Genomic DNA, 144,179 nt, shown 5'->3' with positions numbered 1-144,179 from the left:
TTGAAGGTGGTATAGACTTTCTCGAGGTCAAAAAATAATGTAGTTGTTACGAGGATCATATAGTTCTTTGTCAAGGCGAAAGAGTGCATATACGACGCTTTATCGGCTTCTATCTCCGCAATTTGCTCTCGGTCTTCGTCTGACGTTGCTCTGTAAATGTAATATCTACTTTTTAGTCCAGGAACGGCGCTGGCAAGAGTCAGAAAAGTTATATAGTTTTTGGTACCATGTTCCGGAAGTGAGTGTGAGCAGCCGAGAACTATCATTTTGTCGTAGAAAGGAGCATTAGGTGTTTTTGGCTTTATTGGTTTCCTGGTGCCCAAAGTATGAGGATCTATGCCATACACGTTCCAGTAATCGCTAGTGATAACGAAACCTTCACTGTTATTCCCCTTTCCTCCGTAATTGAAGACGTTAACGTTCATGTTGTCAGCTCCTAAACGCATTGATTGCAATGTTTGCCAGGGCTCAAAAGGCGGTTCTACAGGTGCAAGCATCATGTAGGGCTTTATATCACCGGCTGCGACAGACTGTGTATAGGAGTCTGATTGGACAAACTTGGTAGAGAAAGTGGTAGTTGGTCCCACACTGTTGTTGTTGAATGTCCATTTTGAAAGTTTAGCGTACGCGTCTAATGTCGTGGTCACGTGACGGTTTCCAATTTCAAACCTCCCGACGCCATTACGTATCTGTAAGAAAATCACAAAACTGACAGATTACAGAACCATTAGTATTGTAAAACATATTTAACCTTTAGCCAGCTAAATTTCTAAAATGGACTGGTCCATCATTCAATTTGAGCAATACCATTAATTATTGGAAGGAGTGTTCACTGAATATTTACTGACTGAATAGCGGACAGTGCAGACCATGATCAGACTGCACGGATGTGCAGGCTGACCGTGGTCTGTACTGGTCGCAAAGGCAGAATCATTTGCCGCCAGCAGGCTAAGGGTTAACGAATTCATCTAGGCTTTGATAAATGATTTTCATTGAGCTGCAAGTATAGTTCGTATTCGTGTTCATTTTTTTTTAGTTTTGATCTGATCTGCTTAGAATAAAAGTAGAATAAGACGTATTAAAGCATACTAGTACTGCTAAAACATTTAAGATTATATTTAGAGACAATGCCAGATGACGGCAAATCAAAGCTATTTTTCAAAGATAAATGTAACAAATCTACAAATCATATAATACTGTGCATAAAATTAATCAAAGTATCATAAATAGACACTAGTTACACGTACGTATCTATAGGATACTTTCTTTATGAAGACGTCGCTTTTCATGCACGCGCAATTATAAGTACGAGCAATGTGTAAGAATACCATTAAGAATTTTGCTAATCAGTTTACACAGCTGTCGGCGTCGGCATTTTGTAACGATTCCCATCAAGTCCATACATCAATTATTTCACTAATCAATTGAAAGAATGTTAACACATGTTTTCCGCAATGATAATACCAACCCCTAATCCGATATATATTCTTTTCTTGATTTTAGTTTCTTGTTTTTCTTGATATTGTCTCTTAGTATTCCGTCATCCCCACTACCGCAACATAACCAACCTACCATAACCCCACCCAACCCATCAAATCCCAACCCCAAAACAATGGTTTAGTTTCTTGTGAGTCTTGATATCGTCTCTTAGTTACCTATTTTCCATCACCTATTGTACCCACTCCACCAGCTAATCCACCCCGAAAGTTTCTTGTATCCAATTTTCCCATCAAACTATACAACCCAAAATTTTCATCTTCTTGTTTATATATGTAGATCCATTGCCGATTTTCAAGTCGATGGTTTGTGGAAAAATGTGGATGTCTGTAAATAAATACATGACAAAAGACAGTTTGGAATTAAAACGTATAAAACATTTTATGTTGCGTTTTACTTGCTTGTTTTGGGTTTAACGCCGTTTTTCAACTGTATTTCAGTTATGTAACGGCGGGCAGTTTACCTAACCAGTGTTCCTGGATTCTGTACCAGTGCAAACCTGTTCTCCGCAATTCACTACCAACTTCCCAACATGAATCAGATGTGGAGGACGAATGATTTCAGACACAATGTCTTCTATCAAATCGTCACAGAGAGCATGCTCCCGCCGGGGATCGAACTCACGACCCCGCGATACATAGACCTGTGCTGTTCCCACTGAGCTAAGGTGGCGGGCTTGTTGCCGTTTTAGGTGGTACAGATAATGTAGAGCAAACATATTTTCAACGTAATTTGATTAAGAAAAGCCGTAAGAATACTAAGTTTATGTTTATATTTCATAATGACCTAGATATTCAGTGTAACAAGTGCACAAAGAACATATCATTAAATGGTTAACAATTAACAAATTTTGTCAATTACTTATAGTGGTAGATTTCTGCCATTTCGTGTGTTCGTGTCGGCGAAGCGAAATGTCAAAGTAACGAAAACATGAAAGTTCGAAATGATGCATATTTGTTCGTATCTGCGGGTCGAAATGTCGAAGATACGAAAACACGAAAGGTCGAAAACTGCTTATTTTTCGTGTGTTCGCCTTTCGACATTCGAGGCGAATACACGAAGTAACTGAACATTGAAGGCGAAATAACGAAATTTCAGGGGCGAACTCACGAACTTCTGTATTAAACACTTTTCGTGTCGGCGGGTATCAAAACTTCGTGTTGTCGCCCTTCTTTTGTCGTGTCTTCGTGTATTCGCCTCGAAAGTCGAAAGGTGAACACACGAGAAGTAAGCAGTTTTCGACCTTTCGACCTTTCGTTACTTCGACCCGCCAACACGAACACACGACAAATGTGCAATTTCGTCCTTTCGTGTATTCGCCTTCCGGTAGGTATGCGCATAACAATTACACATATGCTGCTGAAATGAAAATGCTATCTAAATAATGTGTTTTACCATTTATAAAATAATATTTGTCCTAAAACGAAAGATAATAATTTATATTCCATAAAAGATGTCACTGTGTAGATATCTTATCACTAGTATTAAATGTATACATACATTAAGCTTCTGTCAGTCCAGGCCTAGCTTACGGGGCATATCATTACGCCGCCCTGAACTTTGAATGCTATCTAGATAATGTGTTTTACCATTTATACAAAATAAATCTTCTCAATTTATGATAGAAAATGTTATATATGCAATAAAACATGTCACTCTTAAGTATTTCAGTTCTGGTGTTAAATTCATATATACATTACGCCCCATTTTGCGCCATTATTATAGTGTATTAAGGCAGACCCTACACGAAACATTTGTCGTGTGTTCGTGTTGGCGGATCGACGTAACGAAAGGTCGAAAACAGCTCAATTTTCGTGTGATCGCCTTTCGCCTTCCGAGGCGAATACACGAAGTAACGAAACATTGAAGGCGAAATAACGAAGTTTTAATACCCGCCGATACGAAAAGTGATTAATACAAAAGTGCGTGTGTTCGCCTCTGAAATTTCGTTATTTCGCCTTCAATGTTTCGTTACTTCGTGTATTCGCCTCGAAAGTCGAGAGGCGAACACACAACAAATAAGCATTATTTCGACCTTTCGTGTTTTCGTTACTTCGACATTTCGCCTCGCCGACACGAACACACGAAATGGCAGAAATCAGCCACCATAATTGCTTCCTATTTTCCATTCTAGTGTGCATCAACTAGTCAGACTTCATTCATATTACATTTTATATTTTGTATTTATTACACAAGCACAGTTGCCATACAATACTGGGATTCCGTTTTCATTCCGTACACTTCCAGATGCCCAAATAATATTGATAAGCGGACGCAAGAGCGTCAATACATATATACGTACTGATATATGCGCTAAAGTTTAGTCGCGCTTACAAGAGTATACACGCACAGTACGATATAATACATAAACTCTTAAGATAAAGACTTTCTGAAATTATTTTCTATGGAAAGTATTGACGCCCCTTAAAGTAACATGGTATGAGACTGATAGGCCCGCTCGGTTGACTCAGTTGGTAAGACAATATAATTTAAATCAAACTGTCACCAGTTCGATCCCCGGATGAGGCGGATGTTTTCGACAATTTGACAGAAGACAACATATTTGAGGTAATTTGTTCCATACCTCATACACTCTGCGGAGTCCTGTTCAGTACTTGGTTCACTGACAGCCTTTCCGATCATAACTGAAAAGCTGTCAAAAACCAGCGTTAAACCAAAATCAAACAATCAAAATGAAATAGTCGATTAAATATTTTCCATAAAGTAAAATTGAACAACGTAATTTATATTCTCTTACCAGGCTGCCTCGTAGCCAACTTGGCAACGGTCTATCGTACACTAAGGGCGAATCTGACATTTCAGCAAGATTTGTCTTGAAAAACATGTCAAATCCAACATCGCCCAATGCCAATGCCTGAAGCAGACATATAATTAGAAAACACGTCCAGAGCGCCATGCTTCTGTTCGTGATATAATTTGAACGTCCTATCAGTTTTGAATAGATCAAAAGTGTTTTATATTGCAAGAGTTTTGCCTACGTGCGTTAACTGAGGTTCCTATGTGCCCTTGAAACCTGCACTAGAAAGTAAGAATTAAGGTCAAGTTTGATTGTAATGCTTTTAGTGTAGGTGAAGTTTTGGAACATGAACGCAATAGATAATAGGAATTAGTATCAGGGGGTGAATGTACAAACTAATATAGAGCATTTTTATTATGTACTCGTAGTGAGATTGGGATATTCAAACTTTATTAAAATTACTTTTTCGGTTAAAGTATTAGACCATTGTACAAACGTGGTACATTGTATGATGATTTGGCCAACAATACAAATTGCGGCTAAAGTTGGTCTCATCGCTTACATTTCGCTCATTTTGAACACAGCGCCAAGGAATAATCAAAATATCAGAAATAAACATATTTTTACGTCGCCATTTGTAAATTACAATGGGATTTATGTCGGACAGTAACATGTAATACTACTTCAGTATATTTTGTGCTAACATGATGAAAACTTCCGTATGGACCATTTGATTATTCATGATTCGTCGGCGCCATGATTTTCTTCTTCTCGTTCGCGAATACACTGTCAGACCAGTAGCTTCGATAAAACTTGTGGTTTGCCGCAGATCCTCAATGCCTCCATACGCGCCATGATTTTCTAGCAGATCATCACATCACATTACAAAGAATGAGTTCTTTGCTTGCAAAACAAACATGTCCGTTCTTTTTTCATTAAAGACCCATCACATACTAGTGACCAACTTTTTCCCGATAAAACTTCATAAAAATCATTCTGATGCAGGTATATTAGAAAATGATTGGTAAACAGTTAAAGGCATTTTCTGCGTTAATGTATCTTTTTTTCATAATATTTTTTAATTTCAAAAATAAGTTTGATAAATATCATACACTACAGAAAAGCGTGAGGTCTAAAATTAACTTAAATACATCAAGTATTATGCGTACTACTACTTTATTTAGTAAAACGTTTAGAAAGTAAACACCAACGCCTTAGCTGTGAGTTTGTGACTGTAAAAACAAAGTTGGTCCTATATTCTCAATTTTCGTTGCAAGTCATATATGATATTACCATCATGGAAACACAATACACTACAGTGGTGGGTCTTTAAACAGTTTTTTTTTCACCATGTGTTTAAAATGCTAAAGCTGTTGAAATCAATTATAGTTATGTAAATTATATATTATATATTATTATGTTACATTTTGTGATCTCCAACACTGATATTGTTAATGTTACTGCCAAAACCTGCTGTGTAATTAGAAATCTAGAAATAATTCACTGTATAAATAAATTTATATTTATATAGTTTTAACATGGTTGAAAAAATTGTCATTATTTAATTCTCCATGCGATATATAAAAGTGTTTTCTTTCTGGGTCGCAGTAGGTTCACTGGCCTGTAAAGACTTATTTATAGATACTGGCTATTGTATAATAATGATGATATATATCCACGTTGAAAGAAAAATGAAAGGAATAATAAACATATCTTCTCATTGTAATTTAGAAAGAAACTTCTTATAACAAATATGATTCATTTGAAACCCTCTTTCTGAAAGTTATAATATTGAAATGATTTCTGAATCACATGCATAGAATAATTTTTAATTTCAGAAAATGTCAGCCATTTGTAAGTTGATGACGTCATCATGAAACGTTTTGTAAGTATTCGTTTATCCCAAGATTCCTAAGAATAGTTATAACACTATAAATTCTTAAGAAATTATCATAACTTACAACAGTGTGTAAAAAGGCGTGTAGAGTTCTTTTTCGTCGTTTAGTAAATATAAATTGATTGTATAATGTTCAGGCCAAGGACCTTGTGAAAAAGGCCGGGAATATCGGTCAGGGAATAGAAGTTGGTCGATACTATCTTATCGTTAATTTCAAGGTCTCATAGCTTTGATCATCTACCATGTAGTCCAAAATATTCCGGCAGCACAATGATACGTATGAAGACGTTTAAATTCATTTTGAAACAAGACAAGTGTTTTGTGTTTTGAGTATGAGTAAAGTGTTTCCAAAAATAATGAAAAAGTTGTGAAAGAAACAATGTTAAAAGGTTTGGCTCTTGTCATTTAAAACTACAAATTTCAAGAAAGAAAACACCACAACATGTACAAATGTATCAATAACTTGGGAAAATGTGAATGTATCTAATAAATGTAGCTTGTTTTAGCTCAAATAACGCGTTTTGATATGTATTTATACGAACCAGTCACCATCACTATACACCATACAAATTTCGACAAAGCGCCTAGCAGTATACAAACTGACGTGCAGCTTCTACAAAACACCCACTAACCTAATAGATTAGTTTCGAAGCCGCATTATATACACGACTGACTTGTACTCGGATCTCTATTTATTATCATGTCTTGCATTTCAGCTGATTGGGACCATCTATATATTCTCTCTCTGAAAATTAACTGAATCACAAATAATGTGCATTAAGGGATATAGTTACATTCAGAACAGTTGGCTTTCCCATTCATGAGATCCGCGAGATTACAAGTACGCAAACTACATTATTATAGGTAGAGAGAATTTGTACGAACGAATCACCACCTTAATACACCAGACAAATTACATCAAAGCGCCTAGCAGTACAAACGGGCATGCAGACTACAACAAATCCACTAATTATATACACGCCTGAATTGTACTAAACGTTGGTACTTGTTCAACATTTGCATGATATACTCAAGTCTCTGTTATCATGTCTCGCATATATATACTTTGTACATAATACGACTTGTATTTCACAAATAAATAAGAAATAATAGAAGTCAAAATACGTATTACACTGGGTGGAAATTCAGTTCCGTATTTTGGCTGTGCTTGAACTATTTTCATTTATATTCATGATCCCGCAAATAAATAGAATTTTCTTTCTGATCAATTAATAGCCGTTTTTGGCATTGTACCAAAACTAGGCGGAAGTATATCATAAAAAAATGCCATTATAACAGCTTTAAGCTTGATCTGAGATGAATTTGACTCTCGTGAATTGCGCACCCTGTGAAAACAAAGCCTGACAAGGCCTAACAAAGTCCATTTAATTAAGCTAAAAACAACCCCAGAAACTTCAGATATCAAGCTGTTGTGATAATTACCCAATTGTGTAACTGCAAAAATGTACTGGTCAAACTGTGGCGATTCATAAAACTGCGAATTATTGTTTTATAAAATAATAGCCATGCATTTGACAACGAGCAATTATGACTTTAAAGATATAAGAGATGCAACCTTGCATGTTATGTATGGGATTTTGCAGTATTTTTGGGTCACAATGGCCGTATTTGGCGCTTCGTTTGATTTTATCTCATCAGAAAAAAGAGAGAAAATAGTGAAGAGATAAGCTCAAGTCTAGAAAGTACGTTAAGTGCACATTTATGATAACATTTGGTTCTCAAGTAGACCAATTAAAAATTGTGGAAGAGTAACTTTCAGTCTATTGCAAATATACTCAGAGGGAAAATGTGGCTTCTAATAACAGTTTTTGCTATCTTTTCTAAAATTTTGTATATTCAGTCTGATGAAGTGGCAGATATTCTGTTTTCGTCAAATACAGAAGAATTACACAATGTGCCTATACATTTCGATAAACCTCTACCAACATGGTTGAAAGGAACTATGGTAAGAAAATTTATAATTTTCATCATTATATAACCGAACACGCACGGTTAATTCAATGATAGGTTTGATTAGTTCAGTAAGTAGAGCATACAAATCTGGAGTTTGATCTTCAGCACGGTGTATGTTCTCTGTGGCGATTTGGTAGAAGACAGTGTATCGGTAGTTACACATCCTCCACCTCTGTGTGGGGAAGTTGTCAGTTACTTGCTGAGAACAAGTCGGTACTGGTGTAGAACCCATGCAGGAACACAAGTTAGGTGTTGCAAACCCAAACAAACATACAAACAAACAGTTATTCACGTTTTGCAAACTTAAACAGACGAGCCGGGACAATTTTTTTTGAATATTCTAAGACTGTTACTCATTGGCGAAATTTTATACAAAAGTAAAAGTCATCACAATGTTCAAGAAGATATCAAGTGACCTTTCATGCAATCTATATAACATACATGCCTTTGAAATGAAAATATGATTCTCCTAAGATATATGATATCGCAGTTTTTTTTATAGCGACTCACTCACAATTGTTTTTGCAAAAATGAAGTGCTTTCAAATTTAAATTTTGCATTTTGTAAAAGCGGTTTATACTTTAAGGTGGCATCTCCATGATGAGACAACGTGTCATGCGCAAATCCCGGTCCCCTAGCTCAAAGGTCAAGGTCACAATTGGGGGTCAAATGTCAACAGAGTTTTTTTCCTGTCCCATCCATAACTCTGCCATCCATGAAGGGATTTTAATATTATTTGGCACACATGTTCCCCATGATGAGACAACATGTCATGCGCAAAGCCGAGACCCTTAGCTCAAAGGTCAAGGTCACAATTGGAGGTCAAAGGTCAATAAGGTTTTTTCCTGTCCGATCCAGAACTCTGTCATCCATCAAGGGATTAAAATATTATTTGGCATAAATGTTCCCCATGATGAGACGACGTGTCATGCGCAACACCCAGTACCCTAGCTTAAAGGTCAAGGTCACACTTTGAGATCAAAGGTCAAGAGGATTTTTTTCCTGTCCGGTCTATAACTTTGTCATGCAAAACAGGATTTAAATATCAGTTGGCACAAATAGTCCCCTGGATGAGACAACATGTCATGCGCAAAAACCCAGGCCCAAGGTCTAATGTCAAGGTCACACTTAGAGACCAAAGGTCAGACACAAGAATGACTTTGTATGGAACGTTTCTTCTTCATGCATGGATGGATTGTGATGTAACTTGGCACAAATGTTCACCAACATAAGATGGATTGTCATGCGCAAGAACCAGGTCCCTAGGTCTAAGGTCAAGGTCATATTTAGAGGAGCATTTCTTCTTAATGTATGGAGGGATTTTGATGTAACTTGGACCAAATGTTCACCACCATGAGGCACCCTTGTTTTTTGAATTACGTCCCTTTGTTTTACTAAAAATAGATTTTATTGTAACTTTTTTATTACTGGCGGTAGAGAAAATCGAGACCACTTTTCTGTGGTACAACATGCATGTTACATCCAATTTTTAGGTGTATTTTGATCTATCTCAACCTGGTAAAGAGTTTCTTGTGGACTTATATTATATAGATTTTTTTTAAGATTAATTTCCCTTTGTTGTTACTATAAATAACTTATATGATAACATTTTTATAATCAGCCAAAACAATTCAATATGAAAACAACTGTGGCTTTTTATATAATTATGCACATTTTAAATTGTGTTGTTATAACATATTGTATATATAGTACAATATTGTTTATACATCATTGACAGATATCAGTTCATTATGTTATACTGCAGTAGAGAAAATTATTTGCCTTCCAGTAGGGGACTTTGTATTGCATGACAATACTTCATTCACTTGTTTTCCATGTATAATGAAAGAAGTGTAAAACATTTCTTTATTATTGGAGGCTTTCGTGCATTTCAGCCTTTTTATGCAAGATTTTATTCTAGATGTAAGTTATACATCATTCGAATGGAGTAGGCAAGTTTTGTGACGAATAAGCCAGCTGTGATGATTTACTTTATGGTCTAGCTGGTGTTACTCGAAAAGAGTGCATGGCATATAAGTTTTTTTCAGGACATACTGTTGTTTTCCTTTATGTTGATAGATTGGCGATTTTTTCAGTTATGTATTTGCAGATGAGAAATGGCGTTGGACGTTTTGAAGTTGGTAACAGAAAATACACAAACGCACTTGACGGGTTTGCGAAACTTGCCAGCTGGAGGTTCCCTGGAAATGGTTCAGCATATTACAGCGCGAGGATGATTTACTCCGACTCTTACAACCAGTCTATTGCAAGCAATGACATCGCGCCCTACCTCATGCTAGACGAAGTAGATCCAGCTTTTGATATAATAAAAGAACTGGAATCTTTCAAAAATGGTCCAGATAATATGAATGTTAACATATTCAATTTCGGTGGCAAAGACATAGATTTTGTCGTAGTGAGCGACTACTGGAATTTGTACACATTTGATCCATATTCTCTCTTTACTCTGAAAGGCGTTCATCCACCAGTCCCGGGCTCGTCATCATTTCTAGATTCAGCCATAGTCCTTGGTTCAGCACATCCAGTTCCGGAGTACGGCACAGACAACTACCTTACATTTGTCTCTGCAGCTGCACCTATTCCAGGGCAGAAAAGCAAACTTATTCTAACAAGGACAAAATCATCAAGTGAAAGGCAGGTTATAGCAACCATAGAAGTCGACAAGGCATCGTATATGCATTCCTTCGCAGTAACTCAGAACTATGCAGTATTTTTTGCCGTTCCTTTCTACGTAAATCCACTCGGCATGCTGAAAGACTTTAGACCCCTGGATGCTTTTGAGTGGGTAAGCACAGATGTAACGAAACTGTATGCAGTTAATTTGAAAACTGGACAAGTGAAAACTCTCGAGACCGAAAACATGTTTTTCCTTCACGTTGTCAACGCTTACGAGTCGGATCTGTTCAGAAATGAAATAATAGTTGATGTTTGCACTTTCAAAGACACAGGCGGACTTCAGCAGATGGAAATGAGTAGTCTTCACGACCCCGCAAAGAGGGTCAAGTCTTCAATTCCGATTCTGAAAAGGTACACGCTTGATCTTGCCGGTGGTGAAGTGAATGTTCATACTTACGAGAGCAAAGATCCGTCATTAGCTTTTGTGAACGGTTTGGACTTTCCAACTATAAACGAGAACTACAGGTTTAAGAGATATTGTTATACCTACGGCGTATCTTATAACTACGACCACAAAGACTACCTTGATATGGCAATAGTAAAGAAGGACTTGTGTTCTGGAAACGACAAGTCATATGCAGAAAAGGGCAAGTACCTAGCCGAACCCTATTTCATACCAAATCCAAAAGGAACCAGAGAAGATGATGGAATACTAGTTCTCCCGGTGCTTGATATAACAACAAAATCTACGAACTTCACTATATTCAATGCCACAGACTTTACACTGATGAACTCAGCCAAGCTGCCACACAACCTCCCCGTCGGTACTCATGGACGCTACTTCGACTACATTTACTAGCATTAATAGCTCTTAACTGAAGATTCTGACTTTGAATATGACTCTATCCCTATTAAACAGATAAAATAGTTTTTCTGTATTACTATACAGGTGTATGTAGATTAATGTGATATGCAGTGTGTTTAATTTGTTTGAGTATATTTTATCATTTTGACAGATCCATGTGTATTATCCTTCGAAAGAATCTGGTTTTGTATGGTTTCTTTAAAAAAACAACAACATTTTTGTGCGACTAAAATGAAATAGTCTTTGATTAACAGCTAATAAGTTAAAATAGCTCTTGAGCAAAACCAGTCATAAATTTATAGGTGTACAACATCTATGGTATAAATCATTTCCTTCGGATGTCAAAATTACTGCCTTTTATTTATAATTATACATAAAAAGGCAATGATGTGCATAAACTGCTCACCTGAACACCTGAAGTTCACAGTTCAAAGGTGTATATAAGCACAAAGGAGACCATTCCCGTCCACAAACAGTCATGATTTTACATTTCAAATAGCAAAAATAACGAATAATTTGTGCTATGACAAGATAATCAGCTTGTCAAAGTGTTAGGAAGACCTGTTGAAAAGTAAAGGCACCTGCATACATTCTTGACATAATAGAGAGTTTGAGATTTCAACCTTCGCCTTCCCCTTCAACGTCTCTTGCGAAGTTAACGTATGAAGTTGAAGTTAGATTAAAATTCCTTGAGATTTCAAACATTAGAATGAACCTTACTTCTTTTAATCCGCCTATTCAATTCATCCGTAATTATGATCGTGTTTTTCGTGCATTTTGATACCAATTGTCGGAAAGGGCAGGAATTTTACAAGAGGTTTTAAAAATGAAAAAAAAAAAAAAAAAAAAAAAAGAAAATTAAATAAAAAACATTTCAATTAATATAATCATCGCATGGATATTAGAGCGATTACCAAAAAACAACAGCAACAACAACAAAAAAAAAAAACAGACAAAAAAACAACAACAATAAAACGATAAAACAATGTGAACAATGTAAAAACTCGTTAGTGTTGCTCCAAACATTTAGGTTTTATATAAAATTATGTCAGTATAGTCAGTATACGATGCACGATTGTAAATCATACATGAGAGGAAATAAAAATGATTATTATTTTCCATTGGGTTTCAATGGACCGCGATCGTGCAATATTTTTCCATATCATGACGTTGAACGCTTTCATATCGGACTAGTCCCAATCCGTGACTCTAATTACCTCCCCTGACGGTCCGTCCATTGCGGATCTCGTTTTTTTAGATTTTTGTTGCTATTGTGTGTTTGTTTAATTTGTAATTTATGCAACATTTTGTTTACTTTTACACTTTGATTAATCTGACCTACTAATCCCCAATGATAACGTGATTCCCGCCGAAACGCGAGGACGAGTCTAATTTATGATAACTGATGAAATAACCATTCATAATGCTTGCACATTACTTGACAAACAAATATTAGTATTTCTTTCATTTCAAATATCCACTAAGTATATGGCAACATAGCTCAGTTGGGTAAAATGCAGACAATAATTGGATGTAAGCAGATCGTTTTGTGAGTTCGAATCCTCACGAGGGTTGTTTTTTTTTTTTTTAGATTTTTTTGTTTTTCCTATTCGTTTTCATTTTTGCTTCCGTATTTTTGTTTCTTTCTTTGATGGTTTGTTGTCGAGAACGCTTGCGGTGAGCTCGATATAGTCGCCACTTTCGGTGTATGTGCGTGCGTGCGTGCGTCCGATTTTATCCGGACCATAACTTTGACATGCATGGACCAATCTTGTTTATATTTCGCATTAATGTTTAACTCAATGAGAAGGCGTGTCATGCGGAAACCTCATGTTCCCATCTCAAAGGTCAAACTGAAGTTTGTCCGGAGCATTTCTCCTTCATGGATGGTAGGATTTTGATGTAACTTGGCATGAATGTTCAGTGCGTAAGAAGCAGGTCCCTAGGTCCAAGGTCAAGGTCACACTTCGAGGTCAAAGGTGCTGTCGGGCTCGACATTCTGCCCGTGGGCATACTTGTATTTGTATATATGTTCATTATTTGCATGGCTAAGTGCATGCATTTAATCAATATCATCTTTGTTATGTAATAAACTATTCTGATCTGCCATATCGCCTTTAGATACCTCTCTGTCGTGTTGTCACAGAGCTCATGAAGAAATCTTGATTTTTATGCAAAAGTGAAATAAAAAATTTAAAAAAAATTAAATGTCGATGCTGAGTTTCGAACCCACACGGCAAAAGATCTGGTGAACATGGACTGTATGCTTTACCACTGAGCTAATTCGTAACTGGTACAAACCTGGAAATATTTAGATTGTAACATGTTAGGAAAATGTTGAATTCCCTATGTTCAATTATAATCTATTTATAGTCATGTTTGTAAATATCAAGTTATCGTTGGGGCATAGTATTAGATACTGGCACGTAGTAATTTATCAGACTGAAATGAGTTGGACTAATATAGGACGTGGAATGTTTTCTTAACGTGGTAATGGAAAGAATCGCGTGACGTCCGTGGCGTTCGAGCGCACGTTGCGACAACAAGTAGATGTCATTTTCGCGGAAAATATTAATACGCGTCAGTTTCATTTGTTTATTGCGTTTTCGGAGATTTTTTTCCATATTTTTTCCTGTCTTTCGTGACAGAACGACAATTTAGATATAAATTAATCATTTGATAGTGGATATGTAATAAAAAGGTCATCATCGTTCTTTCGCGGACAATATTGCGCTCCTAAAGTCGCGCAATATTACCGCTGCAGAACTCGTGCATATATCCACATACAAAGTTAATAACCTATAATGATCATATCGACGTGATAATGACACTCTGTATGACTCTGTATAATGCCAAACTCTCAGACAGCACAATATGATATTAATATACTATTTTATAAGTAAAGCATCTGCGGATCCAGGAATTTGGGTTAGAGGGACACCAACATTAAAGAGGGGCTCACCCATTTCAGGGGGTGGAATGGGGTGGGGGCGGGGAAGGGGGTAGGGGTAGGGTAGGGTCACACCGAGTTTCAAGACCGACTTTCTTTGTAAAATGTAAGAATCAAAGGGGGGGGAATTAACCCAGAATTTCCCTCTGCCAGGCTCTGGTTCCGTGCATTTAAAGAATGGAGTTATCCCATACGGCTAACAGGAAACGTCTCTCATCATGATATCATAGATCTGAAATTGTCTGATACTTCAGAAGAAGTTTCCGTCTTACTAGTACCATTTTATGTTTATAATTAAAACGCAATTGTAGTATTAATTCCACCAAATGATAATCGCGCGTAATTATTTATTTTTCAAGTAAAATGACTGTCATGCCAAGTGCCTCCATCCAGATTTCAGTCTTTGATGCCGAGTATGTAGACAGAGTAGATGTAAAATGAATGAAGTTTCGACTTTCGTGATATCTCATCTTCGGACGTTCAAAACTTCACTTCATACGACAAAAAGGCCAATCTGGTATAATCGATACCGCCTGGGGACACAAATATGCCGTAGAAGTTTAAGTTTGAACAAAATCTCAAAGTTTCTCAAAATCAGTTGATAACTTCATACTTCCAAGTTCAGTTCAATGTATTTAGTTAAAATCATTAGCCATACAAAACTTCATTATTCTTATACCTATTGATAGTGTTTCGCATCAAATTTAGTCTAATTATATATATGGATAATCAAATAACTTAATAAGCAGAAACCCTGAAACTAAGCTTTTTATTCGAATAGTAATAAAGAGAAGTCTTAGGCTTACGTGATATTACATGGAAAACTTTAGTAGCAACGTGTGATATAAATAAATTACACGCATATCGGTGACGTTTCACCCAAAATATATATGAGAGACGTTGAAGGTGAAGGCGAAGTTTGAAATCTCAAACTCTCTACTGACCGAGTTGTGTGTCCGTCATTCGTTCAAGACGATAAAATATCTCATAAAGATATTATGGAAAATGAAGACTCACGTTCATTGGCACCATATCACAATTGAGTGGGTAATGCATTAAAAGTTTAAGCATAAATCTATTCGAGGAATGCTAGTTCAAGTCCTACCGAACATAATTTTTGTGGGCAGCGAAGCGTGACCCCAGATTTACCATACTACAAATTTACGGTCAAAACGCTTATCCAAAACCAAAGAACAAGTAGTTCCATGTCCTCCATAAATTTTACGTAATTTAAGTCTGTTTAACTTTCAGAAAGCTTCTGAGATTCAACTTTATCAAAAAATGCACTGCTTAAGTACAAATTTGTCGTAATCTATCTTTTATAACAAAAACAACGCGTATGAAAATGAGCATGCTTGCTTTGATCACATGACCAAAACAATTCTTCATCATGTGACCAAAATAAACTATAAATAACCTAAAAAATAGTATAGTACTTCAGGACGATCCGCGTAGATCTATAATCGGTATTAAAATCAAGTTGCGTCTTTTGTAAACGTTTTAAAGTAAAACTCAGTTCCTGCTAGAAAAGTTAATCGAAGTTTTATTATCAATAACAACACCAAAGAGCTTGTTTTGGTCACATGATCAGAAAACATCAAACTAGCACGGCGTGCGTTCTATTTTCGGATAAAATTGCACCCGTGTATCCGTTGAACTTTGTAGCATAGAAATTGGTTTATGGAAAAATATATTGCATGAAATCAACAGAAGAGGTGTTATCCTATTTATTGTTCATAGAGAAAGATACGATCCTTTAATAATATTTACGTAAATAATTTTTATTTGCACGACTTAGGAAAATAATTGCAGCCGTAACGGAGGGGGCGAAAAATTTGTACCTGTTTCCCGAAAATACGAACGTATCGCGCACTTCAATTTGATTTAATATTACATGCCAGCTGGTGTTTGTGATTGACATATCATTAAAGGGTATAATTAATTCGAAAGAAACATTATTTTTAACAAATTCGCCTTTTAATCGCCGGTAGATTTTCGGTGTTTTCGTCCCCAAATATTCACGTTCTGGCGTACGATTTCTTCCCGGATAATTATACAATAGCGGGATTCAAAAGACTGCAGTGAAATCATTTGAGATCATTCAAACTAAGTTAGAAAAATTTCAATTTTCAGTACATTTGTATTTGAATTTGAAAATAAAATTCGTAAAAAGATCCTTTTGAAGCATAGAATGCAACCAAGAAGAATAATAATAGCAGACTTGGTTTATTTGAGTCCGAGAGGTAATGAAATGTGCAACACCTCTTACGCCCCCTAGCACCGGCTTAAGCAGAACTCTATTACACATATGTTGAATGGACTCTATGATCCAAAAGGACCAGAAAATATAACAACACTAAAACATGCATATTGTCATGATTATGAGGCATATTATATTAATATACAGCTGAAAAATGATTGAATGCGATCTCATTTGAAAAAAAATACCTCTCAATGTCACAGGGGCCTGAATATGGAAACCCGTTTCTGATCAAAAACTTGAGGACCACCTGACCCAGAATGTTGAAACTTCATAGGATGATTGTACATGTAGAGTAGATGACCCCTATTGATTTTTGAATCACTTGATCAAAAGTAAAGGTCACAGGAACCAGAACTTTGAAAACAGTTTCCAACCAATAACTTTAGAATCATTTGACCCAGAACCTTCTATCACGATGATAGAAATTACAAAGTCGATGACCCTTAATGTTTTGGGGCCACTTGACTTAAGGGAAAGGTCACAGAGGCATTAAGATGGAAAAACTCTTTCTGGATCTATAACTTGAGAATCACTTGACCCAGAGTGTTAAAACTTCATAGGATGATTGGACATGCAGAGTAAATGACCCCTGTTGATTTTGGACTCACTCGATGAAAGATCGAAGTCACAGGGGCCTGAACATGGAAAACGGTTTACTTGAGAACCATTTGACCCAGAATTTTGTAACTTCATAGGTTGATTGGAAGTAAATGATCTCTATTGCAGCCAAACATTAGAGTCTCTTTGTCTTTCGCTCCTATCCTCTATTGACTTCTTGCCTATTACGACTATGCATTGGGGGACTAGGGAGACATGGGCATCTTCTAATTTGAAATTTAATTGCCCTCATTCGAAGGAGGAGGGGTATATTGTAAATATTAATGTTTGATGATGGATGTTGGTCGATCTGTAGACAAATCAGTTTCCGGATGATAACTGGAGAACGCTTGGACATAGGATCATGAGATCGGGAGATTTGTCATGACCACCAAATGACCCCTATTGATTTTGAGTTCAGTAGGTCAAAGGTCAATATCGCATTGACAATAGAACTTTTTTGCCAGAAAACTAGATTATGCTTTGGTCTAAGATCACATTCGATACGGAGGTCATTTAAGACTGGTAAATGACCAAGGATTATTGATTTAAGCTCAATACGTTAAATGTCCAGTAGGCAGTGACCAAATAATTTCTGTTCCTTGTCAGTTAATTCATGCAAGTGTTCTACAAGCTCTTGTTATAACTAGAATCTCCAAACATCACATAATTATCAGTTAGTCCATGACCTTTGCTCACATTTACTGTTATTCCCCTTGTGCCAGTAAAAGCAGGGTGTTTCCCATTGATCTGGTAAAAAAATGCTTATAATTAAAAAAAGATTTTGAGCAAAATTAACCAAACCTCACAAAATTTTCAAAAAGCACATGAGCTTTGCTCATATATTATCTTATCCCCTTTGACAGTGTAAAAGCAGAGTTTTACCCCTTGATTTGGTAAAAGAAAGGTTGAAAATGCTTATTAATCAAAAGTAGTTTAACTAGAATCACCAAACTTAAGCTAACTGTTCATGCCCATTACCAGAAGCTGTCAACCGCTGCCCACATCAGTCCTCTCAGTGCTTTGATTTGATATGTTTGACGAATCAATATGGGTTAACAATTTGTACCAGGGTCACCAGAATGAAACAATTTCAGGGTAATCATATGTACACGACATAATTATGAACAAGCTTCCTTTATATGCATATACAAAAAGAAAAGTGACCATGTGTTTGACACATGTACATTTGAATACAATATGAATAGTCTCAGTAAACGGTTACTAAAGAAATGGTTTCTGTAAAATTATTCTTCAAAATCAGACCAGCACTTTGGAAGGTGGTGTAGTTTAAAGTTTACCTATGTCGGTCCGTATGTGCAGTCATACAGAACAGTTTGAATAATTATGGAAGCACATCATCCAGAAATATCCATCCAAGTTTATAATTTCCACAATATCAATTCAGGGAAGATGCCGTTTATGTACTAAGTTATTGCGTCCGCTTGGTTTTGAATCCGTTATCGCCATTATGAGAAAACAAACTTTATTATATTATATTGCAAACACATCCTCTTGTTGTCTGTGTTTCTGACACCACGGTAATGAAGAATCCAGACTTTTAAGCTGGTACATCGCGCCTTGAGTTTGCGCGTTTTCAACACTGCCAAATAGCTTAGATCCCTGGCTGCATGGTTATATTTTTTAAATACTGCATGTCGATTATCAGTAAATTTTAAGCATCTAAAATAGCACATTTTATCTGATGGCTAAACCTATGTTCGGAGTCAGGGGCAATAAAAAATGTCAATACAGGAACAACCTGCTGGAGTTACTTCCACTGTTTATGAAGAAAATGTATATATGAGCCGTGCCATGAGAAAACCAACATAGTGGGTTTGCGACCAGCATGGATCCAGACCAGCCTGCGCATCCGCGCAGTCTGGTCAGGCTCCATGCTGTTCGCTTTTAAAGCCTATTGGAATTGGAGAAACTGTTAGCGAACAGCATGGATCCTGACCAGACTGCGCGGATGCGCAGGCTGGTCTGGATCCATGCTGGTCGCAAACCCACTATGTTGGTTTTCTCATGGCACGGCTCATATGAGAAATATGACAGAACAAACATAGGGACATTGCCAACGTCATGACACAAGATTATTACGATGCTCATAATACTCCGATATCGCAAACATAATTAAAGGCAAATATATTTATGATACCGGCATGCTAAATCAACACCGTATGTAGCTTTCTTCAGTAACAGGCATAATTGGTCGTATAAATGACATGAAAAATACACGCCGTGCACGATAATGTCATACTGCTTACATGACGTTCTTAACGTCACGTCACTAAATGCCTTTGGCGACTCCTTAAAAAGCATTGTAAGTCTTGAAAAAGCAAGATAATTTCTTCAAATCTGAAATGTAAAGAAATGTTCTTCATGAATATTTTTTATCTCATTTCTGATATTTTTGTCAGTAATACAGGTTTTGTTATGGAACAGCCCATATAATTATATTTTACAACGCCGCTATAAAACGGCATACCATTATCAGCACTGGATACATTACATCAAAACAAGTGAGATTATTTTATTGTCGTATGTTTGATTTGAAAGCTGCTATAGTAGTCGCAACTTGACCGCGATTGTTGACCTTAGGCTGATTATTCATATCGATTATTTCATTATAGAAATCAAGGGTGCTTAGGGTAGCCGTGTATATTATTTATATGGAATAAGTTTGTATACAGTGCAGTATCAAAGTATATATACTTACATTTGATCAGTTCAAACTTTCCAATACACTAATTTATATTTACACAAGTTTATATTTCCTTTTTCTCGTGCAGCTCGTGTTTTTACGTACACTCCTTTTCAATAATAGGTTGTGCCTCATTATGTATTATAATGCAAAGGTCAACCATCGGGGTCAAGTTGCGTCCACTATATATGATAAAATTGTCAATAAACGTATGTTGGTTCCGTACTTGCAGTCTGTATTTTTATAATGTCAGGTCCTAACGGATCGTGGATTTGATTGATTTCAGTCTCATCTTGTAAACTTAAAGGAGTTCTGCTTAAATTGGTGCCAAGGGCGTGATAAGTACTTTGTGATGCACACATGTTCTTGCATACCAGACTAGGATTGCTTGTGATATCACCGGCGCTGGAAAACTCCACCTGACACCCCGAGGTTTAACATGACTCTTGTGCTGTAAATGATGTATAACGAACTACAGTTGTGTAGTAAATTCGTGTAGTAATTTTCCTTTCACGTAAACCCGGTTAAAAATCAAATATCTTGATAATTCCTCTTCCCTATATTTTTTTTCGATTAAAAAATGTTGTGTTTTTGCGGACAAAATAATAACGAAGCATAAAGGACGTTGTGCATTTCATTTAAAGCTAAAGATTTCATATAACCAGTAGAGACCACAGTAGGTGTCATATTTTCCCACACAGCATCAAGTCTAAGCTAATACAACTCGAAACAGTACAAGTTTACGTAAATCACCTCGCACTGACCAATAATCCGGATATCAGCGTTGTAGTCAACCAACATGCAAACATACAATACCTCTCGTGCACAAAGTCACTCAAACTAAGACTGCTATTATTTGGTTCGGTTGCATTCTATGCTTCTTATAGATGCCTGGTTTACACCATGGCTTAATAAAGAACTATCGATGTTCTTTTTACATTGGTTTGCGCCCTTAAGAACTAGTACGAAAGGTTTCAATTTATTACGGGGTCATCATGAAAACGAATGTTTACTAACATAATAGGACACATGTCATGGAAAATAGATACAAATCTTCAATAATATAACTGACTTAAGGTTTAAGAGTACATGTATATCATCGAAACACAGAAATATTTGATAAACGAACAACATCTTTACCGATATTTTACCTGACCATTACATGTTCTGCCGTACTGTCACGTACGACGGATACTTAAAATATTCTGAAAAAGTTGTCCCCCTTTGAAAATGAATGCTATTTGTAAAGAAATCGTCAAAACAGTGCGACGTCGTAAACAATTTACTACGGAAAATGGCCAAAGGCTGCAGATATTTGTATTTAGTTTAAACTGTATTTATTTCCACAAATTGTATATACAAACATGAGTACTATATTTAAATTAACAAAGTTTGATTAAAAGACATACATCAATCAAAATAGTACAAACAAACAAACAAAGAAATTTTCCATCGAATGGATTGGAAAACAAGCTACTTAAAACTTATATGAATTCCGCTCCATAAGAAAAACAGAGGTTAGATGAAGAATAGTAACTAGGCTGTGTAAGTATGTGTATCATGTTGTGTTAATCGGAATATGAATGTGAAAAATAAATGCATAATGCAAAGTTTTTGTGTGTGTGTGTTTTTTAGGGGTGGGTTTTTTTGTGTTTTTTTTTGTTTGTGTGTGTGTGAGTGTGTGTGTATGGGTTTTAATGATGACTGAAGAATTAACGAGCATGTTTTATGCTATTGTCTCTCGTCGTCGTTTGGGGGTGGGAGAGGGGAGATGTTGATTGTCGCAGCTTATGTACTGAATCTATTTGTTGAGATGATAAATCGTTGAACGTCAGTGAATAGGGAAATATTATGTTGATAAGATAGATGTTCATTCACCATACAGTAGATTGTTAAGAGTTAGAGCGCATTGGAGATTGGAAATATGTCAGTTCGAAGATTTTGGTATTTTCGACAATGGAGCAGATAATGGTCGACAGTTTCTATCTCACCACAATCACATCTAGCGGTGTTTGTGATTCCTCGGCGGTTGAGGTCATATTTAAAGGGGAGCTACAGCCCAGACGTAATCGAGCATGAAGAATTTGGCCTTTTCTGGATCCAGCATAAATAAAGGATTTGATTTCGGTAGGTTTTATTCAGATTTGATTTGAAGGCATTGACTGAAGGAGATAATTTGATATGTTGAGGAAGTAAGTTCCAGTCGTTTATTGTCTTAGGAAGAAAGGAAGATTTTTTATGAATGTGACTGGCAAAGGTATATTCTGATGTTTCTTTGATTAAATCTAGTATTGATATTATGTTGGTTTTCAGGAATTAGTGAAGACAGGTAGGCGGGTGATAGACCATTGACCATTTTATAGAACAAAACAAGGCGATGTTTTTTTCGTCGTTCTGTCAGAGGTTCCCAACCGAGATCGAATAAGAGTTTCTGGATGTTACAGAGTTTAGTGGCACCGGTGACTATACGTGCAGCCTCGTTCTGGACGGCCTCGATTTCATTCTTAAGAGCTTCTGTACAGTTGTCCCAAACAACATCAGAATATTCCAGGATTGGACGATAAATGAAAAGTACATTCGTTCGAGACTTTGTCGATTTAATAGAAATTTAAGGGATTCATTATTCCAATTCGTTGCCAAGCTTTTTTCAAAGTAATAGATATATGTGAGGACCATTTAGATCCGAGGAAAAGGTGAGGACCGAGATGTTTGTGTTCAGTCACTTCAGTGATTGGTATATTGTTCATATTTAATGAGGATGATTGGGTTTTGTAGAGTTTCCTTGAAAAGATCATGGATTCTGTTTTTGATGGGTTGAATGTCACAAGCCATGCTTTGGACCAAGAGTGTATAGTTTCAAGATCAGTGTTCAGAGTGGTACTGGCTAAAGCTGGATCATCTACGATGATATAAAGACTAGTATCATCTGCAAAAAGACGAATTTTAGAACCGATGTTTGAAACAATGTCGTTAATGTATGTTAGGAATAACAAAGGTCCTAGAATAGATCCTTGCGGGACACCAGCGTTGATTGTCGACCAAGAGGAAAATGTATTTGCGTACACAACTCGCTGCTTACGCGTGGAAAGGTATGAGGTATTTGTATTTAATTTTTATACTTATAAGTAGGTTGGATTTATTAATAAAACAATTGTTGCCTTTTAGGTCCGGTCGATATGTGGATTTATCGGCCTGATAAATTCCCATATCGACCTCACCAAAAGGCAATAATTATATAATATATGTATATCAAAAATCTATATCAATTGTGAGTCCTAACTAGCTCAGTGGTTAGTACACAGACTTCTCAAGCGGGAGGTCGATGGTTTACATCACGCTTCAGGTAGGCTCTAAATAAACAGCGGCATCCGTGACTTGTGATGGAAGTTGCTTTCCCATAATCGAAGACGGTTCGAGCTCGGCGCAGCTGTCCGACTGTCCTACAGAAGGTCATTTGTTCTACTCAGGTGTTTGTCCGTGTCATTTTCAGATGGGCAAATGGAGATCTTTCTCTATCACTTGAAGCTGGACTGTCCTTTAATGTTCTATTTTTGCTCACACAAAACTTTCACTTTCGGCTACAAAAAAGAACTCCAACAATATGATAAACATATGTCCGGGGTTACACCAAAAAAGATGCCAGACCATAATTAAATAATATTTAATAAACAGAGAAGAAATAAAAAGTAGTCATGTACATAATACATCTTGGCTTAGTGATTAAGTTAACCATATAGAGTACGGGAGATCGAAGGTTCGAACTCCATTAACATCAGTACCGATGTGTTAGATTGGTGGTTTGCTAGCTAGTTAAAGAATGCTTATCGAATTCCTTTCTGACTGGTGCTGGGTATCAAAGAAAAACTATTTTGTGGAAGTAGACGTGTACAATATAAAGGTCTCTTAAAACTCAAAATGGCTTGTCCTTTCAATAGGGGTTACATTGTAATAGGCAAAGCCATTTTACCTTTTATCTTTATTAAACGATTATTATATGCAATCACAAGAACACTGAATCATAATATTAAAATGTGTAGTCAATGGACTTATGAATATTGGAAACTGTTCTATTGGCATTGAAACCTTTGTCTTCTTTTTTATTATTCCTCATGGTTTTTGTACTCAACAGTACACCATGGGTACATACCTCAGTGCAATTCTGTACAGATAATGCTTATAGTAGATTAGAAAAAATACTCACTTATCAAACAAATATGCAATAGATAAACTTTGAGTGTACAAGACGAATATACAGTGTCTCAAAACAGAAATATTGTCTCAAAGTTAACCTTTTTAATTGTCCCGTCCTACACTCTCAACAACATAATACTCATATTTCGTTTAAAACAGGGACAAAAATCCACTCGGACATCCACACCGTGCAATACCAGCACAAGATAAACTTTAATGTCAAATACTGTGTAATTCCTCATTTATGTACAGGTGTAATTAATACGACGAACGACTTTTTTTTCTAATGGTACGAGAAAACTACATGACTAAATTTTCTATCAAAAACTAGACGACTGAATATTTCTGTTGAAGTCAACAGCTATTGGCCGTATCACAAAGGTTACTGAAATAAGAATAACACATTTTGACGGTATTTTTGCGTGCGTTTCAAACGAAGGAAAGTCTAGTTTACAAGATTATTAAAGTATGGAAAGATATTTAAAATTGAATTAATGAAAATCAAATCTAAACCAATGCTCACTTTTAACATGGATATATCATCAACAAAGTCGTTTGCAATTAATCCCTTAAAATTCCATGCACATTAGTGCAAGTTTTGCTTACAATTATGTATGCTAATAAAATACTAATCTACAGGTAAAAACAACAACGTCATAAAACATGTCCACCTGGAACTAGACGATTCGGAAATATTACATGCAGTAGGCTGTCCAATACATGATTTTAATTATACAAAAAAAGGAATACCAACTTGTTAAAATCAGTAGCTAGCAATGAATATCAGGTAACCATCATTCCAGTTTCAAATGAAGACATGTGTTCATTTCCGACCGCACTATTCAAGTTCGGAGCAAAAATGCAAGACACTTTACTTTCACCTTCTGACACGTTACATCACAGTGCATTTCTGTCTTTCTGACTTCGAATCAAACATACCGACCGGAAAGCAGAAACACACACCATGACAGCTTATATTTACACATTTAGGTTTAGACAGCAAGGTACAACTCCCGCACGACAGCATGTTTATATTATCGTTTGATTGTTATGGTTCTCATGCATCGTTTAACTCAAAAAAGTTGTCAATGATAGAAGTTAAGTGCATACTGTAATGTTATACAAAAACATTTTTTGTATTGAAACGCTTAAAAGAAGAAAAATTAAAATTATCAAACATGCTATCGTTTGAGTTATCGTGCGGGATTTATATACATCAGACATACATAGATTATCAGTTTTTTTAACGTATTCTTTATACAACTACAGTTACTGTAGATATTTCATCTAATAACGTTATCGCTATACTCGGCGTCCGTCTGGTATCTAATAACCACCTCTATGCTCAGCCTTTGTTCGTTATCTAATACCGTTACCACTACGGCTGGTATCTGTTTGTGATCTAATACTGTTACCGTTGAATAGTGAAAGGTAATCAAATAAATGTGCCTCAAATATGTTTAACAAAAAAGCGCGTGTCTATAGCGCGCGTCACAAAACGCTTTCTCTATTATTTTCGAATAATAACTTTGAACTTGCAAATACTGGTGTTATCACTACAATACTAAGAAAAATGAAATAAAAACCCTAATTTGAATGACAGTCTCCTCGAAGAAAAATGATGAATCCATGACCAGTTAAAATCCCCTTTTGATTTTCATCCTAAAAACATCTCTATTACTTGAGGAATGTCTATTTAAAAAGATGTGACCAAATGATTTTAATTGGTCTCGTCATACATACGGGACAAATCCTTAATTCCAAGTTCTGTGATCTTGTATGGCACCTCAGACCACTTTTTGTAGGTTGTCACATCTTCTTGATCTTTGCTGCTGACAAATTTTAAGTTTTCTAATTTCAGAACGTAATACTCGATGTCATCCTTAACTGCGATGACTCCCCAGTCTTTGGGACACGTTTGGCAAAACATCTTATACTTCTTTTTTAAAGCGCCCATATTTGCTCTTTTTGTGTGTTCTTTTTTACAGATTTTCTCTCCAAAGCCTCGCAAAGCAACCATATATGACGTGTCAAATTTTCGAACATCAGATGCATTGCAAACAAACGCATCACATTTCCTGCATAGTATTCCATAATCGATTGCATCGGATTGCTTGATACGTTTAAGTTCTCTTGTTTTCAGTTGCCATTTGTGGTCGTCTAACAGTTTCTTCTGAACTGCAAGTACTTGTCTGTTGACAGAGTTTTGATCCAACTTCTTGAATTCTTCTACAGCACCTGTCATCAGTTTTATCCTGTACAATGTAATTTTGTCCTTAACAAATTGAGCATCAGTAGCTATCATAACTGCTTTTCCTTTCTGCTTTCTGCTACGCCCTGTAAAAACAAAATGCAATTTATTATTATGTGTGTGAATTATTCTAAAAACGTAATAATCTGTCGAAATGATATCTCTTAACAATAGTAAATTTTATACATTTTGAAACGAACATCAAGCAAAAATACATTACACGGATATTGCTTATTTCTGAACATTCACTGTTCAAAAGTTGATGTAAGCTGATATGTGATATGTTATTAACTAAAACGTTGTATTTGTTAAGGGTACAGACGCCAAATCCAGTGTTTATATATGAATTTTCTAATATCTGGTTGCATTTTCATTATAAATATATTTTAAACTTTATAACCTGACATCTGTATTTTTTTAATTTCATCCACGTTGAAGTTATAGTTTAAAGTCATGTTACAGTCGGGTACATCTAGACCTTCCATTCCGACCGATGTAGCCACAAGAACTTTGAAAGTTCCTTCCCGAAACTCTTCTAATATGTATGTCTGTTCATCTTCAGTCATACCTACAAATTATGTCTTTAAAATTTGTAATAACACCATTATGGAATTACCGTTTTTTAGTGGAATAATATATTGTTTTACAAAGGACATGTTATTCCTCAATGTATAATTCAAGGTTAAACATGAGCAATAATAATGCATATGAATATTCACATCTGTTAAAAAGAATTGTTTTAATAATCTATTTCAATAGCTACTCGTTTTGGTAGTAAGAGATGTTGGAATGCTCCAAATATTTAGATGCATTATAATATCACACTTGAGTGTAAGTACGGAAATACGCTTTGGTCGCACTACGTGATATTGCTAACGATTGCCATGATCGTTCGGTTGTCTGACAGTATCATACCACCGAAACTGGAAAATCGTATTATGGAAATCTTACCTTTATCAGTGCCTCTAGTGTCTTTTCCTAGGAAGGGACTTGTTTTCACATAGATTCCTTCCAACTCTTCATTGAGAAAATCTGCCAACGCCCTACATGTTGCCCTAGCGTGAACAAATATCATTGCCCTGGAGTTAGCGTCGGCGTCCTTGCCGGCAAAAAGATTTGACAAGGTTTTACTTATGACGTGTACGTTTGGATTTTCAGTCCTTACTCTTCTTAACTCTTTCTGTACTTCTGAAACAGTACAGAGATAAAGAGTAAAGCTTCTTCCCTTTAGGAAAATTGGCAGTGTAAGTATTACAGAAATTGTTACCTATGTCATTACAAATGGTGCGGTTTTGGAGGAATTAAGATGCAATAAAATCAGTGCAAAAGATCCTTGGGAAGCATAGAACGCAGTCAGGCTACATAAAAGCAGACTCAGTTTGATTGAGTCAGTCCATGAGTGCTCAGGAAATGTGCAACATCCTTTACGCACACTAGCACTAGGTCAAGACCTTTAAGGCGGAATCCTTTTCCTTCTTCGACACTCGGGGAATAAAAACTCTGCTGGTGGTAGTTGTGTAGAGAAGCTTTGGCTGGCAGATTTTGCTCAGACTCGGTTTTCCTTCGTTTATATATATAGAAAACTTTGTCCGAATCATCCATTTACATAGAATAAATTTTACAATTGCGAGATTAGCCAATCATAATTTTACTCCTTCTGTAAACAGTATCATATGCAAATAAACTTGTATAGATAAACGAAAGGCATATGCCAAACAACAGATTATGCACATTACTTATCACGATATAGACGGTTAGGTACAAAGGTAAAACTTTGATGTTCAACATAATTACTGCATAAGTAGCAATGCATATGTGATTGAAGATTCTAAAATATCCTTGCTGGAAATAAAGCAACATAACAACAATACTCTCATCCGTACCGAATGTGCAGGTTATTAAACAAAATAGAATAGTAGCGAAGCGAACGCATTTTTGTCGAATATGCTATGATAACCTTTAATCAAAGCCATATTAAAACATTTTTATTGCAAACTGATTATGACTGAGAAGCAGAAATATATGTTAAAAAGTGTAATAATTATTGAGAGCAAAACAATCAGTGTTTTATGAGATTGTAGAATAAATATATTTCATGAAATTCACTTTCTTTATAACTGAGACCAGCCAACCAGCAAATATAAAGTTAAATATTAGAACCGGAATAAATAAGTATTTATTTACTTTTCTGACAGCCTCTCTTCTAATTTTCTAATGGTCTTCGCTTTAATATAGATATGAATAGTTTTATGGCCCCAAGTCGCTTATGAAATGTGGTTGTGACTCAAACTGTGTGTAAACTTCCCAAACTGTGTGACAGAAATACATATCCTAAATCAGCGGTCGGGCTTAAAATGAGCCAAATATATTCGATCATTGTGGAATATTCTGTATGTTAAGAATACACGTAATAATATATATATTTATTATATATCTATATAAATTCGTAAAAACATCATCTTGTGCTATGCAATTAAATATGAACAGGCAGAAAAACTTCCGTATTGTACCTTTTGTATTGTATGTTACCGGACTTCTTTCATTAATATACATGACCTGACACAGCTCTATAAATAGCGCATATAAAAGCTTCACTAAGTTCCATTTTAACATCAATTAACATTGAAGATTTCGTTCAGTAACAAAACAACAAACAAAAAGGTGGAGGTGTATGATAAAAGGGTAATTATAACAGTAGCCAGATAAGGGATTTTGTATTCCGCTCTCCTGGATTTTGCAAGGTCGGGTCACACTCTCGCGAGGTCCGATCCAGCAAAACTCCACTCTCGCCGAATACAGCATCCCATATCGAGCTACTATTATAACTTGAAGATGCTTTTGTAGAAAAGCGCATGTCTCTCCCAATGCATAGTCACATAGGCAAGAAGTCAATAGGGGACAGGAGCGAAAGTCAAGGAGACACTGATGGTTGGCTGCAATAGGGATAATCTACTTAGCATGTCCAATCATCCACTAAGTTTCAACATTCTGGGCCTAGTGGTTCTCAAGTTATGAATTGGAAATTATTTTTCCATGTTCAAGCCCCTGTGAGCTTGGCCTTTAATGGAGTGACCCCCAAAAAACTAAAGGGGTCGTCTACTCCATAATCCCTGCCACCCTATGAAGTTTGAAGAATTCTAAGTCAAATGGTTCTCCAGTATTTGATCGGAAATGAAGTGTGACGGACGGACTGGGTAAAAACAATATGTCTCCCCCAGTGTGTGTGTGTGTGTGTGTGTGTGTCGGGGGTGGGGGCGGAGGGCAAAATGACCCTAATATATTAAACATTTACTCCGAAAAAGTTTATTACTCTTATGTAGAAAGGTCAGCTGTTACAATGAATGCTAGACAATTTTATGATGAAAATTAAAACATCAGTGGTTACACTTCATATCTGTAAGTTTGGCAATTATGAAATAGGAATATATATAACCTTTTAGTGTCATCAAAAGAGCGTTTTCGTCCCTAGTGAGAGTATCCTGGTGTTCTGCTTCTTGTGTGTGTTGTGTTGCAAGATAGACTGCAACATCTGTGGTTCTAAGTAACCTGTTTATCTCTAAGGCGTTGTAGTAAATCTAAAATTAAAATTGTTTTATGTATTGAAATGTTCGTTTAGTACTAGACTTTTAAAAAGCACCTTATATAAGTAACAACATTAGTGTGCTACGGAGGAAACATAAAAATATGTTTGTTATCTTATGTTCGACGACTTTGCATTAAGCTTAAGTTATATATGCAAATATATGTATGTATACTATAGTGTTTGAAGTTTTTAATATTCTAAAGGTACAAAAATTATTATCGCAATATGTTCAATTAGTGACTCCTGAAAATTTCTATTTAAACCCTGAAAAACCTATCATATAAATAATTATGAAATGATTATAACTGGAAAAAAGGTGTCGTATTTATAGGTCAAATACCAGTTCTAAGCAAAATAATGCAAGACGTAAGATACCACATAGAAAGTTTTACGCTTTATGTTCGAAGAACCAATTTTGTTACTTTTTTCTCAAGCTTATCAAAGAGCATTTGCTATTGTTTGGTTAGGACGAAAACCAAACCTATACATAGTTAAGGTCATATTTCCAGCTGTTATAATGTGTATTATCTAAGGCATACGAGGACACCTGGATAGAACCATTGGCCTCCTGAAGGTCAGCTGGATATACTCCCTCATATGACGACCCCTGCGGGGATACAGTCACAAAGCAAGAGACGACATTAATCACCCGACAAAGGAATATTTATACATTTTGATATGTTTGTTTGACTTGATGAATTTTAAGTCACACGGACTCTTTTCGTCCATCAAAGCGACCATTCATCTGTATCTGTAGAGGACAACCACATGTAGTCCTCCGGACATATTTTAGCACGGACACTGAGCAGACTAGGAGATCTACAAGCAGACTTGATATCATCCTGACATGAAGTATCTTTACATCTCAAGACAGAATTCGAACAACAATGGCGTGGAGCAAGTTAATAAAAGTCAAACCCTTTTACAACTCCTTACAGACATTGTAGTCATTGCATATATATCCGTGCTAATTAAACATCTACAGACCTGAAGGTATTTTGCACATGATGCTATGTCTCTCCCTTGGCCTCGAGTAAGTGATTCAGTAACCTTGATAATTTCTGCCACCCATGTTTCATATCTTTTTGACTCCACATCACTTGGACACTTGTGCATAATTGGTATCAACTTCGGCTCCAGCCAAGCTGTTTCTATAGGATAACGTAAAGCATTCATTAAATTGTTATCCAAAATCTAGAAACAGTTATTCTAATATGCCTGTCTCTGTTAAAACACGCTGCCGCTAGAATGACGTAACGTTAACGTGCGGTGACGTCAATGTTTTTGTTGCGACCAAGAAAGAGCGCTGCTATATTTCATCTACTGTTTTAGATTAAGGGAATATTAGAATCGAAATAATTTATAGCAAAACCATGTCTTAACACTATTTATACAGTCGGGCGGTAGTACGTCGTACAAATAGTTTCACTCGGGCTGCGCCCTCGTAAAGATTATTATGCCCGACGTATAACCACCCATCGTGCATAAATAGTGTTAAAATACTCTTTGCTATAAATTATTTCTTAATTAATTAATGTATATTTTAGTGGGGGTAACATGTGCATGTAACGTGTTTATCATGGGAAGGATGCTATATAAATATATAGTATTATATAATATAATATAAAATATAAATAAAAGTAATTAGATGTTTGTAGTAGGTATAGTTTAAAAGGAAATACCTGTTCTCTTATTTTACCGAAGATCTAGCAAAATCCTATAATACATAGTATTATACCTTCAAGAAGATCTGCCGTTTTCTTCACTGCTTCAAGAAGAATGCTTCTACTTTGATCTGAGGATCGCATTTTCATTGGTATTTTTTCTGAAGATAAAACACGTTGACTATCAACTTTAACGGCAGGATTAGTATACTTCATCAAGCATAATTATTGGTTGCCTCAGCATCGTGTATATTGCGGAAAATGCGAAAATAAAGGGGCACCATATTTCACGACTGCCCCAACAGATATTTGCTTGCGATGGTCGGTCGGAAAATATCTTTACTCTTTGCTCTTTCTCAAAAGCCGTTCAATATTTTTCAAAAGTGCTTTTAAGTCTTTTTCAAACTTTTCCCCACTTACGTCTATACACATTTGCCATCTTCATGGGAGTTTTTGTATTCCCTCTGGAAACCCTGAAGTAGACCTACTACTGAAGTAGCAATTAACAGCTGAAATCAAAACCGCCATGATCTATTTGTTTCAAGCCTTTTTTCAGTTCTTAAAACTAATAAAGTCGCAGAGGGCAAGGTTTGGGCTGTACGGAAGGTGGGAAACAATCGCCACTTGAAGGAGCTGAAATGTTCTACTGTAGATGAGGCAGTATGAGAGGGGACATTGTCATGCAAAAGAAGGTCATTTCTTTGGGCTAGCCAGGGGCGCAACTTTTCAGTTTTTTAAGGCTTTTCAAATCTTCTGAATAGTATCTAGCGGTCACAGTGACCTTTTGGCATGACATGAGCCTGTATTATTCGACGTAAATCCCCAAAACAACCAGCAAAACTTTGCCAGCAGAGGGAAACAGCTTAAACTTCTTGGGAGGTGGGGGAACCAGCTCGTTTCCACTGCTTTTCTGAGCTTTTGTTTTAAGTTCAGCAGTTTCAACCCACATTACATCCTCAGTGACAATACATTTCAAAAACCTATTTTCATCATGTTTAAAATGTCAAAATGTTCTTTAGCTATGGTCATCGTGGATGCCTTTAAGTCTTCTGTCAGCTGTTACAACACCTGCCTAACAATTTCCTCGCTAATACCTAATTTTGCGTGTAAAATCTCATGTACCGACGCCTTACCAAACCTACACTGATTAGCTACACTCTGCGATCTTTGTTGACAAAAACCACAACATTCGCAACCATTGTAGGGGTCACTGCCTCAGCAGGCCTCCCTGACCTAGGCTCGTCCCTCATGTTTGTTCAGCCTTCCTTAAACTGTGAAACCCAGCTATAGAAGACAGCTGTAACCCTTAAAAATGTGGCTAGGTTTTACCTCTAAAAGCAAGTATTTTATTACAGATCTCTGTTTCTCATGCTTAGAGTCCATGGCAGCCCTAACACCTACCTTGTTTAAATGCACAAAACTTCGCGTGTACACACTTCTCGTTGAAAATAAACTAACCAATTTTCGGCGATACAACATAGTTTTCGCTCATGTATAATATGTGCACGTTGAAAGAAAGGAGCATGAAAAGTCAATTTCCGACCTCCCCTCGTATATCGAGATGAAACAAATTTAAAGTTTGTGTTTATAGTCCTGTTTCTGAATGTCACGTTTAACTTTTATTTGAAAATTTCCATCGAAACACAACAGAAGTATACATTTTCTTTGAGAAGAGCAGTGCCTAAATTCATCAATTTCAGTATATGAAAATTAAACCTCTATTAAATCTGGACAAACTTTGAAATAAATTTTCGGATCATCGATAATTTTTCTTCACTCTGCATCTGAGACAATTTTTAGGCAGTTTGTTACACCATACCAAGATAAAATCTTGTCCACTACTTGAACTACTTCTATGCATGCTCAAAAGTGCAACATGGATCCTTCTTTCAATACAGAATACAGTGCTCAGTTTTGAAAACAAGTTTTGAGACAATAGTTTAATACAGACAGATACTTTTCCTATACATTATTTGATACTTTTTTCTCATTCATTATTTTTTAAATATAATTAGAAAAGGTCTATAAACGTTACCAAAATTAAAAAAAACAACACAAGTTAAATAACTACTTCACTTATTTCCAAATTTTCAACCCAAATCTAGAAACGAACCTTCTATAGGTACACTGACGTGTTTCGCTAGGTCTTCCCGGTTCTTTTCTACTGTTGATAAACATCTTACATCTAAACTTGCACACACCCGAAATATATGATCAAGAGCATCCTTTTCTGATTTGGCTCTTCCGGTGCCAATAGATGCTGTCAGACCAATAATCTAGTATATAATAATAATAATATTTGTAACAATAATAATAATATTATTATTATTATTGAAAAAACAGATAATAATTATTATAACAGATAAAAAACAAGGCAGTCAGTAACACCGATGGACGCTTCCCGAAGTAAATATCAGAAAGGGGTGTGGGGATTCAAAAACAGGGTTAAATAGAGTTATGGTTCTTAGTTACTGCACTTCCTCTCAAAAATCTTAATGAATATGTTAATAAACGTCAATCCTTTATATAGTGTTTAAGTTACTCTCCGGACAAACTTTTATACATAAGGAAGACATGAAATTAGGATGATCTAAAGTTATTGTTTATACTGCACTCCCCCTCAATGTGTTCTAAAAGAGTTTAAGTTTTGAAGAATATCTCTTATAGTTTAAAAGAGATACTCTGGACACACTTTTTAGCATAAAGTGATGTAATTAGAAAGGGGAATATCTGGAGTTATGGTTCTTAGCTATTGCACTTCCTCTCACTGACCTCTATAAATGTATGAAGTATTGAGTCAATCATTTTAATACCATTTTAAGTAATACACCAGAAAAGTTTCCAAACATAAAGAGAAATAATTCAAGAACATGGTATGTTAGAGTTATTGTTCTTTGAGATTGCACTCCTTCTCAATGATTTCTATCAATATGTAAATATTAAGTTAATCCCTCATATAGATTTCAAGTTATGTTCTGGACAAGCTTTTTCCACGTAAGGGGAGATAATTAAATAAAAGGGGTCAGCATGAGTTATGGTTCTTTGACACTGCACATCAAGTAAATCCCTTTCATAGTTTTGGACTAAGGCTACGGACAAACTTTTTACATAAAAGGAGACAAACTAAAAATGGTGTCAGCTAGAGATATATGTCTTGCTTAATTTATTGCATTTTCTTTCAATGACCTCTATATTTGTGTGAAGTATCAAGTCATTCCTTCTTATAGTTTTCAAATTATGCTCTAGTCAACCTTTTTTCACATAAGGGGAGATGATTAAAACAATTAGTAAGCTAGAGTTATGGTTCTTTGACACTGCACTTCCTCTCACTGACCTTTATCAATATGTAATGTAACAAGTCAATCCCTTTCATAATTTTGGACTAAGGCTCCGGACAAGCTTTTTACAAAAAGGGCGATAATTCAAAAATGGGACAACTCAGAGTTATTGTTCCTTATTACTGCTCTTTCTCTTAAAGAGCTCTATCACTGTGTTAAGTTACAACTAAAATTGCTATTTATGTGGCTAGTCTTTTGTTCTCTCTAGTGTTCTTTTAGCCATATAAACGAAAGAAAGGCCACTTAAAAGAATGAATGACATCAAAAAAGGTACATTTACCTATTGTTCCTATTACCACCTAAGTACGCAAATGTGGGCTCGGACAGACGGACGGACGGGCAAGCTGGCGACTATATGCTTCCCCTTCGGGAAGCATAAAAATGGTAACAAATGCTTCGCACTGAAAATGTATCCTTTGCACTGTAAAAACTGTTTTGAAAAAGCCTTTGAAGGGAAATCTTTTTTATATTTTTCGATAAAATGCAAAAAGAATGATTTTTGCTTCACGCCTTTAAACTAACGATTTCCCCCAAATTCTATGTTTTACTGACTATGACAACTTGCCTGAGGTAGGTTCTTTGTTCCATCTGATTTTTCCATAAGGTAGTTTTTCATTAGCATGCTATATGGTTCATCACCTTTTGTGTGGTGGCATTCATCAAACACCATCAGTGAAAATATAGACAAACTTTTCACATCTTTGCTCAAATTATTAACAAGTATTTGAGGTGTGAAGAGAAATATGTCATAGTCTTCAAAAAATGCATTCATCATCAGAGCCTCTTCCGTGTCTCCCTTCAAGTGTTTGACCTATAATATAAAACAAAGTTTACATCGAACAAATGCTAGGAACAAGGTTAGATATACAGACCATTTGTACGAACTCAATTGAAAGGCAATGCGAAGTATTATAATTAACTTTTATTTAATGAAGACGAGAAACGAAAAAATATTATTTACCTTTGCATACGGCAATTTGTTAGATATGAAATCCATTTGCTGACTCACAAGTACTCCATTTCTCGCCATAAAAACAACTTTCTTTGTCTTTTCTCCTTATATAGGATATAAAAAGAATGCTATTTAATAAATTACATTACTTTGGTAATGAATCAAGGAGATAATTTATAGTATATTTTAGAACAGAAAAACTATTTAAGAATTCACTTAATGTTGCTGTATATCATTGGACGCACACATAACATCACTGTTTATTTCTGTAGAAATTTCGCAAGAAAAATTGTTATATTATCTTCCAATATCTGACAAAACCAGCTTTCTAAAACTTAATTGATTTATTTCATTTAAGACTACATGAGAAACACCCTTTATTCGGAATAAAAGTACCGTTCGAAGACGATCGCAAATGTCTGTCAATGATGTACAAGGCTACCCAAGTTTTGCCACTTCCTGTTGGAGCGCATATAATAGTATTTTTGCCAGCTAACGCCTTTTCGGCCAACTCTAATTGAAAAGGATACAATTTCTCAGCTAGTGGTGTTTCATCATCCAGTTTTCCTGATAAGAATATTACATGTATATAGATATTATCATATACTTTTTAGGATTGGTACATGATATTATATACAAATATGTAACGACCAAACTCATAATTGTTTAGAATAATGCATGTAATTTCCATTGATAAATAATTTTGGAGAATTATTATAACTTTGTACAGTTAATATATGCAAAAGCAGCGACTGTCTTTGTCCCCGTGTTCCTGAAGTAATGGTATAATATGACACACTTTCCTGATTCTAATAAAGAAAAACACATTGAAAGAAGTTGATTGGTGGAATGATTTCTATTTTATTCATGTGTAGTATTTGCAAACTAACGTGCATCTTTCAAACATACAAACAGTATTAACGAGTCATTTTAAATCTGATTTAGAAGAACTCACATGTATTTTATAGAATGGCAGTATGTCACTGACAATTTTAAACTGTTTGCAGGGAGATAATATATCTATATACACCTTTTGGATACTTATAGCAATATATTGTCTGCAGAGTAATTTTTATTTTCTTTCCTTTTATTAAATTAATTAACTCCCATTATCGTTTTAAAAAGATAATAACAAATATTAATAGTGTTATATAAAGCAGTTTATGGCATATTTTGTTGAATTTTCCGCTTTATACAAAAAGAGAAAAGTGACCAAGCACCTTCAGGCCATCTGTTTTCGCGATTGGAACCTTGTGAACATTTTCGGCAGAGGGTCACTAAGATATATTTGTGTGAAATTATTTGAAATCTGGTGTATACTTTTAACTAGAATTAAAATTATAAAGAAGTTTTTCATTTCCGTTGCTATGGCAACATGAGTTCGGCATAAACTTGATTTCTTTTAATACCTTTGAAAGATGAAAGACTTTCCATGGAACACTGCCGTGAATCTTTGTTCAAATTGGCTAAGTAAGTGAGGAGAAGATGTTGGTGTAAGAAAATATCAACGGACGATGTATACTGGACGGTGAGTGGTAAGCAAAAAGTGTATTCCAGTGGACCACAATTTTCTTTAACATATTTTGTTGCAGTTAAGCAAGATGCTATTTTTTAACTTTACAAACAATAACAACTGACCATACCTCTCAGAACTGCGCAATATTGTATTCTTAACTGTAAGACTTTTGTAATCTTTTCAGATCATGATCAATGACCTATAATTAGTTTACAACTTTTAGTATTTGAGTAGCTGAGAAACTTTCGAAAAATGTTCAGTGTCTGCCCAAATTAAAACAACAATATATATCTTTAATAATGATAAGTGTTACGTGTGTTAAAATACCTTCCGTCACCACCTTGTTTAAAAACAACGACAACAACAACGTTCCAGTATCGTTCAGTTGTCACCAGAACTTCCTTATTAAACAAGAGTGCCTGAATGAATAAGTACAAAAGGTGTGATAACTCTGAGTCACAGAACTTTCCCCTCTTACGATTCTTAATGAGATTGCATGTCAGATCATCACAGTGAAAAAAGTATGTGAAGTTCCAATGCATTCCCATAAGTAATTAGTAACTTACATACAAAAAAGCAAAATAGAGTTATGAAACCTGCGCACCTCATGTCAAATTAACACAGTAAACAAGTAAATGAAGTTTCAATCCATTCCCATTTTCGGATACTGAGGTACCAGATTACATATAAACTTTACATAAATTGGACACCAACGCAGACGCAGACACCGACCTCGACGAATAGGTGAATACAATAGCTCTACCTATTCTGCGAACAGACGAGTTAAAAACAAGCTGTTTTATAAAGTAATAACTTCTTGTTTTTATAAATGTGTAAACTTTTCGCATGAATGTACGTAGTTTTAAGATCAAACCACTTAGTCCAGCTGAAAGTAATCGCATATGAATTAAACAGTATTAACATGCGGCAATTTCAGGCCAAGGAACCATAACTGATGCTAGGTATTTCAGAATCATACTAAAATACTTAAATAAAATCTACTTATGGCGTGTTATTAGTTCATTCCGAATTTAAGATTGTCGTCAGGTAACCTTTTCTTTGCACCTCTATTTTGCAGGAAAAACATTCTCATGTCAGCTCGTGCCTTCTCTTAATAGCCAACGTTATTTGATGTGGGTAAAACCATAACAATGCAGTTATAACTTTTTTCTGTCTAAAGGAAATATGCATTTATCACACTTCTGTTATAATGTATATTCTACCATGGCTCGATTTGATTTCCAGTAAAACAAAGAAGAAAATTAATCTCTGTATATTCTGCGATAAACAACGGTTGATGCTCGGACCGGTAAGAGAACATTATGACGTCAATTATGACGTCAAATTGCCGCATGACGTTCGATACATTACTCCTCGCGTAAATGAAGTCCAGCATAATATTTATTAAAACATGTCAATGAGCATGTCAGAATGAAAATAATCAAGGCCTTCTTGTGATTTATCGTCTAATTTACCACGGTTCAGAGTTCAGACGCTTCAGCATTTAACCACTCGGGCTAACGCCCTCGTGGTTCAATTCCTACGCATCTGAACTCTGAACCGTGATAAATCAGACGAGAAACCACTCGATGGCATTGATTATTTGTTAAATAATACATGTTCGGCTATCGCTGAATAAACTATTAAAGTGATTACTAGTCGACATCGGACCGATTTAGGCGACAAGATATCGCTCAGACTTGAAACTGTTGGGAAAACAATATCGACCAAACATTATTTGCGATACCAATCAGATATACCTAAGATATTGTTCCAATGGCTATATATGGATTCAAATTGGCTAAGTACTTTCAAATTCTAAATTTTAACTTGAATGATAGTTGTTAAAAATAGCCATTATAAAACATTATATCAGCTATAGTTCTGGGAAAGAAAATAAAACATTATTTATGGACGTAAAAAGCAAGGCGTTCATTACATGCGAGTACCTTGTAGTTTACCCGTTTCATTATCATAAAAACGACTCACATACCGTCAGAACCATCGTCCGATTCTTCTGATTCACTAGCAGGTTTATTTGAAGCCAATTTCGTGCTGTCGTTACTTGGAATACTTCCTTTACTTTCTCCCTTTACTAGACAGATGAATAATGATTTAGAACTAAAAATGATCCAGAAAATTGATTAAATTTTTGTATTATGTCAAACACCCAATATTTGGTGGCGGATTTTATATATTATGTTTGAAACTTTCACATGTTTCTTATGATCGTTAAAAGCCCTTTCGTTATTTTTACATAATACAGGGTCTCCTATTAAAAGGAAAGAAAAGATATTGTATGATGTAAAATTACCTGTTTTTTCACTTGAAAGTGGGGTTTTGTTATCTTACAATGAGAGAGTGTTGTTCATATTTGTTTTATTGATGATGTATTGTAAGGTTTTTGATTTACTGAGCTTAAAGAAATTGTAAAATGCGTACCGAATATAGAAATCAATTTACCAATTTTAATGGCTTTAATTTTTTCAGACTTACTATTTGTTTTAGTTTGTTCTGCTCCACCGTCGCATGAACTATCACCGTCAAAATCGTGTCCTTCTGGTGGTGCCCTTTCTCCAAGTTTTGCGACCTTATTAACGTTTGTGGTGTTCTTTTCAATTTCGTGAAGACAACGTTTTTCGTTAATATCTGAGTTCGATGCACCTTTGAGTCGAGAAGAGCTTTTGTCACTGGAATCTTTCAAACCCGAGTCTAACGACAAATCTAAAGCACTTTCTTCATCAGCGTCATTATCATTTTCAGATGCTGTCGGAACTCCCTGGTCCATATCTTCCTCAGCATCTCCATAATCTATGAGAAAGAAAAAAGGTAACGTTTTTCATTTAATAGACAATGAAAGTGATTGAGTTAATACACTGAGCAGAATGACTAGAGGTTTTGAGAAGATTTTTGGAAACAAAGAACGCAATCAAGCAAAAGGAAAGCAGAATCGTTTTTTTTTTGGTTTGTTTGTGAATGGTTATGAAACATGTCAAAATTACATCACCTCTCTGTCCACTAACACAACTAATCCCCAATATTCTCAAGTGGTCAGCAATAATAGCAACACTGTGTCAACTTCTAGGGCCACCTTATGACACGTTAGACTGTTGTTTTGAACGGTGTTAAAAACTTTAGGCAAAACTAATCAGTCTGTTTGACTGAGTGGTAATGAACCGGGCAACATTACTCATGTTCTCTCTCGCCGAGTGAAACAGTGTTATCTGTCTTAGTATACTCAACATGTATTCATTTATTTACCTGTTACCATGTGTTCAATTACTTTCCCAGATGAACAGCAAACATCGTCACCACCTTTTGTATCATACGTTTCTGTGTTTGAGTTCATTACATCACATTCTGTACCTTTTGCTTCCGCGGAACCTTAACAAATAGAAAATAATATTATTACCTTTGACGAAAAATGTAATATGGCCGAGTGGTTAAGATCGCTTACTTCGAATCCTTTGTCCCTCACCGATGTGGATTCGAAATCGCAAGTAGGGTGTAGAATTATTCATGTGAGGAAGCCATCCAGCAGGCTTACGGAAGGTCGGTGGTTCTACCAAGGTACCCACCTATGCCTAAAATAATGTTCACAGGTTCACCTGGGTCTTTCTCCACCGTCAAAAATCTGGAAATGCCGCAATATGACCCAAAATGTAAGCGTATCTCTAAATCAAACAACACATATAAAGAAAGACATCGCGTAGATAATAGTAAGATAATGCACAAATTAATGACTCCCTCACAATGTTGTATTTAAATGATCTTTTGATCTGCCGTATTGCTTAAAGTGTACAAAATCTCACCTGTACACGGTCGAAACCGTTCAGGACAGTCCAAAAAGTCCGGTTCAAGTTCTTTTACGACATGTTTAAAACCTCTTTGTACTAATACACTTAAGAATTCATAAAACCACTCATCTGGAGCCAATCTACACTGCATTCGTTCAAGTAAGACAATTGTAGCATATGTATCTCCTTTATTTTGATATGTTGCACGTATCAATTCGTCATCCACTTCGTTAATGACTTTTCTTGAGTACAGATCTGTCACAATTTCATTTGCTGTAACTGTCTTTTCTAAGAACGGAATGAATACCCTTATTATTTCCTTTTCACGTGTATCACTTGAACGTGGTCTGTCAGTTGATTCCAACAAGGACTTTAAGTGAAGATAGTCTGAAAGTAAATATAACAGTGAATGTAATATATTTGTTCTTGATTTCAACACATTTTCACAAACTATTTTCGTATAATCAGTTTATCGGTATTAAAATTTTATGTTCAGCGTGTGAATGAATAAACGGTCATTTTGTTTATTATGCCCCCGTTCGAAGAAGGAGGGGTATATTGTTTTGCAGGTGTCGGTCGGTCGGTATGTAGACCAATTGGTTTCCGGATGATAACTCAAGAACGCTTAAGCCTAGGATCATGAAAATTAATAGGAAGGTTGGTCATGACCAGCAGATGACCTCTTTTGATTTTGAGGTCAGTCTATCAAAGGTCAAGGTCACAGTGACCTGGAACAGTTAAACGGTTTCCGGATGATAACTCAAGAACGCTTGAGTCTAGGATCATGAAAGTTGATAGGGAGGTTGGTCATGACCTGCAGATGACTCCTATTGATTTTGAGGCTATTAGGCTAAAGGTCAAGGTTACAGTGACCCGGAACAGTTAAACGGTTTTCGGATGATAACTCAAGAATGCTTGCGCCTAGAACCATGAAACTTGATAGAAAGGTTCATCATGACCAGCAGATGACCTCAATTGATTTTGAGGTCAGTATGTCAAAGGTCAAGGTCAGAGCGACCTGAAACAGTTAAACGCTTTCCGGATGATAACTCAAGAATGTTTGGGTCTAGATCATGACAGTTGATAGGGAGGTTGGTCATGACTAGCAGATGACCCCTATTGATTTTGAGGTCAGTAAGTCAAAGGTCAAGGTCAAAGAGACCTGAAACAGTTAAACCGTTACCGGACAATAACTTGAGAATGCTTGGGCCGATGATCACGAAACTTGATAGGGAGGACCAGCAGATGACCCCTATTGATTCTCAGGACAGTAGGTCAAAGTGACCCAGAACAGTTAAACTGTTTCAAGATAATAACTTGAGAATGCTTAGGCTTAGGATCAAGAAACCTAATAGGGAGGTTGATCATGACCCGCAGATGACCCCTATTGATTTTGAGGTCAGTAGGTCAAAAGTCAAGGTCACATTAACCCAGAATGCTAGAACTTTACAGTGACCAAATAATTTCTGTTCCTTGTGCAATTACTGAATGCATCAAGGGGGGCACTTCGTGTTCTACGAGCTCTTGTTATCATAATTAAGATGCATTTCATAAAAAATACATCGTTGATTTTAAAAAAGCATGTACCTGATTTTTCTAAGGCATCTAAGAATGATCTCCATTTTCCCTTTGCTGTTGATTTAAGAAGACAGTCAATCATTTCCTCATTCGCTTTAAACGGATCACCATCCAGATATATCTTCTTTAGTCTAGAACTCTCATCTGCGATTAAAAAATTAATACAGATTCAGTCTGGATCGTTTTATTTATATATTCATATGAGAGATAGAGAGATAGATAGAAAGAGAGGGCTTGTCCAATAATTTGTGTCTTTAACGTGTCCTGCGAAAAGCATCGAAACACACAAATCCCTCTTTCAGGGGAGGAGCCAGTATTGGCCGCGTAATCGAGTGGGAGACACTCAAAGATCATCAACGAATTTTCATTGCCTGGTTCGAGATACCGACCCCGACCTTTTGGTTGACAGCCAAGCGTGTTACCACCAGACCATCGGGTTACCTCCTTATTTATCGGGTCTCCTTCGGAAATAAAATGTCTGTTTCTGAATATTAAGTCACATCTTAGTAAGCAAAAATTCTTTTCTGGTTGTACGATATTACAACAGAATACTCTACTTTCTTATCCGGCTTTACATGTTGCTTCAAAGAATGACCACTGACGAAGCATTCACCATCGTTTGTTTCGCATATCAGATCTCACAGTTATTTACCATTAGACCCTTTTATTTATGTGTACGTAAAATGAAATTTTTGTTTTGCGCATCATGTTTATGTCGCATATTCTAGAGAGACACAAACAACAACAACAAACAAGAGGGCCCTGAAGGCCCTGTATCGCTCATCTGACCAAAGCTTTTCCTGTGATTTCAGCATATGACCTGGTTTGTGACCCCACATAACTCAAATTCAAATTTACCCTTCAGATCATTAAGCCACAAATTCTGACCAAGTTTCATGAAGATAGGGTCATAAATGTGGACTCTAGAGAGTTAACAAGCTTTTCCTTTGATTTGACCTGGAAACCTAGTTTTGACCCCACATAACCCAGATGCGAACTTGACATAAAGATCACCAAGAAGAACATTCTGACCAAGTCTCATTATGATATGGTCATAAATGTGGCCTCCAGAGTGTTAATACGCTTTTCATTTGATTTGACCTGGTAACCTATTTTTTGACCAATCATGATCTATATTCAAACTTGACTTATTGATCACCAAGAACAACATTCTGACCAAGTGAAGATATGATCATAAACATGGCCACTAGAGTGATAACAAGCTTTTCATTTGATTCGAACTTGTGACCTAGTTTCTGACCCAAAATGCCCCAGATTCGATTTTGACCTGGAGATCATCAAGACAAACATTCTGATCAATTCTCATGCGTTTTTCAACTTAAACTTAGGTCTCTGGAGTGATAATAATCTGTACTTTTGACTGGAACTGGTGACCTAGCTTTTTTACCTCATCTGACAAAGATTGGAACTTGACCTAAAGATCATCACGATTAACATACTGACAAAGTTTCATTAAGATATGGTCATAAATGTGTCCTCTAGAGTATTAATTAGCCTTTCCTTTGATTTGACCTAGCAACTTAGTTTTTGAAACCACCTGACCCAGACTCAAACTAGACCTGAAAATCATAAAGATTAACATTCTGACTTAAATTCATGAAGATGCAATCATAAATGTGGACACTGGATTTTTAACAATCATTTCCTTTGATCTGACCCGGTGACCTTGTTTTTGAACCCACATTACCTAGAAACAAACTTGACTTAAAGGTCATCAAAACTAATATTCTGATCAATTCTCATGAGTTTCGAAGTTAAAATTAGGTCTCTAGAGTGTTAACTTTTGATTTGACCTGGTGGCCTAGTTTTTGACTCCGCCCAACCCAGATTTAAAATTAATCTAAAGGCTATGAAGGTTAACAGTCTATCTTAGTTTCATTAAGATATGGTGATAATTGTGGCCTCTGAAGTGTTAACTAGCTTTTCCTTTATTTGGTGACCTAGTTTTTTTGACTCCACATATACCAGTTTCAACGCTGAGCTACAGATCATCAAGATTAACATTTTGACCAAGTTTCATGAAGATACGGTCAAAAATGTGGCCTCTAGAATGTTAACAAGTTTTTCCTTTGATTTTTTTTTGACCTGGTGACCTAGATTTTGACCCACATAGCCCAGATTTAAACTGGACCTAAAATCATCAAGATTAACATTCTGACAAAGTTTCATAGAGATATTTTCATAAATGTGGCCTCTAGAATGTTAACAAACGTTTCCTTTATTTTGTCCTGGTGACCATGTTTTTGATTCCAGATGACCCAATATCAAAGTTTTCCAAGATTTTATTGAGGGTAACATTCTGACCAAGTATAATTAAGATTGGGTCAAAATTGTGACCTCTAGAGTGTTAACAGTTAAATTGTTGACGAAGGACGATAGACGACGACTTTGCTCGTCGTACAACCATTCCCCGCGTTACCCGTAAATATTATCATATACAAAGATTCACAAAAAAGATTATTAGCATTTATGTGACCAAATTTGAGATTTTGTAATGACATGTCATATAGGTAGAAACTGTTCAAATATTAAAGCATTTTAGATCTATCTCTTACCTGATGAGATTACAGAATCTGCCTCAAGATGAGAAACAACTGTCGGGTCCTTTATACATCTTGTAACCTCCTTGCTGAAGAACAGCAGCCTGTTTTCTACGGCCATTGTATCTCGTTATCAGTCAGTCGCACTAAAAAACTTCAAATGTTAAGCTAGGAACACACGTGACAAATAGATGTTAAAGTAAATACGTATTTATCATGATCGCCATATTCTGACAGATTTTCAGTATCGTCTATGTTGAACAGTGGCATTAATTAAAGGACCGCTAACCAGAATTCTTTAAAAATGCTAACCTTTTGTGAAATTAAATGTCACATAATTCGTTTGCTTAGCAACTGAAATTGCTACGGAGAAACGCCATTCGGATCTGAGCGATAACACCATTAAATAAAAAAAAATGAAGTGGTTATGATATCTCAGTTCAAGGGAGGAAAACCGATAACAAACCTGAAACCAAAATGGCAGAATTGAAAACAGTTAAGCTCTTTAAATACATCCAGCATTTTGTCAAGCTTCGCGCATTTTGCTTCCGTTCCATCTTGCGTCCTGTCCCGTTTGTTAGATTAACAACATGTTTACTGCCATTTATTGAGTACAACATTTTGACAAAAATCTGACGGAGGAACGGGAAAAGCACACATACTTACATAATACTACAGTGTAATCGGGTATTCATAACCAGTTTTCATAGAATTAAAATGGGACTTAAACTTCAACGTGTACAGTATTGTTGTTACATATTTATCATCAAATTACATAATATTCAAATTTTTCCAATCTCTGTGACCTCAGCTATTTCGGGATTTCTTAATATTTAATGACTTTTGTTTAATGTAAACATTTTTTATTTCAAATATTTCAAAAATTATATTATAATGTATCTACAGTTTGATAGGTACATAATGAACATCATGTCCATTTTTGATTTTTTTGCATACATCGCCTAACAATAAAATAAGCACCTCTCTATTGAGGTCAGAGTGTAACAACTCACATGGCTTCTGATCAGCTCAAAATGTATAGGGAATTCCGCGGTGTGCATTTACCATGTAAAGTTTTCTCCCATTGGTGTTATATTGTTGAATATGTTTGAAAACTATATCATTTCTCAAATTAAAATTATAATCGGTGATTACTTGCTAAAATAATTTTGGAATAGTGCATTTTGGGCGATAAATATACATACTTTACCAGTGGAGCATTTTCAAGATATTAAAAAAATAACTGCCGGACTAAGTGTAACCTGGAACAACTGATGCGAATTAGACCTTCCTGGCGTAACCGAGTTTAAAGAGAAAAAAGTGCCTAAAAGTAATGGTCAACAGGTATATTTCTTGCAGTTTTATGATAGACTATGAATAGTTCTTTTATCCTGAGTAGGTGGCATCAAAATTCTAAATGTTAGGAAAACATTACAACGGGGGTCTATTGATATTCAGTTAATTCACTTTGACCTTTATTTTCTCGTCCAAAATAGCATAGTCACTGTATCATAGTGTATCCCGTCAATACACGACATTCTTCTAAACATCACCTGTAGAGTGATTCGCATATATTAATTCTTGGATGTACACACGTATTGAGTGTATGATATACTGACAAAATGTTCGGGTCAAGTTAACCTAGGTTTAATATAATACATTAAAGCCGTGCGTACATTCAATGTTGGAGAATTAATGCCGTCCGACCCGCATTTGAGACTGATTTGGAATACCCGAGAGTATTGGCACTTAAAAGATCTAATTACTGTCAGTACATGCAACTTGCAATTTTTTTTTTACAGATGTCTTCAATGTTTAAAGCAGTAGAATGTTTCGTTTTATATTCCACAACAAAAGTTAATAAAATATGGACTTCATACCTGATTTATCTGTTTATGTCATATCCATTCGTCAACTTTACAAATATAATTAAATTTCATTGTTCGATTTCGGAAAACCACACGACCTATATCCTATTCATATCTTGTTACAGCCATAATTCTTTTTATTTACAGATAAACACAATGCTTGTAATGTTATCCAAAAAGATAAAATTATCGACAAACTGATACCTCCAATTTTCAGAAAATCTTTACGTGATAAGTGATCGCTTACTTCCTTAATTAACCAAGGGCAACATTGTGTACACTACGGTAGCGCTTTCATACTGTCGCACTGACCTGTGTACTTTCGCTCGGGGCATTATGGGTAAGAACTATTTTCAACATGGAGTCGTAAACAAGGAAGTGAAAGTATGCTTTGCATTTTTAGTTAAATATTCACCATTGTTGTTTCCAGAGTATGATTAATTCTAGTGTATCCATTCTAGTATCATTTGAAATGATGAATTTAAGTTATCTGCAGTTGTTCAAATTGAATCGTACATGAAAAACGGCATCGTTTAGCTTGTTTACCTGCAAAATTGTACATGTATTATTTCTGTACAGTTTTTTGTATGTTTGTTTTGGGTTTAACGCCGTTTTTCAACAGTATTTCAGTCATGTTACGGCGGGCAGTTAACCTAACCAGTGATTTCTGTACCAGTACAAACCTGTTCTTCACAAGTAACTGCAAAATTCCCCACATGAATCAGAGAAGGAGGACTAATTATTTCAGACACAAATATTGTTTATCAAATAGTCGCAAAGAACATTAGCCCCGCCCGAGGATCGAACTCTCGATCCGTAGATCTACGCGCTACCTACTGAGCTGTACATGTACATCATTTCATTAAACGAATGTACAAAAGTATTGAACGCACCATTTTCAAATTCAGCATAACTATAAATTGAAATAATGTCAGTCATACATTTTTTTTATTTTTTGCAGGACTAATTTCCAAAGTATCAGTTTGATGTAGTCCAGTAAGGCTAAATGTACAGTCTACTCAGAAATGGTCCAGACCTAAAAGGCTAAATACCAGACCTAAAACTTTTAGTAAAAGGCTAATTACCAGATGCACACTTTGTTTTCTTGTATTGTATTCTTGTTTTGTTAATTGATATTTTTTCTTGAATAAACAGTTGATAATTAGTACGAGTTTATATGATATCGGAATAGTAAAAATCATATTCAATAAAGATTTCTCAGCTTGCTTCAAAATTGTAAAAGATCTCAGAATTTATTTCTCGGTGAGGACAGTCGGTGACAGGTAGCTCAGTTGGTTAGAGCACCCCAGACATAGAAGTACAATGTCATGGGGAGGTCTCGGGTTCGAATCCTGACCTGGCACTTGTCCACCTTATTACCTCCAATTATGTCAATTTACACTTCCAAATTTTAACACATAAATCTTCAATTCTTCATGTATGTACATTTGATCGTATAATATTTTTCATAACACAGCACATTTAGAAAGTGTTTCAAGCATTTTGCCATGGAAAACTTAAGAGATTGATGCTTTAATTTATTGTTATAAATTTTGTTGTTGAGCACAATATCCTATTAACTTTGATATAATGTTACAGTTTAGATACATGGAATGGTAGGTATATACTAATGTAACATTTAGATTTTTTCAACTGAGAAACAGGAATGTCCCATGTTTTATAACTGCAGGTCAATAGGTAATACAAACTAGGACATTTTTGTTTTATTTAGTAAAAGTTGACTTTAGATGAATACTGCAGACCAAGATACTAGTAACAGTATATTACATATTTGTAAATGTCACTATACATAATCCTTGTATATTTCTCAATCTGCTGCATGAGCTGTCAGGAAGCTGTAGTGATAGAAATAATGGAATCTTTTGAAACTAAGTCACATTGTTATTTTTGTATCAGAATGAATTGTGAATAAAATCCATTTCAGAAGAAAGGGACTTGATTTAACATATTGCTTTGTGTTTTAAATGGTATGGTTGACATAATATTTGCTAAAAAATTTGGTTGGAAGATGTAAAAAAGATGGAGAGAATTTTTGGTCAAATATTGGAAATTAAACCTACTTTCTGAGAGAAGAATGAACTAAATTTTTTACAACTAGCCTGGGAAATAGAATTTTTGTGTAAAATACTATCAAATTAAAACATATAATATTGAACAGAATCTAGAAACATTTTAAACATCTGTTATTGACTGTATATATATATACACATTGTTAACATTCTAGTTATTATTTTCATTTAAGCTACGAGTGTATTACCCTTTTACTGATCTGATAAAATGTTTTAATGTGTGTACCAGAAATAATATTAATAATCATTAGTAATATTGCATCACTTGTTACATAAATATCTGGTCCATAGTTTGTGTTTTATGACATGTCTAATATTTGAGAATAATAGTTAATATTAATGTCAAAAGTCATGTTATATACCACTTATTGAATGGCTTGCTGGTCAGTATTCATGACTTAGCCTCTTTTTTTACTATTGACTAGCAAATACTTCCATTAATAATTATATTGTATTGAAGTTGTCTGTGCTTAGGATTTTATATGTTTCCTGAAGTGTATTTGTTTGATATGTTCCCCATGTTTTGTAGGCCTATTAATTAATAAAAAATAGACTGCAAAATAGTGTGTATGAACTTTAATATATGTACAAATAAAACTGGAATTTACAAAGGTGGTTGTTTTTTACTCGATCATGATAGTGGTGTTGAAAACTGAAATCCTGCCAGTATTACATTAATTGTCCATGATTCATACAAACAACAAGTACTTTTTAGCATTTCCAGTTAGCAATAGCAGAGAAATTATTCTCTCTTTGGTCTAACTGTCAGTGGTGCACCAAGGGAAGGACTAGACTATCAGAACTGCAATATGTAAACTTAGAGTATGTGTTTGGTTATTAACACTTTGAACAGAATATGAATTATGATATACATGTACATTGACATGGGGTGCCAGCTGGTATATCAGGCCACACAGTATTCCTTCTTGATGACATGACTTAAGCACTCTATTTGTGCATCATTTAAACGTTTAGGACATTGATCTTATGATATCTAAGTCTCCAGATCCATATTTAATATACCATAATTGCGCTGCAATACTACAGTTTAGGAAAGTGAAAGTAGATTTTCCTTTTTGTCAAAAAATAATTCTATGACACGAGTCAGAGAACGATAACGGTTTAAAAAGTTTAAGTAATCACAATTACGCACATTTGTTGTAATAACATGCAAAAAATAAATAGATTCTGAAAATTTACCGTCCTCCGCGGGACAATGTTTTAGTGTATGTACAATTATCCAAAATCTTAGACGGAATGTGTGACGTCACGCTCTATGTATAGAATGCGAAAATCGAAGGTAGGTCCGTACGTCGCGCGCACCTGCCAACGTGGTAACGTTTCTGATTCAAGCCCTGGTTAGTCGTACTCAGATTCAGCTTTAAAAGTCTGTATGAAACGGAATTGCCTAACATGCACTAGAGCTTAGAAAAAAGAGCTGTCACATGAGACTATTTCGAAACTTGATAGTGTTACACGGCTGAAGCTATCACTGGAGTTTTTAATGACTCTAATTTGAGTGATGATACTGGACAATAGTTTGAATTATTCATTTTAAGTAATAACAGAGATAGAGTGAAAGTGTATCAATACATCGACTTAGTACACAAGGAACATAATTCATGTCTTATTTCTGCGAAAGTTATGCATCATATGTCATGTAATTTGGGTTATAATGTTGGAAAACCATTTCAATTAATCCATTAAGTGAAAGCTGAGATAGAGCAAATGTGCATGAACTTTAAGGTAAAGATGGACATAATTCATAAAATATTGGTGCCACCAGAGTTATGGACTTAGTGTCGAGGGTGGTGGTGTGAAATAATCATGTTAAGTTTGAATCAAATCCATTTATTAACTACAGAAATATGGCGAAAAAGCACAAATAAACTGAAATTCTAAGTAAAAAGGGATATAATTCATTAAATATTTGTGCAAGATTTATGAAGCTTGTGTCATATGATGAGGACGATGATGAAGAAGAACTATTGTAAGTTTGAATAAAATCTCTTCTGAAATACCAGATCAATAGTGGAAGCGCATCAAAATGAACCTAACCTCTACGTAAAAAGAGGACATAATTCATGAAATATTGATGTGAGAATTATGGTCGATGTGTCATATGATGTGAGTGGTGACGTGGAACAATTTTTTTAAGTTTGAGTCAAATTCCTTTTGTAATAATGGAAACATTGTGAAAATGCATCAGAAATGACTTAAATTCTCAGTAAAAAAAGGGGGGGGGGGATAACTTATGAAACATTTGTACCAGAATTATGAAACTTCTGTCATGATGTGGATGATGATGCGGAGCAACTATTTTAAGTTCGAATAAAATACATTACAAGTATTAACTGATATAGAGTAAAAGTGCATCAAAAATTAACCTAAATTTTAAGTAAGAAGGGCGATATTTCATAAAATATGGACGCGAGAGTAATGGCCCTTGTTTCATATGATGTAGATGATAATGATGTGGCACAACTATTTTAAATTTGAATCAAATGCCTTCTGTAATAATTGAAATGCGGTGAAAGTGCATTAAAATTAACCTAAAGTTCTCAGTAAAAAGAGGGCATAATTCATGAAAGATTGGTGTGGGAATTATGAACCTTGTGTTATATGATATGAGTGATGGTGTGGAACAACAGATTTAAGTTTGAATCAAATCCGGTTAGTAATAATAAAGGTAGAGTGAAAATACACCAAAACTTTAACCTGAAATTCTTAGTGAAACGGGGGGATAATTCATGAAATATTGGAGCGGGAGTAATGACCATATGTAATGTTATATAATGTGGGTGATGATGAGGAATACCTACTTATAGTTTGAAACAAATCCATTAAGAAGATAAATTGTATATTCATCAAAAATTCACCCGAGGTGTGGACGCGGAAGGACGCCGACTCCGGCGCCGGGTCGAATATGATAGTTCTCGATATAGAGGGATTTACACTTGGCGCAACGGAAGTAAACTTTCGCGCATGCGCACTCTACATAGGACAAAAAGACATGATCGCACAATATAACTACGTTAAGGCTATATACCAATAAAAGAAATTGTTTTTTGTTTCATATAAAATTCAGCTACTTCAGAACAATTTTTTACAGTTTCTAGATTTTCACTCCGTCGTAGACCTATTTTCCACAAGATATCCATACATTTGCTTCAAGAAAACGAAAAGAAAAAGGGGTGTTGAATAGTATGCAGTGAAATGCAAGTCAACTGAAGTCAGGTACCCTCATATTGACCCATTTCAGAAATCGGTCCGCAGTATAAACACCCTACTTTCGTTTTCAAGTAAACGACTCGAAAACATGCAAATATTAGCATGAAAAGTGTCCTATTTTATGTAAAATTCATTCCACGAGTGAAATAATGCCTATTTGGCCCCCGATTTACGCGCAAATGCGCGAAAAATGGAAAAATTAAGATCTATTTATTAGGGATTTCTTTCGACTACACCACGGAAGCACATTTTTGACCAAATTACTGCATTATAACCTTAAAGTTATATCACATTTCAATCTATTCGATCAATATGAGTCTGTATTATAATAACAATCTCAGTAAACAGTTATTAAAGAAATGGTTTCTGTAAAATTATTTCAAAATCAGACCAGCACTTTAGAATGTGGTGTGGTTTAAAGTTTACCTATGTCGATCCGTATGTGCAGCCATACAGAACTGTTTGAACAATTATGGAAGCAGATCATCCAAGAAATATCCACGCCAAGTTTATAACTTCCAATAAATCATTTCAGGGAAGATGTCGTTTATGTACTAAGCTATCGCGTCCGCTTGTTTTTGCGTCCATTACCGCCATTATGAGCAAACAATCTTAAGCGATTATATTGCAAAAACATCTTCTTATTGTCTGTGCTTCTGACACCACAGTAATGAAGAATCCAGATTTTTAAGCTGACACATCGCATCCTTGTGTTTGCGCGTTTCACCATCGCCAACATTACGACACAAGATGTTTTTTCAGTACTCTTAATACTTCGAAGTAATTGTGATAAAGGCATGTTAAATCATTTAAACACCGTTTTATGTACCATATTTTATTAAGAAACTAACCCTTTTTGGTATTTCCTACCCTTGTATTATTTTTAGCATGCATATTATTTCACCATTTATATTGGATGGGATGATACTGGATTTTCTGCGAAGTCAAGGACAAATACCTCTTAATCTCTCTTTGTATATATTTTACAACGCCGTTATAAAATGGCATAACTTCTCTATCGTAGGATACATACTATCAAGACAAGTGAGATTATTTTATTCTCATATGTTTGATTTTAAAGCTAAATTGTCAATAAACGTATATTGTACTTGCAGTCAGTGTTGTTATAATGTCTGGTTCTTACGGATCATGGATTTATTTCAGAGTCATTAAGTCAAGTAATTCTGCTAAAGCCGGTGCCAAGGACGTGATAAGTAATATGTGATGCATATATGATCTACAGAGTCTGTTTTAATTGTTTGTTCGTTATGTGTGTATGCTGTCATTTGAACTTCTTATAGATTTGATTAACATTCACAATATTGAGGCTGCCGTAAAATATCGCCACGTACTTTCGAGATCATAAAATAATTTTGTAATAGATTTCTGGTTCATCCAATGCAAGGATGCATGAAGAGTGTTGTGTGTTTCATTAAAACCTAATAATGTCTTATTTCGAGTGGGTAATTAAGTCTCCATCTGGAATAGATTGAACAACTTATTATCAGTTGAGACCATAGCAGGTGTCATGTGTATCCGTACGCCATCAAGTCTAGGCCAGTACTGCTCTAAACAGTTCCAATTGATGTAAATCACCTGGCACTGCACATTAATCCGGATATCGGCCGCAACCACACGTTGTAGCCAACCAACATGCAAACAGCTGCGCTACTGACTCCCGTACAATAGCTCTGGTGCACAGAATCAAACAAACTAAGACTGTTATTTTTGTTTGTTGCATTCTATGCTTCTTATAGAAGGCTGGTCTTTTTGTATCTGTTTTGCGGCCTCAAGAACTAGCACGACAGACTTCGTTTTATTACGGGGATATCGTGAAAACATGTTTACTAACATTATAGGACATGGAAAAGAAATACAAATATCTAATAACGTATCTGACCAAAATGTGAAATAGTGCGTTGAAGATCAAATTATGACTTACGTGTTTTGACAGGGCATTTTCTTCTTGTTTAGCATTCATACTTAGAAAGGAAGTACCAGCATTTAGACCGAAAGGTAAAGACCATTGCTCCATTGTGAGTCAGTTTTAAATACGTCAGTGGTTAGTGCACTTTATTCTCAAGCTGAAGGTCGATGGTTTACATCAATCCACAGGCCGGTCTCTATCACTTGAAGCTGAACTGTCCTTTGGAATTCTACTCTTGCACAAAAAACAAATACTTTCGGCTTCACAAAAAGGTTTTATATTATGATAAAGATGTGCTCGGGATTACACCAAAAAATGATGGCAGACCAAATTAAATAATATTAAGTAACCAGAGATGAAACAAAAAGTAGTCATATACGTAGTACATCATAGCTGAGAGGTTTAATTTTGAGCCTCGGGTACGGGAGTTCGGAGGTTAGGCTCTATTAATATCTGGACCGATGTGGTAAGTTGATATTCCGCTAACTAGTTGAAAATGCCTATCGAATGCCTTTCTGACTGGTACCTGGTATCAAAGAAAAATTATATTGTGGAGGTAGATGTGTACAATATAAAGGTCGCTTAAATGCCAAAACGGCTGGTCCTTTCATCAGGGGTTAAATTTTAATAAGCAAACACCTTTTACCTTTATTAAACGATTTATATATGCAATCACAAGAACACTAAATCATAACAAACTAAGCACTAACACTAAATCATTAAAATGTGTAGTCAACGGACTAATAAATATTGGAAATTTTTCTATTTGCATTGAAACCTTTGTTTTCTTTTTTTTATTATTCATCATGTTTTTTGTTGTTGACAAGTAAAGTGTACACCATGGGTACATACCTCAATACAATTCTGTACAGATAATGCTTATTGTAAATTAGAAAAAAATACTCACTTATCAAACAAATATACAAAAGATAAACTTTGAGTGTACAAGACGAATACACAGTGTCTCAAAATAGAAATATTGTCTCAGGTTAAACCTTTTTAGTAGTCCCGCCCTACGCTGTCAACAACATAATACTCATACTTCATTTAAGGCACTTTAAAGAAAACAAGGACAAAAATCCGCTCGGACGTCCACACCGTGTAATAACAGAACAAGATCAACTGTAATGTCAAATACTGTGTAATTTCTCATTTATACAATTCTATTTATCGTGGTGTAATTAATACGACAAACGACTTTTTTCTAATAGTACGAGAAATCTACGTGAATAAATTTTCTATCGAAAACGAATATTTCTATTGAAGTCAACAGCTATTGGCCGTATCACAAAGGTTACTGAAATAAGAATAACACATTCTGACGTATTTTTGCGTGCGTTTCAAACGAAGGAAAGTGTAGTATACAAGACTATTAAAGTATGGAAAGATATTTAAAACTGAATTTATGAAAATCAAATCAATGCTCCCTTTTAACATGGATAATATTATTAACAAAGACGTTTGCAATTAATCCCTTAAAATTCCATGCACCTAAGTGCAAGTTTTGCTTACAATTATGTTATGCTAATGAAATACTAATATGCAGGTAAGAGCAACAATATCATAAAAGCGTGTCCACCTAGAACTAGACGGTTCGGAATTTATTACATGCAGTAAGCTGTCCAATACATGATTTTAATTACACAAAACAGAATATCGACTTGTTACAATCAGTTATTAGCAATGAATACCAAGTAATCATAATTCCGGTTTCAAATAAAGACATATGTTCATTTCCGACCACACTATTTAAGTTCGGAGCAAAAATGCAAGACACTTTACTTTCACCTTCTAACACTTTCGTTGCCTTGGAGGAAAATATATTGCTAGACCTGTTGGTTACATCACAGTGCATTTTAGACTCTCTGACTTCGAATCAAACATACCGACCGGAAAGCAGAAAAACACACCATGGAGACAGCTTTATATTCACACATTTATCTTTAGACAGCAAGGTATTGTACACATCAGACATACATAGATTTTCACTTTTTGAACATATTCCTGATAAAACTACAGTTACTGTAGATATTTGATCTGATAACGTTATCGCTATACTCGGCGTCCGTCTGGTATCTAATGACGTCACCGCTATGTTCGCCACCTGTCTGTGATCTAATAACGTCACCGCCGTGCTCAATTTCTGTCCACAATCTAATACTGTTCCTGCTACGGTCGGTATCTGTTTGTGATCTAATAACATTACCGCTATGCTCTAAATGGTGCTCTTATCCCTACAGCATTTGGCTAGTAAATGTACATCCAGATTAAAGTTCAGTGTAACCATTTATGTATGATGTTTATGTCTGAACTGTTAACTTTTTAAAACATTTTATACAACTATGCTCTTAGTGGTACGTATTATTCCATGCTCTTATCCCTACAGCATTTGGCTAGTACATGTACATCCAGATTAAAGTTCAGTGTAACCATTTATGTATGATGTTTATGTCTGAACTGTTAACTTTTTAAAACATTTTATACAACTATGCTCTTAGTGGTACGTATTATTCCATGCTCTTATCCCTACAGCATTTGGCTAGTACATGTACATCCAGATTAAAGTTCAGTGTAACCATTTATGTATGATGTTTATGTCTGAACTGTTAACTTTTTAAAACATTTTATACAACTATGCTCTTAGTGGTACGTATTATTCCATGCTCTTATCCCTACAGCATTTGGCTAGTACATGTACATCCAGATTAAAGTTCAGTGTAACCATTTATGTATGATGTTTATGTCTGAACTGTTAACTTTTTAATACATTTTATACAACTATGCTCTTAGTGGTACGTATTATTCCATGCTCTTATCCCTAGAGCATTTGGCTAATACATCCGGATTCAACTTCAGTGTAACCTGTTAACTTCTTAATGCATGATATACAACTAGAATGCTATATAATATAAGATTCTTTCACTGGTTGCAGGTGCAGACGGGAATATCCGGCTTGAGGGTAACTGTTTATGGCGGTAACGAGAGAGCCGAATATTTCCATCTGTACCTACCACCAGTGATTAAATCTTTTTCTTGTATGCCAGTCCAACTAATAATATTAATCTTGTAGTAGCGTATTAGCAAAACGCGGTAACTTTACGTCTGTTAACAGGAAGTACGTCATGACATTACAAAGACAAAAAAACAACGTAATAGTTCAGGTTTTGTTTTTTCTTGCCTACCTAGCGGGGAAAGTATATATTTGTCCGAGCACGCGACGGTGATAAATATTCCTGTCTTTCCCTAGGGAAAAACCTTGTCTAAAATAGCGTACACTTAGGTGACATCACATAGTACTGACACTATTATGTCGTCATAAACATATAAATAATGTCAGCAAATACCCAAATTTATTTGTCTCTATGATCTATTTTGAACGTGATAGGCGAGAAAAATGATCTAACATGTCTGCCTATGTAAGACGGCTGTTTTCTCAACCCTCGGGACACCTTGGATAAAAAAACCCGCTAACCCGGTTTTCCATTCCACACTGTCCCTCGGGTAGGGAAAAATCCCGTCTTTCACAGGCAGGCATGTAAGATACTTATAATCATCAGCAGTGAAATGTTATATTTTTACCGTTAAAAGACGTTTTTTTAATCGACAATATGTTTTAAGGAACGAAGAGAAACTATCAAGGTATTTGATTTTTATCCCGTTTTATGTAAAACATTATTATTACTATACAAATCTACTACGCAGATGTAGTTCGTTATATGTCATATAAATAGCAGGAGAGTAGTTTTCCAGCACCGTTGATATCACCAGAAATCCCAGTCTGGTATGCAAGAACTATAAACGCTTAATTACGGTTTTGTTCGGAAAACTGGAGGATTGTGCAATTCGTACCAATATAACTTGAGTAGTGAAAGGTAAGTTTAAGTGCCACAAATTTGTTTAACAAAAAGCGCGCGTCCATGGATAGAGCGCGTCACAAAACCCTATCTCTGCTGTTTTCGAGCAATAACTTTGAACTTGCAAATACTGGTGTTATCACTACAATACTAAGAAAAAATGAAAGCAAAACCCTAATCTAAACGACAGACTCCTCGAAGAAAAATGATTAATTCATGACCAGTTAAAATCTCCTGTTGATTTTCATCATAATAACATCTTTATTACTTGTCAATGAGGAGTGTATATTTAAAAAGGTGTGTCCGATTGATTTCAATTGATCTCATCATACATACGGGACAGGTCCCTAATTCCAACTTCTGTGACCTTGTATGGCACCTCAGTCCACTTTTTATGGGTCGTCACATCTTCTGAATCTATACTGCTGACAAATTTTAAATTTTCTATTTTTAGAATGTAATATTCAATGTCATCCTTAACTGCGATGACTCCCCAGTCTTTGGGACACGTTTTGCAAAACATCTTATACATCTTTTTCAAAGCGCCCATATTTGCTCTTTTTGTATGTTCTTTTTTACAGATTTTCTCTTCAAAGCCTCGCAATGCAACCACATATGACGTCTCAAATTTTCGAACATCAGATGCATTACAAACAAACGCATCACATTTCCTGCATAGTATTTCGTAATCGATTACATCGGACTGCTTGCTACGTTTAAGTTCTTTAGTTTTCAGTTCCCATTTGTGGTCGTCCAACATTTTTTTCTGGACTGTAGATATCTGTCTGTTAACAGAGCTGTCGTCCAATCTCTTGAATTCTTCCACAGCACCCGTCATTAGTTTTATCCTGTACATTGCAATTCTGTCCTTATCTAATTGAGCATCAGTAGCTATCATAACTGCCTTGCCTTTCTTCTTTCTGCTACGCCCTTTATGATTAGTAGGAAAAAAGTAATATATACATTTTCTAAAAGGCAGACTCCAAAATAGCAAACAGAGGGTATGCATAATTGCACCGCCGGAAAAGCACTTAATATGTTAATATTACACATGAATTTATACGATTAGAATCATAAAGGGAGGTAATGAAAAACAATAAACTCGACAATACTTTCTTCCTGATGAATTAAATATTCAAACCTATGACAAACAGTGGGAACTTATTGAAAATCAGGTTTAACAAAAAATGATTTATTCTATGTTCAAAACAACAAATATGACCGTCACAACATAATCAAAGTCATTATGGCTCTTAAACCCTTATGAGTTTTCAAATTTATTACCTGTCATCTGTATTTTCGTAATTTCATCCCCACTGAAGTTATAGTTTAAAGTCATGTTACAGTCGGGCACATCTAGACCTTCCATTCCGACCGATGTAGCCACAAGAACTTTGAAAGTTCCTTCCCGAAACTCTTCTAATATGCTTGTCTGTTCATCTTCGGTCATGCCTGCAAATTATGCATTTTCAACATTGTGTTTCAGAACAGACATATTATCCCTCTACGTATAAGTAAAAGTCAGCCTTAAGCAATAAAATATATGAATCCCTACATCCGTTTAACTGAAATGTGTTTTAAATCTGTCAAAAAGCCATTCATTTTGACAGTAACAGACTACAAGATAAAGGAAGAACCCCGATATCAGATGAATTATAAGATAGAACTTGGAGATTTTTATACAAGGATCGCACTACATAGATTGTCCTAAATAAGTGAGCTTTCAGTTGTCTTACAGCATCTTACCACCGATATGAATTTTGAATTTTGTTAATCTTACCTTTATCAGCGCCTCTAGTTTCTTTTCCTAGGAAAGGACTTGTTTTCACATAGTTTCCTTCCAACTCGTCATTGAGAAAATCTGCCAACGCTCTACATGTTGCCCTAGCGTGAACAAATACCATTGCCCTAGAGTCAACGTCGGCGTCCTCGCCAGCAAAAAGATTTGACAAGATTTTACTCATGGCATGAACATTTGGATTTTCAGCATTCAGTTTTCTTAGCTCTTTCTGCAATTCTGAAACAGTACAGAAATATACAGTTAAGAGAGGGCTTCCTACAGAGAGATATTTATGACAGGACATTGTGCAATATCAGCACCTATCTATGTTAGATATTTCTTAAATACATATTTCGCGTTATTCATTCAAATCTTCCATTAATAGTTCCAGCTACCGGCATAAAGTATCTCAGTGTAAATTATTTTAATAGCAACGATTGAACACAGTGACTGTATTAAAATCATCGACATACAACACACGTAAACATACATCTGATATATCTATTTCACTGAAGGAAATATTTTTGCCAAACAGAATCTTAAGTGACCTCTTATCCCCAGTATGACCTTTACCTTTAACATTTAGCCCTTGGGTTTGCACGTGACCTTTGCGATGTATACCTGACGTACCTACGTTACGCCATGCACATCTTACCTTTGATTCCCTCCCCGAAGTGTGACATTGAGGTTTGTGCGCGGCACTCAGTTCCATTGAGGTTAATATTTTTGCCAAATTTAAAAAAAGATAGTCTCACGTTTGTCAACGTTATTATCTGGACAGAGTCGGACGGCCGAACACACTAACGCACGTTTACATACACCGAGCAGCCAATTTAAAGATTATATCTAGCTCACCGCAAGCGCAGTCTACAAAAAGTATGTAAACACTGCTGTGAATTATAACAAAAAATACTACTGGAGTAACGCAGCAAAAACGAATGTTGCTGTGGGTTGAAGCAAAGAAGATATCGTTGCTCATAGAAATAAGCCATCCGTAATTGTTTGCAAAATTTTGTCCATGAAGACCCAGCAAATAGAACGTGTAGTGAAACAGTAACAGCATTAAGTTATTAAATCAGAAATATCTGAAATCTCCTTCACGTTTCAGTCTTGGTGTAATGATTATCCGATATAAAACAATTTTTATAGATTTTAACAGGATCCTTAATTACATACCGCATAAATGGTTATTTCTACTGCCGTAAATTTGTATAACTTTATATTGGTTTTTTGTTATTTGCTTTGCGAGAATTAGTGTTTTTTTTTGCGCTGTTGAACGACTCAAATTTGTTTGTTTTGCTTTGTTTTTTATTCCGGAAATACGGTATGGCAGGGTGTAGTACAAAATATGACAGGTTAAGTATCATAATGTCGTCCTCAACTATGATTTGTGGTGATAAGAAATAACCTACAAATAAGTTGAAACATAAAGAAAAACAAAATAATGCCCACAACACTTTGCTAATCAGATAAAAACACTCAATCTTTAAGTCATAACACCATGACTCTCAAGTCAATGGTGATAAATATCAATGACTAGGTAGGTTTGTAAGCAAAACGACGAGTCAAGATACGGGTAATTGTATGACACAATAAAATTGGTACACCTCGGCTAACGGGTAAATGTATATCGTTGCTGAATCAAATATATACTGTTATTATTTTTTTCCGTTACCGACCGTTGATTTATTTTAATGTCTCCGCTGACATAGCAGATATGATATTCCCACAGAAACAACTACCTATATAATATATTAATAAGGTCTTCAATGAAGGTTACAAATGCTGTCAAGAGATTGACAAACGTATGAAAATTTAAAATGCCTTACCGCAAAATTATAGCTCATTTCTGTGTAACTGGCGATTTCAATGATACAAGTAAACTATTAAGTGTTCTTTTTCTGTTAAATTATTATTGATAAAATCTTAATGCATGTGTGTGAAAGATGTAGTCGGGATATTAAACAAGAGGTTTCATGATATAAAGGCTTGCTATGAATGGTGGCCCAGATGAATGATGGTGTGCAGTCAAACTTTCTCTGTGAGAACATCACAAAACGTCAACAATGATTATAACGACATTCTAAACAATAATGGCGAGCAGGCAAATTCAGTGAATTAATATTACAACGAGTGTTCAGTCATATAAACTACAGTGTTTACTTGTAGCAGTGAGTGCAATGCCCAACACTACAGTGCTGCCTCTCTGGAATATAACGCCGTAGACACGTAACATGATACCTCACCCAGCCACAATATATTGATATCGGGCTTACCAGTCCTAGTACTAACTTCTTAATACTGATCGCGAAGCGAGGAATTTTCACGTTTTTGGTTTAAACGGAGCCATGGAGCAAGCCCACGACTAACAATCGAAGCATATAGGTGACTAGCATATTCTACACCTTAATCTTATTGCCAAAGTATACAGTCTAACAAATACAAATGATAACAGGAAACGGATTTTAACTATGTATTTAAATTTACGGTTCATCCCTCATCTGTAACTATGTAAGTAAAACAGAAAATAAAATCAGATTGCACTGTCTATTAAAAGATTTGCTCCGTTTTATTTCTTCTTTTCTATTTCCAGTAACATTACAGAATACTTATATTTAAATATTTATCAGCACATCCTGTTACAGCGATAGAAATATATCTTGCGCATCCTTCATTAAAACTTTTTATCATGAGAAATTAGCATTAAACATAGAATGTCTTCATCAAATGAACTAAGTCCAGTTTAATAAAAAATAACGTTTTTTTTCAGATTAAATATAATTTGTAACTGACATACAAATAATTCATATTGTGACTACGTATCAATTTATCAAGACTTAGTGTGTAATATTTTTAACATACAATAAATGTTGTGTTGCAATAGTTCATATTTTAAATATAACTTTAAAAAGCACGTGACAAACCAGACTGATATTCACGCATTTGCTTGAAAGTCATACAATTCCAAAGCTAACGTATTCTTTGACTATTTTTACAAAACTTGTGCATTTGAATGCTGCTGATTTTTTACGAAAGTCGTTAGTCCCTCCTTTGTTGTACATTATATTATCAAACCAAATATTTGTAATTCTCCCTAAACTATAAACGCACGCACGTACTCAATGCTCAATGTGAAAGATCTTACAGTAAGAGATAATAAATCTATTCATCAGTGACTCAACCAACTGGCATCTTATTAAAGAGGAACTAATTGCTCCTATTGAGAAAAAAAACAACATTTGTTCGAGGCTTATATTTTTGCTTGTAATTATGGATTTGGGTATTCCCATGAAAACTAATTGCGCGCAAATTATTATCCTTAACAAGGATAATCCATATTTTGCTAATATTCATACGAGGGTCCTGCAAAAAGGTCTGTCATATATGGGCTTCCGTAGTTTTATCCCAGGTATTTTTCCGGCCACAGGCCGTTATTGATTTAACCTTTACTTCCTGTAAATATTTCGGATGAAGGTCATTTAACAGCTGAATAAACTGTACATTTTGATTTCTGGATGAAAAATTTAACAGGGGTGTGCAGGTGCTCTGAGCTGTATTATTAGACAGTATAATCAGTTGCAAGACTCCTGTAGAAATAGCTTACGCCATAAACCTGAATACCCTCGGTAGTGAAACTGCAGCAGAGATCTCCCGTAAATATTTACAGTCAACTCGTCCCCATTTTGGTCATTTGGTACCCCTTGGCAATTTAAATGGGTCATTCCGTCTCCCACATTTAGGCCCCTCCTTTTTAGTCTTATTTTTTGTCAAAGTTTCCTAGATTATGATTAATATAATTATTATGTAAAATATGTGTTCTGTGAAATATGTTCTACATAAAAACATGAAAATTTTACTTAAAAAACTACATTTTGTTATGTTTTATGAATAAACTGTAAAAGTGCAGAATGCATGCACGTTTCGTAGCTTAAAGTGTACATTGGCTAATGTATCTTCTTTAAAGATGCTTCTTGTTTGAAACGCTTCATTGCACTTGAATATGTTTCCAAAAGCTAACGATACCCGTTTATTTTGTGCAAATTGCTTTTCAAAAATGACCGAGTTATTTCAAATTGAAATATATCTATTCAGTCACATACACTGACCAATTTACTTGTCACATTGTAAAATGGACGAAAGGCTTGATATAGATTTACTGCAGATATTTGAATTGCGTGGTATACATGGGCCTCAGGCCATTTCAATGCGTACAATATTTAGGTGGGTAAAAGCTTTTAAAGTCGGAGATGATACCCGTTCTAGTAGGCATAAAACCTCTGTTACCAAGCCAAACATCACTGCTGTAAAAGCTGTGGCCGAACAGGATGCGCGATTGTCTGTGAAAGATATAGATATTTGTACTGGCATATCCGAAGGTAGCGTGCAAACAATTCTGAAAAAGCGGTTTGGACCTGAGAAAGGTTTGCGCTAGGTGGGTACCTCATTTGCTCACTGAAGAGCAAAAGAAACAACGCCTTAAATGTGTTCGGAAACAATAAGTTCAAAAAAGATGGTGCACGCATTTTTTTATTTTTTTTTGCAATTCTAGTGGACCAGTCGTCCATCTGGTCATACAGTCACTCGACGATTTTACAAGAACTTTGTACTGAAGAAAGTGAAAAAGTGGTACAATAAGAAACGTCAAAGCAAAGGGTGGCCAGGAGTCCATCTTATACACGACCACGCCTCCTCTCACAAGTGGGTTGTTAATTTTTTTTTTACTTCTGAAAAGGTGAAAGTTGTATACCATCCGCCTTATTCACCTAATCTGAGTCCTTGTGACTATTTTTCCAACGCTTAAGAAAATGCTTTCTAGGAAGAAATATAAGTCCAGAAGTTCTCTTGACAGCGCCATTTATCAGTCTTAAACAGATACCAAAAGAAGACTATTTATCTGTTTTTCGCGATTGGATAAAAAGGTTACAAAATGTGTTCAGTAAAGGAGGAATATTTTAAAGCAGCACTCAAGAAATCCGAACCAAATGAAAAAACTTTTTGAGAGCTTAAGTTACACAAGGCTAACAATGTGGATACCATTGTTTCTTTGTCTTGCCTCGAGTTGCGTCTCTCCATTAATAACAGTATTATACGTACATAAATATATGTAAATAGAAAGGCTTTAATTTCTTAGGTTTTTAAATTTCCCCTTTCTCGTAATGTGCCAGTGTCACATTTATAGCGTTTATATTCACAGCTTATAACATTTGCCAGAGTCAGACGTAATGTTTATCTTTCTTAATTTAACAAGGCTACCGTTATCAAAAACATCGTAAATCGTTTGCCAGATTTTATCATCTTAATTTTGGAATTAGTGGTTAACTTTTAATATAGACTCTCTGTGACAAAGTAGATTTTAAGGTTAACTTATGTACTCCAAATTTTACCATTGTTGAAATGACCGGGGCATTCAGTTGTTGTTATCAAATGGGTTATGTACTATATATCTTGCAATTAATATCAATTCGCTAAACTACTTAACGTAAGGACCAAGAAACTGCTTGGTCTAGCATCAGTATTTCTTTGAACACTTTTGTACGTTCAGTCAAGTGAGTCTGTTAATTCTATAGTAGGTATAAAATCCGAAGAACGCAATTATTCGCCCTCGTCTACGCGAAACGTAATAAAATATATTAGACAGTGACTTTCATTGTCAACATGTAACTTCTGTATCAACGCTGCTCTTATGACGATCCTCCTGATTTAAATATGCAATTTGAACTTCGAAATTACGTGATAGTCACCCTTGCGTGGATAATGACTCCCTCCTGGACTATGGCTCTATGGCCATTTTGCACTGAGTAAAAATGAACAAACAAATTTAGTGATACAACTAAAATAAAGGAAAATAAGTCAGTCACCTTTCAATTTTTTCAAAAGTTGTGTTTCTTCCTTTGTGAAACTATCCTGGTATTCAGCTTCTTCCACATGCTGTGTAGCAATGTAGAATGCAACATCAGGGATTCTAAGTAATCTGTTTATCTCCAAGGCATTGTAGTAAATCTAAATGTAATATAAAACGGTCAAGTTTCAGTCCATAAATTCTAAGCAAAATATTGCTAAACATGAGAGAAGCATTGGAGGTTTTTACACGGTAAGTCACAATACTCATTTTTCAGTCGACGATTTTCCCAAAAAGAAAATATTCAGTTTGACATGTTCAGTCTAATAACAAATTACTTTGCAGTTGAAAAAAAAAGTTTTATCTTAGTTTTCATAGTGTTACTTGCGGACCTCATGATGTAGACGATGAAAGCTAAAACTGTTTTTGTTGAAATTTTATTTTCTTCGTATACGTTTTGGGATGTTTTAAATGTAAAATGAACATTCACAATGTAATTTGCCAATTCTGCATAGATAGTAATTAAATAATGTATATTTGACAAAACCCAAAACCTCCTCGCTATTTTGGCAAAATATTTCAAATTATTAACAGTAAAATATATAAAACTTCTCACACAACAAGAAAAGTATATTTAATAACATATAAAATGTCATGCTTGTATGTCATTTTATTCATTTTATGACCTCAATCAAATTCTAAGAAAAGTCACAAAATACAAATATTTATGTCTTGAATTTATAAGCGACAGAAATTCATAAAAGGAGGTATGACAACCAAAATGAAAACAAAATGAGTTCCATATTTAACACATTTTGAAATAAGGTTGGACATTTGACCATATATCAGTGAAAATATAATTCCTACAAATCTCCATCTTAGGAATCAAGAGTCGCCACGAACGTCACGCGCACCTGCTTATTCAACGTATATTTATTTTATAACTCGGCCAAGGATGCCCCTGGCTTTTAATGAAAGGTAAATCGTTAAAGAAAACATTAACCATAAAAGTACTCTTCAATATAACTATTCTAAAAGGTATCGTAATAAGTAAGTACATCTATCTGTGTTATTTAGAATGTTAATAGTTGTGCTTTGCAAAATATCTACGAACCTGAAGGTATTTCGCACATGATGCAATATTTCTCCCTTGACCTCGGGTAAGTGATTCAGCAACCTTGATAACTTCTGCCACCCACTGTGCATATCGTTTTGACTCTACATCACTCGGACATTTGTGCATAACTTGTATCAATTTCGGATCCATTAAAGCTATATCTATAGTGTAACGTGACACTTGACTTCAGTACCCATTACATTCCTAATGCTATAATCTATAAACTATATTTTGTAATATTAAATTATGTCACAAGTTTGTGTGCAGTTACAAGTACAAAGAAACTTACACATATGCAGTACAAATAAATAATATTGTACAATGAAATGATTTGTGAAGACGAAAGTTTTGTTTTTGAATAATCCTCATTGTTTTTGTTGAATTATAAAAATAGAATAATATCATACATATGACTCTACCTTCCAGAAAATCTCCTGTTTCCTTCACTGCTTGAAGAAGAATGCTTCTGCAAGGATCAAATGGTCGTCTTTTCATTGGTATTGTTTCTAAAGAAAACAACATGGCGATTAAAGAGATACAGGATAAACATCCGCACGAATAATGCAGATGCCATACGAGTCATCACTAATTTGTTTTAGCTCAATTATGATGAAAGCGTCAAGCTTATTGGAACCACTCTCGAGTTCACTTTCTGGAAAAATCAGTACTAGTGTCATATGAGAAGTCATGGTCGTGACCCAAGTGGGGCACGAACCCACGACCCCTGGGTTGAGCGGCCGACACCTTATCCACTAGACCACAACTCATTCGATATACTTTGCGTAAATGTACATTGCCTAGCCGATATATGCTATTCTTGCGACATAATTGTAAGCATTAAATGTCGACCCGAAATGTTAAGAAATGATGATGATACTAATTTTTAATTTCATTTAAGGGAGGAGGGAAAAATGATATACGTGGCCCTTCATGTAATCTTATAATAATACCTACAATTTCCAAGGAATACGAATATGTAAACAAAGTGTGTACCTACATCTTTGATACAGTAGTAAGAAGGTAGTGCTGGAGAGGCTGTTATGGTTTATTTGTCCTAGGTTTCACCGATATTGAAATTTTGTGTAAAATGAAAATAAAAAATGTTATCAACGACACTATTTTCGAACAATTAATTTATTTAGAGTTTCATATACATGTATCTTTATTCTCATGGTACCTGCCCTCACTGCTTAACGAAACAAAACTGTTTTGTATGATGAAGACAGCAGATGATTTATTAAGGTTGATGTCTTCGAATCTGTACAAGCATTGCGCCAATTATTAAATTCTATCATACATTAAGGGCATCTATATAGCTATTGTTGCTGTTCCAATACACAAACAAAATAATTATAGAAGGAAGGCCACAACTAATGAGTTAAAACTTGTAAGATATCACATTATACTGGTACTCTGTGTAACTTTGAAACCAAAAACAATAAACAGTACACAACCTTCACTAGGTACACTGACGTGTTTAGCTAGATCTTCTCGGTTCTTTTCTACTGTTGATAAACATCTTACATCTAGACTTGCACACACTCGAAATATATGATCAAGGGCATCTTTCTGGGATTTTGCTCTTCCGGTGCCTATAGATGCTGTCAGACCAATAATCTATTTATAGTAGTAATGCATTGTTAATGATAATAATGAAATAAACCAACTACCTATAATAATTAAAATGATATCCAGACGTTTACGCAAAGCATATGTTTTTGTTTGAAAGAAAATATCATTTGTAAAATGAAAATGGAATGCCTGTTGTAAAATATCACCAAAATTTTCATTCTCACATGTACTGAAGTCTAAAAGCCACAATTAATTTACGATTTAATCTAATTTGACAAGCAGGCATACAAAAACAGTAAGTGGATAATTTCCCAAACAAATAGGGCAAATGAAGTACCGAGATTTCGTATTTATATGATTAGAAAAACAATATAACATGATTTAAAGACTGACAATGCTCCATGAACGTTCTCCTGGGCATAGGATTAGCAACCTGGAATGTTTTTGGTCAGTTAATGACCAGTTACATGTAGCATCAGGCACATGGAATCCAAATGAAGATATCTGGACGTTTCCAGGCTGAACACTACAGTATGGAGAATTATAGCATAGGTAGCATAATCAAGACTAACTATCATTTTTATGGAGATATGTATAGTTTTAGCATTATGTAATGCGAAAAACTAAACATTGAGTTTAAACTATTGCAACAAATTTAAATCATTTACAAAACAATTTATTTCATCGATTCATGTTTTATAAAAAATAAGCAGGGTCAGTAGGGTATTTTTATGAAAATGTAGGAAAAAAGTAGGGCTGTAGATAAAAATAGGACACTCTTGACAGCCTTGACGAGGGAACGTTTTGTCACCCATGACAACTTACCTGTGGTAAATTTTTGGTTCCCTTTAATTTTTCCTTTTCCATTAGGTAGTTTTTCATCAGCATGCTATACGGTTCACTACCTCTTGTGTGGTGACATTCATCAAACACCATCAGAGAAAATACAGATAAGCTTTTCACATCTGTGCTCAAATTATTGACAAGAATTTGAGGTGTGAAGAGAAATATATCATAATCTTCAAGAAATGCATGCATCATCATAGCTTCTTCCGTGTCTCCTTTCAAGTGTTTGACCTAAAAGTACAAAATTTTATATCGTTCAAGAACAAAATAAAAGCCTTACGGTAAATCTACAATTTATATGTACAGTACAAAGTGTTTATTTTTTAGAATAAAGAAAATAAATGCAATCAAATTACCCTTGCAAACGGCAGTTGTTTGGAAATGAAATCCATTTGCTGCTTGACTAGAGCTCCATTCCTCGCCATAAATACAACTTTCTTTTGTCCTGCTATCAGAAATAAAATTACAAGTTATGAAGATTTTACTGAAGTATAGGATGTATAGGATAATATTGCCAAACGCTCATATCTGAGTCGAGATGAGAAATAATGTGATAACGTAATGACTGTTAACAAACATCACTAGATACTTAACTATTTTCTCTGATTATATTGTTTTAGAAATCAAGCAAAGCTCTGTTTTATCTTCCAAAGCATATTTGTATTTCTTCAATTTAAACTTTATTAAATGAAGAGAAGCAAGATAAGTACCGTCTGCAGCCGATTGCAAATGACTGTCTATGATGTATAAGGCTACCCAGGTTTTTCCGCTTCCTGTTGGAGCACATATGATAGTATTTTTGCCAGCTAGCGCATTTTCTGCCAACTCTAATTGGAAAGGATACAATTTCTGAGCCAGCGGCTTAACATCATCCGTTGTTTCTGATTAATAGTAAGAAAAAAGGCTTTATAATGATATTAAAACATGTTTCCGAGCGTTATTATGGTATAACTCACAAAAATATAAATACAGAAGCTAAGCTGTATATGTCATTTCAGGCGATAATTTTGATTTGATAATACTTTTACAGTCACACTTGTGCTTAAGACCATTGCCAAAAAAAAGGAGAACTGCTAAAAGTCCTGCGTATAAATGTCCTCTTCATGTTTCACCATTAATAGTCATTTCCTTATATTTTTACTCGTTACCGCTGTATATATAAATACCATTAACAAATTAAATTAAAGTAGGCAAAGAACTCTTGTAAGGTTTCTACAAAATATATATCCTTCAAATAAGAATACCCTTGATGAATCTATAAGATAATCCCTCGGAAGGAAGCATAGAATGCAATCAAACAAAATGAAAGCAGAGTAGGTTTAATTGAGCCTGTTCATTAGAGGTAATGGAAAGTGCAATACCTCAGGCCCCCTAAAAATCGAGGAATTTCACTACACAGATATTGAAAAGACTCCAGAAAATATAACCTAATCATTAGTTATAGACGGACACTCAAGCGACCAGCTTTATGATCCTTGCATTTAATATGTGTAACAGAAATGGCACACGTACCGTCAGAGCTATCGTCAGATTCTTCTGTTTCGCTATCTGATTCATTTGCAACCAAATTTGTTTTGTCGTTTTGTGGAACGTCTTCGTTCTGTTCTACTTTTTCTGTATGCAGAAACATTGATTAGGCATATAAAAAGAAGATAAAGTAAGGAAACAAAACTGATTTTCACACTTTGTATGTTGATACCATATTTTGTAGCTGTGTTTAAAAGTTATGTTGTTCTGTGTGCATGAAATTAAAATGCCTTAATGTGTTCATCCCCACCCAACAAATGGATAAACTTCAAGTTACAAAATCCTACTTGATGTAAAATTCTTTATTTTACTTTTCCTTTAGCTTGGCCGATATAAGTATTTACAAAAGTCAGACACCATTTATTTGTTATATCACAAAGGAGATGCTTCTGTTCTGAACTAAATTTACCTATTTTAATGGTTTTGCTTAGTTTTGGGGTATTCTGTGTTTCTCCATCATCGCCAGAACTATTGCCGTTAACATCATGTCCTTCTGGTGGTGCCCTTTCCCCAAGTGTCACAACCTCAGACAAGACTGGTGTTTTCTTCTCAGTTTCCATATCCTGTATAACTGAGATCGAGGTACTTTCCAGCTGAGATGATTTTTTGTCTCTCACATAAATCAAACTTGAGTTTCTTGACAAATCTGAAGCTTCTTCGCCATCAGCGTCATTGTCATTTTCAGTTGATATTGGAACTGCCTGGTCCACATCGTCTTCGACCTCTCCATAATCTTAGAGAAATGAACAAATGTAACGTGAAAGCCATTTTGAACACTTGATCATTTTTATAAAAGCAGGAACATTTTTGTACCTGTCATGTGCCAAATAACAGCTTCTACGTTCTCAGTGAAATATGTAATAGCTAAACTACGAGTTAAGCCGAAAGAGTAGCGGTAATAGCTTCTAAACAAAGAGAAGCACGTCTCTTAACAGTGCCTCTTTATTTCAGGATGCTAATTATTTGTACATTTATTTACCTGCGATCACGTGCTCAATTACGTTACTGGACAAATTACAAATATCTTCACCACCTTCAGTATTATATATTTCTTGTTTTAAGTTCAGTTCATCGCATTTCGTCCCCTTCGATTTCAAGGAACCTATACAATTAAAAGATAAGATTATTACCTATCGCACTTTAAAATCAAAGACAAATAATAAGAAATACCGTTTTCTGGTGCAAAAGTAGTTAGGTACGCGGGATATAAACTCAATCAATTATTTGTAAAAAGAAAAAAAGTATCAAATACCGTTTTACTTCAATCGCTTAGATAACGAAGAATATAAATATTTATCTATTGAAATACATTTACAGCTCACCCTACCAAGGACGTAAAGTTGAACGTTTGTTTTATTTGAGATAATCAGAAACAAACATGCTTGACTAACCTAAAGGTAGTTCTGCACGTTCGGATCAATCTTTTTCTACAATATAGAATTTGATTAAACCCTGATTTTTCAAAACTTCAGAATATACTTAGAAAATCTGGCAAATAAAAAGGATAAGGTCGTGTGCTCGATTTTTTGCTAGACTGATTTGAAAGATTTTGACCTCATAAAAGTTTTCATAATGGAAGTCTATGGTAAAATCACAATTTTGATAAATTTTTCGCTGATATACTAGTAAATTTTCTACAATGTAGATTTGAATGAAAGTTCTCACAGACGTATATAAACATATGGCCTTTAATATGGTGAAATAAGATGCATAAGTACGGGTGCATGTTTTGAAAACATTTGCCCATGATTGTAGAAATCCGCACATTTCAAGCTTATTTTGCGACATTTGTGGATTAGTTTAAGCGTGCCGGATGTTTTAATATAACATTTTAACTTTAAAAAGATAGTAACGATGCCATTGTAATAAATTTACTCACCGGTTGCTATTTGTTTATAAAATGATTTTCATTTCCGTACGCCGAATCCAGGCTTTATTCTACGTTTGCCGAATAAATGACGTTACGCCGTTCCTTCCGTTTCCTCAAACGTGCAGAATTACCTTGATGTCATATTAACATTCGTTATATTTCTATATAAAAATTATAAAAAATCTTTGCTTTGCATTTCTTTTGTAAAAGTGATTTTTTATTGTAGGAATGATTCATTTCATGCAATTTTTTTCGAAACATTATCGAGGTATATTAATAAGTTAAGGTCGCTGTAATTAAAGAGAGAATCGCGTTAACATAGTAAAATAAGATACAAAATAAGAATAACTATAACAGTCACATCTCAAGAATAACACTAAATACTAGAACTTTTGGATCCATATAGCGAAACATAAACACCAATAATGAAAAGGTGAAAAGACTGGCATACAAGGCCTTGGTACGGCCCCAACTAGAATATGCTTCTACTTTCTGGAGTCCTTACACATAAACGAATACTAACAAAGCTAGCCATACTTGAAGTTCTCGGATGGCGGTCTCTAGATCATCTGAGATTAGACTTAAAACTCATAATGTTTAATACAATCTGCCCAAATATTGTAGCAGTCAGCCTCCAATCCTACATACAATCACCTGTTAAACTAATTAGGCATATGCATCACTTATTACTTACCAGACAGATACATTAAGTTATAAGTATTTGTTTATCCCATATAATATTACCCTTTAGAACCAACTTCATAGTAACATCGCAACTCTACCTGACCTTGACCAGTTTAAGCGGGCTGTGATAAAAAATCCTCAGTATGTTTCCGATACTTTTACTTTTCACTCTGCCTGTACGTACAAAGGACCTATTTTACAGTTGTAAAACGTCTATAAAACGTGTATCTTAACATTTGAGCTGTTAAAGACATGTTAATGGAAAATGGCCCGAAAAACAGTTGAAATTTACAGGTGTAAAACATGCAGGTCTCACAAATACAGCAGTGAAAATACTACAGTTGAAAGTTGCAGCTGAGAAATGTCTCAAAATTATAGCTGTAACTTTTTTGGAGGGAAACACGAGTATTGTCAGTCATCTTAGATGCATTTTGGCGGGATATTATTGAAAATCACAGAAACACAACATCCTTTAAAATAATGGAATTTTAACCGTTATGGAATAAGTACAAATGTTTAACTTTCTAATATAGTTGTAAAATGACATGTATAAGTAAATACATTAACTATTCACACTATATATGAAGCTGATATGTTTAAAAGAAATAATTTTAAGACTGTCACCTATTTTCATGACAAAGAATTATTTATAAATAAGATATGATGCATAGTTTCTACTTTCCATCCTACTATATTGTAAACATATTTCATGTTGCTCTTTACTCACTAGATCAATTATTTTGCCATTTTGGTAGTAATTGCTACCCTTTCTAGAGAATTACAGTTCATCTTAAAACTTTTTGTACCTCTGTTTTCATCCCCTTTTTTAACACATGTAATATTTCTACAGCATGGACTTTAAGGCATATTTTTAGCTGTAACTTTTGCTCTTATTTGCATAATTCGAACTGTTTTAAGTCTACCACTGTAAAATCAATGTTGTCATATAAAATCTACAAGTGTCAATTTGAAATAAGCATGACTGTTATTTTGAACAAGAATACAGTTCTTTTACAGCTATGAAAGTTTGTACAGGTGTTCTCACTTAATACCTAACAGCTTAAAAACTGACTGGAATACTTTCATTCAAGTCTCATTTTGCCTGACAATATTCTTTGCAAGGTTCTTTTTATTACCATGATTACTGTTACATTTTTACTAGTATTTTCGACGTTCACATAGTCCTGCCTGTAACACTCGAGAGAGGGCTTGTTTTATGTAGAGACAAATAGGTAGGTAAATGATTTTATGAATATTGTATTTATTAAAATGATAACATTTTGAAGTATTGCTTAAAGGGCACAAAATCCTACCTGTGCAAGGTCGAAACCGTTCAGGAGAGACCAAAAAATCTGGTTCAATTTCTTTTACGACATATTCTAGGTTCCTTTGTACTAATACACTCAGAAATTCATAAAACCATTCATCTGGAGCCAATCTACACTGCATTCTTTCAAGTAAGACAATTGTAGCATATGTGTCTCCTTTATTTTGATATGTTGCACGTATCAATTCGTCATCCACTTCGTTTATAACTTTTCTTGAGTACAGATCTGACACAATTTCTTTTGCTGTAACTGTCTTTTCTAAGAACGGAATGAACACTCGTATTATTTCTCTTTCACGTGTATCACTTGAACTTGGTCTGTCAGTTGATTCAAGCAAGGATTTTAAGTGACGATAGCCTGAAAGTAAAGTACAATTATTTAAAAATTTCAAATATTATGTTCAGCGTGTGAACAAACAAACGGTCATTGTGTTAATATGTAATAATTAAAATGCATTTAAATTTCATGCGAGTATTTCATAAAAAATTCATTGTTGATTTTAACAACATGTACCTGATTTTTCTAAGGCCTCTAAGAATGATCTCCACTTTCCCTTTGCTGTTGATTTAAGAAGACAGTCAATCATTTCCTCATTTGCTTTAAACGGATCACCATCCAGATATATCTTCTTTAGTTTAGAACTCTCATCTGCGAATGGAAATTAATACAGATTCTGTCTGGGTGCTTTTAAACATATATGCATATATTCGGAAAGAGAGGCAGAAAGGGAGAAGAAAGAGAGAAAGAGAGTGAGAGAGCTTGTACAGTAATTTCAATATGCATGGTGAAAACACGCAAATCCCTCTTTTCTGGGAAGAGCCGCCAGAGCTAATTTCCCACCGCCTGGACCGGGATACTAACACCGGAGTCACAATCAAGCGTGTTACTACTAGACAACCGGAGGACTTCTTCATTCATTGGTTCTTTTTCGGACATGAAATGTTTGCCATTTTGTCAGCACAAGAAATAAAAAACCTTAAATGAATTGGTTCTTAAAAACTGATGCTATACAAAGGTGATGCCAATATATCCAAAATCTCTGTTTGTTTTTCAATAAAGTAGTCATCACAGAATTCAGACATTCGTCACTGTCTTACATGTACAACTTGGCTCATCCTACGAAAAGTTGAATATTTGGTTTATTTACAGTGGGTTTGGCTTGCCCCGATACCATATCAAAATTACAAAAGGTAATAAAAACTTTTATATTGTATCACTTTTGTAGAAATGGTGAGTTTAAATTTTATATTAAAACATTACATATAAAGTTTGTTTTTAGTTAGACCTATTTTCCACAAGACATCCATATATTTGCTTTCAGAAAACGAAATGAAAAAGGAGTGTTGAGTAGCATGTAGTGAAATGTAAGTCAATTGAAGTTAAGTGCCCCAATATTGCCTAATTTCAGAAAGCGGTCCGCAAAATAAACACCTTACTTTCGTTTTCAAGTAAACAACTAATATAAGCATTACATGACAGGTATATAATGTTATGTAAAAAGCATTCCACGAGTGAACTAATGCCCCTTTAGCGCAAAAAGTAGGATCTATGTATTAAAGATTATTTTTTACCAATTTTTTGCTTCATCACCTATATTTGAGATGTAACAATGATAATTATGTCATATAGGAGGCAGTGAACAGTTTTCAGTTGTTAGTGTCGAATTAGCCAGGGTCACATTTACAAAAAAATCCGGATTGAAGTGTATATTTGTACTTTAAAATAATAATAAATGCTAGAATTGAAGTTTCAGTGGCAAAAATCGAGTTTCAGTTATTGAGTGAATACTAGTTGAGTAGCCTTGATCTTAAAATTATGACGTAGTGACTTGCGGATGAAAATACATGCCTTCGCTGAGGGGTCCCAAAGAAAACTGGAATAATTTTAAAAACGGTACGGATGGCAAATATATTTGAGATTATTTTCAGATTTTACATTTGCAGGGAATTTTCTGCAGCGATTTTAAAAATTGGCAAATTATCTTTTTTCGTCACCAGATTTCGCGAACGGTAGAGCACAAAATTCAGGTATTGTAAACAGAAATCTGGATATTAAACATGCATTGCAGATGGTTTTTAAAGAAACACGTACAGTCATGTTAATATTGCAATATTTTTATTTCAGGTGTGTGGACTGGTTACAGACTTTTGTGTGAGGTTTTGAAAGTCAATTAGGCGAATTTAGACCGAGAAGCTCTGGAAACTGTTTACTGCCTCCTATAGGTAGTAAGCATATTTTAGACTGATCGTTTACCTGATGAGATTACAGAATCTGCCTCGAGATGGGACACAACTGTCGGGTCCTTTATGCATCTTGTAACCTCCTTGCTGAAGAACAGTAGCCTATTTTCTACAGCCATTGTACTCTATCAATCAGACTAGCTAAACAAATTATGAATGAAAAGATCAGACATGTTGTCTTCTGATTTCCTTACTTGAGCATATTGAAACAAGGTTAACATTTTGTGAAAGCTAGTCAGCGGCCCATTTATTACGCTAATGTTCGACATTATTGAGACTGAAACATCTATTAAATACATAAAATGCTATCTTTTAGACCAGCAGGTAAAATAAAACAAATGTAATTTAAAATGATTCTCTTTGTGTTGATAAACTGCAATAGCTGATCCCCAGCTTGCCATTGCATTTACAAGGGTCGGCACAAAAAGCAATGTGACAAAAAGTTCCATGGGATTCGAAAACTCCGGTCTTTTTCGTTGTTTTTATTAATAAAATCCATTCGTGAAACCCGTCGAGAAGGGCCGGAATAAACCAAATACGTTATTATATTGTAACAGTTGTGAATGGACCATATTTCGGGCCTTGATTTCGTTACAGACTGTTTGGAATACTTCTCTAAAAACAAAAGAAGGGAAAAAACTAGACGTGTGTCCATAGGACTCAAGTGTCCCCGCTTCCTGTCACTATGGTTTCATGACTCTAGGTGAAATATTTTAAAGATATATGCAGCACACACAAACGTTTATGTCTATAAGGACAATTTCACATGTTGAATCTTATTCCTGTAATGTTTCATAATGCTAGGTCTTTGAGATACACGCGACACAAACGTTTATGCCCATTTTATCCTATATTTTGACTAAGTTGGGGGTCATAACTCTGTTCTGGCTGTGTGAGATCCCAATTAAAACTACACATGCTGAATAACATTCCTTGTGAGGTTTGATGACATGACTCTGGATCAAATATTCTTTGAGATATCCACGACATTAATTAGTACGGAGGAAAAATGGCAACTCAAAGAGCCCTTTTCCTAAAATCCTAAAAAAAATAGGTGTGTGTATGGGGTGGGTGGAGGGGGGGGGGGGGGGGAGCGGGGTGAACAAAAAAGTAGGCTTTCCCAAAATATTATGACTGTTAACATGAATGCATGTTATTCCGACAGGTTGGTATTACGATAAATTTTTGTTCAAGGGAATATATTTTTGACATTTATTTATTGTACATTATATCGAGCGCACAAAATACAGCTTTTGTATGCTAAAAATAGACTTGTACCATTATGCTAACTGACGAGCGGAACAGTGTTTACAGTGCTGGAAAAAACAACTTATGTAATGAAGAATTAGCATGAAAGGGAAATTTAACTGTTAACTCTTAAAACTAGAACATTTCTACGAATTCAGTACAACAAACCACAAGCACGAGTATCAGACCCGGGACGTATCAGACCCGGGACATAAAATATGACAAGACTGATATAAAACCCGTTTTCATCCTTAATGAATCCAAAATAAAAAATATGTAGTGAAATATGAGCCCCCATCTAATGATCTATACGATCTATTGAAGGCCAGAATCCAGAGATTCGAGCCTGCCAGCAATGTGTACACTTCCCAGACCATTTTGAAATAAATTCTCCAGAAAATTATACAATCTATCTAACACTAGTTTATACCCCAGTCACACATACGGCGCGGATAACTACGTCTAGCCACGGATAGAAACGTAGTAATTCGTATCGATCCGTACCTGAGCCGTACCTTAACGTAGTAATACGTATCAATCCGTACCAATTCGTACGGCTCAGGTACGGATCGATACGGGTTACTACGTTTACATCCGTAGCTAGACGTAGCTATCCGCGCCGTATGTGTGACTGTGGTATTACGTATGTATTAGGTTACAAAATGAGACCAACCACAAGTCTCTAGCCCTTCCCGTTCATGAAATATCTATCAGGAAACGAACGCCGTCCTGCTGCAAGTCCTAGGTAGATCAAATGCGGCACAACAAAACGGTTTGAAAACATCGACTAAAATATGGGTTTCAGCCGAGCACCGGTCAGATTTACTAGGCATTACTAACAAGTATAACTAAATATGTAAATTAAGGCCACTCACGACCGTCAGTAGAATCTGCTACATGTGATATTTACTTTCGTTTTTCGATTCCATTCTCCGCCATTGAAAGCCATTTGATCATATCCAAGTAATCTTATGCGAAACGTTGCGGTTCTGTTGGAGGCGTGTCGCTACTCGCCAATCAGAAATAATGTTCCAAAATGTTCAGTGGCGGATAATGCAATCGAAAGACTGATGGAAAAAAAAGTCAATATCGCGTGTAGCAGATGCTACTGACGGTCGTGAGTGGCCTTAATTTACATAATTACTTATCGTAATGGCTAGTGAATTTGACCCGTGCTCGGCTGACAATCATTAGTCGATAGTTTCGTACCATTTCGTGGTGCCGCATTTTTATCTAACTGTGGCTTGCAGCTAGATACTGCATTAACAGAAAGTGAAAACCGGCTTGTAATCAGTCTCTTTTGTAACTAAATGCATACGTGAAATATTGATAGACAGTATGCATAATTTTCTGATGAGTTCATTTCACAACGGCCTAGGAAGTGAACCCATTGCTCGCAGGTTCGAATCTCTGGATTTCGGCCTACAGTAGATCGTATTTGAAGGGGCTCATATTTCACTATATAATTTACATTTTGGACTCATTTAGGATGACGATATTTTTATCAGTCTTGTCATACTTTTTGTCACAGGTCCGATACTCTAGCCTCTGCAACAAACCGAGGGGTGGACGTAGAAATTGCCGTAACTCTTTCTTTATCAAATATGAATTACGAAAGTTATGCGTTCAATCCTCGAAACGAAATCAGAAAATGCAGGCTTGGAAAAATTCATAGACTTAGTAATTAGATAGCTATTGTAAACCGTTAACAACATATCTGCCATTGTACTTCTATAGGCCTGCTATAATTCATTGGCTCAGCTTTTGAATTCGCTATAGAGAAAGGCCCTTCAAAATTCAATAACACCATTGTACTGAAAATATGCATTATCGTAGTTGAAGTGAGCAATAATGATCATATACTTGAAAGATGGCAGAACTGAAGACATTCATATCATATTCTACAAACTTGTGCTTTAAAACACTATTACGTCTGCCACTTTGTCAAACTTCATTCACAACTAAGTTTTGTTTCATGTTACGTCCTGCCCCTGTGTGTTAGATTGGCCATATTGTCCTTTATTGATTTCTACTTTTAGCACGCATTATTTATAATTATTGTCAGTACATGCACATTACACGATTAATGACACGATAAATCATACAACTGTCCTCTTTCTTTAAAATAGTGGAACTGTTTAAATGAGAGTTATTGGTAAATATTATACGAACTTCTTACCTGAATTCTATCTGTTTATTCATGTCCGTCTGTCGGTTAGTTTATAGTTGTCAATATTCTTTCGTTTTCGGAAAATCACAAGACCAATATCCTATTTATGTCATATTACAGGTATAATTTTATTTATATACAGGTTAACGTTGTGTACTTGTAATATTATCCGAAACGACAAAACTATCGATCACCCTTAATCGATCATTAATGGCTAAAATGATAACATCTACAAGTCATTACGTCATAATTTCAAGATCAAGGCTACTCAACTAATTTTCTATCAATAACTGAAACTCAATTCTTGCCACTGAAACTTCAATTCTAGCAGTTATTATTATTTCAAAGTACAAATATGCACTTCAATCCGTAAAATGCCTTTTATTTGTAAAATTAACCCTGGCCAATTCGACACTAACAGCTGAAAACTGTTTACTGCCTCCTTACCAACATGAACACTGATCACGCCAGTGATGAGACAATGAACGGAGGGGCACCTGGGGTATACCTCAAACATCAAAGCTGGAAAGTTGCCATATTACCTCTGACTGTGTTGGTGCGACGTTAAACCCAACAAAAACAAAACATAGACAGTACGAACACATTAAATCTACACAGAACGGTTATTATTATTATTATTATTATAATCATTATACCAGATTTTTATAGATTTATAATAATAAAATAGAACGGTTCCTCCCAACGTGACCTATTAACTCGGACACCATTCATATACATTTAACATTATTCTAGAGAACTGTTCCATTTCACATGTCCTTCAAACACGAACACGATTAATATACACTAAACGTAACATTTATCAGGAGAATGTTTCTCCTACCAACATGGATACAATTTATGTACACTAAACTAAACATTAGTCTAGAGAATGGTTCCATTCCGCGCGTCTTACCAACACTCACATGAATTTAATGAACACAGTCATAACTAATACTTTATCTAGAGAACGTTTCCATTCCACGTTTTTACCAACATGAAAACGAATTATACAAGAACCTTAACATCTATCTCGAGTACGGTTCCATTCTACTTGGCCTACCAATATGGACACGGTTAATGTACACTTACCTGAACCTTAATCTAGAGAACGGTTATATTCCGCGTGTCCTACCAACACGGACATGATGTGTGTACACTAAACTTAAACTGTATCTAGATAACGGTGTCATTCCACGTGTCCTACTGACAATGAAACAGTTCAAGATAACTTGATCTAGAGAAAGGTTCTGTTTCACTTGTCCTACTGGCACGGACTTGGTTATCATACACTAAACTAAACTAAACCTTAGCCAAGAGAAATGATCCATTCCGTATTGCCTACACGATAAATGTACTTTATATAGGGAACGATTCCATTTTGATTGTCCTAGAAACAACGATTGAGGTACTGTAAACTAAACCTTCATCTAGAGAATGGTTCCATTCTATGTGTTCTGCACATATATGATTAATGTTTACTAAACTAAGCCTTTATAAAGAGAGCTGTTCCTTTCCGCGTGTCCTAATAACACAACACGATTAATGTACACTACACTATATATAAACCTTTATATAGAGACCTGTTCCATTCCGCGTGTCCTACCAACACTGACACGATTAATGTACACTAAACTAAATCTTTATCTAGAGAATGGTTACATTCCACATATTCACCAATACGGACACGATTAATGTAACAAGAAAATGGTTCCATGTCGCGTGTCCTACCAACAAAAACGCAATAAATGTATACTTAACTAAACCTTTATTCTAGAGAATGGTTACATTCCGCATGTCCTACCAACACAGACACGATTTTTGTAAACTAAACTAAACCTTTATATATACATATGTTTCCGCTCGTCCTACCACCATGGACACAAATAATGTATGCATGTTTTTGTCATTTATCAATTATGCCCAAGTATCATTCCTGATTTGTCTTAAAAGATGAAATTCGTCTTATTATATGACTTTAGTGTCAGTACTCGCTTGACATACGTAGTTAAAACGATATTATATTCAATTAAAATGATGCCCATAGATAGCTTACCATAGTTTCACAGCTCAAACAGGTATAAAAGCACATGTTGAAACTAGCCTCGCCGAGTGTCGGCTACGTAATTTTTATGAAGTAAATACTGTTACAATTTAAGCAAAAAGGACGACAGAAGAAAATTATAACCATGATATTATTTTGACAAGGTAATCAACCGTTCAAGTTTTATGAAGATAGACTCTTGCGCATACTGACCTACAAATGTTTCAAGTCATTCGAGATCTGATCATGACAATCAAATGACATAATGATGGACACTTTCTGTATCCAGATCAACATATGATATTACTATTTTTGACTGTGGTTCACCCAAAAAAATGTTGTTGTTTTTTTCAGAAATCGAATCAGCGATTTCAAAGTTTACACTACATGCATATAGAGAGATAATAAATCCCGTGATCCTGTGTTTGACTAATTGCGATGTTTTGAAATCTTTGATAGAAGTTTATCTATGAAATATTCCTTTCAATTGTATCGAAATCTGGCAAGTAGTTCCAAGATTTCAAGATTTTTTTTTTTTTAAAAGTTAAAATTAATGCATTTCATGAAAAACGAACAGTCATCTGGAGACTATATTATTTGAACACGTTTGATAGAGAGTCAACTCAGGAACATTAAGAATTTCAAACATTCCTATACAGCAATCTTATCAATTTGTCAATAAAATATTTGCACTTTAAATACATTTCAAATGTTGCAAAAGCAGCTCTATTTTGAAACATTATTCGAGAATAAAACATGCGTAAGCTTTTGGTTACCTGCAAAATATAAATTAATTAATTATCTATAGAAGTGACCACACCCTCTGATCGCAATCGGGATAACAACCCTTGTACATGGTTACGGATGGAACGTTGGTATAAATTATTTCAAAACAAGGCAAGCTGTATATGGCAAAAACTTCTTACTATTTACATGTGACTAGTCGGAGTAATTTTAGATGTTACTTGACGAAACATCTGTTCGAAATTATTTAGAAATAGGACCAGCAGTCACTGACCAGACAATTATCATAGTGTCAGGAAAAATGGCCAGGTTTTTGATAAATCTGAAATATTCTATCAGTTTTGATCGAAGGTCATTGAAGAAATATTTCAAAGCGGACTGACGGTTTAAGGGGATTTAATTTTAGATTGTTCTATGTTTAGCTATGACTGCCAGACTGTTTGTACAATCTATAACCAAACAGAACAATTTGAACAACTATGAAAGAGGACTTTCCAATGAATGTTTCACTTACTGCCAGTATATGCTTTTAAAGATGTCGTTTATATATTATGCTATCGCGTCCGCTTGTTTTTGTAACTTCGACATCGTCATTATTCAGCAAACATACTTTGCAATGCAATCACACACCCATGCTTTTTGTGTTTCTGACATCGCCGTAAGAAAGTTTGACCTTAAGAACGAAATTGAGACCGTTTTAAAATGTTTAAGTATCAGGGCCATTGATAAGTGGTGGTGTCCTCAGGCTGTCATACGCATGATATCGTCAAAAGCTTTGACATAAAACTTTATTATGTTTCAGATGTTGCAATTCTTTCAGAAAACCAGTAATTTGAACAGTATACGTGAAATTAAATCAGTCATTTAGTAAATTAGCCTTCTTTAGTATTTCCTGCCCAAGCATTATTTTACCGACATTCATATTATATGAAGCTCTATATTGAACGGAACGATTAGAAAGTTTCTTATATATCTGGGACCCAAACGGCCCTTTAATTCTGCCATGTATTAATTTTACAAAGACGATATTGAAATGTGATAGGAATACATAATATTATTTATGCTTATTACGCTAATTGGGTAAATTATTGAACAAACATATCTCAAAAATATTTTATTGATAAAACCATTCAAACACCAAATAATTTAGTAGCATTATTTAATTGTCTAACATTGGCACTATGATGTTAGATGTCCACGTAAATAGATGCAAACAGAATGCGTTTGACATACAATTTTGTCATATTTTCTACTTTCAGCTAGTACAGAACTGTTGTATTTGTTTGTTTTGGGTTTAACACCGTTTTTCAACAGTATTTCAGTTATGTAACTGCGGGCAGAGTTCCTGGATTCGGTACCAGTACTAGCATTTAGGAGTGCCCTGTCGCTTTTATTTTTAGATTTTGATTTTCCAGATTGTTCCATTTATTAAATAAGGGTTTGAAAGATATTTGACTTATTTAAAACTATAAATATATTTCAAATAATATACAGATCGAAATTGCCTCGGTAGCTCAGTTGGTAGAACTGAATCTTGCTAGTAATTTAACTTTTGCGATTAGGAGGCTGAGGGTTCGAATCCCATACAGTACGATTTGTTTTATGACTGAATTTGCTTTATTTTATATTCTAACACGATCCGATTCATGTTCCTATTAAACAAAGAAGGCAGAAAACAGTGAATTATTATACAACAAATCACTGTTCTGACGTCACAATTATTACGTCATGGCGTCAAACGGCATAGCGGCGCGCTGGAAAAGAAACCGATTGAAAACGGGCAAATATTTAATGAATGTCGTCAAGGATGTACTTAAAATCCTTGGTAACGTGTTAGAATCGAAATAATATATCTCATTAAGTGATTTGCTCTTGAATAAATCATTGTTTGTCGTTCAGATGCGTATTATTATATCACTCGGGCTGCGCCCTCGTGATATAACTCTTTCGCATCTGAACTCCAAACAATGATTTATTCAACGACAAATCACTGGATGAGATATATTATTTCTTAATTTTTCATGTTGTTTTTTATTTCATTTTATTTCATCATTTCATTTCATCATTTCAATTTCATTTTTAATTTCATTCATACAATTTCAATACATTCAATACATTTCAAACACACGCGTCCAATGGAGCATCCTCTCAATCAAGAAATTTGAAAAACCTATGTTATATGCGAAAATAGCAAAATGATGCAGGTAATGCAATTCAAATACATATTTAACATTATCATCATTTTAAAATGTATGTTAGCAAAATATAAAATGAAAAAAAAAAACAAAAAAAAAAAAACATATTGATCTCCGTTGTAATTCGAACTCACAAAAGTTAGATTCTACAGCCGTCACGCTTACCACAGCACCACGGCGTCTAATTGACAAAGGAGGCAGTCATTTAAATATTTGTTATAAAAATAAGTTATAAAAGGTAGGGTACCCCTTTACTGAAGTGGTTTATTCCAGTAAGCTTTCAAATCTATTAATAAAAGCGACAGGTCACTCCTAAATGCTTATACAAACCTGTTCTCCGCAAGTAACGGCCAACTTCTCCACATAAAACAGAGTTTGAGGACGAATGATTTGAGACACAATGTCTTTTATCAAATCTTCACGGAGAACATATGCCTCGCCCAGGGCTCGAACTCGCGACCCCGCGATCCGTAGATCTGCGCTCTCCCTACTGAGCTAAGCGGGCGAGCTTCAGAAATGTTGTGAAAATTACATATATGTTGCAAAGACATGTATATAAGTAGATTCAATATACAACGCAGAATACACTCGTTTAGTAAGTAAACGTTTGCTTTTGAATTACGTTACACCTTGTAGTCATTTATCTCGTACATCTTTATCTGGACAATAAAGCAGCTAATAAAGAAGATGGTTTGGAAGAATATACCATAACCTAGCAAAATAATAGCAGACTAGTTTGACTTAGTCTTTTCATAACAAACATGACAAATATGCATAATCCAATATAATTATTATTTACATCATCTTTGCTCGATACTTTTTTCGGGCAACTGAAACAGGCATCAGTCTTAAGAGTCCTTTAAAATAAATCTCTCTGCCATGAAATGCCTTCATAGTACTTTCCAAAACAATTAACAATATCTCTAGTGTTGATATGAGCGTAGACAGATTAGGTTTTCTGAGAAAATAGCATTGTCGGTATGAAGAAATAAATTAATATTATCACTGACAGATTTTTTAGATATATGTTAACCTAAAGTTTATGTAATGATCAGTTACAATGCAGTAACTAAGGAAAAAATAGATACACTAGTGTGTGTGTGTGTGTGTGTGTGTGTGTGCGTGCGTGCGCGTGTGTGTGTGTGTGTGTGTGTGTAAACAATATTGTGATACCACACACTGATCATGCTGATAAAGAAATAACACACAGTAATGCAACACTAATAAAACAGGACGACATTTGTGTTAAGAAATAGTTGTTATGTTTTATGACTTTGATTTTACAATTGTGAATGTAGCTTTACATATACAGTTTATTTCTTTATTTAGGCAAATTAAATATATTTGAAGAGGATACTCTAAAAAACCATTGAATAACTGTGTGAAAAATGAGTACATTACATCCTTAATGTTAACGTATTTCATAACGCAAAGATCAAATGTATATTATACACTCCATTTTCTACCAAATCGTTAGTCGCACAATTAAGTTTTGACCAATTTAATCTTATTCCGTTGGTAATTCTTCGTAAGTAGTTTCCAAAATTCTATACGGCATATCGATCCATTTCTTGTATGTTGTGATTCCACCATCTACACTGCTACAAAATTTCAGAGCCTTTATATTCAAAATGCAACATTCTAGTCCATCTTTGATGCCAATTATTCCTAAATCAAGTGGACATCCGTTGCATTTCATTTTGTACTGCTTCTGTATAGTACCAAATTTACTTGGTGAGTCATGCAGCCTTTTCCTAATTTTATCCTGGAAATTCTCATCAGCAACCATGAAAGACGACCCACATTTGCGAATATCTGACGTGTTGCACAAGTAAGCGCTACAGTCGCGGCATAAAACCTTGTACTCATGATCACTTGACTGTCTACTTCTTTTGATATTCATAACTTCTACTTGATTCTTATACTTCCGCAATTCCTCCCGCTGAAACGTAAGTACCTTTCTGCATATCGTATCGTAACTTTGTTCCTTAAAGCGTTTAATAGCCTTAGTCATCAAACTTGCCCTGTAAACATTTTTCTTTTCACGCTCCAGTAATTTGTCGTTTCCTAACGTAACTGCTTTGGCACCCTTTTTTCTACTTCTTCCTGCAAAGACATGACAAAAATTTAATGAATCTTTACATGATTCGAGTACTAAAATGTTTCACGGAACACATCCATCAGTGGATATTGCTAGTAACAGGATTGTAAAAATGAGCAGGATTCACCAACATTATATAAAAATAACAAATACACATTATTTTAATGTATGTCCCAAGACACGATTTTGAGACAATGTAAAAATGACCTCAGACGGTTTATTCAAAGGTTATTTTACATGCAAATTGACTTATCTACAAGGTATATAGAACTGATATATATGAAACCTCTACTATGCATGTACTGAACCCTATCAACTTTAGCATATTCCTAAAAAAATACCTTTCATTTGAATTTTCGTAATTTCATTTCCAGTGTAATTGTAATTCAAAGTGATATCACAGTCTGGAACATCAATCCCTTCGGTCCCTACTGATGTTGCAACAATCACTTTAAAATGTCCATCACGAAACTTATTGATGATATCAGTCTGAGCACTTTCAGTCATTCCTAAAAGTAAGACATTTCTTTGCTTAAGGTGACGTGTAACGCTTTAAAAAATAATTTCTACAAAGGTTTTAGACGTCTTCTAGTTATTTTGCTCTTATTTGTGCAGTAACATGGGGGAAAATGTGAAAAAATTGAAATAAATCATTGTCTTTGTGTTTCGTGTTTCTTTCAAGCAGGGACAACAGTAAAACGTTTGGGCATAGGGATTTATTCAATCAAAAATACACGATGGGTAAGACATTTCATTTCCCTTTATTGACCTATATCTGTAGTTATAAGCAATGAAATCAGGTTTGTTTAGAGATTTAAATGACATTTCAATAGATGTACACACTTCATAGCCACAATGAAAATACAAAACTTTGACAATTATAGCGAATATTATGCACATTAAAAAAACAAACATAATAAACTGCAGGCTATCTGGTAAATGTTGACAGACATGTCATGTTTTCATCTATGGCTTACCATCAGCTATGAACTCCATACACGAAAATCAACACGAAATATGTTCATTGCTTACCCATGTCACTACCTCTATTCTCTTTTCCAAACAGAGGACTTGCCCTGATATCAATATCGCTGAATTCTTGGTTAAGTAGAGATGCTAAAGCCTTGCAGGTTGCTCGAGCCTGGACGAACACCATTGCTCTAGAATCTTTGTCAACACCAGCGAAATGTTTTCGAAGTATACTGCTCATTATATGAACATTTGGATTTTCATTTTTCTCCCTCCTCAGTCTTCTCTGAACATCTGACAAAATATGTACAATAAAGTGTTAAAATAGACTGAATTTTAATATTGTGTAGCTAAGCGCTTTAAGTATATCGAGCCGGTCGTAACCAATTCCTACTAATTATGATCCATAAAGTGTGAGGGAACTTAAGAAACACGTGAAATATTTTGAAATATCTCTCGTCACATTTCATCAACTTTGATAACACAATAGGGAGTGATCGTATTTCAATCCCCAAGAAAGATACTGACCTACAAAATCGAAGTTTTGCGAGGTCACAGCGTGGTTACCCGTGCTTGTTATTATACGTCACTTGTGCATATTATAAGATATTACTCATAGAATGTTTACGTTGTGGCGCGGTATTAATTGCAATTTAAGTAATTTTTATCGTGTATCAAATACATTTATTTGATTGCGCCGAAGCCTTCCAATGAATTATATAATAGCAGATACCTTTATGAGAATATGATATATTTCTATTATCGGTCATCAGGGAAAAAAATATACACAAATGTTTCCAAATAATTACTGTATCCAAATTTAAACAAAATGGCACGACGATAAAGCAAATATAAAATTATTGCAAGGCAGAACAAAGTTCGAGTCTGATCAAAGGGTCAATGAAATAACTGGAAAAACGTCATCCTTTATCAGACATTAGTCGTGTTGTTCTAGTTTATGTTTTTGTAAATTTAAATAAATATCCTTTAAAATTAATAACAGTGTGTAACCTTAAACTCTGAGCGCAACCGTTGCCCTGTTAGACAGAAACTCTTTACCGAGTAATTTAAATATCTGTGAATGTAAATGAAAATTATAGACCATACATGAAAAATCACCTTAAATCATCGACTGATAAGTCTGTCTATCTATGGCCTTAGAGCTAGAAATACCAGTCTTGTATGTGTCAACACGACCTGTTATGATTAGTATTTGTGCAAATTTATGCAAAGTTTCGTCATTGTATATGGGACAAAAATAATTAAAACCAGCTCACCTCTTAGAGTGACATTGGCCTTTAAGTTAGCTGTCAGATTCCTACACGTGACACATTGTTTTGTAAGGGTGATTTTAAAATTATTGTTTTATCTCACACGAGAAGAAAAGATGCCAAAACTAATTGAAATTACCTCGCAAGTCTCGGAAAAGCGTCTTTTCTGTTTCAGTTAGTTCATCATGATTTTCATCTTCTTGTTGGTGTTTCTCGGCCAGATACAAAGCAATATCTTCTGTGCGCAGTAGATTGTTGACTTCGAGGGCAGCAGAGTAAATCTGTGTAATTCGAACAGAGATTGGTGCATTAATACACCGTTGAGTTTCTTCGAGTCACTGCCCCAATTCCGGCACTAGTTCTGGTCTTATTCAAGTATTTCGAGAATTTATGGTTAGATATAAACTTCATATATTTTACAAAACTATAAAAACCATACGACGATTATGCGTATGCTAGCAAAACAAAAACAATGTTGCACATGCTACAAATCTGGTAAAATACAAGTATAGACGCATACTTAGATGAATATGTAATAAGTGAAGTACCTGTAGATATTTAGCGCATGAAGCTACGTCTCTCGCGCTCCTGCTGTTAAATATAGACTGAGCTGTAGTCATCATGTCATTTGCCCATGTACCATAACTTTGTAGCTCTCTATCAGCCGGTTGATTGTAAGCAAGTTTAACAAGTTTAGGCTGCATTGAGGACTTTTCTGTGGAGGTAAACAATCTCGTGCTATGTTATGATTCGAGAACATGTTACATGTACTTGAAAAGGATGAAAACATGTTGTGCTTTCTAGAGGTTCAGTGTGTTGTTTACAAGCATGTAACACATTGAATAAAAATGTACCATAACGTCATTCAAAATTGGTCACAGCTTCACATAAATGTCAATATACAAATACATATGATATAAAGTATATGTTTAAAATGCAGATGTGGAGGCCCTGTGAACAGAGGCCTAATACAGTATACTTGAAACAAACAAACTTCTTATTACACAACGTTAAGATATACTGGTGGAGGCTGACCTAACCGCCACATGTCGAGAATTTGGAACAACGTGGAAAATTCTTGACAACCGCCACCAGTATAGCGAAGCAAACCCTGCCTGAGAAGCTGTGCCTTAACAATTTTCTGCTAAAAAGGACTGACGCTTGTTTTGCAGAGTGAATAAAAACAAAATATTTCCAAATTATGACAAGTGCACCCCATCCCTGTTGAAGAGACCCGTCACGGATTCGACGATTTCTGGTTAACGAACGTATCCACCAATGTATTTAAAAAACAAATGAGAGCGAAATTATTAACGCGTTTTTTAGCTCTCTCTTATGAAAAATAAGTTAATTACTCAATGAATAACAATGATACCTTGATTGTCTTCAAAAGGAAACAAGTGTAAGATTAATGGTTTAACTTGCCGCCATTTCATACCATCCTGACTCTGACACAGTATGGTCGCATTATGACGCTGCATTACAAGTTGACAACCCTCAGCTGATTCCTTGTCGTAACGAAATACCGACTTTATAATTGAACATCCAACTATCCAAATATGGGTAGGACGCACTGAAAAACTGAAAACAATTGTCAACAAAAAAGGGCAACATATGGCAGGTACAAAGAAACTGCTTATAGGCTTAAGATCTGAGTGACAACAGCTGACGTGAGAGGATTCTAATGTAAGATTTAAGTGCACTTGAATCCGGGGCGCAACGCCCCATTCTTGTAATATCGTAAGCAGTCATGCTGCTGTTGCAGCACCTACTCTAAATAAATGTGGTTTATATGGAATGGCAGTCAAAGATTTCTTTAGAACACACTAAACTGACAGCGTATGACGGGTAGACCGTTTAAATAAACAAACAAATAACTAGTTAGAAGCACTAGATGGTCGAACAACCATATATCTCTCTATTAAATCCAGGGGTCAAGTAGAACAATGTGTAAGGTTGTAAATAAATAGCTACTCCTTCGCCTTTTTTCTGATCGTCCTTTGATGAATGAAGAATTATGCGAAGTACACCAATACTTACAATACTAACGTCTCCCTCACATAATGCGTGACCTTTAGCACTTATATTCGAGGAGTTTGAGTTCGTGTGTACAAGCTCACTATCCTTAAAAATCAAAATGGTCAGGGAAATTACTGCTGAAAACTGTAATGCCTAAAATATAGAAGAGCAAACAGTATTTGTCACCTGTATAAATTTACGAAGTAAATCAAGCGTTATAGGTTGCCTGATGTCAATTGTCCGATGCAACCTATCAAAACTGATAAGCATTCAACGTAACATAAATCTTTAAGTAAGATATTCAAGACTATTTATTTTACAATAGAAGAAATGTCCGAGATATACAGACATGTTGTATGACGAGCTACATTCTTGATTAAAAGATGGGCTAAAAGTGCAGTAAGGTGCAAGTCGTCTGTGCATGCAAGTAAAGCTGACACGATCGCATAGAAACCACTACTAAATAGTCTAGAAAGGGAATGGCTCTGTTACAGAAATTAAAAGATCAACTTAGGCTTGCAATTTTTTTTTTTTTTTTTTTGCTACGGGTATGTTAAGGCATTTATCTATAAAACAGAACAAATTGGTCACACATTCCCTGAATTAGAGCGAGCCAAACAAACATAATTATCCAAGTAATAAAACAGCCTTTCGGATTTCCTCTTGTACCGGACCAGCTATTGTAATAAATTAGCAAACTTTTCCCAATGGCAGCAAAAGATTGCACACTCATAGGTAACGTCTTGTCAGTAAAATAATCCCCTCCTAATTTGAAGGCTAATAATTTCAAAATCATAATTATGAACCTCAAAAGGCGAAAGGCAGATTTGATGCCAACTTTAGCCATTTCGCAATATTGCACTAATGAAACAATAGCTCCGTCACTCTGTCTAAAGAAGTGTACTGAACTGAGGAAGAAGACGTATCAATAAAATCATTCAAACTTGAACCCTGCGGGGTTCCCTTCGGGAAGGAAAGATGGTGTATAATCCTCGAGCTACCATCTTTTTGGCCACAAGACTGATCGCGGATTGCCTGAAATTTGGAACAGGCATTTCTTTAAAAGGAACCGCAATTCTGCTTAACTGCTCTTCCTACATACTAGTAACTTTCTCATTAGCTACAGCAGAGTTTTGCCTAACGGAAATTAAAGTTTGACTGAAGTTTGGACTCTAGGGCGCTGGTTTTGTAATCGAAACCCTTTGTTAGAACCCTCTAAAAATTCAGCTGCCACTTATTTATTTGGATATAAAGAAAGATAGACTTGTAATACTGCTAAGTCAATAAGGGTTTTGGTGAGGGAATGGAGGTTTAAGTGACCCTCTTTGAGATGCCGGTTTGGGCTATCTGAAAATTCCACGAGGTCCAAGTGACGAGTACCTAGAACGATATTGATTGGTAGCTACTAGTGATTCTGAAAAATAAATAAATACTTCCTAGAGTGCTTCCCATGACAACGCGTACAGCTATGTTCGTATACACAAGCAAATTTGGTACAAATACCTTGAAAACTAGTCATAACATTTTCTTGCGCACGGTATATATAGATACTCATGTACATTAAGGACCGGCAATGAATCTATCTTTTGGCCGGAGCCTTTGACTTAAATTTTAGCTATCAGTCTGCTTCAGTAACAAGAAAACTCTGACCTTGACTGTTATTAATGTGATCTGAGCGTAACAATACTGTTTACTCTAAGAATTCGCCATTAACCATCGTAATTTAAACATTTGCTGAAACGTGGTCTCCCAAGTCGTTATAAATGATCTACATCGGAGCCAACTCACCATTTTATTCAACACTGTCTGACAGTGCAGCGAATCATCAGCAAAAATGCCCCTTCGCCGCGCAAACACGGAACAATGGTGTTCTGCAACAAGGCTCACCACAACCACAAGTTGTTGCGGGTTCAGATTCACCGGTTGCGGGGCTGAAACGGCTGGGTAGCGTTGCGGTGTGGCTGTACCATCTGGACTGTGTTGCGGAACTCCTTGGGTTTTTGACGTTGTCTAGAAATATTCAATTGTATACTTGAAAATTTGGCAAAAAGTATATTAATATATGTAAATTTTGTCGCTAGCCCGTTATAAACTTTGAGATAGAAAGGAAAATATGACAAATTTGCAATTTGGCAGCACATCAATTCGAAATCATGTCACCAGCATACACAATGTCTTTAGTGGGCATTCAGACAATAAGACTGAAATGGTCAATCATTTAACAAATGGGCTAAAATAAGTTCATCAATATACATTAGTCATGAATTCAAAATCTAATTACCATACAACACAATGAATATAATGAGCAACTCTCTTTTTTATGATAGAACATAGCCAAATGGGCAAACACAGTTCATCAATATACATTAATCATAAATTAAAAATCCGATTACCATCCTAACACAAAGTATATAATCGGCAACCATCCGTTTACCACCAAACACAAATTATATAATCGGCAACCATTTTGTTAATGATAGAACAGAGTCAAATGGGCTAAACACAGTTCCTCAATATACATTAATGTTAAATTCAAAATCCGGTTACCATCAAACACAATGGATATAATCGGCAACCTATTCTTTTATGATTGAACATAGCCAAATGGGCTAAACACAGTTCATCAATATACATTTATCATAAATTCAAAATCCGGTTACCATCCAACACAATGGATATAATCGGCTAAAATAAGTTCATCAAAATACATTAATCATAAATTCAAAATCCGATTACAATCCAACACAATGCATATAATCCGAAACCTTTTTAAAAAAATGATTGAACATAGCCAAATGGGCTAAACACAGTTCATCAATGTACATTAACCATAGAATCAAAATCCGGTTACCATCCAACAAAAGGGATATAATCGGCAACCTATTTTTATATATATATATATATTTTTTTTTTATTATTATTAAATGATCGAACATAGCCAAATGGGCTAAACACAGTTCATCGATGTAAAATAATCATAAATTCAATATCTGGTTACCATCCAACACAATGGATAAAATCGGCAAACTTTTTTTTTTTTTTTTTTTTGAAATTATCGAACATAGCCAAATGGGCTAAACACAGTTCATCGATGTAAAATAATCATAAATTCAATATCTGGTTACAATCCAGCACAATGCATATAATCCGAAACCTTTTTTAAAAAATGATTGACATAGCCAAATGGGCTAAACACAGTTCATCAATGTACATTAACCATAGAAATCAAAATCCGGTTACCATCCAACACAATGAATATAATGGGCAACCTTTTTTTTTTTTTTTTTTTTTTTTTTTTTTAATGATCGAACATAGCCAAATGGGCTAAACACTTAATGTACAATAATCAAAAATTCAAAAATTTGGTTACCATCCAACACAATGGATATAATGGGCAACCTATTTTTTTTTTTTTTTTTTTTTTTTTTTTTTTTTTTTTTTTTTGAAATGATCGAACACAGCCAAATGGGCTAAACAGAGTTCATCAATATACATTAATCATAGATTCAAAATCCGGTTACCATCCAACACAATGGATATACTTGGCAACCATTTTTTTTTTTTTTTTTTGAAATGATCAGACATAGCCAAATGGGCGAAACACAGTCATTATACATTAATCATGAATTCAAAATCAAGTACCATCCAACACAATAGAGATAATAGCAATTTTCTTAACTTTCTCTTTTTTTTTTTATTAGAAATGATCGAACATAGCCAAATTGGCGAAACACAGTAAATATACATTAATCATAAATTCAAAATCAAGTACCATCCAACACAACGGAGAAAACAGCAACTTTCTTAACTTTCTCTTTTTTTATTAGAAATGATCGAACATAGCCAAATGGGCGGAACACAGTCAATACACATTAATCATAAATTCAAAATCAAGTACCATCCAACACAATGGAGATAATAGCAACTTTCTTAACTTTCTCTTTTTTTATTACAAACGATCGAACGTAGCCAAATGGGCGAAACAGTCAATACACATTAATCATAAATTCAAAATCAAGTACCATTCAACACAATGGAGATAACAGCAACTTTCTTAACTTTCTCTTTTTTTTTATTAGAAACGATCGAACATATAGCCAAATGGGCGAAACACAGTCAATATACATTAATCATAAATTCAAAATCAAATACCATCCAACACAATGGAGATAATAGCAACTTTCTCTTCATCCCTAAGCAGTAATCATAAATTCAAAATCCAGTTACAAACCAATACAAAGGATAAGGATGGCACTCTTTTTCCTAAGGCAGTACCGGCTGATACAATCAGACATTAGCAATTGGGCTAACTATAGATTATGATCTGAAAGGCTAACTATAGATTAAGATCTGAAAAACAGTCATCCTTCTACAAATGACAATAAGTTATAACTACATTTTTTTTTTTTTTTTTTTTTTTTTTTGTAGGAAGCCAACTTGTTTTATATTTATTCATTTGATTGTTTTATTAACAATATTCTTCTATACAAACCATATACATTAGCCATCAGGACTAAAAACAAACATACTGCAAGAAACGGTGGTATATTGAAAAGTGAAACTACTTATTTTCCTCACACATGCGCACTTAATTACTTGATCCGTGCTCATGAAAATTTAACTTTGCTTAATATATATGTGAAATGGAAGTTTAATTACTTCACTTTAGAAGAAAATACTTTTCAGCGAGATTAAATCTGATAAAGTTGCTTAAACCCTACTCTGTTTGTAAGCAGGTATCATGAATAAAAGACTCTTCCACGTGTTTATTGTACTACATATATAGTTTAACAGATTCATGAATAACTCGCCACTTGTATACAGAAATCGTCTGCTACACTGCTAGCAGTGATGTTTACACATGTCTATTTTTAACCCTGCATTACAAAGGAATGCATTGTTATCAAAATTCGCGTGGGAAACCACATAATTACCTACATAAATTTGCCAGACATATTACCAATTTAATAATTCATATTACCTTCGGATATCGACCTGCTCTTTTACCTCTCGTTTAAGTGTACACCTTCCAGTAACACACAAATAAACACCTCAACACTCCAGGATTAAATTGTAGCAGGTCACAAAACAAATAGTCATTATGATAACTGCAAAGTATAATAGAAAAGCTATTAATCAATTTAATGTTTAAATCCTTCGGTAATTACACAGATATATCCGTACAATAAATACAACTATATTAAAAATAAGCAAATAATACCAGCCTACCTCCCTGCTATATAAACTGCATAACTTACAGATTTAAATCACTCAACAAAAATCTCAAAATACTATTTAAGTATTCTCTCACAATATCTAAATGCGCATAGAATAATTAAGTCCATATATTAAACATCAGCAAGTATAAACAATCGATGATTCCTTCGATAAGAAGCAAAATCAACCCTCGCATCTATATGCAAACGACCTTCTTCTTCCATGTGCAAAACTGAAAGGACCCAAAAGGAGATTAAATCGCAACAAGTATATTAATATACCAACAAGACATAAGCTAAAGCGGGCCCTTACAACAGGATAAGAGCTCCTTCAGTAACAGGTTTTGAATGGTAATCATTAAAAACACATTACATGTACTTGAAAAGTGATGCGATTTTAAACTTTATGTAAATTTACTGAAAAATACATGATTAAGCGACAGACTTTACACGAATGACTAAATTCAATAAGATTTTAAAATTAATAAGTCTAAGTTTATTTTATTGATCAAATTAGTTACTTCAAACATTTCCTTATTTGCTGCACAGGATGAAAACATGTTGTGCTTTCTAGAGTTTCAATGTGTTGTTTACAAGCATGTAACACATTGAATAAAAATGTACCATAAAGTCATTCAAAATAACCATTGCTTTTATATCATATCAAATTAAATCAAAGAAATAAAACAACTTGCTGTAAATCATTCATTTTCATTTGATATAAAATTACGTAATAACAAATAAAGGTAAAGAGAAACAAATAACCTTGTATTATGGATTCCGTTTCGGTCATTGCTGACAACAGAATAGCCTTGTTTGGATCATTGTCTCTTTTAACCATTGGAATGTTTTCTGTAATTAAATACATATCAGCTTCTGATCTTATTTCCACAAAAGTAATGAATTTGGGATCATTGAGTCCGTTCAATCTTTATAGGTAAATAAGTTCCGCTTAAGCCGGTGCTCTTGGGCGTGAGAGGTGTTGCAAATTGCATTACCTCCAATGAACAACCAGATCCTGCTATCATTTTGCTTGGATGCTATCTCTGCTTCCAAAGGATATTCTAATAGATATCATTATGTATTCTTGGTGTAGATTTGTTTTGAAGTATCTTCCACCTGCTAACATGTAACAGGTATATTCAACATAGAAATTAATCATTAAATGTCAATACCAGAATATTACATATTACGGATCAATGTAAGATTACGTTCTAGGTACAGTTATATGTTTTCTACTGCGATCTAACACACCAAAAGTAGAAAAAATATAAACAGACCTTCTGTAGGAATATTCGTATATTCCTTCAGTTCTTCTAGGCTATCCTCAACTGTTGACAAATTCCGCACATCTAAACATGCACAAACATGCATTATATGATCCAGTGCTTCGACTTCTCCTTTTGCCTTTCCAACTCCAATGGAAGCAGTTAACCCAACTATCTGCAAAACACTGTCTACTTTAGAACAACTACAATATTTCGTATATTCAACAGATGATCGATTTAAATTAATTTGATGAAAAATACGAAAACAACAATTTCTTAAAAGTGCAAATTACAAAATTCTAATACTAGCATTTTGTTGCATCTTAACAGGAGAAAATCACATGATTGTTCTAACATGACTCGATCTGTGTGTCATTTCAGCAAGGAAGGTAGTCAAGGGTGTATATTGTGCGATAAATAACGGCTAAAGAACATTATGACGTCAATTACGATGTCAAATTGCCGCATAATGGCCAGTAAATTTCAACTCGGGTGCCATCATATATTTCAATACACATTTTTTTGTACATGTACAAATAACAATAAGCAATATCTTCTTGTGTTTTATCGTCCGATTTACCACGAGTTCTCATTCAAATGCTTGGATATTTCACCATATGGTTTAAAGTACGTGTGGTTAAATTCCGTTGCACTGGAACTTTGTTACATGGTAAATCCAGTAGAGATAGACCCTAAATGTTTCAACGAAATACATTAAATAAAGCATGAAAATAATTTCTAAGTCCTTCAAATAACCAAAAATGATTTTCATGGTAGCGTTCCTTATATCAATAACAGAAGTTTTAATTTTAGATATTAAAACTGTGGTCCGCAAAGACTGACAACTCTTGCCTTAGGCTAGTACTTATAAGCAGCGATATCTATTACTTTACTTCCCTCGGTATTACGTAATAAAGTGGAAAATGAAAACGGTTTTAGACACAATATCATACCTTTTTTTTTGCACAACAAATACATTTAGGGTATATTCATATGTGCTAGATTTACCCTTTAAAGCTGCTTCGTATGTTTTTGTCAGCGTACTTATGGTAAAATATTAACTCTTAAAAAGCCGATAATAAAATGAAGCACCAGTAAGCATTTTAAAGTGAAGATTATAAGTTTTGCATGTATCAAAATGTCATGATAGTACTGGTTTTGTAATACGGGATAGGTAGGATTATAAAAGGTGCAATTATAATGATCTTTATTTCTTATGCCTAAACCAGGCAATAAATCTTAATGGACTTGATGTTTTGATAGCCGTCATAGAAGATATTTGTAAACGTTATTTACATCATTTCTCCTCAGCTACTTTATCTTACCTGAGGAAGCCGTCTATCATCAGTACTAGGTTCATTCTTTTGCAGTAGATACCTTCGCATCAATTTGTTGTAAGGCTCATCCTTTCTTGTGTGGTGACATTCATCCAAGATCAAAAGAGAGAACACAGAGATACTCTCAATGTTCTTGTTGTCAAGGTTATTTACAAGTATTTGAGGAGTGAAGCAAATGATGTCGTATCCATCAAGATAAATACCAAGCATCTTTGACTCATCCGTGTCACTGGTCACAAGTTTTATCTGACAAATTAACGTTCTAAGTATAAGAGGGTCACAATTGTATAATATCATACTGACTTGGACAGACTTTGAACGTCTTTGTTTCGTTTGAAATTATCACAAACACAATCTGTTATAAAGACCTAACTGGGCTGGGGATTTCGATACTTGTATTACATGTGAACTTTTTATATTTAAGCAGCTTACAAAGATAATATCCATTTGAATAGCAGATACTAGTATAACATTAACAGACAAAACTCAATACTTATATAGGATGTTATTCATTCTTGTAGATACAAACGTTTTAAAAACGTTTTACCATATATTTCGAGTCCAAGTATCTCCTCAATGAATCTGCTTGCTGCTTGATAAGTGCGCCAGTCCTAGCCATAAATGCCACTTTTCGCACGCCTAAAAGACATTGTCTTCTATATTTTCAATATATATACATATTTGATATACATGACCTTATTTAACAGTTGATGAAGGCGCATAAAAAGAATGCAATGACAATAGACACTATTGATGGTCAAAATGGTTCTAGGCAGCTCACCTGAAATTGACTATTTGATCTTGAATATATGTATGACACATTGAACCATGAATGACAACAGCTGCCTTTTATATAAATCATAACACAGACCAAGAGACAAAAACAAGTTTGATGCAGCTCCATCAAGATGTTCTATTTTCAGCTCTAGTGGCCCATGCACCCACCCATTGAAAAAGACGTGGAGAATACCTTACAATAATTCCAAAGATTAAATTATGTCTCCCACCACACAGTGATGTGGGAGACATATTAATTTACTCCTGTGTGTCTGTGTGTGTGTCTGTCTGTCTGTGTGACTGTCACAAATCTTGTCCGCACTCTAAGTCGAACATTTTTCATCCGATCTTCACCAAACTTGAACAAAATGTGTTTGACCATAAGTCCTCGGCTAAATTCGATAACTAGCTAAATCGGCCCATGCACTTCAGCAATATGGCCCTTGAATTACACGAAATCAGCCTTTTTACTCTTCAAAGGTTATATATCTGTACTGAGTAAACAGTATATAGAGACTGACTTACTTTTTAGATGATTAGGTAGTTGTGGGAGACATGCACTTTTCTCAAAAGCAGCTCTAGTTTAATGAATATCTATCAAGCGGATCCTGAGAAGAAGTTGTTTAAAAGTTTTTTTTTCTATTTTAGTCCTAGCAGACCCTATAAGCGAACAAGTGTCCCTATCAAAAATATCTTGGTTAGGACCTAATAGGGTTAACACAGACCAAGTTTGATAAAGACCCATCCATCGGTTATTGAGAAGTCGTATGAAGGTTTTATACCTCCAGAGGCCCCTAAAAGAAGCCAAGTGCCCCGTTTAAACGAAATTGGGAGAAGACATTACAATGATGCTACATATTACGTTTGATGGAGTTTTTTTATATTATTATTTCTAGTGACCCCTTTAAGAGGCTCAACGCCACAACGTGAACATATGTTGGAGGAGACTTTACAATCATGCTACAGACCAAGTCAAGTGGTTCATGAGAAGAAGTTGATTTTAAGTTATTTCTGTTTTCAGCTCTAGCAGCCTCGACAGCGGGCCAAACACCCCCCATTTTAAAAAAACGTGGGTGAGGACGTTACAACAATGCTACAGACTCAGTTGGATGATGTTCAATCAAGTGGTTCAAAAGAAGAATTCTTTTAATTTTATTTTTTTTATTTTTAGCTCTAGAAGCCCCTAAAAGTTACAAAATATCCTCATTTGAATAAATATGACTGGAGACATTGCCAGGATGCAACATACCAAGTTTGGTGTAATTCTGACCTGTAGATTCGGGGAAGAACATGTTTATGTAAATTGTGGACGACGAACGCCAGACCATCCACCTATACTTAAAGCTTTCCCTGAATAGCCACCTATACTAAAAACTAACCCTGAACCTTAGGTTAAGGTGAGGTAAAAATGTACGATATGTTCCTATGCAAGATATTGATACGGATAAGTGGAGAAGAAAAAATAATACATTACACTAAACTGACGTAACAATTAGATATTTCATAAAGCATCGGTCAGAGGAAGGAAAACAGAGTGTCAAATGTTGCAATACTTTTGTCTCAATGCAAAACGACATTGAATGTAATATTTGCATACGAAAGATACGTATGTATTACTAGTTCTGTCATTTACAAGATACAGCAGCACCCATCGAAACAAAAGTTTCAAGACTTGTATACCGAAAGGCTTAAAGACTGATATAACCCATGACACAACCCCTTCAATAAAATCTCTTTCAACCGGTTAGATGTATGTCCTTTGATCAAAATCCTGTTCCATTTAGAATGAAGTAAGTCATATAGTAACGAGATACACCGACTAAAAGTTTATAAACGAAACAGTTTTACCATCTGTTGTAGTTTGTAAATGTTTATCAATAATGTACATAGCAACACAAGTCTTTCCGGTGCCAGTATCAGCACATATTATCGTATTTCTTCCAGGGACAGCATGCTTCTCCGCCAGTTCAACCTGATAGTCTCTTAACTTTAATGATCCACACGTGGTTTCTGAATCTGTCATTAGATAAACACATCACAGTTGTTTAGAAGTAAAAAAAAACACAGAGTAAAGTTTTAGTTATCAAACCTTTGATTTAAAAGAGGAAACATTATTTTTGTATTTTAAATCGAAACTTGTACACACTTGATAAATATATATATGGAAGATCACCAAGCTACAAATACGGTGTCCTTGTGACCATAAGCGTATTACTGATACCCATAACATGCTTGTATAGACTTATTCTAAATCCCGATATTTGCTTTTGATATTTTTCACACAAAACACATGCTTTTTAAGTTTACTGTAATCAAAGACATCTTCATTGAACATCATCAGACAAAGATCAAATTACCAATATACAGATGTAGAATAAAGTAATATTACGTCCAATGTCAAAACAAATATGTGAAAAGAAATTATTATTTCATTCTTTAGATACACTTTTAAGAGCGCCTTATTACTGAAAAATACAAAAAAAAAACCAACTTAATAACAAACTGCTAAAGAATAGATGTGCATTTTACAAGCTTTAAAGGTTTGATATTTTAAAAACAAGGAAGAATATCCAACAGGGAAAGTCACGTTCCAATAACGCAGCCTCCTCAAAGGCACACACGAACAATACTCGCACCACACACACACACACACACACACACGCACGCACACACACACACACACATAAAATAACAAAACGAGGACAAAATAAACAAATACAGGAACACAGTGGGGAACCACCGTGGCCAAAATCATATAGCATTTTGTGCTACTTAAATTGAATACATTTTGATACAAGATTCAGCATAATGTATAAAATCTTACCAATGTCATCATTTTCTGTGTCAGTGTCATCTAATTCTGAACATGCGTCATCAATATTTGTACAGGATGTGCCACATGTAGCAACATTTGCTTTGTTCGGTGCCACTTCATCTAAAAATGAAGCATGGTAAAGCAGGAGTCACAGGTTTAGACTATGAAGACAATTAATGGAAATATTCAATATTCAATTTAGGTCAAAAGGAACGTTACAGTTATCGAGTTTTTGAATGATGGTATATTTCACTCCAATATACAAGTTCAGATATATATGCAGTTCAAATGCTTTTTATTCGACTACCAATAGTTTTGCTTGTGCCTTTCAACTGAAGATACTTTTTGATCAACCAGTATAATATTGTCCACCTTTTATCAACTTACAAGTCACTTAATTGCTCACTCTACATAATGGAATAACGAAAGAACATAACATAAACAAAAGTATTCATAGTCGTTTTAAATAATAAAATATACCTATTGTAAGACTCTTTGATATGTCAGGTTTGATATTAAATTCCTTTAAGTTTTCAGACTGACATATGCTTTCAGTTGATTCACTACCATCGGGTTGAGCTCGTTCCCCTAGAGTCTTTTCTTTTTCCCGGAAAGTATTGTTTCTATTGACTTTGTCCAGGTTGAGTTCATTTAGCTCTTCACTGTCTGATATTTTCGTCTTACTATCAGTTTCTGTGCCAATTAATTCTGGCGAGACAGGTCCGGCGGTAGAATCTGGAGCGGCAAGATCATCCATTGTTTCCTCTGCTTCAACGAAATCTGAATGAAAGACAACTTTCAGATCTTAACTTAATTCAGATTCACACGTCACTATACAATGATGGTTATAAAGGGACTAGGTTTAAATGGAACTTGGTTTAAATCTTTGCACATATCCCTTGCCTAGATGTAATTACTATCTTATTTAAAAAAGATACTAAATTACCCGTGAATGACTAGCGTTTCTAACCAAATTGCGTAAAAAAATCTGCGATTTTAAATATATTATCGTATTTCTTTACCTTGTCTGACATAGAACACATATGTCGATATACGGTCTGGATTATTGGTAAGATTTTAATTTTCAATAATGATTAAAAATACACATTAATTAACAGTTACCTGCAATAGTATGTTCCCTTGTGTCACCCACACTGCATGAACAATCATCCAAATCATTCATTGTTTCTTCATTCGACTGTGTCATATCTGGCGTTCTTTTTGTTTCTGTAATGTGTTATTGATATTACGGTAAGGCGGAAATTAGTTATATTTTGAATTTATATGAAATACAAATGTATTAATATTGCAGAAAGACATAGCAAACTGAAAACATAGCAAACTGAAAACAAGAAAATGTTTCGGCAGCCGAATGAGAGGACATTTCATAGTAAAATCTTTTACCGTGCTTACATCGCTGGAGGCGAAATAGATAAATTCTTAAGATTTACGTTCAGAATGGTACAAATGTACATAGTTATCTAACATCTGTTGAGTGAGATTGCATGCATTCAAGGGTATGTTTCCGTAAAGCGTACCATGTATTTGTATAACACTGCATGAGAAAACATAAAGAGTAATTAAAAACTCACCTGCCACAGGTCTGTATTGATCAGGATTTTGTAAGAATTCTGGTTCAATTTTTTCAACAACGTGCTTATAGCCTTTCTCAGTTAAAACATTCAGAAATATATAGAACCATTCATCAGGGGCAAGCCTGCACTGCATTCTCTCAAGCAAAACAATTGTAGCATACGTGTCTCCCTTTGTCTGGTATGTAGCTAGTATTAATTCCTGGTCCGTCTGGTTAATGACTTTTTTAGAATACAACTCTGATACAATGTCCTTTCCGTTTATTTCTTTCTCTAAGAGTGGTGTAAATATCCTGATTATTTCTCTTGCACGTTCAACACTTTCATATGGACGACCAGCAGATTCAAGGAGAGTCTTTAGGTAGTGATATTCTGAATATTCCAATAGAAAACGAAATAATTATACAATAACAACACAAAGTTGATGTTCATATCAAACAAGAGATCACAGAGTGATCTTGGCGCCCACCATTGAGTAATTTTTTTATGTTCCATATTTCAAGACTAGTTCAAAATCCTTATACTAATATATTAAACCTATACCCTAAACAAGAGAGATGGCACCATTAATGAGTTATATGCAGTTTTTACTTTTTTCTTATTATGGAAACAGAGAACGCACATATAATTACTTATACTATAACTAACAATTAAACCCAGAAGTTTGAGTACTAAACAAATTAATCATCAATCTACTAGGGTATTTCATTCACTGCTGAGGTGTAATAGGAAAATAATGAACAACTTGAATCATTAGTTCATTAGTGTCTGCAGACTTTATGGCCCTTCTACTGGTAAGGCCATAAAAACCATTTAACTACTTGGAGGGCCACTAGATATAAAATCATATTAGAAATCAAAATAAACAAAGGGCAATAACTCATTATAAAATTGTTGAACCAGTCTGATTTTCAGAATGACACAACTAGGGTACCAATACATCATTCTGACAAAGTTTGTTCAAAATCCGCCCAGTTGTTTCTGAGGAGATGCGATAACGAGAAATTGTAAACGGACGGACGGACGGGCGGACGTTCTAACGAAACGGTATTTATGTGACACCCCCATTGTTCTCTCTATTGTTCTATCAGTCACATAAAAAGAAAAAAGTCACATAAACAGGACGGAATGAATGACATCAAAGAGAAAGTACCGTTATGAAGTCACTTAACCATCATTTCGCGGGCACGGACTGACGGACGGACGGACGGACGGACGGACTACGGACGCAGAGTGATTTGAATAGCCACTATCTAATGATGGTGGGCTAAAAAGATTTTTAAAGCTTTTCCCTGTATAAATCAATATAAACCATGTGACCCCAAGGGCGGGGCAATATTTGACCCTAGGGGGATAATTTGAACAAACTTGGTAGAGAATCGCTAGATGTTGCTACATTACAAATATCAACACCCTAGGCCTTGTGGTTTGGACAAGAAGGTTTTCACAGTTTTTCCCTTTATAAGTCTATATAAACAATGTGACCCCCAGGGCGGGGCCATGTTTGACACTAGGGAAATAATTTGAAAGATCTTGGAAGAAGACCACTAGATGATGCTATATACCAAATATCAAAGCCCTAGGCCCTGTGGTTTTGGACAATAAGATTTTCAAAGTTTTTTCCTATATAAATCTATGTAAATTATAAAAATAAATAAACTCAGACATTTGAGTACTAAACAAATTAATCACCAATCTACTAGGCTAGTCCTATAGGAAAATAATGAACAACCTGAACCATTATCTCATTAGTGTCTGCAGACTTTATGACCCTTCTACAGGTAAGGCCATAAAAAACCAAGGGCCATAACTCACTCAAAAATTGTTGAACGAGTCTGATTTTCTGGGGGACACAACTAGGGTACCAATGCATCATTCTGACAAAGTTTTGTCAAAATCCGCCTAGTAGTTTCCGAGGAGATGCGATAACGAGAAATTGTTAACAGACGGACGAACGGACCACGGACACAGAGTGATTTGAATAGCCCACTAACTGGTTATGGTGGGCTAAAAAGATTTTTAAAGCTTTTCCCTGTATAAATCAATATAAACCATGTGACCCCAAGGGCGGGGCAATATTTGGCCCTAGGGGGATAATTTGAACAAACTTGGTAGAGAATTACTAGATGTTGCTACATTACAAATATCAACATCCTAGGCCTTGTGGTTTGGACAAGAAGATTTTCAAAGTTTTTCCCTTTATAAGTCTATATAAACAATGTGACCCCAAGGGTGGGGCAATATTTGACACTAGGGAAATAATTTGAAAGATCTTGGTAGAAGACCACTAGATGATGCTTCATACCAAATATCAAAGCCCTAGGCACTGTGGTTTTGGACAATAAGATTTTCAAAGTTTTTCCCTATATAAATCTATGTAAATTAAATTATAAAAATAATTAAACCCAGAAATTTGAGTACTAAACAAATTAATCACAAATCTACTAGGCTAGTCCTATAGGAAAATAATGAACAACTTGAATCATTATCTCATTAGTGTCTGCAGGCTTTATGACCCTTCTACAGGTAAGGCTATAAAAAACAATTAACTACTTGGAGGGCCACTGGATATAAAATTATATCAGAAATCAAAATAAACCGAGGGCCATAACTCACTCAAAAATTATTGAACCAGTCTGATTTTCAGGGGGACACAACTAGGGTACTAATACATCATTCTGACAAAGTTTGGTCAAAATCCGCCCAGTATTCTGAGGAGATGCGATAACGAGAAATTGTTAACGGACGGACGGATGACGGACGGAGGACCACGGACGCAGAGTGATTTGAATAGCCCACCATCTGATGATGGTGGGCTAATTAACATGTATGTCTGAAGTTACTTATTTCATGACAATTAACATACCTGATTGCTCTAAAGCATACAAAAATGATGCCCACTTCCCTCTTGCTCTTGATTTCAAAAGGCAATTTATCATTTCCTCAGTTGCTTTGAAAGTATCGCTATCGATGTACAATTTCTTGATTCTTGAACTGTCCTCTGAAATTAGTATATAATCATACTTCATCAAGTACCGCTTTTTTGAAATTTTAGTAAGTCTACATTGGTAATATTGGGCCTCTGTGGCCGAGTGGTTAAGGTCGATGATTGATTTCAAATAGCTTGCCCCCGACATGGGTTCAAAACCTTGCTTTTGGAATAGAAATCTTCGTGTGGTTATCCAACTGGTTTACGGAAGAATGGTGGGTCTACCCAGGTGCCCACCCATGCCTGAAATGATGCTGGTCTTCTTTCACCATCAAAAACTGGAAAAGTCGCAATATGACCTAAATTGTGTCGGTGTAACTCTAAAACTCAACAAAAATAAAAATAAAAACACAACACATTTTAAGTACAATTAGATTATATTTCAACGTATATTTCTAAAACATGATAACAATGAAGTCTTTGCTAGTGTTTCATACAAGAAAATAGAACTTAATCATCAAATCGTTTGAAAATAAAATACTTTACGAGTGACGTAACTACGAGTGTAATACAATAGAATTCCACTTTTAATTCTAATTATGAGATATATTTGATGAAAACCATGACAGTATTAGAAACTACTGTATGCCTGTAAGTATTCCCATCTAAATTTTATCTACTTGTCACGAGACTTGTTAATCTATTTCAGCTCTGTGTAAATGTCCAACCTGCAGTAATAACAGATTCTGCGGCCAAATGTGATACCACCGCCGGATCCTTGATACATCTAGCCACCTCTTGTTGGAAATATAATAGTCTTGGTTCTATAAAGGTTGTCATTCTGAAATAATTACTAACATTGCCAACATTTTAATATGCTAGAGTGATAATATTATGTCATTATGCAACCAAAATGTCTTACGTCATTATGAAACCATAATGGCTTACGTCATTATGAAACCGTAATGGCTTACGTCATTATGAAATCAAATATGGCTTAAGTGTATCAAAGTCAATTATTTACATGTTTACAGACTTATAAAAAAGACATTGGAAAATAGTTACACTGGTATATGGCTATTTTTGCCATCGTATGTAAAATATTACCGTTTAATAATATTAATTACAACTGGAGTATTCATGTTATATATGTGATACCAGTCCAAAGTCATACTAAAATTAACTACAGTTTGTTTAATACATGTATTTGAATTACTACCCGTTTGGATACAGGAAATAAAATGTAATTTCTTTTTTGATTTAAGACAACGAGTCGAATCTTCTACATTTTTGAATAGAAATTTTGACTCCGAACCCAAAAGCTTCTTCCAAGTTTTTTTCGACCATTGTATTTATCATACATCTTTTTATTCTACTTCACACCACAAGTGCCGATACTTGATACATTACGGCATGTTCACTCGATTCGTACTGTATTTGGCATTATTGGTCATTATTCACGTAGAAAGGTATACCTTGATAAAAGGCATTTAGGTAAATAAATTAATCAGCAAAGTAACGCAACAGTTATCAAATATATTGATAAAATATGGGATAAAGTTTATGAAAATTTATATATAAGCAACAGACAACTTTCCAACATTAAAACTCAAGATTTAAAAAAGAAAGAAACTAGTACTACAATGTTATTGACAAGGCATTCGTTGTTTTCGGGTCATCTTTGATCCAGCACATGAGTCATTTTAAGAAATTACTTGACTATGGTAGTTTCGGTTTTGACAAATCCTTTACTAACTTTCCTTTTTAAATTCACAAAAATAAAATAATGAGTTGCTAAAATGATAAAATGTACATGACATTAATTCTTACTGTTTCTTGTTCTTGTAATTATAAAATGTTTATCCCCAGATTCTTCTTCAGTCCCTTATCTAATTTGTAAAAGCAATAAAAGCAATTATCCTTTTTAGATTCATGTAAGTAAATTATTGTGTTGCTAAAAAGATAAAACGTACATGAAATAAATTCTTACTTTTTCTTGTTCTTGTCATTATACAAATTTTATTCCCAACCTCTTCTTCGATTCCCTAGGTAATAACCACAGATCTACAATACTTGCATATATATTAAAGATAAATCTTTTAAATGTTTACTTCCTTGTCGTCTTGTCGTACATGTATATCGAACCAGTGTTCATCCGTACTTCAAACCGTTCATAATGCTATAATACACCAAAAATCTATGAAAAGGAGAACACAGTTATTCGGCTTATGTTTAACAGAGTTACAATGACATTATTTCAACCGTATAAATCAAAAACGAAAGTAGAATATTTAGTCTGCGGATCGCTAATTTAAACTGCGGTCATAAATAAAAAAGTATTACTCTCTCAGTTAGACGTATATGTATGTCACAGCCGAATGAAGTCCTGAGATACACGAAACTCTTAAAATATGCGACTTCAATCCTGAAATAACTAAAGCTGATATAAACTGAATAGGTACCTATCTTATTTTTCAACTTTTCCAACTTTATGGGCCTATGCTAGTCCTTCTTTCTAATCATTTGAAATTAATAAGACACTATATTTCTTCTGTTCAAGGTACCTATCTTATCTTTCAACTTTTCCAACTTTACGGGTCTATGATAGTCATTTTTTCTAATTATTTGAAAATCAATAAGACATACTGTTTCTTCTGTTTAAGAAATACAGATCTTCTCATGTATTCTAGATAATTATATTCTGAAGAAAATTCAAGATGCTACATTTATGTATGCCAAATATTTCATTCTTTTAAATCACGATGAACAAGGTTTATGTTATGCTTGTAACGACTCAATTTTGTCAGGTAAACAAAACCGCTTTATGGTTGTAACAATTGTCGGACAGAAGATAACCGTAATACCTCTCTCTTGGGATAATATGCCAGTTGGGCAGGTCACTATAAATATGTGTATTTTTTTTTATATCTGATGTATGTGTGAACATGGCTAACATTCTGACAATGATCTTCAAGTAAATAGGACGGATTCTGAAGTGTTTCTCGGTGAGACACTCATATCAATCGATATATGAACTTTCAACTAAATCACGTTATCCCGAATAATTAGTAGGTCGTACTGATAACAGATAAAACATGGCGGATTCTAAACTAGACGATAATATAAAGTAAGTGTTTTATGGATTTAAATACTTCTTCTAACAAATATATTTTTCATTTAAATAACAAAATAAACCCATTCGGACCATATGACGATTTAAAACGCGTTTAAATATATTTGATCTGTTAAAGCTGCACGACTCCAGACTTATGACAAATGTTGCGAAATTTAGAACAGATTTTCTTTAGTTAGTAACTGCAATAGATAGAGGATATTTGTTTGTTTTAGTGTAAGATCGAAATATATTTCACCGAGTGAACACTATAATGTAATATTTTCACGAGTGGCGCAGTGAAATATATTTTGATCTTACACTGAAACAAACAAATTTTCTATTTATTTTATGTATTTTTAATTGTTTTAACAAAATTATATTCAGTTTGTTCGCGCAACGTCATGTGCATCGCATCATGACGTCATAATGTCGTGACGTCACGATATCTTTGTAGAAAAACTGTTTATAGTTCTATTACGTTTTCTCATGTTTTCTGATTTCTTTTACATTTCATTATGATAGAATGTATATATTTATGATCCTGTTAGTATATCTATACATCTATATCGATCTGTCCTAAAGTATATATTGCAAAGAAATTTCTATTATTAATAATTCATATGCTTTCGCATTCGAGTGTAGTTCCGTGCCAGTGAAAAATAAAAATGATATTTTCACTGTCTGAAACAGTGAAAATATCAATTTCATTTCACTGATAAATTTCAGTATTTCACCAAAGAGCATAAAATAAAAATCTATATTTGTTTTATTGCGTTTTTTTTTTAAATTTATCTGGAGACCGGGACTAGTTGATACACTTTTTAGATTTGTTTTGTGTACGATCTAAACTAATAAGTCGATTTCGGATTCGATACTGTTTGTAGAAAGCTCATTCTGTCGGCAATCAAATAAATGCTGTGGTTCCCAAAAGGGAAGTATTCAACAGCTTGAAAGGTTCGGTTCAATCAGCCAGGTCGAATGTAACAACTTACCCCGCCATCGGGGCAAGTTGTTACATAGATTGGGGCAAGTTGTTACAAACTGTACTTCGTCATAAAAATAAGAAAACTGCTAATGTATTTTGCTTTTCACTTTATAAACTTCAAAAACTTTCAACGCAGTTAACAAAGAACATCCATCGTTCTACCAGCTTCAGTAGGCCTAAGTAATAGTTTAGTTTTAAACACAGTAATTTTTTCAAAAGTTAATAGCGAGCTCGAAGAGCAGGCCCAAAGGGCCTGCTCGAGAATCGAGCTTTACGGTAACGCAAGTATACTTCCACACTTGGTGATGGATTTGAAAAGTTTCGTCGGAAGTTTTTAAAAAGCGCACCCTAGCGGATAGGTGCTCACAGGAAGTACTTCTTTCCGGAGTGAATACAGAACTTCATTTAATTGCTAAAAATATTCATCACTCAACAATAATGAAAGAATGATTTCAAGTTGTTTGAAAAAAATATTATTTTCATTTAAAAGATCAAGCATCGGCCAGAAAATGGAAAAAATGTCATTAATAAGCAGAAAGAAAAGTGAACGCGATAATGACGTCACCGTGACACCGGCTTCCGATTAATTTTGCAACGTATGACATTCACTGTTATAGGTATGGTGACACTAAATGTAAACTTTTTTCAAGTGAATAGGTTCTCCTGAATTCTTGTGAGTAGTGAATAGTTTCTTTGTGACAATGATGCATATATTTTTTAGCTTAATCCGATTTCTTTGAGCTCGCTTTGAGGCTTTGCCTTATTTCATATTAGTATCCTTAAAATGTTCTGTCTATTTCAGTACATTTAAGTTTCAATGACACTCACTTATTCAAAAGTCTATAGTATCCTTGATTTTTTTTAACTTTTAACTGTAAAATCATAACAATGTAGTTTCAAATAAGAATACACTACAACATAGTAGCATAAATGGTTTGTAAGTCCGACTCGACTTGCTGTGTAGACATTTCACTGCTGACATGGATTTCAACTGCTTCCGTGCACCCCTCAGTTGGTTGTGAGTCGTTGCCGTTCACGGTCGCATCTGGACAAGGCTGAGGGCGATCTGTTATATAGGAAGGGCCAAACTCTGTCTCCTCAAACATGTCTTTATTTAGTGGGTGAATTCCTGTAACCCGAAAAAAAAATCTGTTAAATATTTATGAAATCATTCTTAGTTCTTCATAGACTCATTATCTGCATTGTTATGATATCGCTCAAAGAGTCATTTGAAACAAATAGCTAATGAAGCTAATTAGATCTAATTTTAAAATGAAACATTGCTTTTGTCCAAAACTTATCTAAATAATTTTATTTAGAAACTGAACATTTCTGATCTTGCAAATTACATTTGATTTATGTAAAAATAAAAATAAAATTTTGATTAATAATTGTCAACAGCCTATCTAGTCTATAATAAAAGAATGTTATATCAAGTTACAGACTAGTGATACCTTGAAACCACTTGAAACATTAGTCTGGTTTGCTGATCTCTTCCAGGCTTTTGCAATGACTGGCAGGTGATAGATACTCATAGTCCGCGCCGGATTCGCATGCATCCACGTGCCCTGGAAAGAAGATACATACTTTGTGAAGGGTCCGTTCACTGCTCGATCAAGCGGTTGGAGCTTGTGACAGGTGTGAGGCGGGAAGGAAAGCATATTAAAATCCCTTGTGCCACTTGTTTGAGACTCTTTAACGTATCTACAAAGAGTCATAACGTTCATGCCAAGTTCTGAATCAACGGACCTTATAGTTCGTCCGGCAAACAAAATCTTACTGACCCCATGCCGAATGAGATCGTGTGGTGTTGAGGACCTGCTTGTTTTTCGTATATAATTTCTCACCATCTGAAAAACAAGATAGATAATTATATAAGATGATGCCATGATATATCTAGATTTATAAACATGTATTTTATAACCATGGATATACAGTGTAGATCTATAAATATGTTAAGGTCATTTTTTTCATAATTGAAACTAATACAGAGTATTTAAGCTTTCCTACCCATGAAACCTACGAGATATAGCCTATTCTGAAATTCACCAGATGTAAAATCACGATTACACCAAATTGTGATTGTCTACATGCAAAATTATAACCAGTTTTACACAAAAGTAATTCATAAATTGAAATAAAATATACCACGGGGCAAGTTGGTAGACTGTAACAACTTGCCCCACCCCTACCTCCTGTGACATAAACCAAGATAGACAATTCAGATGTAATATTTTACTGTTTAGAACTCAAGAAACTGTATGCAATATGGTACAAAGGTTTCATTCTGAATCAGAGCAATGTATCTCAAGTATTGAATAAATGAGATTTTTTTTCCGTAAAAATTAGGAAGCTAAAATTTGACTTTTATGTAAAATTTTCAAAAATATCTTTCTCTTGGACTTCAGGCTTCCGGATAAAATGGCGGTATTTAAATCCTATAGATTCTAGGAATCGATGACGTCATAAACTACGTAATCTTTTCAAAACAAACGCTGTAACAACCTGTCCCGTGTATCAACTAGCCCCGGTCTCCCCTGACACATGTGTAGTCAGTAATAAACGTAGAAAATTCAAGTGTTAGTCATGCTATTGATGCTATTAGTTGACATTTAAACTTCAAATATTTCATTCGATTACCATCACATGTTAATTTTTGGCTTATTATTCCTACATGGAGCTAGGGCAGTGACTTAAAAATTATAATGTGACCACAGTTTGCGATCATTCGAACATTGTTATCACCCTATTAACTGCATATAAAGAATACGACTCATTGGAACTTCTTAACCAGGATAGCTGCCGGGGCAAACCCCTTATTAAAAAGGGGAGCGGTTTGTCCCTGATGTGACCTCCGGTTATATTTCTTGTGGATGTTAATTATTTCTCACGTCGGAAATATACTGCATTTTACTTGTGAACATTTACATTGACTTAATTAAAACGTGGTCAACAATTATGGGTAACACAGGTTTAATTGTTGATCAATGGAACTGGGTTTAGAGTTCACGAAAACTTTTATTATGCCTAAATAAACAACAAATTACATTATTTCATGATGAAAATGCTATAAGGAGTAAACAACTTTAGAACTATTTGAATCTACCATTATATGACCATCTTTTTAGCGCTTAATGTTTATATACCTATAAGATTGCATAAAGTTCAAACATTTAATATTAAGAATTTGAGACGTTTTTATCAGCAATTCATATGTCTCTTAATCTGATATTTGATATGTAACCTTAAATAGTGCATTAAACATTTATATATATCTTTTAAACGGCACACAAGAACTAACATAAAGCATTCATTTAGAAAATGATGTGTTATTTTATTCTATCATTCTTGTATTAAACTTTCTTACTCAATCTTATGTATGTGACGGGCAATATTAACTGCATATGATATTCCAGGGCGCAATAGATATTATAAAACAAACAGGAAGTCTTTTAGATATGTAATTATGACATGCAGACTTTCGTTTATATAAATTACTGAATGAAGTTAATAATGAGAGGTACAAAAAATTATTCAAAGAAAGAGTATATAGTACAGTAAAGTCAAATTTGTTCCTTTATTTATATGCAGTTTTGTGTATATATCCGCTATGTTGACATCTATTCATACACTATATTACGGGGAATGCCTTGTTTGAAAGCTGCTATCTTAGTTTTTAACTGTTTACAGATGAACATGTCATCAGAGAGGTAAACACTGAAACGGAAAATGACAGATATCGAAAGTAGAGTTCGTGACTCACGACAAGAGATCCTTAGATGTATTAAGGAACCAGCAATTGTCTCGTATCTCCAAGCGTCATCAGTCATATCTCCAGGTAATATAGCAGCAAATATATGTTTTAACTAGCCCATAAAAAGGTTTTGTTGGACAAAACAAAATTGACCATAATCGCATGAGGTATTTCGCCAAAATCTGAAAAGTACATATCAGACTGGAAAGTATATATTAGAGAAGCAATCTACGATATGACTTTGTTATATTTATCACGTATTACGTGAATGCAACTAGATACAAAACAGTACACATTCGAATTCTCCGCCAAGGATATTCTATTTAGATGCGGTTAATTATTTTACATATTTTGTATAAGCCCCCTACTACCTAAGATCAGTTTCGGAGACTATATGATATTGTTTTTCCGTCCGTCCATCATTCCACTAGTACGTACTTTCATGTCCAGTTCATATCATCCATGAAGAAATTTTAAAATTGCTTGGCACAAATGTTAACCATAATGAGTCGACGTGTCCTGCATAAAACCCGGATCCCTAGATCAAAGGTCAAGGTCATACCTAAAAGTCAAATATTACCAGGACTTTTTCCTGTTGATCTGTATCTCAACAAAGTCTGTTTCATGTCCGGTAAAGAACTCTGCCATCTAATGAGGATTTAACTATTACTAAGCAGAAATGTTTCCAACAATCAGATGTTGTGTCATACGTTTCGCTCCAAGATCCCTAGCTCAGAGGTCAAGATCTCATTGGAGGTCAAAGATCAATGGAATTTGTCTGGTCCATAACTCTATCGTCCATGAAGGGAATTTAATATTACTTGGGACAAGCAATTCATCATAACTTTTCTTTTATTCAATATCAAACAATTGTACAATAAGTTACAAAATGTCTCTACAATTAGTTGATATGCTTTTTCATTCGATGATGCGATGGCTACTCTAGTTCCGTTCTCATAAATCATGCAAAAGACGGACGAAAGAATGCGGACGTTTGTCCATCAACTTCCTAGCTTTCAATTAAAAAATAATGCTCTTGGTTATCTGACTTCGGACAAGTACAATCGTGTGCTGATACTTAGGATTGACCCTATTTATATGTTTTGGTATTTTGTCATTGATGTAAGAGTTTACCACAGAGAGGAGCTACTTTGTTTACATTGTGTTGTCTATCTAGTTAGAAATAGAAAAGGTAAGCTCTAAACGCGTTTAACTCCAACGTTTTATTTAAATAGATTCCACACCGTTCCAAGGCGATGTCATTATTTTCAATTTGTTTTTGTTTTGTCCTTTTCGTTTTATAAGTTAGGTATACTGTGTTGTATCTAAGTGATTTTACTTCCCATCACTTACAACCTTTTCATGCTTCCTCCTGTTGAATCACGCTTTCCCATCCATCCTCCATTGTAATGACGCGGCGTCAATATAAAGGGACGTAATTCTGACATTATTTTCTCAAAGGGGCGTAATAAACGTTGTTATTTAATTATTCAGAATATAACTGTTACTGTAGGCTGTTAAGTTTTGGTTTAAAGCATTTTATAAAATAATTTTCTTTCGCTAACCTAGTTGAAGTACTATCTACTTTCATTTTAAAAAATGGGAACATTTAAAACTTTGGATCTTTATTACTGCAAATATCTATATGATTATTCAGTGGAATCTGTCTAGTTGAAGGGTCTCGTATTTGTTGTGCGTGGATAGTTCTTCTTGTTCTTAATTTATCGCCAGTTTGGCCAATATAATATTCTTTGCATCCGTTGCAGGTGATTACATACAGTACATTTTTTACATCACAGGACATATTTTCATTTACGTAAAATCTTTTGCCGTTAAAGTTGTAGTAATTACTTTCGTTTATATGTTTGCATAAACTACAGTTGGGTCTCATGCATTTTGTTACGGTGAAATTTCCGTTTTTATCAGACTTTATTGTGAATCTAGCTTTTGTCAATAATTTTTTAAGGTTTGGTGGTTGCCGTTTGCTTTTGATAAATTTTGAGTTTGTGAGTACCTCTTTCATTTTAGTGTCTGACATTATTATTGGTAAATTATTTGTGATAATTGTATATAGTTCAGGGTTTTTAGGGTTGAATGTAGATATGTAAGGAACTGTGTCTTTATGTGGTTTGATTTGTGTTTTAAGTAGTGTCTCTCTTGGAATTTTTAGTGCTTTGCTGATTCCATTTTGGATGATAGTTTTAGGATAATTTCTGTTAAGAAGTGATGACATAAATTCTTTTAAGCGTATATTCCTAATGTTAGTATCTGAAACAATTGTGCAAATACGTCTTGCTAAATTATATGGTATACTTAATTTTGTATGTTTTGGATGGCATGATTTAAAATTAAGGTATTGTTTTGTATCTGTAGTTTTAAAGAAAATGTCTGTTGAAAGATGGCAACCATTTTTCTTAATCAAAATATCTAAAAAAGATAATTGTGTTTCCCCTATTTCTATTGTGAATTTAATATCTGGGTGCAAGATATTTAACAGGACGTGGAAATGCTCAAGTAGGGTTTGTGATTTTGTCCAAATGACAAAACAGTCATCTAGGAATCGTTTCCAGTTCTTTTTATATATGTAGCAAATGTTGTGTCTGTTGCATGTTCCAAGATTGTATAAAGCTTTTCTTCCAGGTAACCTAATACTAATGTTGCATATGTAGGTGCAAATTTTGTTCCCATAGCTGTTCCTCTGATTTGATTGTAAAATGTTCCATTGAATGAAAAATTGTTATTTTTGAATTGCTTCTAGTCCTAAGTTGTGTGAAATATTTGTATAAAGGTTTGTAACATCAAATGAAACTAATAATGCATCTGCAGTTGTAATTGATGGAATGTGGGAAAGAAAGTCTATATCATCTCTAATGTAACTTTTAACATGCCAGACAAAGGGTTTTAATAAAATATCTATAATATTACTAAGTCTGTGTGTTTCACAAATTGGGCCGGTGTAATGAAGTATTTCGACCCCCATAGAATAACGTGACTCCTTTCCTGTAAAATATTGACTCCCCTTATAAAAACTGACTCCCTTTGAAAACTCTATAGAATAAACTGACCCCTCCAAGTAAAATACTGACTCCCTAAAGATAGTCACCCTTCGAATCTCATAGAATAACGACCCCGGTTATTCTTCTATAGAAAAAGTGACTCATTCAATGTAAAATACTCACTGCCGAAATTACTACATTCGAACTCTCATACAATATCGATTCCCGGACATTATTCTGTATAAAAAAGTTACTCTTTCCGTGTAAAACACCGGCTCCTAAAAAGACTTTCGACGATAATATCTATTAAAAATTGATCCCCACCAAACCTAACGGACAATTTTACTAGATCTACAACTCCAATACCCTCCATTGCCAATAGTTAACATTTTGATTGTACTACTACTACTGGTGCCGCTACTTCTATTGCTATTACTACATGTACTTCTTCTTCTTTTACTACTACTACTACTACTTCTACTACAACTGCTACTACTGATACTACTATACCTGCTTCCACTAATACGTCTTGTACATCTACCTCTTTTTCATCTGCTGCTGTTGTTGCTGTCACTTATTCCTCTGCTGCTGCTGCTGCTGCTGCTACTGCAACTGCCACTACCACTGCCACTACTACTACTACTACTACTACTACTACTACTACTTTCTATTGTTGCCGCTACCGTACTTTACTGCCACTACTAAGTATTGCAGCTTCTATTAATACTAAGTTCTATGCTAGCAGTTTCTTGTGCAGTTTTCTTCTGAAGAATTACTTCATACCGAAGTTTGCAGGGATTATTGACACTGGTGTGTTTTGTGAACGTATTGTGAATTGTTATTTTCCTGAAAAAATGTATACAACAAGGTACAGCGTCTAGAAATAGAATCCCTTTTCCCGTTGCGAAATGCTCTGATTTCTGTGTGAAGTGATGGTATCTGGGGCTAATGGTCAAACGGAAGGACGGACGGACAAGGGCAAATCTATATGGCCCCTCCCCCGATTGGGGGCATAAAATGCAGCAATTAGGCCTTAGATACACGAGTTATCGCTAAATTTGACCAAATGACCGGGGGTCGTTTTTTTATGGGAGTCAATATTCTTCGTGAGGTTCAGTTTACTTCATGTGGGGGAGTCATAGTAGTATGATCTGGAGGTCATAATACTATGACCGGGGGTCACTTTTTCTATAGAATAATGACCGGGGGGTCATTATTCTATGGGGGTCGAAATACTTCATTACGCCGGCTACTATCGGTCTAAATTTGGGATCATCTGGGTCTCCAAGTTCTATATAGTCATTGTTTTGTTCAATGCACTTATCTTTTAAAAGCTTACTTTTATGAACTTTAGGCAGACCATAAAACATACTAGGTTTGAATTCAAAGTTAAATAAATAATCTATTTCTTTCCTACTTATATCTTTACTAAATTTAATGACATCTCTAATTTTCTTAAATGTTGTTTTAGAACATGTTTCATCAGTTTCTCTGTAAAATGTTTTGTCTTCTAGCATTTCTAGAATTTTAAGTTTATAATAGTTCTTATTCATTATAACTATGCCCCCGCCCCCACGCCCCCCTTTGTCTGCCTGTTTGATTACAATGTTGTCATCATTTTGTAAGGACGTGATTGCTTTCCTTTCCTCCATTGTTATATTATATTTCTGATTTACATGTAAATGTTTGTGTGGAAAATTTTTATTAGCTTCGATAAACTGGTCTAAACTTATATTACGACCCTTAGGTGGTGCAAAATTGCTCTTGTTACGTACTAATGAATTATCATTATCTATAATTTTATCATGAAAACATTCTTTTAGTCTAAGTTTTCTATGAAATTCATTTAAATCTGTTTTTAACTCTAGTTTGTTTTCATTTTCGGGTGTAGGTGTAAATTTGAGACCCTTCAATAATAATTTTCTTTCACCTTGTGTTAATTTTCTATTAGATAAATTGAATATTTTGACATAATTTTGTGTAGTTTCAGCTAGGTTAGTGTGTCTGAGCTGTCGCTTTCTTCTAAAAAATACGTGTTATTATCAGAATCAACGTTTATCTCTTCTAGGTATCTTTCTTGGTGTGGCTGTCTGCGTCTCGGTTTGTTAAATGTTGTTGGTCTATCATAATTTTCAATCTGTCCCTCATTTGTTCTATAATTTCTATTTATGTTCCATACCGGATCTTTTCTTGATGCATTCTGTTTCGAAGCTAAAAACGTGCCTGATAAATACCTACCTGTGGTTGTTATTTGCAATCGTAGCTAAAGCAATTAGGTAAAAATAATTTATCAATATAAACATAAAATACACAAACTACCAATTCGCAAAAATATATTTGGTATTTTGAATGTCTTAGAATCCAGTTACTTAGCTTTCTGCTATGATTTGCTAACTCTAAAAATTGTCGGGTATTACGTTTATTTCAAACCCTAATTCGTAAAAGTCTTTCAAATGAAGCGTGCAACTATAGCAATTGATGTATAAGCGAATACCATTTCTATTTCAGAGGATGGTTCAAGACTTAAGACCATGTATCTTAGTGGGGAGACAACTAAAGCGGGAGAGGAAATGTTAGAATGCATCATTGACTCAAACGAGCCAGGGAAATGGACGTCTTTTATTGAGGCTTTAGAGAATGCAGGTAAATATGATATTATCATAGAAGTTATGTCAGCTCGTAGTGTTTTATCAAATACATGTGCGCATGTTGAATGCCTGTTCAAGATTACATCTTACCTTTTCAGTGGTAACTGGTGAGTTTCACCTAGAAAGGTCCACGCTTCTTAAGTCTGCTAATGATCAAGATTTCAAAATGTTATCTTTGAAGACAATAAGCTATTTTTAGTCTGCCTATATATCCAGAAAAGTGGCCTAGAAAATGCCTTTGATGGCATTTGTTGTTAATGCCCGACAGCCATGTTCATTGTTAACTTTATAAAAACTGGAAAATTTTCAGGGGGGCTGTCGCCTTCTAAGGGTCATAGTAAGGTCACAGCACAAGGTCAAAGGTCAGTTAGTGCTTTTTTGTTATAAACGTCAGATTGTCGCCACTTTTGCTACCTTTTAATATAAACTTGTAATTTTTCGGTGATAATTATGAATTCGAGAAGTAAAATAAATTACTTCGTGTATATTTATTGCATTTGAGACTGGCAAAATTCAAAACGACTAAAGTTATTTCTATCGAATGAGCTTAATTTTTCGTACGCTCTGATTTTCTGTACATTTATAAAAGCCATCTTTTTCATGTTTGATATTCTAAAACTTCCGTTTTCAGGCTAACACTTTTTAAAAAGGCTAGTTGATTGCCTGTGTGATTGTCTGTATGAACAGTACAGGTAGAAAAAGTCTTTGACGCGTATTATAACACTGGTACAGTTAAACTTCGTTTGCTCGAATTTGGATTATTCGCTTACTACTGGCTCGAACTCATCGTCAGGTCTATATAATGTGTTATTGACGTTGGCTTGTCCTACTGATATCTCGAACACATTTTGCTTGTCCCGTCGAGCTCTAGCGAACATTAGTTTGACTGTAATAACTGTTGACAGATCTAATTTAAAAGATTCCTTCAAAAGCATAGAACTCACGGACGTAAAATAGCAAACTCAGTTTGGTTAAGACTGTTTGTGAGATAGTATGAAATGTGCAAATTCTCTTAAGCATTATCTAAAATAGTCTATGCTGTCAATTAAAAATCTATTCCAGTGCTTTATGCATGTGTTGTATGTATTAATTTCAGGAATGTGTGGGTGTTGAGAAATACCATCTATGTACAAAAATTAAGCGATATCAAAGTTTAAATATAGATATTAGATAACCGCAAATTTTATGTTGTTTTTATTGAGTCGGCTAAAGGCTGAAAGCCTTTTGACGAGTCCTTGCTATCCAACGATTCTCTAAATGGACCAAATAACACAGTGAAGGGATGTAGTTCCATTAGATTTCTCAAACTTCAAACAGTTCACTGCATGAATGAAGTTTAGTTGTGTCAATTCCCTTTGCTATGACCAATATACGATGTAATCTGTCATATTTATGACTTGTAATTGTGCAATTCTCGAATCTAACTCATTAAGCATAAATGTGCATTTTAAGAATTGCGCAGGCTTACAAAGCTTGGGTAACATTCAGCGAAAGACAAAAAATAGTTCCACAGGGCTCCAGATAAGATGCGTATTAGCGTAAATTACGTATAGAAATAATGCAAATACGCATGTCTAATAATTTCTAAGCGTATAAAAACGTATATAAAATTACAGAAACGCACACAATGCTTTTTTAAAAACAAAATCTGAATCGTCTGGATGCGTTAGGTAACATAGCCGATCAGCCTTAATTCTCCCACATTGGACGTAAACACACATCGTATGATTTCTATAAACTTTGCGTGGGTTGAATTTTGCAGTCAGTAAACGGATAAATTATCGGAAGAAGAAGCTCTTACTGGTTTGTTTAGTTACTACTGATATTAAAAATGATTTTAATTCTTATTTTTCGAGAAATAAACAAATCGGCGAAACATTAAATTGTATTTTCTTGTAGTTTTTGAAATCGAAAGTAGATCGTCTATGTTTGGCTGCTTTCACGAAACGAAATAACTTTTTTATGAAAAGATTTAAATAAGAGGTAATTTAACCGTAAACTTCAATGTCAGATACTGCCAATTGCTGCTAAATGCCTTCGTATCATCACAATTTGTAAAATATATTGTTCAAACTGGAGAAAAGTGTAATCGTATCCGGATATAATATTTTGGGTAAATATCGAGCTGTGTTATGAAATTTTAAGAAAAAAACTAAAAACAAACTGAAACTGGTAGACTATACTGTCAGTACATCAATCATTAGCCGATCAATCATTGATTTTCATTCCATTAGCATGAAAATGGTACTTCATATTTTTGAATCAGCTAATAAAATATTACTTTGCACATTAACGTTAGGCTATTATAAGAACAGAACTGGTAACCGTTCTTCAAGCGTTTTCAATATCTACAATTTTGTAACTACCGGTATTTGTTTATACTGGTTCTATAAATGTCATAACTTTAAAAAGGCTTAATAATTGTCAGTGAATTTGAAAGTATATCGGATATTATTAGTATATATTAATAATTATCTTTATGACTTTGAATATAGGGGAAAACATGTTTGTTTTCCTGTTACAACGCCTTTAGATTTCCGAGTACTTAGCTGGTGATAGGACCGGGTAGAGCAAGCGTACCGATGTATCACGAAGGAATCTAATGTTATAAAATGAAACAAATGTGAGCTAATGCTATTTTAGCTTTAAATGTGTAAAATTAGATATATTGTTAATTAAATTCAGTGCGGAATGCTAAAATGAACTACCCTTATATAAAAATAACGTCTTACCCTTGTATAAAAAATGATTAAACTCCATATAATGGAATAATAGTCCCACTTCACAAGCTATAGACGTCTTAGCCTGACATATTCAATCGACAGTATTTGTTTATTATAAATCCATCGTTTCGAATTTCGAATCTCTTCTTCATGCTCTTCTCATCATGTAGGACGTTATTTTTACACATTGTATATCTCTTAGTTACTATCGAAACACCATATTTCATCATTTTGATTAGCTGAACCATCATCTGTTAGTAATCATGAAGATATCGAAAGGTATATTTTAATATTTTACTGAATGTGACTTAATGTTACTATTATAAAATATCTAAAGCAACCTTCCTGGTGTTTTTATATCTTTTTTTTACATTTTAATTTGTAAATTATCTGAATGACTAATGTTTCAGTTCCAAGATACTAGCTTTCTTTTCACAATGTAATCAAGGGCATCCTGTCTGAAACCAAATAAAATAATGCAAATATCGCATTAAGAGATTCGGTGATAGTTTTTGAAATGTTCTACTTAATTACAAATACATAAAATATGATGATAAATGTCTGACCGATAGTAGAAAAAAAGGAAAGAAATTACAACAAATCAAAGACATGGTGTATAGAATACTTAGTTGAATTCCAACAGATCTGTTCTGTTTTGTTTCCTACCGTACATGTACTGTGTACATCTATAATGTGACCAATATTTCAGTTATTCCTCTAAAAAGGTCATATTTAACCATCACCCCGTGGGCAAATTAACATAAATATATATAATATAATGAATTATCACCAGTATTGAAATCAATTCTTTAGGAGCTGGAGAAGCATTCCATATATGTAAATGTTACTTTCAACAGTCATGTAACGGCGGTCAATTAACCTAATCAGTGTTTCTGGAGTCTCTACAAGTATTAGCCTTTTTCCGCAAGTAACTGCCAACTTCTCTAAATGATTCAGAAGTGGAGGACGAAATTACTCCTGACAATGTCTATTATCAAATCATTATGGAGAACATACACCTCTCCCGGGGATCAAACCCACGATCCCACGATCTTTAGATCTGCGCTCTCCTTATTGAGCTAAAATACTTGGTTGTATACATGATAGTAAAGTGATCTTAACTGTTTATGTGAGAATTTTTATATATTTATATGTAATTCATTTTCTTTGTAGTCTCCCTCCTCAAAACCAACCATATTTTCCCTTTCGCACACATTTATCAAAAGGTGTACAATATGTAAATAATCTTTTGATAGTCAGTTCAAAGCTTAGATTCATATTTTATTGGTACCTCACTTTTGTTTATCTCTGCCAAAGTTTGACAGATTTGAATGGAAACTGGGCACATTGCTTAATGACTAGTTCAATTAGATAAACATAACAGCGATATAAAGTGCGGGTGCATTCATTGAGCCATGACAGTTCAAATAGGGTAACCTAAAAATTAAAGGTCACAGAATGGATGCAACTTGGTACTGGTCTCTATGTGGCAAGTACTGCCATCTGCAGTATTAAACAATTTTGTCATTAATTGGTGTCATTAATGACGTCCAAAACCTGATATAAAATTAACATGTTCATATTGAAAATATTGAAGGATGTTCCATTTCAACTAAACATAGCTGAACATTCAGAATATGGTACTTCAATCTGACTAAAGTACATATCCTATTACGCTACGCATAGGATCTGACAACGAGCTAGTGATAGCCTCGTTCTGACGAACCTTCCGTTAGCCAATCAAAAGCTAACTTACAAAATTCTGCAAGCTTTAAAAAGCCTTGACTTTTGATATCTACAATTTTTATGTTGAAAGATGTCAGATAGCCGGTTAGCTCAGTCGGTAGGGCCTTGCTCTGTAAGCGAAAGGTCCCAGGTTCGAGCCCTGGATTGACTGCAAATCTTTCTTACTCTTTGACATTCGAACAAGTTGTCTGATTGGCTAGAATAAAAATACATTTGCGAAAAAAAAAAATAGCAATACTGGAAATCCAAAATATACAGAAGACGAATGTGAATGGGTCGTTCTCAGATATTCATTTAGAAGATCAAGTACTTTAGTCAGATTGGTGGTACTTTGAATTTCTGCTGTGATGAATTTACTAATTATGTGACATTTAATTTAAGGGTTACCTTACTGTTACCCTTACGGTTAAATGAATATAATTCAGGCTATGATTGTTTTTATGTTTTATTATAATAAAATAATCATTAAACATTATGTAGAACATTCATCCAAATCTGTCAAAATTTGGCGATAAAAGAAAAAAAAAAAGAAAGAAAAGTTGTTGAGTATATTATTAATAAACGCACCATTTTGACTCCTGTAGTTCCTAAGAAGTCATTTTCAAAAGTTCAGTTTTGACCTTGACATGTCTAAGACCTTGAAATTACATTAAAATAACCCTTGGATACGACAATACCAAAAATATTTTTGCAGTTGGTATATAGATTGGCAAATATGTCAAGTATAACACACTTTGCCATCGTATGCCACTTTTCCCAGATATATATTATTCTATATAATTTAATATATATAATATATATATATATTTTTAATATTATCATCAGTTTTATTTACAAAAATACTAAAGGACGTTGAAAAACAATATTTAAACCAATTTAGATGTCTATATAAAAACAAAACGAGTGCACAACGTTGTAGTTTATTCGTAAATGCACTCATTTGACCTTTGACCCCATTATACTGTAAGGAGGAACCTTAGAAGGCGACAGCCCCTTTTAAATTTCATGTTTGATCCAAAGGAACACTTTTATAATAATATCCGAGCATTAACAAAAAATGCCATCAGAAGTCACATTTTCCTCAGATATTGGCAGACTATTTAGTACTATTTGTGTTGTTTAAATGTAAAAACACATCGTTAAAACGAAGTTTTATCAATTTAAGAAACAAAATGCTCTATACAATTTAGATAATGGTAGAGTTACGACGGATTAATTTAACAAGGATATATCAATTGCGATTCAGCTCTTTTCATTAGATACATTTTATTTCTGATTGATTATGTGCTAGCAAAAACTTTTGCAGAATATCCATACTTGAAAGAGTTGTTTTTGTGTTCTGATTCTGAAGCTAATAATCATCTCGCTGAACATGCTAAGAAAGTATTCCGTTTGTTTACACCGTCACTTGAAAAAAGTATAATTCCATGCGAATTGATTCCCGAGCTACATGCAAGAGAAGTTATTAACAGGGAAGATCGTGATTTGATAATTGCAACTGAAAGGAACAGAGGCACCACTGCAGCTGCTGTTGTGCTACTTGAAAGAATACAGTGTAGACTGTCTCCTGTAGAATGGTACAGGGAATTTCTAAGCGCACTTATGAAGACCGGTAATGAGCACCTGGTTCAATATATGGAACCAGATTTTGTAGCCGATCCGTCAGCGTTTGGGCCATTGCAGAGTACCATTTCTGAAGGTAAACATTTAAATAAAACAATTAACATTATTAGATCAAAAGATGTTTTTCTTGTATAGGACTAAGCTTTATAATAATGTGACGCAATAATTGAAAATGAAGCATTTTTGTCGAGCCCGCTTGCGGAAGCGAAGACATAGTTGTCCAAATGTCTGTTCGATGTATGTGCGTGAGTGCGTGCGTGCGGGGGTGCGTGCGTCTGTGCGTCCGTCCGGATTTGTTTGTCCGGATCATAACTTTGACCTGCATGGAGCAATCTTGTTTATATTTGGTATGAATGTTAATCTCAGTAAGACGGAGTGTCATACGCAAACCCCAGGTTCCTATCTCAAAGGTCAAGGTCACACTAACAGGTCAAAGGTCAAATTCAAAAATGACTTTGTCCGGAGCATTTCTTCTTCATGCGTGGAGGGATTTTGATGTAACTTGGCACAATTCTTCACCATCATGAGACGGAGTGTCAAGCACAAGAACCAGGTCCTTAGGTCTAAGGTCAAGGTCACACTTAGAGGTCAAAGGATACAAGAATGACAACTTTGTCCGGAGCGTTTCTTCTTCATGTATGGAGAGATTTTGATGTAACTTGGCACAAATGTTCACCTCCATGAGATGGAGTGTCATGCGCAAGAACCAGGCCACTAGGTATAAGGTCAAGGTCACACTTAGAGGTCAAAAGTCAGATACAAGAATGACTTTGTCTGGAGCATTTCTTTTTGATGCATAGAGGGATTTTGATGTAACTTGGCACAATTGTTCATCATCATGCGATGGAGTGCCATGCGCAAGATCGTAGAATTACTTCCCTTTGTTTTTACTATAAATAGCTTATATTTGTAACATTTTTATTACTGGTCATAGGGAAAAATCAAGGCGACTTTTCTGTAGTACAACATGCATGTTACATCCAATTTTCAGGTGTATTTTGACCTATCTCTACTGGTGCGGATTTTTGTGTGGACTTAGAATGTTTTTTTTTTTAGATTTACGTTCCTTTGTTGTTACTTTAAATAACTTATATTGTAACTTTTTGCAATCTCTTTTTTATTTGGCATTAATGTTTGCCTGAATGAGACAAGGGGTGTCATGTACAACTCCCAGTCCTTTTGACAGCTGGCGGGCTCGACATATTGCCCGTGGGCATCTAGTATGTTTCGATATTTACTACCGCAAGCAATATCTTGCCATATGCATTGTATGCCTAATTTAACTCACAATAAAATGTTCAAAATTGATAAAAACATTTATTTCAATAAGACATGTTACAAGAACAATGTTATATAAACTTAATTGTTTTTGATACAAACGTGGTACGTACTATTCATACTGGTGTTTTAATCTGATTTTATAATTTGATGACAGATTTCTTAGATCATTTTCATGACCAAAGTTGACAGGAAGGTTTTACGAATTGTCATTGCTAAACATGTGTTTCAGGCAAGTTAAGATTAAACATTTTTTATGACGACATTCAGTCTATAGTGATGGAGGAAGACTCCATGTGAGTTTTAACCATGCAGATGAATCGACGGAAGTGTTTCATGCCAACTTATAGCTCCCTGCGAAGTAGCCATTCGAATATGTAAATTAAAGAGTCTAACACTTATAAAACATTGTCAGTTGTTTAATAAATGTAAGCGAAATGCCGCCAACTACAAGCCAGCTCTACAGGCTAGCTCCCTCTCCCTAAAGTAAGCTTCTCGATCTCAAGAATATTACAATATATTTAGCATAAATATTGTTCAACAGTTTAAGGTATTTCAATACGAGTTGCAATGTAACTACGTAGAAGAACCTTCCAGTAATACGTGTTGATCTATGAGTCAATCACTACCACTACATAGACGAACTTCCCAATGATACGTATTATAGCTATGAGTCAACCAGTTCCTTAAGTTATACACATATAATCATTCTCAACCTGTAGGCTTGATGTCTACTAAGATATTTATCTGTTGCATATCAATAGAACCTATGAGCAATGTTAACAATCGTATATATATATATATATATATATATATATATTCTGCGTAAAATACCTGGTATGTTGGGACGTTATTCTATTTGTTCCGTAATGTGTCGTTGTAAGTACCTGGGATCTTGGAACATTCTTTTGTTGGGATCTTGGAACGATCGTAGATCATCAACAAAAGAATGTTCGAACAAACCAGGTTATTCAGGGTTTACATATATATATATAACACAAGTATCTAACTCATGTGTAGACTAGGCCATTAGTCTTGCCCTGAATGATGTGTCAATTATATCATTAAACTACATCCCACACATACTAAATTTAGGCATCCCGAGAGTGATTCGAACTTGCTTTGGCGGGGAGAGGCGATCGGCTTGATATCAGCTTGATTGGCGGCACTGTTATGAAATTGTCTGGTTTTATCAAATGGTCTACACTCCTGGACGATTTTATTCTGAATAAAACCCGAATGTTGAGATAATAGTTATACTGACTTGTAAATGTTAACATTAAAATTGTTGTTACTGTAGTTAAATTATTTGTCGGTTTTGAATTCGAAGCTCAAGTATTATACTTACCCTTAGGAAAAACTGAAACCCTTTTACCGACATTAAAGTGACATTTTATTCCCTATTGGAGGATACCGTATTCAGAATAATAATTTCGCATTTAACTCGTATAAAATTGGTATCTTCAGATTCTTATACGGGATCATTAAATTACGACAATGATAACAATTATACTGAAAGTTTTGATGACAAAACAAGCTCTGTTGGCTCATCTGTGGATTTAGATGACATGGAAACCACAGGTGAGTCTCCGTTCCATCTATCAGTTATCATTGAATGACTAATTTATTACCGTGTGTCTTCTTTCGTGATATAATATGTCTAGTAGCAATATAATATATAGGCTGCTTTAATCGTTGTAAAACACAGTTTTATTAATCAAATTTGTTTTATTTTAAAACATTGTTTGCACCATGAATGTAAATATCTATTATTTATTGTTTTAAGTATGCATGTACTTCTTTGTAAACAATATGCAACAAAACTGCAAATACTGAATTTTACACTGGTGTGAGAAAAAGAAATTTGATCATTTGATCTCATTACAGAAACATTGTCGCTTAATAATAGTAAGTTAACAACGCCCTGTACAAACAAGCAAATAGATTCATTACACACTACAATATCTGTAGCTACAGATGTAGTGCTTCCAGCTGAGAAAAGTCTGGGGAAATTCCAGTTTGAACTATCTGAAAACGCTCATCTAGGAAGAAACGCTATCACCTTCGCAGGAACCGGATCCGGTAAAACTCAGATTGCCTCACATAGCATTCAGAAACATCTACACAAGAATGCCGATGGTAGGTTTAAGAATTTTGTAATTTATAAGATGGGCTAGGTTTTATTCATTTAATGGATATTCAGGTACCTTAGCAAAACCATTCACCAGAATTAGACAATGTGTTGTGTTCCTAGGCCATATTTAGAGGTAGAATATGTTTCGTCGATCAATTTTGTTTGAAAGGATGAATATTCATATATTGCCGGTAAAACCTAGTCCCCTTGCTCAAAGTATTTTCTTCATTTTTCTTGTTTATATCTTTTTTAGTATATATACGTAGACATTTAAGAAAACTTAGCACAATCGTTCACAAAACTAAGACGAGTTTAAAGTGTAAAATATGTACCCCTAGCTCTTGTCCGGCCAAAAAATGTTGCACTCGTTCACCTTAACAAGAAGAGGTAACTGTCAATCAAAGGTAAACTGAATATGCACAGTCATTTTTTTTTCAAGCCCACAACTCCAGTATTTTTGTTCTATTGTCAAAGTACTATAATGCAAAGGACTGTCATATCTGTGTCTTTACATAACATATTGGTGTGCATCCGTGTGCTATTCCTAACTTTATGAAAAGCAAGAATCAATTGATATTATTTTTGTGTGCTTAATACCAGAAGATGGTAACCACTTTTTCTATTATGATATTTAAGACTCTTAACTTAAAAGATTTCACTGATAATGCGAATGACAATTGTAAAATTTGATTTTCTTTGTTTTAATTACCATGAGGTACGAAAAAAGTACTGATTGTATCTGTCAGTCCATTGAAATTCTTATTCATATGTTTTGGACATGTACCAAAATATGGATTTATATGTTGCTATGAAAACTTTAATCATTTCTAAACAGGCATGAGTACCCATTGTTTCTATCTTAGATGTCGATTTGTGGTATGTCAACCTATATCTTTCATCATTATAGCTAAACATATCCGTTAAGATAATTGTGAAAATTTTGAATATTTCCTTTAGTCATTCATAAATAGTTCGATTTCAGAAATCAAAGTTAGAACACGGAAATATGCTTTATCGTTATACTTTTCTTACTAAAAGTTGGGTTGATAATGAAAAACTTGCCGCTTTTTCATTTTAGAATTTGGAGCTGATTGTTCCGATGAATTCCTGAAAAGGGTACCTACAGAAAAAGAATTAAGTCGGCTAGCACAAAGAATCGGAAAAGAATACCGTTCTCTTGGATTCGAACTTGGTCTGACTCGTCCCCAGCTAGATCATATTGAAATGGATGGAAGAAATCGTAAACCAGTAGACACAATAACAGCTATGTTAAGTGAGTGGGTAAAGAAGGAAGCAGATGCTGCCACATTTCAAGAATTAAAAAAAGCAATGATTGCAAAAGGTATCGAGTGGAACTTTGTTTTTGAAGGACTTCAACAGTTTCATTGAGTTTATTGTGAACAATCTATTTGGGTGGATATCTAGGTAATTGATGAGAAATAACTATGTTAGCGATATATATTAATGTCTGTCCGTGTTGATTACAAACAAATGCTGTCTTTTGATACAGGAAAATGTTGGGTTTAGAATGAGGTTTGGCGCCAATAATACGGTTTAATCTCCCCGAAAATAATACTACGTTTTTTGTTTTTTTTTATTTCATCATGTGTGCATGATACGCTGTTCTCTTGCAGAGTGCTGTTTATGTGGCAAATTTCTTTAAAATCAATGTATTATATTTTGTTGGACTTTTGCCCTTGAAAGTTTTATGTTTACTTTACATGTAGTACTCAGTGCTTAAACGATGAGAAAAGGATCTCAAACAGTAAAGATTTTGCCTTCAGCTTTCTTAACTTAGTCTAAATGTTGTGCAATAGTTTACTAATAGCGCAGTAGCAGATTTAATATATATATAACTGGCGAACTCTTTTGGCTGTAGGAGAAAATCCCATAAGTCGATGTTGTGTGTCTGTTTTGCACGTTTCTTTCTTATCATGGACCGAATCTGCTATAAATTTCCTCGGTTGCATTTGGCGCATAAAAGAATATTGTTATTGTTTACATTATAAACATATATTCTGAGTGAAAATTGACCTTGTCTATGTTATCAGGGGCGTAGCTTGGCAAAATTGTGTGTTTGCACGGATGTTCTAGGGACAGCCCCTCTAAAATATCTTGAAAGTTTACATCGCGCAGCTGCATTTTTGGGACATTTTAAGGCATAATTAGATTAAAAGTAAAGTATGTAATTTTGTAGACTTGTCATGCAAGAAATCATGCCCATATATGTGCTCAAACAAAATTTATTGCAGAATGTGACTGAAAATACGATGTATCCTATACAGGAATTATGTTGACTGATAACGAGAAGAGAAGTATTCTCAGGAGCCCAGGTCTAAGCAGTACACAAGTAGATTTTAATTCACACATTGTATATAAAGACAGTGTGTTACGTAAAGCTAAGAACGCACATTACAGAAGAACCTTGATAATTTTTATACCTTGTCTTAGAAACGCATGCTTTAATTCATTATTTGTAAAGTTCAAAGTATGAAAAAGAGCTAAAGCTAGTAATATGTAAATCTAGAACAATGAATTCATTTCTATCTAAACATATTCTTTTCTGAACATTATATAATATATTCACAGTCCATTTTCTCCTAAATGAACTTTGTGACAAAAAGGCTACAGCGTTACAATCTTTTACAAACGTCATATCACCATGAAAACAATCATGCCTTTTTCCCCTCAAATTGCTCATTGAAATCGTGCGTTGTGAAGCATGCAATGTAAGAACACGTTAGCTGTCGTAAGTTGACAGTTTTACTGTTTCATATATCTAATACTCAAAGGTATGCAGTATTCGATCAAATGAAACCACGTGAAAGAAAGAAAGTTAATGTAAATATATAGCATGCAAGTTGGATATAAAATTCACCGGGTTGTTTAAAGTACGCGTAAAGGCATATTTTGAATATATTCCTTGAATAGATTTGAAATCTATCGAATAAAAATAAAATTTTAATGCAAAATAGGGGTCAATTTTTATAATATGAACTGAACTGAACATTTAATCAAGGTAGATATACATTAGCGTTGATCATTAAATGGCTTCCTAAGAATATATGGTAGCTTTCTGCATTTCTTTGAAGCAAATGAATGTACTTTTGGGCGTCTTGTGGTATCTTCGTAGTGGTGTAAATATCGAGAAAGCGAGTTGATGTAATGTCAGGGAGGGCATGGGAGGGGATCTCTTCCCAATTCTGATATTTTATTTTAAAGAGATACTATAAATGTACCTGTTTCCTGACTGTTTAATCTTGCTGGATAAACTGTTTTGCATACACTTCTACCCCGTAGAAATCTTATTGCAATTTTTTGGTTTATTTATGTTTTTCATCTTTTAGCAAAAGCATAGAGAAAGTTTCGTCAAGGATGAAGTAAGTTTGGGACTGTGAACACAAAATGTTCTCACAGTCTTAAACATATAGATCCGACTATATGATTTAATAATTTACGAAATATAAATTTCCGCTATAAGACTTCATGATGTACATAATATGAAATTTCACTATTTCAGTAAGCAAAAATATACGATATGATTATGGATTCAGGATATGCTTAAGGTTTGAAATGTTGTTAGTATGATCTGAAGCGTCAATTTTTGTTATTTATTAAATGTATATACTCTTTCTGTATAAATGTTAGGTTCAAACGGTCTGTGTTAGTGATTCTGCGATATGATGATTTTTGTAATAACATAGGTTAGCTAGAGCCATGTACATCCCATAAGAATGTGAAAGTCCTGTTGAACAACCTAAAGGGTGACTTTACAGTCTTTATTTAGAAATGAACTTCTGTTTTGATAATAGCCTTTATGCTTAAATGCATAGTTAAGTGTAAAAATGTTTTGAAGGTAAACAATTGTTTCTTTTCATTAGTATTCTTTGTGGTAATAGTGCCTCTTAATATCTGTATCGCATGAAGGTATTTATCAAAACGTTATTTTAACAGGTATTGTGTTGTTTACTGACATATAACGGTAAATCGTAGTTTAGTTTTAATTTTAAATGTATATCGCGTAATTTAGCAACTGTCTGTTACTATTTTTATCTGTGATCATCAATTATTTTACGGAGAACAACTGTACTATTTGGTATTCAGGCGATCAAATATAATTCAATCTAGTAACGCAAACAAATATACCTGATACTTTTGATTTTATAATTGTATCCATCAGTAACATTTAATAAATTTCTTGATTATTTCAAAAGCCTGTTCTCATTCAATTGTTATTGTTTGTCTTTGTGTGCTGTTTCAATAAAATGTTAATTTGAATATTTTTAAATGATAATAGAACTTCCAGATTGACAAAAATGTTCATCTTCACCCAAGGACCTGAAAAATGCTTCGTGTTTGATCCAGAACGATTTCCATTTAAATAGTTCCATCGTTAAAAGATACATAATTTGACCAGTGCTTCTACTGATAACAGGTTTACTTAATTTTACGTTGAAAATCGCCGACGACGTTGACGTAACTCATGTAGTGATGTCAGAGACGCATTCTGTCCGAATCGCCATGCCAATATAACTGTATGATTGTCAATTACCAAGATATAGCGTTTGAAAAGAAGAGTTTGAAAAATATATGAAAGTTAACATCGGTGGTAATATAAATTTACCTTTAATTTAATAGATATCGGAAAATTTTGAAAAAAGTGGTTGTTCGTGAATTTGATACTTCAACATGTATTAACATTCAATTTATATAAATCACAAATCCCCAATGTGGGTTTTGTATGACATGGATATTATATAGCGACTTACACATGCACATGTGACAACGGCCATGTCTCAAATGTCACGAAGGAAACAGCTTATCTGGGGCCGTATTCATAAAGCATCTTAAGTATAAGTATAAGAAATTGATTATTTACTTAAGTATTACTTAGGTAAGAAATTTCTGTTACTTAAGTATATTTGTTATTCATAAAACAACTTAATAAGTTATTCTTGGCTTTTATTGTGGACGAAAACACTAAAAAAACAACATCAATTTCAAACAGATACAACATGCACAATTATGTTTAAGGTAGTTCTGCACGTTTGATAAACCGGAAGTGATGGCGTGACGTCATTTATCCGGAAAACGTAGAATAAAGCCTGGATTCGGCGTACGGAAATGAAAATCATTTTACAAATTAATGGCAACCTGTGAGTAAATTTATCACAATGGCACTGTCACTATCTTTCTTAAGTTAAAATATGATATTAAAACATCTGACGCGTTAAATAATGTCTTAAAATTAACGTGAAATGTGCGGTTGAATTTAATCATGGTCAAATATCTCAAAAATAAGCACACGGACCTATACATTTTATTTCACCACATTATATGCCATGTATTTATTTACAACTGTGAGAAGTTTCATTAAAATCTACTTTGTAGAAAAAATTCTATTTGCGAAAATGTTATGAAATTTCTGATTTTCCCATAGACTCCCATTATGAAAAATTGCGTGAGGTCCAAAGTTTTAAATCAGTATGGCAAAAAATCAAGCACATTTTTATTTGCTGAATTTTCTAAATATATAGACTGAAGTTTTGAAAAATCAGGATTTAATCAAATTCTACATTGTAGAAAAAAAATCGATCCAAACGTGCAGAACTACCTTAAAGTACTTTTATCTGAAAAACAACACTTTAATCATACTCACGACGCCATTTTGTTTTCTGACTTGTCATTTCTTACGTATCGTACGTTTAAGCTGTTTTATGAATAAGACTTAAGTTTTTTTACTTAGACTTAAGCTGAAATCACCACAAACTTACGTAAAATCTTCAACTTAAATCAAAACTTATACTTAAGATGCTTTATGAATATGGCCCCAGATCAGATTTAATGAATAATAATAAGTGAATGTTAAAACAATGATACATGTAGAAAGAATAAAGTAATTGCCATACATGGAGGAGGCGTTTTTAAAATTTTAAAATGATTGGGTGTTTGATTTGCGTTATTGGATCTACATGCATCACGCTTTTACATATTTTTTGCTTTCTATTCAAATCTATGACAAGTGAGAACGCAATACAATGGTGGAGTACATGAGAAAGACTGTCTACGAAGGGTGTCGTTTTTACAAATATGTATTTTACCGTTTTAAACATATACTTTTAGTATATAGGTCAATTTCATACAGAATTTCAAACTACAGTCGAACACACTGAAGGGAATGCATCTTTTAAGAGAACATTTGCATTACTAGGCCATTTTTTCAGTACCTTTCTATGTAGACCATTTGTATTAAGGGGCATTTTTGCCCTTCTCTTGAGTTGTCCCTTAATGAAAGCTGATCTGTACTTCTTCGAAAATAGCTGTTCATTACGATTACTATAATTAAGTGTATTTCTTCAGATTGTCACAGTAATGAACATGTAACAAAACTGAAGCACGTCAAAAATCATTGCAAAACCTCAAATTGATGTGTAAAGTAGAAATATCAAAATTTCTTGATAATTTTATTTTTCAAGTAAAATAAATGTGTACACACTTCGTTACCGAAAGTAGTATGTACATATAATGTTACGTACACACTTATAACATACTCAGAGAAATAACTTTGAAAATTAGGTTCTTTGTTCAAAACAAATTAGAATATTGGCACTATGACAGTATTCTTTTCATTCCCTCTGTTCACTGCATCAAAATACTTACAGGCTTTAGAATACCTTTGAGTTTGATGCATCAGAGTCAGGAATTTCAAGTAAACTTTAAATATTTTACCACTATCTACGATTACTTAGTATGTACTTGCCTGTAATACAATAAAGAACATTAGAATGGTAACATTAAATCATTATCATGCCGGTTAGAATTTATTCTTACAGAGTTCAAGTTAAATCATGAAAAATATAAATACATGCTCAGCTCGCATGGCTGATAACTGAGTAATAAATTACAATACAGAAAAGTAGCAGGTCATACCTCATTTGGCACTGTAAGCAACTGTTTGAGACACTTGTAAGATTCACAATAAAAATTCATTATAATTTCATTGTGTCATGCTTGTTCTTTTTTTCAACATGGACTCTGCAATTTACAAAGTCCTTATTCTTACTTCAGAATTTCTCTCTATTAAATGTCTTTCTTTTTAGTTTGTCTTTATGATGAAAGGTAAATAACATATACAAGTAATAATATATCAACGTGAGTGAGATCAATATGCATTAAGCTCAAGCTCAAATTGTTCAGAACGTTATTAGACACTATTCTGTTGTTTCTATCAGAGCAAAGAAGAAAAAAAATAATTGATCAATAACTGATCTATCAGTGTGTGACGTTGTATAAAATGTTAAAAAATGTGGAATGTAAAGTTGTGAAATACATGATTTCATGTGAAATAGTGAAATCCATTAATTCGAGATTTGCAAGCTGCGAAGACTTTGTATGAAATTACGAAGACACTGGTCTTTCCAATTAACTGTTAAACTGATTGGTCAAAGGAACTCTAAGGTTGTGATTTAACTTAGTTTGTCCTGGTCGTGGCGTTTGAACTCCTTTTATTTAAAACCGAGGGCGTATATATTCCCTTGTTGTTGAGCTATTGTTTATCAAAAGACAATATTTAGCAATGGCCGATTATGCAACTAACAAGTAATTTGCGTGAAATATAAAGCTGGTGTATAAACATTAAAACAAATACTCTTCACACCTCTCATTTTGGTTCATGGACGAAAATGTACAAGTAAAACGGTGTCTGATATATCAATACAAAGTTATTGTCTTCGAAAGGTAATAGTGAACAAATTTCAGATGCTGCTAGCGCTAAACTCAGGTATATATCTGGTGTATGTGTGCATAAGAAAAGACACAGATTAAGGGCATCAGTTGATCGAAACATAGGAAGTAACAGTAGATCGCAATTTAAACTATAATAAGGAAAAATGCTGGATATTATATCTAAAAAACACATTGGACGGACTTGCAGTTGTATAGAAGACCATGCTGAATGCACATTATATCTAACGCTGTTTGCATAGTTATTGTAATATCGGTCCGAATACAACAACCAAATATCCAGGACATGCTCCGAATTATTTATGCTTCTATGTCTTAAAACCGTGTATCCGTTTTGCATACTTTTCACCATAGGCAAAGCAAAGAAAAAATTTTCCCTCGCAGATGTGCAGTAAGATGAAGTTAGTTTTGGTCGACTACATTTAAAATGATGAATACAGATGTAATTTTTCTTCAAATAATGGTAGTAGCAGATGACACTATATACTCTTCTTATATATTACATGCAATATTCAACGTTTTTTTATTATTCCACTAATAGAATATTGTGCACTGCAGCTTGTATAAAATGTATTTTTTCTAGAAGTATGTACTTGAAAGTATCATAGTTTTAGCACTGTGTTTGATTGAATGGACATGTTTGTTTGTAGAACGCGATGTAACTGTTGTAAGAATTGTCTTCATATGAACAATGAGTTGTCTCTCTTATGCTGTTGATTTATTCGTGGAAGTAAGGAAGGATATCATTATTCTCCATGTTTACAAAGTGTTTATGCATCAAAGTTTTAAATACTTAACTGAAGGTTGTTATTAATAGTATGGAAATAAATCTAGAACTTGACCAACGATGTACTTTCCCTGTTATGAGTGAACAAGTTGACTGTAGTAGTATTTCGCTATTAATGTTTTTAAAGTTTGCTAATATTTCATTGTAAACTATTCATGTTCATTCATTATACTTTATGTTCAACCTATGTTGCTCTTATCTGCATATCAAAATAGACCCTAACGTTATGTCAACATTAAATGAAGATTTCGTTTTTGAGAAATCAGTACTACTCACGTCAGAAAGTATAAATATTTGGACAGACGTACCATATGACGTACATAAAAGCTCCAGTTGACTAAATATAATTCGTCCAAAGGGTTAAACAGTAGCAAAGCATGCAACCGTTTTAGTATTCTGTCTTTTTCGGCGAAGCGTATCAAGTAAACATTTACTTAGTATCTCACTCAATCATTAATGCGAAATGAGGGGCAATTTGACCATTCTGTGCATGTACAATATACAACGCGAAGAAAGGAGGATATATGACAAGCTACGCACACCACAAAGTGATGATACAACTTGTACAAATGTCAAAGAAGAAGAACAGCATATGGATTAAAATATGCTGGACTCGAAGATGAAGTGTTCGAACAGATTGATGTACAAATGTAGCATAATTAGAATAAACCTGTCTCAAGTTCTCAAGTTTGCTTGGCTACTGTTAGAGGAAACCGCAATTGAAAGGAAAAAAAAATCAAGGGTTAAAAGTATCTTCACAACACTCAGTCCATATTTATCATCCTTGTATAAACCTTTCTCAAAATTGCTCAAATGGGTCTCCTTGACCTATTTTAGTGGCTGCTAAACATAAATGTAGTATAAAACTTATACTTTTTCTAATGAACCACTGGATAGAGCTTCACCAAACTGCCAATGTATGCGCTTCTAGATTGCTTTTGGTCTGTTATATCTATGAATGAACATGCCAAGTTGCTTTTCTAAGACAAAATGACATATACTGGGTATACAAGATCAAACGGTCACGGTTAGGTAAATGACTAACTTCCATCATTTTCTTCCAGGTCTTTTTAGTTACAAACAAATAAAACTATCAGCGTTTGAAAAGTAATCATATCTAGAAGTTTTACAGTAATTATTTATATCTCTTGCATCTCCATTGAAATACATGTTTGTTCAAAGGATGAGACAATCGGCCCTTTTCATACCTTTGGCTACTACATTCTCGTACTATATTCAGGAATCCCTCTAGGAAGCACCCACATGTTTGTTATGTATGTACACATTGTCCTATAGCTAATCAGCTCTTACCTTAAAGTCCAGCTCAGTTGATGGTGTCATTACAGCATATACAATGTAACAATAGATCGATGCAGGATTCAACAAGCGCCTGGAGTCGAACATATGTGTTGCTACTTGAACAATCAAAGACAATATGGGATGAATGTTAAAGTGTAATATTTAGATACAAATTAGACCATGCAATAAATATAATTATACTGAACAGCAAAAGAAACTATCCAGATGTGTAACAGGGGTATTTTGTTTTTGAAATAAAAATCTTAAATTTATAAATTTGACTTTTTTCTTCATACCACACTACACTTGATTAACTTCACGTGGTAAATTTTGAAAAATCGATCAGCCGTAAAGTCGGTAGTTCCACAATAGCCATTTTGCACGAAATTCATGTGAACCTGTAATTAATGATTTTCTTTGTGAAATTTTATTGTCATTGGAAACATTGATGATTGACTCACTCGAAAAACAGCATAAATCTTTAAAAATATTGTTGGCTGCATGGCACGACTGAATCAAATTCAGCGCGAGCGAGCAATTGGGATGTTACAATACAACAGACGCACAGAAGATATAGTCAGAATTTCGTGCAAAACGGCTATTGACTACTGACTTCACAGTTGATCATTTGTTTCAAAATTAACACCTGAAGTTCTTCAAGTGTTATATGGTATGAAGAAAACAAGTGAAATTTATAAATTTAAGTTATTTTTTAAAAAATACCAAGGTTATACATCTGGATAGTTTCGTTTGCTCTTCAGTATATCTATGTCGATAGATAAAATGTAATATGAATGTTATGAAGCTTCAGTTGTAGCCCGAGTAGATTGGCTGGCTTGGCACATTCTCCTGATCAGAGTCTTACAGTTACATTGCAGGTATGTTCCGCATGATAACATATCGGTAGTATAACTAACATTGCAAATTGTTTTCATGTTTTATTTAGTTCAACGGCATACAGACACAATGGCTTAAACACATTGTTTCAGGCACAACGGCACCTGGTTTGAACTACCGACCTTCTGTAAGCCAGCTGGATGGCTTCCTCATATCAAAGAGTTCTACACCCCATGTGAGGTTCAACGGGCAAGTTACTCAGAGAACTCGGCCACGTGCACCCATTAACAAACATCTTAAAATACAATGTGTTATGAGCTAACTATAAAGGTTTCTAATGAAATAATTAACATACTGAACTTTCAATAGTAAAAATATAAAGATTTTAACATTATTCATCTTTACCACTATATACATTAGCAGCTTTCAAAATAAAATTGACTGTGCTATTTGCTTCTAACATCTTTGCCAAATATTTTCATATCGTTTAGATAAATTCTATTGATGACATATATTTAATGTAAGCAAACATCTACATTATATATAACATACGTTTTTCAGAATCAAGTTTCATCAATTATAATACTAGAATAATCTGAAAGTGTCCATGGTGTAAATGTTGTCACGTAATTTGTAGAATTCATATCATATTTAACTACTGTCTGACTGTCTTGGAGCTTTTTGAAATATGAAAACTGACAATATTTCAGTGTGTTTTACATCGTTTTTTCTCCTAAAAAGACACAGGAGCGCCCGCGAGATGCAATAATATTATATAATCCATTCTCCAAGGAAATAAGTGTCTTATATATCAACCAGTTAGGTATTACATAACATTTGAATGCTCATTGGAGAATATATGCAGCACATGTATACACCTAAGTCACTAATAGGAATCGTCAGCAGTTTGACACTGAAATAACTGAAACGGACAAGGAACATACTGCTACAAATTTATATCACTTGGCATATTATAATGGATAAGAAAGCATCTTCATGTAAAAATATTAGCAAAGTTTTAAAACCACCGATGTAAACATGTGGCACAGAATGAATCAATCAAACTGAAACATTATGTTATGTGAGAATAAGAATACCTTATTACGATTCCTATTATTTTATACTTTTGGTAATATATTTTCCAGTTCAAATAATGAAAAAGGTTTTCGTTTAATATATGAAATGTACTTCAAAAGAAAAGGTATTTGCCACTCAGTTTGAAAGCCCAATTTCTTAAGATAGTAACATATCTAGTAAAACTGTTTTCAATTTGGTAATAAGATTATGTAAATCATTTTACGATTTTCTCATAATAAACTGAAGTTGCAAACTTTTATAACAATCTAAAATTGAAATGTAGAAAAAAACCCATAAAAAATCGTTTGAAAGAGGTGCAAAGTATGTATTAACTTTGGATTTCCTACTAACCAAAGAAACTATTTCTAGTATGTCCTAAAATGACATGTGTAGACTTAGTAAAATTATTGATCTCCCTAAATTCCTAAACATTTATTTTACTTTACACTGAGAGAATCATAAAAACTTGGTTGGTACTTTGGCTCAAGATGGTGTGTTACATGAAATCAGATAAAAAAATTATACAATCTCATATAATGTCTCTGACATTTCAGTTAATCTTAACATAAGGGAAACATTTTTTCGTATCTACGCGTTTTACGTATGACAGATATGTCTTTGCCGGAAACAAATATCATATTTGACTAGTTAACAATATGAAAACACAAATCATAATATTTCTGACGTTCTCATTTATGCAATGTATTTCTCGATAGTTTGACTTTTCACTTTCAATGGATATGCTACAGGTTCAATCCTCATCGAGATACCCAATAAACTGCATATAACGTATTAGATATGCTTTTTTCCATAATCATGTCCCCTTAATCCCTTATTAGAAACAACGATCATTTCGCTTGAAAGACCATGATATCTGAAAACGGATTAGTAATGTTAACAACTGTCTCTGGAGTAGATATTTACCATAGATGAAAATCACGAAAGTACAACATTTTTGATATGCTTTCAATTTATTACGTAAAACTGTTAAGGAAAAGATAAGAAGAATGTTTGGCCGGTATACATTCCACTTGGGTAATGTCAAATTTTTGCAAGTTGAAATGTGCATTAAACAAGTTAAAGCATAGCAAAAGTTCCTTCTAGGGCACATCTATATAAATATAAAAGGATCATCTTGGTTTTGGTTGCAATGTCTGTTTCATACTGCCAAAAATGTCAGGTAAGTATTTACGCTAGTTATTTAACATAAAATATCTGTTCTGTTCTGTTCATAAATTGTTAAATCCAACAACAAATTAAATATGTTATCACTTTCAGTAGAGTAAATACGGCAATAAAACATTGACCCTGTCAATCCATTACGATTCGATGCGTGAATTTGTTGCGCATAATTAGAGGGTCGCAATGGGGTTTGTTTTTACATATTAATCAT

The 144,179-nt window shown here is 34.5% G+C and overlaps 7 protein-coding genes and 1 long non-coding RNA gene across 15 annotated transcripts in view; 2 read left to right on the top strand and 6 right to left on the bottom strand.

The window, feature by feature from the left end:
• The window catches only part of LOC123546756 (carotenoid isomerooxygenase-like), a 5,292-nt gene extending 768 nt beyond the window's left edge, over positions 1-4,524 (bottom strand). Inside the window, exons 1-2 of the mRNA XM_045333291.2 lie at positions 4,256-4,524; positions 1-689 (exon numbers count right to left, since the gene is read on the bottom strand). The exon at positions 1-689 is cut by the window's left edge and continues 768 nt beyond it. Of these exons, the coding sequence (XP_045189226.2) occupies positions 1-689; positions 4,256-4,414 (848 nt within the window). The 5' untranslated portion in view covers positions 4,415-4,524. The remainder of the gene's footprint in view (positions 690-4,255) is intronic.
• A 3,350-nt stretch (positions 4,525-7,874) lies between these two features.
• On the top strand, positions 7,875-11,693 carry LOC123546755 (beta,beta-carotene 15,15'-dioxygenase-like). Its single transcript, XM_045333290.2, has 2 exons — positions 7,875-8,118; positions 10,237-11,693. The coding sequence occupies exons 1-2, from the start codon at positions 7,960-7,962 to the stop codon at positions 11,620-11,622; spliced, it is 1,545 nt and encodes a 514-aa protein (XP_045189225.2). The 5' UTR covers positions 7,875-7,959; the 3' UTR covers positions 11,623-11,693.
• A 12,413-nt stretch (positions 11,694-24,106) lies between these two features.
• On the bottom strand, positions 24,107-72,353 carry LOC123546753 (antiviral innate immune response receptor RIG-I-like). 3 transcript variants are annotated; one of them, XM_053551057.1, is made up of 13 exons: positions 72,207-72,351; positions 71,637-71,960; positions 71,213-71,314; positions 70,411-70,581; positions 70,057-70,148; positions 69,680-69,931; positions 68,737-68,899; positions 67,702-67,788; positions 67,280-67,443; positions 66,185-66,326; positions 60,327-60,563; positions 26,988-27,155; positions 24,107-26,673 (listed from the first exon to the last, which is right to left on the bottom strand). In XM_053551057.1, exons 2-13 carry the CDS (start codon positions 71,785-71,787, stop codon positions 26,057-26,059), a joined length of 2,346 nt encoding a protein of 781 aa, XP_053407032.1. In that variant the 5' UTR covers positions 71,788-71,960; positions 72,207-72,351; the 3' UTR covers positions 24,107-26,056. The 3 variants fall into 3 exon arrangements, with proteins under 3 accessions (XP_053407032.1, XP_053407034.1, XP_053407033.1); XM_053551059.1 differs by having other exon boundaries at positions 70,057-70,145; XM_053551058.1 differs by lacking the exons at positions 24,107-26,673; positions 26,988-27,155 and adding exons at positions 58,156-59,476; positions 59,831-59,998 and having other exon boundaries at positions 72,207-72,353.
• LOC123546754 (antiviral innate immune response receptor RIG-I-like) lies at positions 33,948-47,780 on the bottom strand. Of its 5 annotated transcripts, none has more exons than XM_053551061.1 (10): positions 47,649-47,780; positions 45,592-45,722; positions 43,025-43,159; positions 41,453-41,824; positions 40,902-41,024; positions 40,137-40,451; positions 39,634-39,735; positions 36,521-36,691; positions 36,134-36,228; positions 33,948-35,983 (listed from the first exon to the last, which is right to left on the bottom strand). In XM_053551061.1, the coding sequence occupies exons 2-10, from the start codon at positions 45,695-45,697 to the stop codon at positions 35,717-35,719; spliced, it is 1,686 nt and encodes a 561-aa protein (XP_053407036.1). In that variant the 5' UTR covers positions 45,698-45,722; positions 47,649-47,780; the 3' UTR covers positions 33,948-35,716. The 5 variants fall into 5 exon arrangements, with proteins under 5 accessions (XP_053407036.1, XP_053407039.1, XP_053407038.1 ...); XM_053551064.1 differs by having other exon boundaries at positions 47,692-47,770; XM_053551063.1 differs by having other exon boundaries at positions 45,592-45,730; positions 47,457-47,685.
• Positions 72,354-74,697: 2,344 nt separating the features above from the next.
• Positions 74,698-77,495, bottom strand: LOC128559439 (uncharacterized). The gene is made up of 3 exons (XM_053551066.1): positions 77,363-77,495; positions 75,623-75,757; positions 74,698-75,466 (listed from the first exon to the last, which is right to left on the bottom strand). Exons 1-3 carry the CDS (start codon positions 77,466-77,468, stop codon positions 74,940-74,942), a joined length of 768 nt encoding a protein of 255 aa, XP_053407041.1. The 5' UTR covers positions 77,469-77,495; the 3' UTR covers positions 74,698-74,939.
• A 9,560-nt stretch (positions 77,496-87,055) lies between these two features.
• Positions 87,056-110,293, bottom strand: LOC123546752 (antiviral innate immune response receptor RIG-I-like). 2 transcript variants are annotated; one of them, XM_053551055.1, is made up of 17 exons: positions 110,032-110,293; positions 108,770-108,882; positions 107,979-108,113; positions 105,113-105,484; positions 104,643-104,747; positions 104,001-104,300; positions 103,530-103,640; positions 102,554-102,721; positions 100,476-100,567; positions 99,917-100,174; positions 98,604-98,766; positions 98,089-98,175; positions 90,637-90,803; positions 90,228-90,369; positions 88,881-89,111; positions 88,190-88,357; positions 87,056-87,853 (listed from the first exon to the last, which is right to left on the bottom strand). In XM_053551055.1, exons 2-17 carry the CDS (start codon positions 108,879-108,881, stop codon positions 87,255-87,257), a joined length of 3,210 nt encoding a protein of 1,069 aa, XP_053407030.1. In that variant the 5' UTR covers position 108,882; positions 110,032-110,293; the 3' UTR covers positions 87,056-87,254. The 2 variants fall into 2 exon arrangements, with proteins under 2 accessions (XP_053407030.1, XP_053407031.1); XM_053551056.1 differs by lacking the exon at positions 104,643-104,747.
• Positions 92,657-97,693, bottom strand: LOC123541789 (uncharacterized). Its single transcript, XR_008372356.1, has 2 exons — positions 97,089-97,693; positions 92,657-94,117 (listed from the first exon to the last, which is right to left on the bottom strand). It is a non-coding gene; the product is annotated as an uncharacterized LOC123541789 (long non-coding RNA).
• A 793-nt stretch (positions 110,294-111,086) lies between the features above and the next one.
• Positions 111,087-128,474, top strand: LOC123546057 (uncharacterized). Its single transcript, XM_053551054.1, has 4 exons — positions 111,087-111,168; positions 115,832-115,979; positions 121,400-121,534; positions 127,315-128,474. The coding sequence occupies exons 2-4, from the start codon at positions 115,871-115,873 to the stop codon at positions 127,764-127,766; spliced, it is 696 nt and encodes a 231-aa protein (XP_053407029.1). The 5' UTR covers positions 111,087-111,168; positions 115,832-115,870; the 3' UTR covers positions 127,767-128,474.
• Positions 128,475-144,179: the final 15,705 nt, after the last annotated feature.

Source organism: Mercenaria mercenaria, chromosome 9 (genome assembly GCF_021730395.1).
Source record: "Mercenaria mercenaria strain notata chromosome 9, MADL_Memer_1, whole genome shotgun sequence".
NCBI classification, from domain to species: Eukaryota; Metazoa; Mollusca; class Bivalvia; order Venerida; family Veneridae; genus Mercenaria; species Mercenaria mercenaria.
This window is presented reverse-complemented; position numbering and strand designations above follow the sequence as displayed.

Excerpts from the sequence above, each read along its gene's own strand:
- LOC123546755 (XM_045333290.2), top strand. The coding sequence starts at position 7,960 with ATGTGGCTTCTAATAACAGTTTTTGCTATCTTTTCTAAAATTTTGTAT. Across the intron at positions 8,119-10,236 it reads CATGGTTGAAAGGAACTATG|ATGAGAAATGGCGTTGGACG; the intron begins GTAAGAAAATTT and ends ATGTATTTGCAG.
- LOC123546754 (XM_053551061.1), bottom strand. The coding sequence starts at position 45,697 with ATGGCCGTAGAAAACAGGCTGCTGTTCTTCAGCAAGGAGGTTACAAGA. Across the intron at positions 41,825-43,024 it reads AGATGCCTTAGAAAAATCAG|ACTATCTTCACTTAAAGTCC; the intron begins GTACATGCTTTT and ends ATTTACTTTCAG. Across the intron at positions 40,452-40,901 it reads AATTGAACACATGGTAACAG|ATTATGGAGATGCTGAGGAA; the intron begins GTAAATAAATGA and ends TCTTTCTCATAG.
- LOC123546753 (XM_053551058.1), bottom strand. The coding sequence starts at position 71,787 with ATGGAAACTGAGAAGAAAACACCAGTCTTGTCTGAGGTTGTGACACTT. Across the intron at positions 70,149-70,410 it reads TTTGCAATCGGCTGCAGACG|CAGGACAAAAGAAAGTTGTA; the intron begins GTACTTATCTTG and ends TATTTCTGATAG. Across the intron at positions 67,444-67,701 it reads AACAGGAGATTTTCTGGAAG|ATATAGCTTTAATGGATCCG; the intron begins GTAGAGTCATAT and ends GTTACACTATAG.
- LOC128559439 (XM_053551066.1), bottom strand. The coding sequence starts at position 77,468 with ATGGCTGTAGAAAATAGGCTACTGTTCTTCAGCAAGGAGGTTACAAGA. Across the intron at positions 75,758-77,362 it reads AGATTCTGTAATCTCATCAG|ATGAGAGTTCTAAACTAAAG; the intron begins GTAAACGATCAG and ends TTCCATTCGCAG. Across the intron at positions 75,467-75,622 it reads AGAGGCCTTAGAAAAATCAG|GCTATCGTCACTTAAAATCC; the intron begins GTACATGTTGTT and ends CTTTACTTTCAG.
- LOC123546752 (XM_053551055.1), bottom strand. The coding sequence starts at position 108,881 with ATGACAACCTTTATAGAACCAAGACTATTATATTTCCAACAAGAGGTG. Across the intron at positions 98,767-99,916 it reads ATGATAGACGGCTTCCTCAG|ATAGTTGGGTTAACTGCTTC; the intron begins GTAAGATAAAGT and ends AGTGTTTTGCAG. Across the intron at positions 90,804-98,088 it reads AACGGAATCCATAATACAAG|AAAAGTCCTCAATGCAGCCT; the intron begins GTTATTTGTTTC and ends TTACCTCCACAG.
- LOC123546057 (XM_053551054.1), top strand. The coding sequence starts at position 115,871 with ATGACAGATATCGAAAGTAGAGTTCGTGACTCACGACAAGAGATCCTT. Across the intron at positions 115,980-121,399 it reads GTCATCAGTCATATCTCCAG|AGGATGGTTCAAGACTTAAG; the intron begins GTAATATAGCAG and ends TTTCTATTTCAG. Across the intron at positions 121,535-127,314 it reads TGAGGCTTTAGAGAATGCAG|AATATCCATACTTGAAAGAG; the intron begins GTAAATATGATA and ends AAACTTTTGCAG.